General features: G+C 39.3%; 1 protein-coding gene across 4 annotated transcripts; it reads left to right on the top strand.

Annotated features, from left to right (window-relative positions):
* Positions 1-46,222: 46,222 nt before the first annotated feature.
* On the top strand, positions 46,223-137,252 carry atn1 (atrophin 1). Of its 4 annotated transcripts, XM_051931697.1 has the most exons (11): positions 46,225-46,575; positions 47,493-47,682; positions 54,720-54,895; positions 55,917-56,063; positions 56,674-56,790; positions 56,922-59,722; positions 101,764-101,983; positions 118,907-119,906; positions 125,858-126,001; positions 135,891-136,059; positions 136,215-137,252. In XM_051931697.1, exons 3-11 carry the CDS (start codon positions 54,869-54,871, stop codon positions 136,246-136,248), a joined length of 4,659 nt encoding a protein of 1,552 aa, XP_051787657.1. In that variant the 5' UTR covers positions 46,225-46,575; positions 47,493-47,682; positions 54,720-54,868; the 3' UTR covers positions 136,249-137,252. The 4 variants fall into 4 exon arrangements, with proteins under 4 accessions (XP_028665866.2, XP_051787657.1, XP_028665864.2 ...); XM_028810031.2 differs by lacking the exon at positions 47,493-47,682; XM_028810032.2 differs by lacking the exon at positions 47,493-47,682 and having other exon boundaries at positions 46,225-46,579.
* Positions 137,253-144,179: the final 6,927 nt, after the last annotated feature.

Genomic DNA, 144,179 nt, shown 5'->3' with positions numbered 1-144,179 from the left:
GTCCGGTCTGCCTGACTTAAATATGGATAGTCCATCCCAGCCCGTTTTAATTAATTATCCCAAGCGCGCATTCGGAAAGACACTCAGATGTTTAAGTGCAAGCTGGTATCAGTCTCGACCATGGCTTGAATATTCTGTTGTCCGTGATGGCAGCTTTTGCTTTGCCTGCCACAAATTTAGTGTTTCCAATTCGGACCGCGAGGACATATTCACCAAACACGGCTACACTAATTGGAAAAAAGCTCTAGAAAAAGACGGTAGCGGCTTCCACAAACACGCGTCTAGTATCCCGCACTTCAGAGCCATGTCTGCATCACAGCACTCATCATTGGTGTGTCTTCAGCTGAATGCGAAAGCTCTTTCTCTACTTTGAACCGCATTCTCATTCCACTTTGCCAAACAATGCTGCATTCAAGGAAGAGAAATTTAGTCATTCTGGTACATGAGAAAAACATCACAGAAAATCTAGACATGAATGAATTTATTTCAGAATTTGCCAAGGGTAACCGCAGACTGGTCCTGTAGATAATATCCAGGTTAAACACTGGAAAGTGATGTCCTATAGCCTCCCATGACTAGCCTACAATAAGCCACGTTTCTGTTCTTGCTCTCATATGTTGTATTCATTTGACTTTATTGATATTTACCTTTTAGATGTAGTTCTATATTTGTTCACAAAAAATAATAATACAAGTTCTATTGCCTCTGTTAATTTTATTGAATAATAGGTTATGATATATGCCACAATTTTTGCTTTTATATGTTATATAAAACTATGTTGTTATTATTATTTGACCCCCCTACAAAAATGGGGATGGATGGATGGATATTTCTTGCCCCCCCCAGACAAGCCAAATGCCCACCCACACATGATGTTCTGGTCACACCTCTGGCTTGTATTTTCACTTTGATTTTTTAGGTTTTGCTTGCGGTGTGGTACATTTCTTGATTTTCAAGTCTTTTTTGATTTTGACTATGTCTTTTCACTTGGTTCTTTTCAAATAGCTTTGCTAATCTTCTTGCAAAACACATAGCACCCTTCACAATGAAAATAGTCCAATTCGTTACATAAGGCAGCTAGTTTTAAATATTAATTATTCAGAAATTACAAACAATAAGCAGCATAAATTGTAATTTAAGTTCAGAGAGTCCAGCAAATGCAGTTCACATCACAATGTTTACATTGACTTATGGATTGACTTGCAGTCAATAAACAAGTTACAAAATGTCATAACACATGACATAACATTTAGGTGTGTTTGAGGATGGAGTATTTTAAATTTGTAATTTATTTACTTCATCAAAGAGAGAGACATCACAGTTTTTGTTTAATAAATATTTTTATAACAATGAGTTATATCCAAAATTAGTAGTGATTACATAGAATGTAATTATATGTATTTGCAGTGTACATAGAACACTATAATATATAGTTAAAAACTGAGCCCTAAAAGGCTTGCTGTTGGTGAAACAGATGAAACAGATTACAGCTAAAATAATATTAAAAAAAATTACATTATCATATGTACTCTTGTAATTGCTGGTTGTGGAGGCTGTATGGATAACAGTTTAAACTTTTAAAAGATACCATTTTTGAAAGAAGCACCCAATGTAGAGTTAAAATCCATGTAGAACTCCATATATAGGTAGTCAAGCCTATCAGCTATTAAAAAACTATTTCCCTGTAAAAGTCGCGAAACACAGACAGAACGTCTGACCTCATTAAGTCTGAAAGAGGTGACTTTTTAAAAGTATCACTTGATACCTATAAGTAAATGATTTCCTCTAAAGCTGTGTTAGGATATCTACTTTTATTTGTTGCTACAGGTGGACAAACAAAACGTATCAAATGTACTGGACAATTCCTTACTTAAATTCCCAGCTCAAAGCAAATTCCATATATAACTTAAGGAATGTAACATTTTATAATAAAACTAAAAAGTAAGCTAAAGTTGTAATGTCACAATGTCTTTTCAAAACATAATTAAAGGTCACAGGAAGTATTTTTTTAGATCATTGGTTCTTCGGTTTAACATAACATTAATATTGCCTAATAATTGTTGAATAAATTATGCAGCTGCACAACTTAAGTGTCAGATTCCACCACTGTGCTGTGGTGCTCTTCTGAATGTTACTGAAAAGTCCATCCATCCATCCATTTTCCAACCCGCTGAATCTGAATACAGGGTCACGGGGGTCTGCTGGAGCCAATCCCAGTCAACACAGGGCACAAGGCAGGAACCAATCCTGGGCAGGGCGCCAACCCACCGCAGGACACACACACACACACCAAGCACAATTTAGAATCTCCAATCCACCTAACCTGCATGTCTTTGGACTGTGGGAGGAAACCGGAGTACTCGGAGGAAACCCATGCAGGGAGGACCCGGGAAGCAAACCTGGGTCTCCTTACTGCGAGGCAGCAGCGCTACCCACTGCGCCACCGTGCCGCCCGTAACTGAAAAGTCAAGGACTGAAAAACATGTATGAATTCAGACAGCTGAATAGCGAAGTGGGGAGTGTAATGATACAGCCAGATCTTTTCCCTGACTTAGAAATGTTGTCTTTTAACATGTCTGTTAATTTTGAACTATTACTTTTATGTTTTTATAGTAATTTTTTGAATATTGTTTTATTTAAGTATTGTTTCATTATTATGCATGGTATATTGTGCCTCAAAGCTATACTTATTGTGTTTTGTGGGTGAACAAATTTATTGTACTGTAATGTTAGTCAATCCTCTGTAGCTCAGCTGCAGCTAGTTCAAAATTCAGTGGTCAGGTTACTGAAAGGCATTGAAAGAGAGAACACATCACTCCTGTCTTGGCCTCTTTTTGTTGGCTGCCTGTTGAGTATAGGATTGTGTTTAAGGTGCTTTTGTTTGTGTTTAAAGCCCTAACTAACCTCGATCTTCCCTGTATCTCAGATCATCTTTTTAAGTGTTCCACCTGCAGGGTTCTCAGATCCTCTTCCCAATCTCTTTTGCAGGTGCCATGCTCTTGCCACATTCAGAGTCACAATCAATCACTTTCAGTGGCTGTGCCAAAACTTTGGCATGCACTATCTCTAGATGTTAGAACGGATTCCAATTGTCTGACATTTAAGTCCCAATCTCTTACTCTGGCTTTTGACAATATAGTATAATGCATTTGTCTGCTATGCCTATTTTAGGAATGAGAATATCTTTTGCTTTAGTTTGGGAGGATTAGTCTAATATTTATATGCTGTGATGATTTTTTTTATATTGGTTTATTGCTTATATTAATTTTTGAATCATGTTTTTACATTATACAGAACTTGGGTAAGCCGTTGATTGCTTTAAATCTAGTTTAAAAATTGATTTGAAATTTAGAATTTGGAGTTTGGACGTTCAGGAAGCAGGGGTCACCATAACTTCAATGATGAGGAACCATCCTTAGCCCTTATATTCAGGCTAAAGAGATTTGGTCTCTTGTAGTGTCATTGTAGGAGTATTGTAGATTGCAAGTTCTTTGTGAGTATTATTCTCATTGTCAGGTTTTGGGGTTATTTTTGTGATTATTGAGTACTGTTATTGTAAGAGCCATTTCATAGTTACATAAGATTCATAAATGTTTTACTAAATGACAATGCATAATCTATGGGAGGTTCCTATAACCCCCATAAATTGAGTAGAATTGGTATATTCTAGCTATTTCTATCTGCTCTGACTAAACATTATTCTCAGTTAGTGACCAGCCTTGCCATGTGTAAGGTGTAGATGGCACATGGTTTTAAACCATGCCTCTCGTGCTTATGGACCTACGGGCCTTATGAGTGTGTGAAGTAATTCTTAAGAAAACGCACTTATTTAAGTGCAAAGCCGTATGCTTAAGGCATGCAGAAGAAGAAATTAAGAAATTTTAAGTACAGAAATAACTAAAGTTTCTCAAGAAAAGCTAAGTTTAGAAAAGATACATTTTTTCATATTTTTTACCTTTTATTCTACGTGTGTAACTACTTTTTTCTGTATTCTTGTGTGGATTATTTGCTTTTAGCTTTCACTAAATATTTTTAAAACATACTTTTGGACTAAGGGATTTCTTTCAGCACGCGTTTTACCCGTGCTTGAACTCACCTTATACTTTGGTGGCTACAGGTATAATTGGACATTTTATTATATTTTGTATGCATTCCCCATGGACTTAAAATGATCTTAATGTCATTTGTGGGTTTTTGATACCCTTGAATCGATTTTTTTAAAGTTGAATTTTATTTCATGTCTTTTCCAACATTTTTTTGGCTGAGGCCACTGCCATCTGGGGGGATTTACAGTACCCATTTCCATGATGATGTATCCAACATTGCACTGGGACTGTGTGGTGGTGATATCATTGGCACAGCTGCACAAAGGTCACCTAAGAAGTCCTAATGTATATGAGACTGAACCCTTACTTAGTATTCTTACTTTTTTTCATTACTGGTTCTAGAAATACACTCTGCTCCTTTACTTTAATTTTTGATTTGTGATTTAGTTTTGACATCTCTCTTTTGTCTTTTAGTTTTGACCTTTACTTGCTTTTGACTTCTTTAATTCCCACTCAACTGTTTTTTCTGGTTTGTCTGAATTATTAGTTGACTGCATTATTAGTCAGAAAAAATCTTGGGTCAATATTAGTAACCTCAAGAAAGAACATGTTTTTTCGGAGATAAAATTGGCAGGAGAAAAGGTGTCTGAAACTGCCTCAGACCTTTGCGAGAATATATTCAAGGTAGCTTCTCTAATATAGGAAGTTAATATGCTTAAAAGAAAAACGGTAATGCAGATGGAAACTAAATGAATTACTGATAATAAATGCAGTAATTTTAGAAAAGAGCCAAACTCACTTGCCAGTTTGGGTGAAAAGACTCATCTTTAATGTTAGTATTGGGAAAGTGAGTTTAGACAATCAAGTTTATTGTTAAAACGTATTCATGGTGGCAATTGTTCCTAATAATGGTCATGTATCAGCACCTATTGATTATGGAACTGTGGAGAATTTTATTAGTGCCATTCTATCAAAAGAGATGGGGATACACCCTATAGCCTTAATAGTGAAGCTGCAAGTCATTTAGGTGGATGGGAAGGCTGTTGTAAGTGGGACTTTAGATTACATATCCCCACCTCTACATTTAAAAGGTGGGTTACTACATAAAGAAATGTATTCTTTTCTCATGATACATTTATCAATTTCACAGCTAATTTTGGATCTCCTCTGTTTGTCCAAGGATAATCCCGTGATTGATTTGTAAAATAAAGAAAAAGAATTAGAGCATGAAATGAAAGGTGAAGATGTCTTGACATTTACTTACAAACTTTGAGTACTGAGAAAAGCGCTATATAAATGTAATGAATTATTATTATTATTATTAATGTGAGCAAAACCACTTATCATTTGGGGTTTCATCATGGAGCTCAATTAATTTATATGCTTAGGAAACTCACAAAAAAACAGCAAAAATAAAGATAAAGATCCTCATCATCTTTGTATAACAGAACTTAACCTGGTTCTGAGGTACATGATTTGTCAAAAGCCACTGCCGGTTCAATAGTGAATGCTTGTTCACTGGGTTTGGCTTTCTTATATACTTCGACAGAAGGTTTGGGGCCTCTAGAGGAGCGCTGAAAGTGCAAGTGTCCTCTTGGGAAACGTCCTCTTCTCTGTGGGTTATAGGGGAGAAGTGGTTAGCCTTCTTAGCATTACACTTTCCCAAAGACATGATGCCAACCTGCTTTGAGCCTTGAAAACATTCCTGTAGGTCTTGTACATGAAACAATGCCCCTCTTAGCTCATTCTAGAATGGACGAATGAATTTAACCAAGATTTCATTGATATGGGAAAGGACATCAGCATTCACGTGCGGAGAGCACTTCCAGTGACCTACTTTTAATTTTAATGGCTTGAAATCAAGGAAAGAAACACGTAACTCTGGGGTTGGATTCTTTGTGTGTGGCCATCCACTTCAGGGGGTCGTGGTCGGTGATGAGTGTGAACTCTTTTCATATGAGGTAGTACCCAAGTTGGAAGACTACCTCTAACTCCACAGATGTATCACTTCTCTTCTGGTCTAGCAGTTACCGAATAAGGTAGAGTATCAACCATCTGACTTAACACTGCCTCCAGACTGGAGTTGGATATGTTGGTATGGAGAGTGAAAGGCAAAGGAAGTTAGAGGAGACAAGAACTGGTGCTGACATTAGAGCCTCCCTTAGGTCATTAAATACAGCCTCTGTAGTTTGGACCTATACCACAGTGTTTGGAGCTTTTGCTTAAAATTTGTTAAACACAACCCTTTTGCAGAACACTAGCATGAATCGTCTATAGTACCTGGCTGATCCCAGAAAAACCTTCTGATTTGTGGCCGGGGCCAGTCACAAATGGCTTCAACTTTGGACCACTAGGGCATGACTGTACCTTGTCATACCACGTAGCCTATATATTTGACTTTGGAGAAGCCAAAAATAAAATTTTTTCAGGTTTATACAATAGCCACCTGCATGGATGGTCTGAGGCACCACCGGGATGTGGTGTACGTGGTCCAACCAAGTGCAGGTATAGATGACTATGTCATCCAGATAAGCAGAACTAAATATGTTATAGGGCCTTAGTAGTCTTAGTAGTCTGTCCACCATACGCTGGAAGGATACAGGTCTGTCAGTTTCAACTAGGGTGCTGAAGGGAACTTCTTCTTAGCCAGGTCAGTTTAGGGGTATTTGCCAGTAATCTTTAGTCATGTGCAGTGATATATTGAGCATTAACAAAGCACTTGAGGTGGTCTTCCACTTGAGGTATAGGGTATGCGTCAAATTTAGACACTTGATTTAGCTGCATAAAGTCATTGCAGAATCTCCAGCTCCCGTTTGGTTTTGGGTACTTAAATGGATCAGGAGTTGTGACTTTCCTCAATAATTCACAGGTTGAACATTCATTTTATTAACAGCTCGACCTCAGGCATTTTTGCATCCAGGAGGGGATAAGGGTGCTCCCTTACTATAACACCAGGCTCAGTAATTATATCATGTTTGATCAGTGATGTTAGTCTGGACTTGGTATTTGCTGTAGGGTGTATTGTTAAGATTGCCTGTTCCAGTTCTTTGTGTTAGTGCTAGTATAAATTATGCCCAAAATTCAGCAACTTGGATGGGCCATAGAGTGATTCAATGGTGCTTCGGTTGACCTCTGGCTCTAGATGCTCTAGGTGCGTATACAAGAACAGTGTGATTTTATTAAACCTTTCATGTAACTGGTGTGTGTCTTTTGCTCTCCTAAGGAGCTTCTTTTGTTATAAAGTGTTTGGAAAATGAATCATTTTATTCTCTAAAGAGTCTTTGTTTGCTTCTTGTCATAAAAGGTTGATGGACTCTTCCACTTGTGGGGCTTTTTGCAATAGATCTTGGAATTTTGTGCTTAGGAACTCCCAAGTTCATGATTCAAAGCATCTCGCTCACCAGATGGGTAATTTGGAAGCCAGATTTAGATGAATCTCTGTCCCCCACACAGCTGTTGCAACATAGCAAGGAAGCACCTTTGAGTGGTTTGATCCTGCCCACTACCTGGCTCTCACAGAGTTTCAACTCCAAGTGAAGTGTTTCCCCCGCTTTTAAATTGCGATCAGTTCTGACGAATAAGTACTGCATATTGGGGCCAGTGGAAGACAATCACATGCATTGACTGCACATACCCATGAAACTGAAGCAGACACAATGTGGTGGGGTACCAAAGCCTTTCTCCATGAATGCAGGCAAGGCTGGTCTTTTTATTATCATATTGTGAGCTGCAATGCAAATGTTGACCTTTACTGTGAATTTGGCGGAAGAAGATAGAGGAATAAGCACAGTGTTCGCACAGTACCTTTTCCTGAGACCTCATCCACACTCCATATGTTGATCAGTTTAGGAGCAGTTGGATACAATGTGTCCCAACTCCTCAAATCTGTAACATTAAAGGGGAGGGGATAAGTGTTCTTTCCTTCTATGCCTTCTTCATCACAGTGGGAAGCTTTGGATTTTTGAGGTGTGCTGAGGCTGATTTTTATTTTTTATCTGACTTTTCAGAATGAATCATTGTACAATGTCATTTTGTTACTTCAATGATGGTCTCCATGACAGACCAGGAGTGACCATAGACTTGAAATTCTCTGGTAGGACATGGCAAGTCATATGAGACCATTTCAACTATTCATTCCCTCATATTCTTCACTTGGTTCAGCAGCATGCCAGCTTCTTCAGATATCAAATGCCTTGGTTAGTGTTGGTCTGTCCATGTCATATTTTCAGTTTTAACATTTTTAGGTGTGAAAATTGAATGTTAGGCCATGCATGGTCAGAATTTCACATTGACTACCTCATAATCAATAGCAGCTCACTGATCCAAATCATAGTGGAAGAAAGGGCGCTAGGATATGGGCCTATTTAGCCCAGGGTCATTGATGTTGTGCCTCTGCGCTTTTGAAGATGAGTAGGCAGGCCTCTACATTATCCTGAGTAGGTTGCGGCATCAGTACCTGGGATTGTCCATGAGCTTTGTCAGACCAGAGCATCCTCTTCTCTGTGGGTAAAACAACATAAATGGTTGTTTCAGTGAGAACTGGTTACTTTCCCTGTGTTCCCTTTTCCCAAAGGGATAATGCTTGTCTGTGGTATTTTAAAATTGGTGAAACAACCAAATGCCTATCAAGCCCTCTGGGCTTTGCTTCTTTTGTTATTTCAGTTTTCCTACTAATAAAAGAGAGCATTTTTGAATAAGACGATGAGCCATCTGAGGCTGAGTGTATTATTCCTCTGGAAAAGTTTTTAGTTTTAACACCTCACAGTTAAGAAACTTTAATTCAAGAAGCCCAATATACAAATCCTGTCACAGTCACTTTAACTACTAAGTCCACCAAGGGTGCTGCAGCTCTCCAAACTCCCAACACACAAGGCTTGGACATAATTTCATTACAAACACAAGACTTTATTTGGTGTGAAGCTCTTACACCACATCAATAAACCCAGCTCTGCCACTAACAGCACTCAGCAATACTTGTTTCATTGTCTGTCTTTCTTCTTCTCACCCACTCCAGTCACAAGCTTTGTCCACCTTCTCCCAACTCTGGCTCCCTGGCTGAAGAGAGCCCAAAAAGTAGGGCTCACAGAACCCCTCAGCATCCACAAGAGACACCCACAGAACCCAACAGGGTTGACCCAAAGTGCTACAGTTCCCTGCAGTGGTGCTGTTACTCAGGGGGCAGCCACCCTGTGTATTGGGGAAGACATTGCCCTGAATGAGTAGTCTTCCCCTGGCCAAAGATTATAATGTCCTCCTGGCAAGGTAAAGATCCATGTTTGGCTCATCTACATGGGCCATCCGTCACACTACATAACAAGTACTAGACTGGGCTCATGGGTCAAACATGTTTCGCCATCGAAGGGAGTCTTAGACATTATTGAATACAATACAATTCTGCAGAGTATATCGCTGCATGTGAAGTCTGCTTTAGAGTGAAATCCTCTCTTGGTCTACCTATAGGATTGTTACAAGCCTGTTTCTTGTCCTTCACATCCATGGGAGACTCTCTTCATGGACTTTTTCATCGATCTTCCTCCTTCTATGGGTTACATCACAATTCTTGCAGTAGCTGATTAGTTTTTAAATATGCACATTTCATTCCACAAAAAGAATTTCTTTCAGCTAAAGAGTTAGCATACATTGCCATAACTAATACTAGGGGGCTCTGCCCCCTGCTTTCTTTGCTCGCCAACCCCCGTGTTTGATTAATCGGATAAGCAATTTTAAAAGCTTTTTTTTTCTTTGGAATTGTTTCAATTTCATTATTTGTACTTTTACTTTAAAGCTTCAGTAAAAAGAATATTTGGGATTACTTTTTTTTCAAGATCGCATTGAATTTTGATTCCGTTTTTGGAGATACATTGTGACAATGCAACGTATAACTGCCCGTGAGTGAATATCTTTCTTTTTCTCTAATAAATAATCCAACTTTTTCTAATGTTTGTCCCTGTGATTTGTTAATTACCATAGCAAAAGCTATTCTCACAGGAAACTGTAAACATTTTAATACGAATGACATATCAAGATCTCCTTTGGTGTCTAATGTTATTCGCGGAATATATACTATATTACCTTTCTTGTCGCCTGTTAAAATTTGCATCACTTCTCCGTGATCATAAATATACACCTGACCAAATTATGTTTTCTTCCAAATTAAACTTGTCATTGCTTTAACTGTTGCGGGACCACAGATTCTCATAGTGTATGGTCCATTATTATGTAAATCTACGTTTTGAGCTTTTAATGATGCGAAGGCAAAAAGATTATTGTAGACTCCTGTATTTTGTCTGTAGTGTCTGTGGATACTTTTCCCTGATGGCAACATGAATTAGATGATCTACAAGTCTCTGACTTAAACTTCAAAGCCTTACGGTATTTCCATACTTCTGACATATCACCTACAGTATGTCCATATATTCGATCTCTATTTGCCTTTCTGTTATTTCACCGAGTACTAATTTCTCTTTTTTAGTGCTAATGTGATCTTTACCTTTTTTTGATACTTTCAAATTTTTCTGCTTTTATATTCTGTAACTTGCTCTGCATGTATATCGCACCTATGTTTTTTTGTGTCTTTTGAATTCCACTGTTTTCATTATCTCTAACCTGCTCTGCATGTGTTTCGCCCCCTCGTTTTTTAACCTCTTCATGACATTTTACTTTGTTTTCTGCTCTTTGTCTTTTATTTCTGACTTCTCTTTGTCCTGCTATTTTTTCAATTACACCTGGTCCATTATGATTATTTTCCCTTTGTGGCAGGTGGCCGGGTGTGGTCATCAGCCGCCTGCCTATTTAAGGGGCTGCCTCCCTTCAATCAAGGCTGGAGTCGGGTGAGGAGGTGGACGAGGTTGGAGAGGAGGAGGAGGAGGAGGAGGAGGCGGCGGTGAGGAGAGGCCTGGAGTGTGTGAGAAAAGAGAGAGAGAGAGAGAGAGAGAGAGACGGCTGTGGAAGAAGCTGGGACTGAGAGAGACGGCTGTTGGTGAAGCCGGGACTTTGGGAGACTGTTTGGGTTTGGTGGTGGTGCACTTAGGAACTGTATATAATAATAGTGTAAATAAACGTGTGGTGATGGCTTTAAATGTGTCTGCCTGTCTGTGTCCGGGCCGCACTATTTCACAGTGGCGTAGTCAGCAGGATGCTCCACCTGGGTCAAGGTGGGGACCTGTATTGTTAAAAATGTCTGTGAATGGCCCGGCACAACAGGGGAGCTCACCCATGTGCTGCAGGGGTGGCGTGCACCCAACCCCGCAGGTACAGACTGTGTCGCGGACCATTAGTGGTCCGCCGTTGGACTATGTGTTGCAGGGGCGGCTCAACGACGCGGTGGCAGCAAGAGGAGCTGCTGAGAAGGAAGTGCTGCAGCTACGACAGCCGCAGCAGCCGCGGAGCTGCCCGGAGTCTCGTCCCCGTGTGAGGAAGGAGGACGAGATGGCCGCCGACCGGAAGTCCCTCCTCGCGACAGGCACGGGGTTGGATAGCATGTCCTGTTTGCCCGCCAGCGATTGGATGGAAGTGGGACCAGGGAATGTTCATCCCGTGCCAGCCAGAAACCCGAATGGGCCGGAGGAGAGGGCCCATAGAAAGCAGTCGGCGAGTGGTGCTGCCTGTGAGGTAAGCACACCGTCAACTGACTTTCTCTCCCTGGCAGAGATTCTGCAGCAGTTGCAGAGATGCCTTCTGCTTGTCGGATTTCCGCCACCTGAGCGATGTGCCCTCTGGGCGAAAACGCAGGGATCAGAGGGGACGGCCGCCGCGCCAGAACAAGCGCTGCTGGCGAGAGAGGACAGGCGTGGCGCTGGAACTTCTGACCGGAGGAGCACAGCGGGGACATTGAGTAGGACCGCCCCTGTAAAGCTGCGGACGCTGGTGGGGCAGGGTCTGTCCTTTTCCTATAGGCAGATCCGAACCGTCGCGGCATCCCAAAGTAAGAGGAGGAGTCGGAGGAAGAAAGCTGAGGACGTGTTGCTGGGTGCACACATCCTATGAAGGGCTGCCCTCTGCCGAGGCAGAAGGAAAACCCGCAGGCTGGGAGGCGAAATGTGAGTGTGCTCCAGTTGGCGGTCCCGTGGCGGGGACCACGGAAATCTTGGATAGGGAGGCCGAGAAAGAGAATTGGGGTGCCGGACGGAGCGGAGAGCGTTGGCCCAAGCACGGAGGAAGCGCGCCGAGGCACTGCATCAGGGCAACGTCTCCGCCCCTTGTTTTTCTTTTTATTCTGTAGGTCCGGGCCCTAGGCTGGGATGTATCGATCTGCCACCGAGGAAAATCTGTCCTTGCAGGACGGGCCGCTGGCCCCATGGGGTCTCAGCGTGCAGGGGAGTATTGTGGCAGGTGGCCGGGTGTGGTCATCAGCCGCCTGCCTATTTTAAGGGGCCGCCTCCCTCCAATCAAGGCTGGAGTTGGGTGAGGAGGTGGACGAGGTCGGAGAGGAGGCGGCGAGGAGAGGCCTGGAGTGTGTGAGAAAATAGAGAGAGAGAGACGGCTGTGGAAGAAGCCGGGACTGAGAGAGACGGCTGTTGGTGACGCCGGGACTTTGGGAGACTGTGGGTGTTTGGTGGCGGTGCACTTAGGAACTGTATATAATAATAGTGTAAATAAACGTGTGGTGATGGCTTTATATGTGTCTGCCTGTCTGTGTCCGGGCCGCACTATTTCACACCTTTTTCGAGTAATAATTTCCTTTTGTTTGTGATAATGCGATCTTTACTCTCTTTTTTTGATACTGTAGTGACCTCCGCATCTGGCTCGAAAAGAGAAGAAGTAAAAAAAAAAACAGACAGACATAGTAAAGTCTCACAAACGTTTTACTTGAACAATCAAGAAAAAGACTGCCGACTTCGTAACCCCAAACACAACCTTCTAGCACCCTCTCCAACCCCTCCTCTTGTCCCAGGTTCTCCCCCCTTACCGCATCAATCAATACCCCGCTGTCAGTCTTCCATGCTGTACTCCGCCCTCCCTCAATTGGACCTAACAGTCACTCAAAAAAAAAAGGCTTCAACCTGGAAGGGACGATACAATACTTTTGAATTTTACTGCTTTCATATTCTTTACCTTTCTCTGCATGTGTATCGTGCCATCGTTTTTTTGAACCTTTCAAATTCCACTGCTTTCATAGTCTCTTATCTGCATTTTTTTCTCTCCAACGCTTTTGGGTCTCTTTTCTCCGCGCTGCTCTTTCTTATTTGCTTAGTCGTTGACGTTTCATCTAGAACTTATTGTCCTTATACGCTTTATATGAGTTAAGAGCAGTGCCGGATTAACCAATAGGCACATGTAGCATATGCTACGGGCTCCGCAATTTCGGGGGTCCCCAAATGGTGGACCCAATGTTTAATGAAAAAGTGTAGCATTGAAAAACTGGTCTTTAAAAATATTATCTTTACGTTTTTAAACTGTAAATTTCTTACACAACAAAACTTTAGGGGCCCAACACATAAAATTCACATAAATATTATAAGATTCTTATTATAATCGAGAGTAAAATAATTATTTAGTCTGGTTTGAACTGTTCAGAATCTAAACTTCAGATGAAGCAGACCAAAAGGGCCCCCAAATTTGAAATGTGCTATGGGCCCCCAAAGCTCTTAATCCGGCCCTGGTTAAGAGCACAGAATCTGTGTCTTCTACATGCCTTTACATGACTGAGTGTTTTGCTGCCCATGGTCTTATTTGATATTGGTTGTAAGTAGGGCGTGTTTTGCAAGAATCTCATGCTCCACGTCCCTGCAAGAAGTCCTGGGACAATCTCTTGGCACCAAGTCTCATGTTTACGGTCCCCGCAAGACGCTTTCTGGCCAATCTCGTTCGTCTCGCGGGTCTTTTAAGTGTCTTCCACAGAAGATCACATCTCGTCTCCCTGGTTTTCCTTTCCAAGATTTTTTTTTATAATACAGAGATAACATGTTTACATGGTTTTCTCAGCTCTAATTTCTGATCATGGTCTTCAGTTTATAGGTTCAGTACTTAGGTTTTTGTAAGGTCTTTTGTTAAATTATGGGGTATGCATTGGGATGAAGTTCTGTATTTTAGGCTTTATTGCTGGTTTTGTTCATTTTGAATATTTATATCTCTCTGTCTTTAGGTTATGTATGTTAGTTTAATATGTGATGCTATAATTGTGTACTTTCCCTTTAAATGTAACGATGTTCTGTGTACTTTGTGGATGGAACCACAAGAGGTGGTATCACCCTGACGTCACCACACCTGTCCCTCTGAAGCTGAGAAGGCCTAGGATTTGGGAATTTGTTCATTTGTTTCTGTGGAGTATAAGTGAGTACTGTGTTTTCTATGTCGGATTTTCTGCCGTCATTGTATTTTGCTACTGTTTAAAGGATTCTGATTTTTGGTTTATGTATTAGGACTGACGTTTGTTTTGGGATAGCCTTTGTGCCCCTGTTTTATCTTTTTGAACTTTTCTTGGTATTTTTCTATTTTATGCAAATAAATCTTTAATTTATAAGAAATCTTTGTTTGCTCTCTTAATACAAGCAGAGGGTTTACAGTTATCCTCCCTACTGTTCTGATTTCACTTTATTTTAGGACTCACTTTAAAATTCACTCAACCTTTCATACTGTATATCCAGAGTAAAATCTGTGGGTTACAACTCTTAATATTTTAGCAAAGCTCCGCACCCCCAACTTGTGGAGGGCTTTAAGGAGTCTGAGATTTAATTCATTTTAAACTCTGCATTGTGGTAGAGGTGCTGAATACCCTGTCCACTGGAAAGAGAGTGGACCAGAATATTACCCTTGGTATACTTTTTGTGGTATTCATGAAGTTAAGTTACTGTCTAGATTTAAAAAAACAATTCTCTGACAAATCTGATGGGGTCATATATTATAACTGACAATTTTATGAAATTTTTAATGAGTTCCCAGTGGACTTAAAGAATTATCGTGGTGTCATTTCTGTGGCTTTAACGCCCACAGAATCAGTTCCTGTCATTAGTTTTGTGTCAGGAGCCTCAGTTTAAAAGTTGAATTTTATTTCATCTCTTTTCTATCATTCATCTATAAAGATTCTTTGTTTGCCTTTGTCTTCACAAGGCAGAGGTTTATGGTCATTCTCTAACTTAAATGGCATTGTTGCTAATTTGGGACATTTAAGGATTTTCTTTGTAGTTTTAAAGCTCTGCTACATTTTGGGCATGTGCAGGGATAAAAGTTTGCTTCTTGGTTGCCTGGGGTGATGCCCATTTTTGGGAGGTCTGGTGAGGTTCTGGTCTAGCATTTTTTGTATATTATGTGGCCTGCATCCTCTTTCTCAATCTTGTGTGCCACTATCCACAACAAGGATTTCCCATCAGTAAATAAAATTCTGTCCTGTACAGGGACACTCACAGATTTAGTTGACTGGAAATGCATGGAAGTGTTGTGGGTTTTTTGAAACAAACAATTCACAGATTGGTGTGAAATAGGCAGGCACTTGCTTAATACAAAAGGACATAAGTGAGGGTTGAAACCAGGAAGTTAAACGATCATGTGTCTAAACTTAAAATTTTAACAAAAGAGAATGTCTCAAAAATTTGCCAAATAAGTCAGATAATTGGGGAATCTTTTAACTAAGCAGAATGTAAAAGGTCTTTTGAAAGGACCACAACTTGAACGTTGTTTGACCTGTAACACCGGTTTACATATTGTTGCACTAATGATGTCATGTGATGTGACTGCAGCATCTAGGCAATGGGATACAAAATGGTGGTGCCAATAACTAAAACAAAATGGTATTGTGGTATACATCATGAAAAAAAAATCTAAGTTTAGAAAATTTCAAAGCCAGGGGAAAGAAATCACAATCTCCCAGAAAAATGTATTAATTTCATAATTAAATATAACAAATAAGCATCATAACACAGATAAGTAATGTCAAACAGCATTTATATCTACCATGTATATAATTATGCGATATAAACAAGTCTATATTGTTAATGTTTGTCTAATCATTTACAGTATAGCATAATCATGATTTTTATTCATTTATTTTCAGATCTCCCCATTTAAATCCTGACTAAATAGTAGTCTTTTGACTTTTACATAAAAAAAAATCTTACCATCAATACTCCAAACTCTTCTTTCACATGTTAAATTTCACTCTAACAGGAAAACTTCCATGTTAAATATTGCCTGGCTGTTGAGTTACGGTGATCAAGAGCACTTCTTAGTTAACTATTTAATTGGTTTCTGCTTTGTCCCGTATATGCACAGTCTAGATGGGTACAGCCTCCTGATGAAACAGCTGTAAAAAAACTGATACTATAGTTTTCACTGCAGTTTCAGGATTGCATTTGTAGCTTTGATTTGATTGCTCCTTCTTACATGGGCATTTTTCTTTAAAGACTTTAATTTTTCTGGAAATTATTATAGCTGACTGACCAGGCATTCTGAAGAAATTGGGGTTTGGTTTTAATGTTAGATTGTACCTTTTCATATGCTCTGTGATGAGCGTTTTTTGTTTTTTTGGGTTATTCTCAGATTGACTGACTTCAAGTTGAAATGTTTTTCTGTCATGGAATATTTTCACTGTCCACTGGAATAGTGACTTGCTTGTAGACTTTTAGCAAATCAATATATGCATTATCATTGAAACCACAGACCTGCATATCTAATTAAATGGTACTCTTAGTATTCTTGAGTCAGTATCACAATTACTCATAGTTTTGAGGAATACTTGGGTTCTTCTACCATGACAGTTTAACTGTCTCTGAAGATTTTCAGTACAGATTGTTACTGTACTGCCAAGGTCTATAAAGGCGTTTATAGCTTCTGTTATTTAATATTAGGCTGTCATGCCAGAAAGAATGAAAGGACAGCAAGATAAATGTGAGGTACAGTAAAAAGGCAAGTTTACAGGGAGATAGTATAGTCATGGGGGACTTTAATTATCCAAATATTAACTGGGATAACCTTGCAGATGGAGGAGCACAAGAGCAGGAGTTTTTAGAAGTAATCAGTGACTGTTTTTTAACACAGCATGTTAAAGCACCAACAAGGGGTGAAGACTGTCTGGATGTAGTATTTTGTAATAATCAGGATAGAATTGAGGGTGCAGAGGTGATTGAACCACTAGGGTCAAGTGACCATAATGTAATACAATTCTCAGTATTTTGTAAGAGTACAGATGCAAAGACTAAAATTGTTAAGTTTAACTTTGGTAGAGCTAATTTTGAGCAGATGCGACAATGTCTGAGTAGGATACACTGGAATAAGCTTTTAAGTGTGGAGACGGTTGAGGAGCAGTGGAACAGGTTTAAAAATGTTTTACATGTAATGCATGACAGATACATACCTAAATTTGGAATTAATAGCAAACTAGAAAAAACTCAATTAATAAAGACTTAAAAAAGAAGTTGCAAAGGAAAAAACTGCTTTATAAGGCATATAAGACCAATGACTGCAAAGTGAATCGTAGAGCGTATGAGAACATGAGGGCAACCATTAAGAAGGATATCAGTGAGGCTAAAAGACAGTTGGAGAGGAATATAGCAGATAAGGCGAAAGATGACCCTAAGAGATTCTTTCAGTATTTTAGTAGTAAAAGAACAGTCAAGGAGGAGGTTAAGTGCATCAGAAATAGTAAAGGGGAATTAAAAGATACAGACAGTGAAATAGTGGATGCCCTAAACTTACATTTTTCTGAGGTGTTTACAAGTGAGCAAGTGGATAACCTCCCAGAGGTAACAGGAACTACTAAGGAGGTACTGAGGGATTTGGAAATTGTAGAGAGAGAAGTGCTGCTCAGATTAAATAAACTGAAATCAAACAAATCACCAGGACCACATAATACTTGTCCTCAAGTTCTTAAGAAGGCTAGCGAGTACATAATTAAACCCTTGACACATATTTTTAGGAAGTCACTACGCACTGGAGAGATTCTGAAGGACTGGAAAATGGCAAATATCATCCCATTATATAAAAAGTATGACAGGGCAGATCCAAGCAACTATAAGCCAGTAAGCTTAACATGCATCACAGGAAAATTAATGGAAGGAATTATTATGGATAAGATTGAGGAACACCTGGCAAGGACAGGAGTTACTCTGAACAGGCAGCATGGGTTCAGAAGTGGGAGGTCGTGTTTTACTAACATGCTGGAATTCTATGAGGAGGCAACAAAAGGATACGATCAAAGTGGAGCATATGATATTATTTATCTAGAGATAGATAGATAGATAGATAGATAGATAGATAGATAGATAGATAGATAGATAGATAGATAGATAGATAGATAGATAGATAGATAGATAGATAGATAGATAGATAGATAGATAGATAGATACTTTATTAATCCCAATGGGAAATTCACATTCTTCAGCAGCAGAATACTGATACAATAAATAATATTAAATTAAAGAATGATAATAATGCAGGTGAAAAACAGACAATAACTATGTATAATGTTAAATGTTAACGTTTACCCCCCCGGGTGGAATTAAAGAGTCGCATATTTTGGGGGAGGAACGATCTCCTCAATCTGTCAGTGGAGCAGGACAGTGACAGCAGTCTGTCGCTGAAGCTGCTCTTCTGTCTGGAGATGATACTATTAAGTGAATGCAGTGGATTCTCCATAATTGATAGGAGCCTGCTGAGCGCCCTTCGCTCTGCCACAGATGTTAAACTGTCTAGCTCCATGCCAACAATAGAGCTTGCCTTCCTCACCAGTTTGTCCAGGCGTGAGGCGTCTTTCTTCTTAATGCTGCCTCCCCAGCACACCACTGCGTAGAAGAGGGCGCTCGCCACAACTGTCTGATAGAACATCTGCAGCATCTTATTGCAGATGTTGAAGGACGCCAGCCTTCTAAGGTAGTATAACCGGCTCTGTCCTTTCTTGCACAGCGCATCAGTATTGGCAGTCCAGTCTAATTTATCATCCAGCTGCACTCCCAGATATTTATAGGTCTGCACCATCTGCACACAGTCACCTTTGATGATCACTGGGTCAATGAGGGGTCTGGGCCTCCTAAAATCCACCACCAGCTCCTTGGTTTTGCTGGTGTTCAGGTGTAGGTGGTTTGAGTCGCACCATTTAACAAAGTCATTGATTAGGTCCCTATACTCCTCCTCCAGCCCATTCCTGATGCAGCCCACGATAGCAGTGTCATCAGCGAAGGTGGTGAAGCAGCAGCCTCTCCATGATCTTCATCACATGTGATGTCAGAGCAACAGGCCGAAAGTCATTCAGCTCACTAGGACGTGATACCTTTGGTACTGGGGTGATACAAGATGTTTTCCAAAGCCTCGGGACTCTCCCCTGTTCCAGGCTCAGGTTGAAGATGCGCTGTAGAGGACCCCCTAGCTCCGATGCACAGACCTTCAGCAGTCATGGCGATACTCCACCTGGACCCGCTGCTTTGCTGGCACGAAGTCTCCTCAGCTCTCTGCTCACTTGCGCTGTTGTAATTATGGGTGGGGATGTCTTTCCTATGCTGGTATCAGCAGAAGGATGTGTGGAGGGTGCAATACTCCAAGGTGAGAGTGAGAGTGGGTTAGGGTGATCAAACCTGTTAAAGAAGTTGTTCATTTGGTTTGCTCTCTTCACGTCTCTCTCGATGGTGGTACCCCACTTCGAGCTGCAGCCAGTGATGATCTTCATCCCATCCCACACTTCTTTCATGCTGTTATTCTGCAACTTCTGCTCCAGCTTTCTCCTGTACTGCTCCTTCGCTGCCCTGAGCTGGACTCGGAGTTCCTTCTGCACGCGCTTGAGCTCATGCTGATCACCGTCTTTAAAAGCCCTTTTCTTCTGGTTCAAAAGGCCCTTGATGTCACTTGTAATCCATGGCTTGTTGTTAGCATAGCAGCGTTCTGTTCTTACTGGAACTACAATGTCCATACAGAAGTTGATGTAGTCAGTAGTGCAGTCAACAACTTCCTCAATGTTCTCACTATGAGATTCCTGCAGGATATCCCAGTCTGTAGTTCCAAAACATTCTCTCAGAGTATTCTCAGCCTCCGGGGTCCACTTCCTGAATGATCGTGTGGTTACAGGTAGGACTCTCACTTTTGGTTTATAGTGAGGCTGAAGCAGAACCAGGTTATGATCTGCTTTCCCAAGCGCAGGCAGCAGGGTGGCGCTGTATGCGTCTTTAACGTTTGCATACAGTAAATCAATAGTCTTATTTCCCCGGGTGTTACAGTCCACATACTGGGAGAATGCAGGTAATGTTTTGTCCAGCGTTACATGGTTAAAGTCTCCAGCGATTAGCACAAGCGCCTCAGGGCGCTGCGTTTGTAACTTAGCAACAGCAGAATGGATGATGTCACTCGCTGACTCCACGTCCGCCCGAGGAGGGATGTACACGATGACAACAATGACATGTCCAAACTCTCTGGGAAAGTAGTAGGGACGTAAACTTACGGCCAACAGTTCAATATCCCTGTAGCAAGTGGAGATTTTGACGTTAACATGTCCAGAGTTACACCACCGTGTATTAATATAGAGAGTGAGTCCTCCTCCTTTGTGCTTCCCACAGGTACTTGCATCTCTGTCCGCTCTAACTGTGCTAAACCCGGGTAGCACCACGTTGGCATCTGGGATGGTGTTATTTAGCCAGGTTTCGCAAAAACACAACAAACTGCATTCTCTGTAGGTCCTGACATTTTTCACCATCGCAGCCAGTTCGTCGATCTTATTTGAGATTGAGTTCACATTCCCCAGAATCATAGAAGGCACCGAAGGCTTGAAACGCCACTTTCTCGCAAGCCGCTTCATTTTTAGCTTAGTGCCGGCTCTGCTGCCACGATACCGCCTTCTTACCTCGTCGGGTAAATATGGAACCACACCGGCACTGGCATTTGTTCTCAGCGCTCGAAGTTGAGTACTTGAATAGGTGAGTCTCGGCGTGTAAAAATCCATGCCCACGTTGTAAAAGTAAGTGTGTCCAGGGAACGAATCCACATAAAATAAAGTAATAGGAGTGATCAATAAATAAAAATAGAAAAATAAAAGTAGAAAAGTACACATACATATACAGTCATACATGGAGCTGCTGAAAAGGCTGCCACTCATGGCGGCGCCAGATGTTAACTAGATGTTATCTAGACTTTCAGAAAGCATTTGATAAGGTGCCACATAAGAGGTTGTGCATCAAATTAAAAGAAGTGGGAGTTCAGCATGATGTTTTTAGATGGGTGCAGAATTGGCTCAGACACAGGAAGCAGAGGGTGATGGTGTGAGGAACCTCATCAGAACTGGCCGATGATAAGAGTGGTGTTCCACAGGGGTCAGTGCTAGGGCTGCTGCTGTTGTTAATATATATAAATGATTTAGATAGGAATATAAGTAACAAGCTGGTTAGGTTTGCAGATGATACCAAGATAGGTGGATTAGCAGATAATTTGGAATCCGTTATATCATTACAGAAGGACTTGGATAGCATAGATGCTTGGGCAGATTTGTGGCAGATGAAATTTAATGTCAGTAAATGTTAAAGTATTACACATAGGAAGTAAAAATGTTAGGTTTGAATACACAATGGGCGGTCAGAAAATCGAGAGTACACCTTATGAGAAGGATTTAGGAGTCATAGTGGACTCTAAGCTATCGACTTCCCGACAGTGTTCAGAAGCCATTAAGAAGGCTAACAGAATGTTAGGATATATAGCACGATGTGTGGAATACAAGTCCAAGGAGTTTATGCTCAACCTTTATAATGCACTGGTGAGGCCTTATCTTGAGTACTGTATGCAGTTTTGGTCTCCAAGCTACAAAAAGGACATAGCAGCACTAGAAAATGTCCAGAGAAGAACGACTAGACTGATTCCAGGGCTACAGGGGTTGAATTATGAGGAAAGATTAAAAGAGCTGAGACTATACAGTTTAAGCAAATGAAGATTAAGAGGTGACATGATTGAAGTGTTTAAAATTACGAAGGGAATTAGTACAGTGGATCAAGACTGTTATTTTAAAATGAGCTCATCAAGAACACGGGGATACAGGTGGAAACTTGTTAAGGGTAAATTTCACACAAACATTAGGAAGTTTTTCTTTACACAAAGAACGATGGACACTTGGAATAAGCTACCAAATAGTGTGGTAGACAGTAAGATGTTGGGGACTTTCAAAACTCAATTTGATGTATTTTTGGAAGAAATAAGTGGATAGGACTGGCGAGCTTTGTTGAATGGCCTGTTCTCATCTAGAGTGTTATAATGTTCTAATGTTCTAAATACCGAAGCTGAAGTGAGAAAACTGGGAGAGGGACATTAGTGAAAAAACTGAAAAATGAAGCAAAAAAATCACAAATGGGTGAGAATAATCTTTGCTTAATCAAACAAGAATTGCAAATTAACTTGGAATTTCTTTGATGAACATGCAAAATCAGATGAGGAAGTGACCCCATAGTGTGGCCTTTATACCCTGTAATCCCTAAAATCACTTGATTCATGACCTCTGACTTTACTGTTAGTAACTGCATAGTAACCATCAAAATAGGCATTTTGCAAGGAAAACAAAATATACTGCTCCCATTTTATTTATCTAAACTTAGGTCATCAGCATCAGTCTGATTTCATAATCCATAATAAACTCCCTCAGATTCACTATACTGCTTAAGAAATTTGCCATAGGTGATTTTGTGATTATTAACCCAAATTACCGAAACAAATATTATTAACCCCCAAGTTTTATGTAGAAAAAGAACCTAAAAATTTTGAAAAATATCAATCCTTTACCAGGTATTGGTCCTTGTCATGAATTGGAGTCAGAACTGTAGTGAAGAGGGTGTAAGGACATCAAATTAGAGGTAGAGCAGGTCAGAATCTCTACTGGTCTGTCCAAACAAACCTGACATCTATCCAGTCAGCTCTCCCAATACTGCCAGGAGCTGCATCCTACCACAGACCTAGAAATAAGGAAACTGGCCTTAAAGTTCACAATGCCTCTAACACTTCTAAATTATCCTTGATGGGAAAGGAAATCATAAAAAAAACCTTTGGTTGGTCAGAAAAGAACAAAAAAACCCTTATAAATCTAAAATATTTATTCAGAAAGAAAAAATGTAACAAAAGTTTTCAAAGTAAAATAAGGAGGCAAAAGGATGTGTCTTAAAGACAACCAACAGCAAATAAGTCTCAATAAACAAATCCAAAGAAGAATCCATGAAATAATCAAGAAAAAAACAAGAAATCCAACAAGAAAACAATATTAGAACTCTTTCACAACTTCAATGCGCCATGCTTGAGGTCTCCTTCTGATTTGACCTCTATAGCCTGAGGGAGGGCTCAGGAGTGGTGATGTCAGGATGGCTCCACCTCTTGGTGCTCTACCTTTAAAGAACAAGGAACATAACTACATTTAAAGTGACAGTACATTATTATAAACATAATATAAAGTACATAGTATAAAATACATAACAACTAAGTAAACAAAAACAACAAAATAGATAAACTCATGTAATACTATAACAGTCCTATTTTAGACCTAGAGGGATTACTACTGATCCAGAATGAGGTAATGCAAGACCTTAAGCGGAATAAGAGTAATCCTATTGTTGAACTGTGAGTTCTGCAAACATCTAGAGGGCAGTACATCTTAGCCAGAGTGGGGTACTGAAAAAAAGCCAGTCTAACTTTCACCAATTTCATAAGCCGATCTAAGCAAGGATAATTCTCAAGACCGCCAGCACCACCTAACAAGGCTGAAAGATTTAAGCAGAGGAGAGAGTCTCTTACATTTTATTCTTTAAGGTGTGCTGGATTCTCTCTCTCTCTCTTTCTCTGTCTTTTTACTCACTCACAAATACACATGCACACACAGGTTTCTCAGGACTGCTCTACCCCTTATGATAGCATCTTTTTCTGAAGTTCACTTGGTCCCACTAGAATTTTCATGCTAAAGACACTACTGTTTAAAGGTTTACAAGGTGATTATTGTCATAGGTAGAGAGTACAGTGAAATTTTTACTTGAATGTGCTAATCAACATGCAACACGTCACCCTGATTAGTCGGTATACTGTGGGTTTATTGGTTTATACGATATAACTATCTTGCTTTGAAACATCTCTCTTCCTTAATTGTAAAGTCTCGGAATACACACTCTAAAACAGAATTCATGGAACCTTTTGCCAAACACTTAAATAAATAGATGGTTGCAAAGTAAACATTCAAACTTTGAGTCCTCGACTCTCTATGGTCATAAAAGGTCCCTGGGTAACTTTCGAAAAATGTGAGGCCTAAATTGCCCATTATGGCTTACCATTCTGACCTCATAATCATCCTCTGTCCCTTATTTGCTATTTCTGTTACCCCTTCACCATCTAATAGCTAATGTGTGGTAAGCTTTCTGACACAAGAATGACTGCCATCATGTCATGCAGGTGGTTGAAGTGGTTCCCCACTGTGTATGTAAAGAACTTTAAGTAGGTTAGCAAAGTGCTACATATTTGTAATTCATTGATAAATCTTATTCTTTTCATTTTTTTTTTAATTTTTGGACTAGCTCTGTTGTTCTGTGATATTTTTAGTTTTTTACTTTTACTTTGTAAAATCTATTTTTATTTAGTTTATTTTTTTGTCTCTTTTTATGACATCATTGTACCACTTGATGAAAATTTAAATACCATTTATTTAACTTTTTTGTGTGAATTATGAATATAATTATAAAATACTAAGGGGCTCCACCCCCTGCTCGCTTCGCTCGCCCTGGGTTTGGTTTACCAGATATAAAATTTAAACAGATTGTTATTTTCATGGGAATTGTTACATATGCATTATTTTCACTTTTACTTTAAAACTTTGGTAAAAACAATATTTAGAATTAACTTTTCTTCAAGATCGTATTGAATTTTGATTCCGTGTTTGGACTTACATCGTGACAATGCAATGTATAACTGCCTGTGAGTGAATATCGTTTCTTTCTCTCTAATAAATAAAATGACTTTCTTGAATGTTTGCCCATGTTTTTTCTTCTTCGCTTTTTCCTTGACGTGTCATCTAGAACATATAAAATTATTGTCCTGATAAAATTTATAAGTGCAAAAGCATTCACACGATTGAGGCGAGATGACCGTGGTCTTGTTTGAAAATAGTTGTAAGTAGGACATGACTTGAAAGAATCTCATGTTAAAAGTCTGTCTCATGGGACTTCCTACTGCATCAATGTTTTTGGAATCTTTTAATACTCGCTAGCAACACAAATTAGTTGATCTACTTAAAGATTAAATCCAAACAATATATTCAATCTCTTTTCGTTGTTCCATTATTTCATCGAGTAATAATTTCCATTTGTTTGTGCTAATATGATCTTTCATATCCTTTTTTTGAGACTTTGGAATTTTCGTACTTCCATTATCTCTGACCTGCTGGGTATATGCACCACGGCAACATTTTTGAATTCTTTATGGCGTTCTACTTTATCATCTACTCTTTGTCCTTTATTTCCGTCCCTGGGTGTGGTTAAATCTCTTTTTCGCGGGACGTATAATGCTGCTCGCATTGTGGGGGGGGGGGGGGGGGGGGGGGGGGCTGAACGCATGCTAAGGAGATGCGGTCGGATCAGCTGCTGGCGAGATACGTGTTCTGCTTGTCGTGCAGTGCATCAATCATTTAAAATGCCTGTACAGCACCTGTCCTTTTGTCTCACGTTATAGTGTCTCTCGCGAGACGTCAAAGTGTCTTCTGAGAAGATCACGTCTCGTCCCCCTTGTCTCCCTTCCAAGAATTTTTTATAATAGAGAGAAAGAGAAAATTCTGTTTGTGAAAATTGGTTTGCCCAATAGAAAATGTTCATCCAAATTATTGACTTCCACTTGCCTTGCAGTTGCAATTTCTCTTTTGCAATACATCCTTTTTGTTATAATTCAACATGTGCATAAGATTATTGACAGTGCATTCTGTAATTAGGCATTCCATGCTGAGATTTTCTTTCAATGCCATAAGGTAATTCTAAAATATTAAACTTTCATTTTCTTATTGGCACAATCTGCTATATTTATCACTAAAAAAGTAATAATTATTTTATTATGTCTTTAATTTACCCATTTTATGAGGTGAAGAAGGGGTAGAGAGAAATCATGTTGTCCTTGAAATCAGAATAAAACAGAAAATCTTTTAAATACCATATAATATTCTTACCTGTAAGAAGTTGCAAAGGTCAATATATTGTTTACAGTGAGGCTATAGACTTACATTTGAAGAATTCCCACCCACCAAGAGATCTTTGGGCATTTGGCGCCTACCTTAGAAACAACACTGTATTGATGTCAGCTGACTTCCTACAGCTGAATATGAACAAAAATGAATTGTTTCTTCTGAACTCTTCACCCCATCTGAAAAAGTTTTTCTTCTTGTCACTCAATCTTGATTTCTGCAAAGCTTGTGGCATGGTTAACAGCATTATGAATTATGAGAATTTTATAATCACTTAGAAAAAGGTAGAAATATTCTGCAATGTCTTCACCTTCACAATTTCATTATTGCAGTGCACTTGTCAATGGTCTTCCTATTCAGCACATCAACAGATTACTATCAGTTCAATATATTACCACCAGATTAGTTATATAACACCATGCGTAATTAACCTGTCATCCTTCAAATACACAATTGTACCGTGTTTAAAATTCTTTTGCTGACTTGCAAAACTATTAGTTCCAACAGCTTGAAATAAGATAAGCATGTCATTATTACTAACCTTTTAGCAACCTGCAGGCACCTCTGACACCAGCTTTCTCAATGTTTCAAATATTTCTTATGAAACCCATGGTGAATGCTTGTTTAGTTTTATAAGTTCATCTCCCTAGCGCTGTCCTTCTTTAGGATCTAGTGAAGATGAGGTCATAACTGAATTGAAAAGAGTGAAGAATATGATCACATATATGGGTATTTACATTTCTAAAACTGGTGGAACACACCAGCAAGAAGTTCTTTAAATGGTGACCTGATGCCAAAAATTGATGGTTGTGTATAATCTCATCGGCACTATATTAACTCATTTATTTCTGTGCTACTCAAAATTGAACGATCAAGCTGTAGCTTATAAGCTTATAAGCTTATAAGTAGGGCGGAGTGGTGGCTCTGAGGCTAGGGAGCTGCACTGGCAATCGGAAGGTTGCCGGTTCGAATCCCGTAAATGCCAATATGGACTCTGCTCTGTTGGGCCCTTAAGCAAGGCCCTTAACCTGCAATTGCTAAGCGCTTTGAGTAGTGAGAAAAGCGCTATATAAATGCAAAAAATTATTATTATTATTAAGAATGCTGAGCTTGAAAGACAAATACTGCATTGGCTCCCATAAACAATTTAGTATTGATTTTAACATTATTTTACTGTTTTAAATTTTCTCAGTGGTTTGCCATATACAGTGGATTTAAAAGTATTCCTGCAGTGGGCTGGCACCCTGCCCGGGGTTTGATTCCTGCCTTGCGCCCTGTGTTGGCTGGGATTGGCTCCAGCAGACCCCCGTGACCCTGTAGTTAGGATATAGCGGGTTGGATGATGGATGGATGGATGGATTATAAGTATTCTGATCCCTTCAGTTTCTGCACATTTTATTGTGTTGTGAATTTAGTTTTAAATGGATAATATTTCTGTCATTTTTACTCATCAATCTACACTCAATATCCCATAGCGACAAAATGAAAACAAGGTTTACAAATGTATTAAAAATTAAAAACTGAAATCCCTTTCATGTATTTATTAGGATCCTATGTTGTGCAACTCCTAATTGTGGTCAGGTGTATCCTGTTCACTTTAATTATCCTTGAGATGCGTCTAGAACTTGACTGGAGTCCACCTGTGGCAAACTGATTTGATTGGACACAGTTTAGACACTTAAACTACACACCTGTGTATAGACGATCCCACAATTCACACTGCATGTCAAAACAAAAACCATGCCATGAGGTACAAGGAACTCTGTCTCGACCTCCCCATTACAACTGTGGTGAGGCATAGACCAGGCCAAGGGCCTAAATGCATATCTAAAACCTTGAGTTTACCAAGAAACACAGTGGCCTCAATAATTGTGAAATGGATGAAGTCCGGAACCACCTGGACTCTTCCTAGAGTTGAATAACCTTTGGGAAGCACCAAATGGTAACAATAACAGAGATTCAGAAGTCCTCTGTTGAGATAGGAGAACATGTTAGAATGATGAAGGATGAAGTATCTCAGCAGCACTTCGTCCATCAGGCTTTTTATGGCTAGAAGGAAGCATCTCTTGAGTTAAAGACATGAGACTTTAAAGGACTCTGAGAGAATAATGAAAAAAACTTTCCTCTCTGATAAAGTAATAAATATATAATTTGTACAGAATGCCAAACACTACATTACCCTCCATAATGTTTGAGAAAAAGACACATTATTCCTTCATTTACCCATCTTCTCCACAGTTTAAAATTACTAATCAAACAATTCGGATATGATTAAAGTGCACATTGCAGACTTTATTTAAGGGTATTTGCATACATTTTGGTTACAGCATGTAGAAGTTACAACAATTTCTATACATGGTCCCCCCATTTCAGGGCACCATAATGTTATGGACAATTGGTGTCACAGGTGTTTGTGATTACTCAGGTGTGTTTCATTGCTTCATTAATGTAGGCATAAGATACCTTGGCTTGCTTCTATCCTTTGGACTCTTTAGTTGCCATTGTTCACCATGAGGGCGAGAGATGTGCCAATGCAGTTAAAGAAGCCATTAATGTGGCTGACAAAGGAAAATAAAACCATTGAAATATCATTAAGAAGAAAGAATGCACCAGTAAGTTCAGTAATCGCAAAGGGACTGGTAGGCCAAGGAAGATGTCCACTGCTGTTGACAGAAGAATCTTCACTATGGTAAAGAAAAAGCCCCAAACGCTTGTCTGACAGATCAGAAATAGTCTTCAGGAGGCAGACGCGTATGTGTCAGAGACTAGAAATGACAGTCATTGCATTCAAGGGATATGCAGCAAAGTATGAAATATGAGTGCTTTAATATACCTACCCCTACTATGTCCCAAACATTATGGTGCCCTGAAATGGGGAAACCATGTAGAAAAAATGTTGTCATTTCTACATGGTGTCACCAAAATGTATGCAAATACCTTTAAATTAAAGTCAGCAATGTACACTTTAATCACATCTGAATTGTTTGATTTGTACTTTCAAATTGTGGAGCAACATAATAAATCAAGGAAAATGTATCTTTGTTCCAAACATTATGGAGAGCACTGTACATCTGTCAAAGATCAGGCACTACTCAGCACCTGTGTAATACTATCATTATGGTAGAGCATGGTGGTGGCAGCATCATGCTATGCGGTTGTATCTTAATGGCAGGGAAAAAAAAGATTGTTCAGAATTAAGGGAATGATGAATGCAGCCAAATACAGAGAGGTCCATGAAGAAAATCTGCTCCCAAATGCACATGGCCTCAGGCTGGGGCAACAGTTCACCTTTCAGCATGTCAATAACCCAAAGCATACAAGCAAGACCTCTTACCTCATACAAGTTAATACAAGCAATTAAACTCCATAGAACATCCGTGTAGAGAACTGAAGATGGTAGTTTACATACACGTACCATCCTATGTAGCAGTGCTTGAGAAAATCTGCCAGAAGATTGGAACAAACTGCCCATTTCCAGATGTGCAAAGCTTATCCAAGAAGACCTGAAGCTGTAACTGCTGCCAAAGAGGCTTCTACAAAGTATTGAACTAAGGGCTTGAATATGTACATAATTGAAAGATTCTGTGTTTGAATTTGAAATAAATTTGCAAAGCTTCCTAATAACATGTTTTCTCTTTGTCATTATGGATTATTGAGTGAAGATTAATGGGCGAAAATGGCAAATTTGTCCTTTAAATGTAAATCTACAACACAATAAAATGTGCAGACAATGAAGGGGTCTGACTTCTTTCTGATTCTACCATATATGTGGTTATCTATATTCCAAATTGTTCTCTCAAATAATGCTGCTTTGGATGCCGGGCTCAATAACAGAAAACAATTAATGAAGCAGCCTTTTACTTTTTATACTAGAATGAATTATTTCTTGTCACTGGACAAACAACTTTAGTGGCCACTATGAATACATTACATGTATTAACCATGTTCCAAAGAACTGCATTAAAATTGCAATGTTGGCTTCCATTATAAGTAATATTAATAACGTATTCTTAATTTAATTAAAGAGAAATGGAGGAAATGTTGCATGCAAGAGTAATGCCAGCCAATCATAGGTAACTACAAAGACCAAGTAGCTTTTGAACAGGTATGAATTGTGTTGGTAACAGAATAAAAAAATCTACAATAAGTAAGCAGTAAGAAAAGTAAGAAAGACTTGTCAGTAAAAATCATTATCAGAAATATAGCAATATTGCAATATACCAGTTTCAGAACAGTAAATATATTATATTATTATCCATCCATCCATTATCCAACCGGCTATATCCTAACTACAGGTTCATGGGGATCTTCTGGAGCCAATCCCAGCCAACACAGGGCGCAAGGCAGGAAAAAAACCCGGGCAGTGCGCCAGCCCACTGCAGGGTGCACACACACACACACACACACACACCAAGCACACACTAGGGACAATTTAGAATCACCAATGCACCTAACCTGCATGTCTTTGGACCGTGGGAGGAAACCAGAGTACCCAGAGGAAACCCACGCAGACACTGGGAGAACATGCAAACTCCACGCAGGGAAGACCATATTATTATTATTATTATTATTATTATTATTATTATTATAAATGATGAATGCTTTATGAAACATTTATTTCAAAATAGCACAAATTATATTGTTCCATTTTAAAGAAATTAAAGGATAAGTTTGGTATTCTTCATGTCAAAGTTATTTCTTCACAAACATGGTTTTTATGCATTTACCAAACAAAATTGTGTTCAAAAGTTAAGTACTTTCTATAAATTGTCCACACTGGTGCTTTACAATGAATGTATGGGGCATGAGTGAAAGCTTAAAAACTTACCAAATATGTTAAGTTTTAAGCCAAGACAGTTGCTATGTATTGATCCTTGCATTCTGTGTTTCTGACGCATGTTTGTGACAACAAAAGGAATCTGGAAATACTCATTGTTTCACATATTCCTAATACTATTTTTCTCGTGGTGAGAATACATTTTCTATTCACTTGTATGAGTTTGTTTTCACATACATACAGAAGTAAATCAAAACAAAACCAAGCACGAGTGTTGAAAAATGAGCTATCACACAAGGGTGGTCTTCTTTAAAAATGGCTCAATCTCAAAATATTGGTGTTTTTTGTTCAAAAATGACTATTTTACAATGTGCATGTAATTGCAAGACTTGGGTCAATACTCAGATATGTCTTGGCTTGAATAAAGGGAGTTGTTTTGTAAGTTTTTAAACTTTTCTTCCATGCCCCATATGTTACAATATAAAGCACCAATGTGGGTAAGATTTTTTTTTTTAATTTATAGAAAGCACTTAACTTTAGTTTTGTGCGGCAAATTCATACATACCATATTTGTGAAGAAATAACTTTGGCTTGAAAAATAATGTATCCTTTAATTTCATATGCATTTGCAGGTACAAAGCCATATAAGTGAAGTTTCATTGGGCATTAATAAAATTAATAATGTCATCATCTTCTATAATACCTAGCACCTTTGTGTGATGTTGGTCACACATTTGTTCCCAACAGTTGTGCACAGGCCAGGAAAGCTGCTGTGATCAAACCCAGTTGTGTTACACAGGCAGATGTGCAGTTAAAAGTTCCTCTAGTGTTGCTATATAGTTCTTATGTTATCATTCTCATTTTCACCAAAAGATTGCTAAACCTCTTCAAGATCAGTCATACTGCAAAGTAAACAAAAAAAAAAAGAAAAAAATTCTCAAATATCACTAAGATATAACATTCCATTGTGCCCTTTTTCTAACAACCAAGGAGTTGCCACATTTAAAACACATGCCAATTTCAAGTCAAAGAATGACACTCAAGTGAAACATATTACAGTCTACACAGTCACTAGCTACTACAGAGAAAAGGGATGTGCTTTAAAAATCCATCCATCCATCCATTTTCCAACCCGCTGAATCCGAACACAGGGTCACGGGGGTCTGCTGGAGCCAATCCCAGCCAACACAGGGCACAAGGCAGGAACCAATCCTGGGCAGGGTGCCAACCCACCGCAGGACACACACACAAACACACCCACACACCAAGCACACACTAGGGCCAATTTAGAATCTCCAATCCACCTAACCTGCATGTCTTTGGACTGTGGGAGGAAACCGGAGCGCCCGGAGGAAACCCACGCAGACACGGGGAGAACATGCAAACTCCACGCAGGGAGGACCCGGGAATCGAACCCAGGTCCCCAGGTGTCCCAACTGCGAGGCAGCAGCGCTACCCACTGCGCCACCGTGCCGCCTGCTTTAAAAATATATTTCCAAATTAAAGTTTTTATAGGGCGGCACGGTGGCGCAGTGGGTAACGCTGCTGCCTCGCAGTTGGGAGACCTGGGGACCCGGGTTCGCTTCCCGGGTCCTCCCTGCGTGGAGTTTGCATGTTCTCCCCGTGTCTGTGTGGGTTTCCTCCGGGCGCTCCGGTTTCCTCCCACAGTCCAAAGACATGCAGCTTAGGTGGATTGGTGATTCTAAATTGGCCCTAGTGTGTGCTTGGTGTGTGGGTGTGTTTGTGTGTGTCCTGCGGTGGGTTGGCACCCTGCCCGGGATTGGTTCCTGCCTTGTGCCCTGTGTTGACTGGGATTGGCTCCAGCAGACCCCCGTGACCCTGTGTTTGGATTCAGCGGCTTGGAAAATGGATGGATGGATGGAAGTTTTTATAATATTTACTTCTTTCAAGTGTTGATTTAGGAGCAGAAACTCAGGTCACAAACTATATATCTATATCTATATCTTTATCCAGTGTATCTAAAGCGATATATTTATCTGAACCAAATTTTTTTTCCTGATTGGCCCCTCATAATATACAGTATATAAGACAAGACAATGAAGCACACAAACAAGAAAGGAGTACTGTATGGTTTATTCATTTTTTTCATGTTTGTATTTTTCATTTATTTTTATTTTTTTCAATACAACAGTTATTTCATTTTTAACTTGCACTGTGTTATGTTTGCAATATGTACCTTTTATGACAGAAAAGTTCTTGTTTGCCGTAAAGTGTTTGGGGTTAGAGGGTGAGTATTGGCGGGATTAGTTGTTCGGAAATAAATGCCTTTCTGAGACAAACTGCACCTGTATGCTCTCGTATCATATGCAACATTTTGGCGACAAGGATGGCTGAGTTTTCACTTCCAGCACCTTCTCCCTTTCTTGCCGTGCCTGGAGTGCCTCCAGTGCCTTGGACCCGCTGGCTGAAGTCTTTTGAAACTTACCTCCTGGCTCTTGATTTGGAAAATGTAAGTGATGCGCGCAAGAGAGCTTTGCTCCTACAATGTTTGGAAACAGAGGGACAGCGCATGTTTAACGCTTTGGGGAACACAGCCACATGCTCCCCTGCTGTGACTCTCCTGGAGACGCACTTCTCCTGCTCGCAAAGTGTTATCCTCCGCCGAATCCTATTTTGTAAACAGCAACAGCAGGCAGGCGAATCGGTTCACCAATACATGGCCATCTTAAGGGGTTTAGCCAGTTTATGCAAGTTCGGAGACATGCAAGATGAATTTATTATGGATCAACTGGCTGAGCGCACATCTTTTTTTTCTTCTTTCGGCTGCTCCTGTTAGGGTTGCCACAGCGGATCATCTTCTTCCATATCGTCCTGTCTTCTGCATCTTCCTCTGTTACACCCACCAACTGCATGTCCTCTCTCATCACATCCATAAAACTTCTCTTAGGCCTCCTGTTTTCCTCTTCCCTGGCAGCTCTATCGTTAACATCCTTTTCCCAGTATACCCAGCATCTCTCCTCTGCACATGTCCAAACCAACGCAATCTCACCTCTCTGACTTTGTCTCCCAACCATCCAACCTAAGCCGACCCTCTAATGTGCTCATTTCTAATCCTGTCCATCCTCGTCACACCCAATACAAATCTTAACATCTTTAACTCTGCCACCTCCAGCTACAGTATGTCTCCTGCATTCTGGTCAGAGCCACCGTCTCCATCCCATATAACATAGCTGTTCTCACTGCTGCCCTGTAGACCTGTCGTTTCACTCTTGCTGATACCCTTCTGTCACAAATCACTCCTGACACTCTTCTCCAGCAATTCCACCCTGCCTGCACTCTCTTTTTCACCTCTCTTCCACATTACCTGTTAATCTGAATTGTTGATCCCAAGTATTTAAACTTATCCACCTTCACCAACTCTACTCCGTACATCCTCATCATTCCTCTGACGTCCCTCTCATCCACACATGTATTCTGTCTTGTTCTTACTGACCTTCATTCCTCTCCTCTCTAGAGCAAACCTCCAACTCTCCAGGGTCTCCTCGACCTGCTTCCTAGTATCGCTACAGATCACAATGTCATCAGCAAACATTATACTCCAAGGGGACTCTGTCTAATCTTGTCTGTCAACCTGTCTATTACCATTGCAAATAACAAAGGGCTCAACTGGCTGAGCACACTAACAATCCAAAAGTCAGTGAAAAGTTCTTTCTAGAATCATATTATTTAACCCTATTATGGGCAATCCACATTGCATTTCAGATCACATCTTCTTCAGCAGTAACAGGAGACTAACCTCAAGTGCTGCAGTGCATAGACGACTCGGACAACTGCAACGAGAAGCCCAGCATGCAGCTAATGCGACAGCTTCCTCCAAGACCCCAACGTTTTTGCGGAAAGTGTGGCTCTAAATCACACTCTACGAGAGCGCAGAGCTGCCCTGCCAGGGGTCAGATATGCTAACGCTGCCATAAAGCCAATCACTTCGTGAAAGTTTGCCATTCTGCTCCGGCTTCCTGAAAGTCTGTGACAATTCACAATGTGACATCTAGGCATACATCTTTTAAAACTTGCACGGTAGAACTAGACAACGTATGTCTTCTGCTTTTGCTAGATACTGGCAACAGTGTCTTGTTAAATCTAAAGACTAAGAATCAGTTTTTCCCAAATCTCCAGCTAGCTGCTCCAGTCACCACTCTCTGTGACTATGCTAGCTCTAAGATTGACATTGTGGGTTCAGTTGAGCTGTCAATACGCTATGGTTTCCTCCTCAATTCACATTCCATGTCTCCCACCATGGTGCTTAGGCCTGGATCTCTTTAACAGCCTAGGTTTTACCCTTGTTGACACTAGTGGATCTGTAGTTCTTAATGTCTGCTCTCCTTGGCAACAGAAGTGGCCTTCACTTTTTGACGGAGTTGGCTGTCTCTCTGCCTTTCATCACCAGCCTTTGCTAGATCCCACTGTGCCTCCTGTCATCCAGCCACCACTCCACATCCCACTGGCTTTCCGTGATGCAGTATCTGCTGAGATGCAATGCCTCCTAGAGGCTGGAATTATAGAACCGATTAATGCTGCCCCATGGTTTCCAATTTAGTTGTTGCAAAAAAAAAAAGTCAGGGGAACTATGAATTTGTGTTGATCTAAGGGCAGTAACCAAGGCAGTCATTCCTGACAAATACGCTCTGCCAACATCAGAGGAGCTAACTACACAATTTTATGGATCTCGTTTCTTTACAAACTGAGATCTACGTCAGTCATATCTGCATGTGCCACTCCACCCCAGCAGTCGAGACATGACTGCATTTGTCACTCACATTGGGTTTTCCGATATACTAGAATGCCATTTGGACTCCAGGAGTTGTCATTTACCTTGATGATATAGTTGTGCATGGTCCCATAACCTCTACCCATAATGAGTGTCTGAAAAGAGTGTATTCAGCACTGCGCAGGCATAATCTCACTCTTAATGGTGATAAATGTGTGGTTTCTGCACCTTTAATTGAGTTTGTGGGTTTCTGACTGTCTGCAGATTGTTTAACCCCACTCCAGTCTAACACGGAGGCAAGTCAGAGAATTCCAGAGTCCACATCAGTAGCACAGGTTGCTTCATTTTTGGGTATGACTGCATACTATCTACGTTTCCTGCCGCAATATTCTTCCACTACTGCACCCTTACGTCAGCTTTTGAAAAAAGATGCTTCCTGGGCATGGACTCCAGCATGCACAGAGGCGTTTCAGTTACTGAAGGCTCAGTTTATTTCACCGCCTGTGCTGGCACACTTTGACCTCAATAGTCCCACCTTAATCACTTGTGATGCATCAGGAGTTGCTCTTGGGGCTGCACTGTCCCAGATTCAGGATGGGACCGAGAAACCTGCGACATTTGCTTCTAGAGCTCTTAGCCCAGGTGAACACTCAGTTAGTGAGCGAGATGCACTGCCATGTATCTGGGCTTGTGAATGGTGGCGCATGTATCTGTATGGCCGTGCATTTACACTCCGAACTGACCACCATAGCTCTCACTGCACTGCTTGCTATATCCGGTTCTGGCCACAGGCTACTAAAAGTGCACCACTGGTCTGAGCGTCTCTAACAATACAATTTTAAACTCCTGTATACTCCTGGGCACCACAATGTGGTGGCTGATCTACTGTCTCGGTTTACAGCTCCTCCAGCCATAACTCTCTGCCCTGATTCTGCTGAGTCTGAACTTGTTCAGCTTCTTCACACACCTCTAGAGGCAACGGTGTCACTCCAGAAGCTGCAGCAGGCCTCAGAGCAAGACCCTGTGCTCACTCAGCTTTGTACTTTTATCAGGCAGGGGTGGCCCACTCAAGCACCAGCTGAAGTGACACCATTCCATCGTGTCAAGGATGAACTTACTTGCTGGAATGAAAGCTGTGCTGCTCGTGGTCTCTGCACTGTAGTTCCAAGGTCTGCCCAAGCATGTGTCCTGGCTATGGCACATGAGGACTATTTGGGTATTGTCCGTGTTAAGCAACGATGTCGCCACCTTGTGTGGTGGCCAGGGGTTGATGCTGATATTGTAGCTCTGGTCAAGGAATGCCCTGTTTGCCTTATTAGCGGTAAAATAGGTCCCCCACCCACACTCCCATTGAAGCCAGTTTAGTGGCTTGTTAAGCCTTGGGAACACATACAGCTAGACATCTGCGGCAAGTTATATGGTGTTTCCACATCATCAGCATTTTCTTAATGTGGCATATAACCTGCATTCTAAGTGGCCAGAAGTAGCCTCAGTTGAATCAGTTACAACCAGAGCTGTGACTGAATTTTGAAGTCCACTTTTGCCAGTGGCTGTTTCAACAGATAATGGTGCACAATTTACTTTCAGTGAATTTACAAACTTTTTGATGAACAAAGGAATTCAACACCATCGCACAGCATTCTACCACCTTCAGGCAAATGGGGGGATATAGCATCTAAATAAAACTTTAAAAAATGGCATTAGAGCATTTTAGAGCAATTTTGGTAGATGGATACACATTTCTTTCTGCACTTCTCCAGACACTTCTTCACTACAGAGTTACACAGCACTCAACTACAGGCAGTTCACCTGCAGCTCTTATGATTGGTCGTGAACTTCAGCTTCCACAGGATCGTCTGCCAGCTTTGTCCACTGCAATGCATGCACACAACAGTGTGTCCAAAGGCCAGAATAAAATGAAGCAACACTTTGATAGGTCACACCGGGTCAAAATGCCAGACATAAATATATCAGATTGGGTCAGGGTCTGGAGGCCACATTGAGAACATAAGTTGAAATCTTTTTGGTCTTCTCCTTTAAAAGTGATAAGCCAGTTAGGACCTGCCACATTTTGTCTGGCTGATGGTTCCCGATAGCATACAAGTCACCTCTGCAAGGTACCTGCACCACCAGTGCCGAGCCGTGACTCTTCAGCTTTTACAGCAGAGTGGCTCGATTCAGCTGCAGGATCATGGGGCTCTATGCAGACTGAGGACCCTGAGGTGTTGCCCTAACTTCCAATTGAAACCATCTCCAGACCTGAATGTGTCAGAACTTGGCCAGCCTGATTCAAAGATTTTCTTACTGATTTTCACGGTTAAGCAGACTTTAGAATGACATTTGGGTTTTGGAAGAAGCACACATAAGAAAAAAAAAAGACTGTTTTGTACAATTTCAATTACTTCTGAAAGTTCAACCCTTATGTTATGTTTATCTGGGAGTCACTGTATTTGGTGGGGGAGGGGGGGGAATGTTATGTTTGCAATATGTACATTTTACCACAGTGTGTTCTTGTTTGCCTTAAAGTGTTTGGGGTTAGAGGGTGAGTTTTGGCGGGATTAGTTGTTCAGAAATAAACACCTTTCTGAGACAAACTGCACCTGTACGCTCTTGCATTGTATGCAACACACTGTCTCTACAGGTCCATGTTCAGCTTGCTCTATATAAGCCATAACAGGTTTTAAAATACATTATAACTTTTACAGGAACTGAAATAAGTAATTATTTTAAAAATATTTGAATTATCAAGAGCTCCTTATCTTTAACTTTTCTTTTTTTTGCATTTTATTGTAAAGACATGGAACCACATGTTTCATTGTTATTTATCCATCCATCCATTATCCAACCCGCTATATCCTAACTACAGGGTCTTTATATAGTCCCAGCCAACACAGGGTGCAAGGCAGGAAACAAACCCCGGGCAAGGCGCCAGCCCACCGCAAAGCGCGCGCACACACACACACCCACACACCAAGCACACACTAGGGACAATTTAGAATCGCCAATGCACCTAACCTGCATATCTTTGGACTGTGGGAGGAAACCGGAGTACCTGGAGGAAACCCACGCAGACACGGGGAGAACATGCAAACTCCACACAGGGAGGACCCGGGAAGCGAACCCGGGTCTCCTAACTGCGAGGCAGCAGCGCTACCCACGGCGCCACCATGCTGCCTATTGTTATTTATTATAATTTTATTAAAGCTATTTCACTGTAGGGCGGCACGGTGGCGCCGTGGGTAGCGCTGCTGCCTCGCAGTTGGGAGACCTGGGGACCTGGGATTGCTTCCCCGGTCCTCCCTGCGTGGAGTTTGCATGTTCTCCCCGTGTCTGCGTGGGTTTCTTCCGGGCGCTCCGGTTTCCTCCCACAGTCCAAAGACATGCAGATTAGGTGGATTGGCGATTCTACATTGGCCCTAGTGTGTGGGTGTGTTTGTGTATGTCCTGCGGTGGGTTGGCACCCTGCCCAGGATTGTTTCCTGCCTTGTGCCCTGTGTTGGCTGGGATTGGCTCCAGCAGACCCCCGTGACCCTGTGTTTGGATTCAGCGGGTTGAAAAATGGATGGATGTTTCACTGGTAAGGTAGCTTAATTAAAGTTACACTAATTAAGAAGTTCAATAAAATGTATCAAAAGTTAAATAATATAATTTAGTTTTTTGTACCCCCGTGACCCTGTAGTTAGGATATAGCGGGTTGGATAATGGATGGATGGATAGATAGTTTTTTGAACCTTTGTTTTTTATATTAAGGATGGCACATTCTTTTCATGCTGTTTTAGAGGAGGGCTTAGCCTGCTCTCCTGTTTTTAACCATAGCATGTTGAAATGTCAAGCACTCATTTTTCACATTATAAGTGTGATCATTGCAAGTGCAATCTCAGTTTTAAAGTTTGTCCATATTCAGCAGTCCTAATAAATAATTTTGAGAAACTTCTGAAGATGTGTTTTTTGTTGATATCATTCTTTATTAGGCTTGATTATTTTAATTAATTTATTTAGTTTTATATTTGAAAGTAACTGCCATAACCTATGGTTAGAAAAAGGTCATCTTCTTTCTTGCATATCATAAACAACAGCTAAAACACCTTTGCCTCAACACTAGGGGATCTAGGGGAGAAACTAGCCAAGACGGGTGAACCTAGAAAATTCCCATTAAACCGGTGGGAATATTTTTTTTGGAAACCACTTTTGATTGCATTTGGCATAGACTGTATAAAAGGAGAAAAATCGTCATTGCCAGGACCCATTCATGAAATGCTAACTTACTTTTCTACTGTTTTATAATTTTTCTTTTGTTTTCTTTTTATGTTTTATAGATGGGAAAAGAAAAATAACATTTAAAACTGGTTAAAATCAACTGGTGAATCTTTTCATTAAAATAAATTGTTTTGTATTCTCTAAAGTATATTTCTTTTTTTCTTTTTGGCTGACACTTTCCATTTCTCTTTACAACAACAACAACATTTATTTATATAGCACATTTTCATACAAAAAGTAGCTATACTTTTAAATGAAAATATCTAAATTGGAATTGCACTATGTACCAGTGGATACTTGTGCATAAATACCTAAAATACTGACTTTTTACACCAGTAATTATCTGTCCTCCTCTTAATACGGTTCCAGTTCTTAGGGGTAGATCCTATCTGTCAGCATCTGGTGTGTGATAGGAACTGACTCTGAAAACAAACATCTAATTTAATTTGCAGTACTGTCCCTATGCCTTGTAGTATATAAAATTAATTTGTAGCTACTATCAACACACTGCTTTTCACCTTGTGCTGCTTGGATAGGCTCTGGACCCCCATGACCGCAAATTGGATCGAGCAGTTTTGAGGATATGTTGTGTTATATTAGGAAAAAACATTGAGAAAAAAGCAAAGGGTACCAATACCCATTTCATCTAGAAGGGAAACTACTACAGCACACCTAAGTCAGTCAAGACCCAAGAATATATAGTTCTGGTTCTACTGACCCTCCCAAGCTGCTGGAGGGAAATATAGAAGTACTAATATTACTAGTAGCAATATTATCATATGTACAGAGTACAGTGAAATTCTTACTTGCATATCTGACCAACACCCAGCACCCTGCCAGTTTCTGGTTCCATGATAAACAAGAATGTATAAAAAGAAATAATAATTTAATAGAAACACAAATAACACACACAAGGCTGCTGGGAAGGACAGCCACCCTGGCTCTCCCCAGTTCATCCCTAAGGTGTAGGCAATATAAGTGAGTACCTAGTGCTGCTAGGGGATGCTCACCTCAGATAACACCAGGACTTTAATTGGTGACAGGGTAACCTGGAAGTATTTACTACAGGCTACCCTGTAGAAATCCAGGGCTCTGGTTTAAATTCCCTTTCTGGCCAGGATAATGTTGAGCTCAGATTTGGGAGGTAATGAAGCCTCAACTGGAAGGAAGGAAGGAAGGAAGAAATGTACAAATGAATAAATGAAGGAAGGAAGTAGGGAAGGATGAAATGAATGAATGAGGGAAGAAATGAAGGAAGGAACATAGGAAATCCAGCATAACATAAGGACTATTGTATAATTTGGAAAGTAAGCAAGAGATTTGCTTCTCACAATGGGTAAATGACCAGCAAAGCCAAGGGATAGTTAAGGACAGCCCTAGGTGGGCCGCAAAGCCTAGGCTTCTCTTGTTTTGTATTTTTTGTGTGTTGCACCATTTATTCTGATGTGATTACTCCTTCTTGTTTATAAGATAAACTCTTTTCTTCTCTGGTACTTTTAATTACCATTTGTCTTACATTGAGTTTGGGGTTGGCCTACAAGTGACCAATAGTCAACGGTATATAATACGTACCAAAGAAAACAAATAAGAACCATAGGATACAAGTAACCTGTGAGCTATAGAATGTGCTGCGGTAGTAAATATGTAAAGAAGCTCATTGTGCTGGGGCCTATAAAATTAAATATATGACTACATTTGAGATGGGAGTTTAAACACCGGGGCCACATTGATAAAGCCTGTGTATGCAGAAAAAGAGGCTTGAAATGTGTGTACTGTACATAATTTCCCACACAAATGTTGGGATTTATAAAAGACAACATTTGGGCGAATCTGGGAAATGATGACACCTTAGATCAAGTATGAGAACGCAGCCAAACCAGCTAAATGACGACTCACGCATAAGAATACGCATCACCAAACTGTTATTATCATGTTTGTTGACAAACAAATTACACCTCAAAAGTGATGAATATCATATACATGTTGTGATTTAGTTACCTTTTAAGAAGGCCAATGCTATGCATTTGCACTGAAGATTTTTTTTTTTGGTTTTCCGTCAGTTTTTGGGTACTAATTGTCACTACTCAGGGAACTGGCCAACAATTGTGGAATATCTCAAGCCAAGCTTCACTCTGTCATGTCCACTGTGCTTTTATGTATGGTGCAGATGCACATACATACAATATAACAGGTTTTTACAAACATAAAAAGTCAATTTGCAGCAGTGTCCAGTTTTCCTAAAGTAATCGGAGCACTTTACTGTATATTTTAGATAAATGTAAATAAGCACATTCAATGCCTTAGATAGTAAAAAAATAAGCCTAATCAAGTCCATAGACCAAGGGTGTCCAATTCCAATCCTAGAGGGCCGCAGTGGCTGTAGGTTTTCATTCTTTTCCTAATCAGTGACCAGTATTCACTGCTAAGTAACTTCAATCTTTTCCCTTCATTTTCATAGCCCTGTTAGTAAGGATTAAGTCCTCTGAATTGATTATTTTCTTCATTAAATGGCAGCCAAACAGAAATTTGATGTGAAGTGAGACAACAGATGATCAGTTAATTTACGACTTCAAACTCCAACCAATTTCAATCCAACCCATTTCATAATTAGAAGCAGACTCATGTTGTTAATTAAACCCATTATTTAATTCCATCACTTTTTGCTGTCAAATCAGACGTTGCCAAAACTGTTGATTTTCTGTTTTTTCTAAGAACATCTTCAGAATATTTTATTGACCTCAGCATATCATCTTTACTAAGACCTTCACCTTTGTTTATTTTCAGATACTGTGTGATGGGTACAGGTTAGTTGGTCATGAAGCGACTCATTTTGCATCTTATTACTGTTTCCTTACTAAGTAAGGAAAAAGAAACAATTAAGGGGACTGAGTCAAGTTAATTCAAACTAAGGCAAAAGAAGTTAATTAGCAGCAAAAACTGGCCACTAATTAAGAAAATGGTTAAAATGAAAACTGGAGTTAGACACCCCTGCCATTGAACTTTTTGTAGAAAGTAAAAAAAATTAACTGATTTTGAAATTATCATACACTTACAGTCATATGAAAAAGTTTGGGAACCCCTCTCAGCCGCATAATAATTTACTTTACTTTCAACAAAAAATATAACAGTGGTATGTCTTTCATTTCCTAGGAACATCTGAGTACTGAGGTGTTTTCCGAACAAAGATTTTTAGTGAAGAAGTATTTAGTTGTATGAAATTAAATCAAATGTGAAAAACTGGCTGTGCAAAAATTTGGGTATCCAAACTCAATACTGATTACTTGCAACACCAAATTGGTTGGATTAGCTCGTTAAGCCTTAAACTTCATAGACAGGTGTGTCCAATCATGAGAAAAGGTATTTAAGATGGTCAATTGCAAGTTGTGCTTCCCTTTGATTCTCCTCTGAAGAGTGACAGCATGGGATCCTCAAAGCAACGCTCAAAAGATCTGAAAACAAAGATTGTTCAGTATCATGGTTTAGGGGAAGGCTATAAAAAGTTATCCATCCATCCAGGAAATGGAAGGCCACAGGCACAGTTGCTGTTAAACCCAGGTCTGGCAGGCCAAGAAAAATACAGGAGCGGCATAAGCGCAGGATTGTAAGAATGGTTACAGACAACCCATAGATCACCTCCAAAGACCTGCAAGAACATCTTGCTGCAGATGGTGTATCTGTATATTGTTCTACAATTCAGCGCAATTTGCACAAGAACATCTGTATGGCAGGGTGATGAGAAAAAAGCCCTCTCTGCACACACACCACAAACAGTGTCGCTTTTTGTATGCAAATGCTCATTTTGACAAGCCATATTCATTTTGGAACAAAGTGCTTTGGACTGATGAGACAAATATTGAGTTATTTGGTCATAACAAAAAGCGCTTTGCATAGCGGAAGAAGAACACCGCATTCCAAGAAAAACACCTGCTACCTACTGTCAAATTTGGTGGAGGTTCCATCATGCTGTGGGGCTGTGTGGCTAGTTCAGGGACTGGGGCCCTAGTTAAAGTCAATGGTCGGATGAATCAAACCCAATATCAACAAATTCTTCAGGATAATGTTCAAGCATCAGTCACAAAGTTGAAGTTACACAGGGGTTGGATATTCCAACAAGACAATGACCCAAAACACAGTTCGAAATCTATAAAGGCATTTATGCTGAGGGAGAAGTACAATGTTCTGGAATGGTCGTCACAGCACAGACTTGAACATCATCGAAAATCTATGGGATGATTTGAAGCAGGCTGTCCATGCTCGGCAGCCATCAAATTTAACTGAACTGGAGAGATTTTGTATGGAAGAATGGTCAAAAATACCTCCACCCAGAATCCAGACACTCATCAAAGGCTATAGGAGGCGTCTAGAGGCTGTTATATTTGCAAAAGGAGGCCCAACTAAGTATTGATGTAATATCTGTTGGGGTGCCCAAATGTATGTCTAATCTTGTTATGATGCATATTGCATATTTTCTGTTAATCCAATAAACTTAATGTCACTGATGAAATACTACTGTTTCCATAAGGCATATCATATATTAAAAGGGAGTTGCTACTTTGAAAGCTCAGCCAATGATAAACAAAAATCCAAAGAATTAAGAGGGGTTCCCAAACTTTTTCATATGACTGTAACTACTAAAGTAGTATTTAGCACTGTACATCCAAAATAAATAGGTTTTCTGAGTAGATCCAACAAAGAAGCCATAATTGGAAAGGGCTCCTTGACATACAGTATGATAGACACTGTAGAATTATATTTTGGTGAACCTATAAAAAAACTAAGCCAAAATGCATTCAGAACTTTTGAAATACACCAGCTAAATAGAGGGATGGGGCTGATTCATCTTCTTGTCCCACTGACCCCCCTTTGTGTTTAGCTCCTTTTAGAAGGTCTATTTTGGCTGTTCTTTATGGATCTACACTCTGTTCTCTACTTAGCAACATAGATGTCTGAATTTTGCTGCATGAGCTCTATTTGTTTTGTTAACAATATATAAATTTTTCTGCTATGCTTGACTTCTGTTTGTAAACAATAGTTATTGATTTAATAAATTATAATTGAATCAATCATTGTATATCCAGGTTGAATATGTATTTTAAGTTATACAATAATATTTATATTGTATAATATTGTTAACATCCACCCATTGTTAACAAGTTTACTTAGGCTAATTCAAGGATGCCTGGAAGTCAAAGTCTTTCCAGGCAGCATTCTGTGCAAGACAGATGTCTATCCTTAGATAGGAGGTCACTCTCTCTCAGGGCACATTCACAGACACACACACACACCAACAATCATTCATACCTTACCTATTAAGAGATGACAATTGACCTAACATGCATGTCTTTGGGATGTGAGAGGACAAGTGGAGTTACCCACAGGAAAGGCCACAAAGGCAAAGAGAGAATGTGCAAATGCCATATACGCTGTAAATAGAATATGGAAAGATACAATCTACAAACCTTTGTGATTTTGTATTTGATAGTTCTGTTCTGCTTCTCTTCCATACTCTGGTTTCACTATACTCATTGTACTCAAGTAATACTGTAGCTATGGATTATGAAAGCCAACAGAAACAGCAGAAGCATACACCTCACTTTGTTTCATTGCGTTTTTGATAATTACACTCATGACCAGATTTCTGTTTCCAACAATCTGGTTGCATCCAGTTCGGCTTTTAATTTACCAAACCTTCGTATTGCTTAATAATTACAACAGTAAATTGTTCTGCCTCACTTAATTCTGTCAGGGGGACATAACAGAACGTTAGGATAATTGTGGTTTTACACTAACTGCATATTCCTTTCATCTTGTTTAAACCGTTTACACATGAAGGCTTTATTTTAGTAAATACACAAACATCTTACAAGCGAACGGGTTGACAAAATGTTTAAGCCGCTATTTTAATATATTCAACAATTGCCCATCGAACTTTTTGTCGAGCATCTCAAAAGTTGTTTTACTGTAGTCCTTTTCACGAAGCATGACCACAGCCTTAGCAGTCTTCGAATGGTTGGATACGTGTAGTTTACACGCTTAAAATAATGAATAGTTGATAAGCGATTTTAAAATGGTGAGCCTGGAAATCAGAGAGAGAGAAAAGGAGACTCAGTCGAACAGCACTGCATCCCCAGCTCCCCTCCCTCCGTCTTCGGATCTCTTGGTCTGCTGAACGCTTTCTCCCCCCCTTTTCTCTCTTTCTTTCTCTCTCTCTCTGCCTCTCCTTCCCTTCCCTTCTCTCTCTCTCTCCCTTCCAGTCCCTCCTCTAGGCCTCTCGCGCGTTCCCAATGGGGGGTCCATGCAAATCGTACGTGAGTGAGTGAGAGAGAGAGAGAGACACACACAGAGAGAGAGACAGAGAGGGAGTGAGAGTACGAGTGAGAGAGAGAGAGAGAGAGAAAGAGAGAGAGAGGAGGCTGACAAATGGACTCTTTGCAAACACAACACTGCCTAAGAAAATGACCAAGACTATATGAAACGAAGTGGCTGAAGCACGTTTAACCGATGCGCGTGCCCATACGAGCACCAGCGGCAAAGGGCACGCAGATCCAGCGGCGCTTCCAAGCATTTGTGGTACAATTATTGTTATAATGCTTGTTGAAATGCAGATTCGCGCAGGGATCGAAAAAGAGAAAGCGAGAATGTGGGGCGAGGAAGCCGCGCCGTAGTAATAGTAGCACTGGTAGGTAAGAAAAATATGCCGCTTTTGGGGAGGCATTCCTTCATTTTGTGCGCCGCCTGTCTGTCTGTCTGTCTCTCCCTCCGTCCGTGCGAGTACGTGTCTGTGTCTCTGGCTTTCATACCACCTTTAATACCACTGTCGCAAAGCCCCCGGTCTCCGAGTTAATGGTGGCACGTTTAAAGCGTGTGAAAAGCCTAATTTGATTTTTTGTTCTTCATATTCACCAGTGTGACGCGGGCTCCTCGCGGTATAGTTGGAAGCAGAACGCTAGCGTATGTTAAGGTCGGTGTATTCTTATTACATTTTTAATGCTAGCATTCCTTTTATATTGCAATTTTCATATTTGTCGGTGACGAAGTGATTAATGGGGTGAAATATGTATTTACTCCTAAACCATTTTGAGATATCTGTGTAACACACTGAAACACCATATGCAGCTTAGCCGGAATGAAAAGATTATGGTGCAGACTTGAGTACTGTAAGTGCAAACAGTGAATAAGCAATTATCGTCACGCCAAAATAAGCTTCCCAATGTTTTTCCGCGATGGATATAATTTTTTTAATCTGGAGCCTAGAATAAAATTTTGAAATTACAAACCATCTGATTACAGTTGATGCAAATAATTGTTGACATGTGATGAAACCATCCAGTAAGCAATATTCTTGTACAATAGTTTTGATATTTCAGTTCACAACTATGATCCATTGTGTTGCTTGTTTTTGACGGTTAATCAGGCAGGGTTTAAAAGGTGTTTTTTTAACCACTGCCTCATTTTTGAGGTCAGTCTTCGTTTGCTTTATTCACATCCTTCATAAAATAAGTGACCTATTGGCCTACTAAAGAAAGGGTCAGAGGGTAAAAAATAGCTCAGTCACATTCCTTTAATGGACTCAATAAAAATCATTGTCATTTTCAGGATGTGTCCCACCAGCAAAGCAACTTTCTGTCTAAACGCAAGTGTGGGTGCAAGAGGGGGTGGAATGTGTGCAGCAGACAGAGGTCAACGACCAAATGCGTTCCACATGAAATTAATGAAGAAGTGTGCGACGTTGGTATGGAAATGACACGTGTGGAATTTAATCTCTCATAGCTTGTTATACTTTAAGGTTTGTCCTCCTCATCAGAACATTTGTGTTTTCAACTGTCTAAATGATCCAGTATTCTGTTAGCATATAGAATCTAGACTATATTGTTTCAGTAACTTAGAACCTTTGTTCTCGCATACTTTATTCTGTTTGGCACAAGTGCATCTTTTTGCCTTAATCCTCTATTTAAACTATTGCTTAAAAATTAACAATATTTTATATATTACTGTTAAACATAGCTTTTATGATGCAATAGGTTTTTTAACCCTTTCTAGCATTACAATTTCCACTTGTGGCTAAATCTTTTTTGCTTAGGACAACTAGATAATCTTTTTATTTTTCCTCTGTTGATTCTCTGTGTCACCATGCAGAAGTCTTTTTCTGAGCTGATACAGAGGTTCATAAACCTCTGAAACTCAGGTAACCATTCATATGCCATCTTAAGCATTCAATCACTCTTTTTTAGTATACCATTTATATTTCAGGTGTAGTGAAGTATTGCATGTTCATGTTGCATTTTTTTGAATTGGTAAGCATTAATTAAAAATGGAATGGGATGTGTCATACCTAGGTTGATGGCTGTGGTATTGTGCAGTATATATTCTGTGAAGTTGGTACCTGTCCTCTGTGTTGAATCTTCTTCTTGAAGCCTGTGATAAAATGATTGTGCCGCCTTTCATGCAGCCACTCCCTAGGCACAAGATACCATGTTGCAAACAATATGCAAAACCTATAATGTTAAGTGTTTTTGTAATGTATGTTAAGAACAAATTATGACCACTTTTTCAGTTCTTAAAGTCAGTTGCAAAATTTGTGCAATAAATTTTGTTGGCACTTTTTCATTGTTCACTTTGATTGTTTAGGTTGTCATTGTCTTTGATACTTTAATATTTAGTACACTTATATATACCTTTGTCATGAAAAAAATAACATTTTATTACATGGAAGATTTTTCTTTGGATTTCTCAAAGCTGAGTAAAAGTCAGTTTTTTCTTCTCAATAGTAAATAACCAGTTTTCTTCCCAACATCCCCAAAGATGTATGGTGGATGTACACTCACCCAGTGTGTAACTGGGCACTGCACTGAAGTGGCTTCCTGCCTTGTTCGCAAAGCTGCTGGGATAGATCACCCTTCTCCACCCATCAGCTATGCATTTTTCCCCCGCTAAGTGAAGCCATTTGTTGCACTTGAGGTATGCAGCAGCTTTGCATGTATTGCCATCCGTATGTGTTTTTAACTATTTCATTAGACCAGGTGCTTAAAAGATGTGATATCTGACCATATTATGTTTTTTTTTGCATTGCATGGCTGGCTTATTGATGTAAGCTGTGGTATCTGGTCATATTGCGTTTATTTTTTTTACTTTGCAAGGCTAGTCTATTGATGTTGAAACTTTCAGAACCGAGTACGGCAGCAGGTTATGGTAAGCCATTTTATTAGGTACAAATATGTGAAGTGTCCACCTAGTTACTCCTTCGTTCTCCTGAATACTGACAAGCCAGGTTTAATCAGGTCCAATCATTGCTGGTTCTAGGCTACAAAAGAGCTGAGGTGTTTAGGGCTAAAGGCCATCCATATTTATTTGTTGAACTGTACACATTCGAGGCAAGACTATCTGGAGCCAGCTGATGGGTGAACTGGAGTACTGATGAAATGTGTCTTAGCAATTTTGACACTGGATACCAATTCTTTACCCAACCATATCTGCAGTAGAGCAACAGAATAGTTGGGTTTAGTATATATTACAGTGTCCCTTTTGATGTAGCCTGAGTAGAATTCAGATTGCTGTTTTTGGCAGAATGTTGATTTTTACATTTAGCTTATTAACTTGTTTTAATTTAACATACAATGCAAATATAATGAAAAAGGAATAATGCTTCAGGTGAACTATTACCTTTTTGTTCAACTTACAAGTACAGTGGTATTGATAATATTTTGCATCACTCATAAATGCCAAAATAACCTTCACCAGTTAAACTCATTGAAGTGTGTGATGCTTTCGAGTTTCTCTGTTGCAATATGCCTCATGTGAGTTCTGAGCAAGAGCATTGTGCCTTAATATGTGTTTTATTGGTTTGCACCCTCCCACGCCTTAACCTATTGTCTATGGGGGGAGAGTGAAAGCTTTAGATTCATCAAAAATTTCGATCTCTGGTTTTTGACGGATCTTGACGTTTTAGGGTTCCCTGGTATTGAAAACATCGATACTGATGGTGTTTGTGTGTCTGTCTGTGTTTGTGTCTATGTGTCATAGTTTCTTGAGGATGGTCTTGGGCTAAAACGGCTGGACAGAAAAATACCAAACACAAAACATAAGCTATTATGAGATGATGATACTGATTAGTGTTTGTGCCAAAGAGAAAAGAGGCAGTCTAGAGGAACCCTCAAATACTGTAATTCTGCAATTAATTATGAATTCTTCTTGTTAAGTGGTATCGTAATGACCTATTTTATGATCAGAAAGATCAGCATCAGAGCGGTAAATAATTACCGAAATGTTATAAAATAGTTCGGGTAACTACTGACGCTCATGTCCAAATTTTTGTTCTTTCTCCATGGACTTGTAGGTTGTTTAGAAGATCAGTATAATTTGTGTGAAATCTTGTCTTGGTGTCATAATACAAATTCCATGGTGTGATAAAGTTATACAAGTGACATATATTTGACAAATAGAGATCTGAATTGTTAGTTTGCAATCTATTAATGATGACTCAAGAAGGTCAAGGTTCAGAGTACATCAACAGTAGACTTGGAGCTGTAGGGCTTTGCAGTTTCAGAATTTCTAAATATTTCTTTCAAACTTCTGATTATTTGAAATTACTGATTGTGAGTGTCTGTGTTTGGTGCTTTTGGGTATAGTGCCAGTTTGCATGAAAATGTTTGCACCAGACATGTTCAACTTATATGCATGTATTAAAAAATAATACAACTGAAACTGAGGTGGTCAAACTATTTTGTGTGTGTTATTTCTTGTATCTGGCAGTGTTATATTATTATTGGTCCTCTAGTTTTAACTATGTTGCACTTTTGTCAATAGTATTATTTATTGTAATGTATCCTATTCTCTTTTAAGAAATATTTTGTGTTGTTACCAGTGTTAAGTATAACTCTACCTACAGAATGTATTACTCTTAGGCAAGTTTGAGGTGTTACATTCTTCTTCAGTACAGGTTTAAATTGGTATGGGGTGCCTTTATATAAGAGGAAAACCTAGGCAAAAATTTTGGTAGATTACTGCAAACAATTGGATGCTGCTGTAAAATTATGGTAGACTGTGTTTTGACCCTAGTATTTAAGATGAAGGATTGTTTCTGAGCTGGGTGCCTCCATTGTAACTTTTGTGCTGTGCTCCTCTGCAAGCAGTCTGGTTTCCTCCTACATTCAAATAAATGCTGTCATGTCATTTGCTTATTCTAAATTTTACCAGGGTGACTGTGTTTAAGACTGTGTTTGTGACTTGAACAAACTGACTTGCATCCATTTCCAATTCCGTCCATTCATGCATCCATTCATCCACTGATTTCCTGAGCTTTAGTCTGTTTTCTGTGGTGAAAGGTACTGGAAGCTACCGTAACAGTATTGGGTTCATTGCAGAAACCAGCTATAGACAAGGGTCACAAGGGTCCAAACTATTTAAGGGCACTATCAGTTTATACACCTTGATTCTCCGGGGTAATTTAATTATAATAATAGGATTAACATCTCTTTTAGCAAGTACTGGTGCACCCCAAGTTAAGGCCTGCTCTCTTCCTTGTATTTATAATTCTTAGAAAGTGTTAGTTTGATCTCTTTGTTCATGACCCCATGTATCACAAATTGGTCCCAGTTAAGGCTACATGTTGTGATCTTACAGACCAACTGAATAAAGACCTCTCTAGGACAAGTGAACGGACTTTGGGTTTGTATGTGCTGTTCAGTACAGTAGAAACAAAGGTGTTTTATATATATATATATATATATACAGTGCATCCGGAAAGTATTCACAGCGCATCACTTTTTCTACATTTTGTTATGTTTCAGCCTTATTCCAAAATGGATTAAATTAATTTTTTTCCTCAGAATTCTACACACAACACCCCATAATGACAACATGAAAAAAGTTTACTTGAGGTTTTTGAAAATTTATTAAAAATAAAAAAATTAAGAAAGCACATGTACATAAGTATTCACAGCCTTTGCCGTGAAGCTCGAAATTGATCTCAGGAGCATCCTGTTTCCCCTGATCATCCTTGACATGTTTCTGCAGCTTAATTGGAGTCCACCTGTGGTAAATTCAGTTGACTGGACATGATTTGGAAAGGCACACACCTGTCTATATAAGGTCCCACAGTTGACAGTTCATGTCAGAGCACAAACCAAGCAGGAATTGTCTGTAGACCTCCGAGACAGGATTGTCTCGAGGCACATATCTGGGGAAGGTTACAGAAAAATTTCTGCTGCTTTGAAGGTCCCAATGAGCACAGTGGCCTCCATCATCCGTAAGTGGAAGAATTTCGAAACCACCAGGACTCTTCCTAGAGCTGGCTGGCCATCTAAACTGAGCGATCGGGGGAGAAGGTCCTTAGTCAGGGAGGTGACCAAGAACCCAATGGTCACTCTGTCAGAGCTCCAGAGGTCCTCTGTGGAGAGAGGAGAACCTTCCAGAAGGACAACCATCTCTGCAGCAATCCACCAATCAGGCCTGTATGGTAGAGTGGCCAGACGGAAGCCACTCCTTAGTAAAAGGCACATGGCAGCCTGCCTGGAGTTTGCCAGAAGGCACCTGAAGGACTCTCAGACCATGAGAAAGAAAATTCTCTGGTCTGATGAGACAAAGATGGAACTCTTTGGTGTGAATGCCAGGCGTCACGTTTGGAGGAAACCTGGCACCATCCCTCCAGTGGAGCATGGTGATGGCAGCATCATGCTGTGGGGATGTTTTTCAGTGGCAGGAACTGGGAGACTAGTCAGGATAAAGGGAAAGATGACTGCAGCAATGTACAGAGACATCCTGGATGAAAACCTGCTCCAGAGCGCTCTTGACCTCAGACTGGGGCGACGGTTCATCTTTCAGCAGGACAACGACCCTAAGCACACAGCCAAGATATCAAAGGAGTGGCTTCAGGACAACTCTGTGAATGTCCTTGAGTGACCCAGCCAGAGCTCAGACTTGAATCCAATTGAATATCTCTGGAGAGATCTTAAAATGGCTGTGCACCGACGCTTCCCATCCAACCTGATGGAGCTTGAGAGGTGCTACAAAGAGGAATGTGCGAAACTGGCCAAGGATAGGTGTGCCAAGCTTGTGGCATCATATTCAACAAGACTTGAGGCTGTAATTGCTGCCAAAGGTGCAGCCTCAAAGTATTGAGCAAAGGCTGTGAATACTTATGTACATGTGATTTCTCAGTTTTTTTATTTTTAATAAATTTGCAAAATCCTCAAGTAAACTTTTTTCACGTTGTCATTATGGGGTGTTGTGTGTAGAATTCTGAGGAAAAAAATGAATTTAATCCATTTTGGAATAAGGCTGTAACATAACAAAAGATGGAAAAAGTGATGCGCTGTGAATGCTTTCTGGATGCACTGTATATATATATATATATATATATATATATATATATAGAATATCTATATATCTATATATATATATATATATATATATATATGTGTCTTATTGTTATATGTAGCTTGGAAAGATCACATCAGATCCAGCACTATTAGAGCAGAGTAACACCTAAACTTCCATCTATGAGCGACCCAAGTGTTACCTCATTTTACCCTATGTGTAGCAAACAAAAACTTTGTTTAGGTAACCTTGGAGTGTTGCTGTCCAATATGGACATGGATATGAACATGAATAAGATGATTCTAATGTTACTAGGAAGCCCACTGACGATCTGTTGTCAGCCTGTTCTTAAAAAAATGTCATATTTTAAAGGCAGACCTAGTTCTGGAGCTTCATCATAATCACTGAGTGACTAGAAACTATGCAAATGCCCTACTCTTCTCTCTTACCATATCATGATCACTCCCTAGTCATTGTGCTGACAGTTGAGTAATTTGCCAAACTTGTGAGGACACTACCCAGTCCAGGCATTGTTCAGTTATTTAAAACTGTAGTGAACCATCTGAATCTCTAATGGATGTCATAGCTACTGTGTCATTTTGCCTTTCTGAAGTTCTTTCTTTGTTACGAAAAAAAAAAGCCTTGCCTTTTAACCAATAATGACCTACTCTGGAATGTGAAAGTAAACCCCAAATGGAGAAGTGGAAAAAATAACCTCATATGAACAGTGATTCGTTTCAGGATTTCAATATTTCCTTGGAGCTGTATGACAGCAATGTTAAATAGTGTGCCATCTTGCTATTCTGAATGAGCAGAATGGAAAAATTGGAAGTATGCTTCCAATTTTACCCAACCTGCTAATATGAATGTTTAGTTATGCCTACTGTAGAACAGTAATGGCAAGATTTGAGGCATGAAGAATTTTTAGACTTAAAAAACTGAAAATGGGTGTGACGTACAGCAGACTTCAAAATATCATGTAGATTGACCATGATATAATCAGATGTTTATTATAACAGCAAAGTAGGTCCTTTTGTTGGTAGTCGTTGTTTTTTTGCTATATGAAATGTTATACAAGGTACACAATTATGACAGTTATGATGTGGAATAGGTGAATGTGGGGATTATAATGACATGGAAAGCAACTTAAATTTAATGTTTATATTGTTGCATTTTAGTATATTTATTTTCTGAAAGCTAATTTTATGTCCATAGTGAATGTTTAAACTGGTGTTTTATTTGCACTCAAATAATGTCACCTTTATTTCCTTTTAAAGTCATAAATGTATCTTCACAATTTAAAACCCTTCAATAGATCCGTACATTGTCAATAAATAATTTAGTTATTATGTATGCAAAATTATGACCCAGTTGTTGAATTCTATGTTTCTCTCACTCCATAGCTAGTATTTTTTTGTACAGTGCCTTCTTCCTGAATCTGATTATCTTAACTGAGAAACAGATAATACACTTAATCCATGCCTTTTTTTCTTGATTTTTTTCCCCCAGATTGTAAAAATTAAGCAGTTCCCCTACATTTTGTCATTTAGAGAACAAGAGCCCAGTGTAGCGTTTGAAAGTCTTTAATCTTCAAGACTGGAGGCAAAAGAAGAACACCTCCTAAATTTGGAGAAAATGGGCCACACATTTTGCGGATCATGAAAACGCGGAACAATAAAGGATCGGTGAGTTACAGTTTTTTTCAAAATATTATTTGTGTATATTGTGTATAATATGGTTAAGGTGGCACAGTAGTTCCACATGTTCTGTTTCTGCAGTTGAGATGTCAGAGCCCTTGTATGAATTCTTTATTGAAAAATGATATTTTCACAGTTTTTGTTTGTCTTTAGTCTCTTTTCACCATCCAAAAATCATGCTGTCAGGGTGCTTGTATGTTTGTGCCTGCCTTGTGGTGCACCATATTTTGTGAGGCTTGTGCTCCCTTTTGATACTTTCTGTGGTAAAACTATTATGGAAGACGTTGACTGATGGAAGAACACTTTCTGAAGTTTTGTGCAGTTCTCAATTACCCAGTTATAATACATTTTTTAAGTTTCTAATACAGTTTTTACCAATTATTAATTACAATTAATAATTCTTTATTACTCAGTAAAAGTTAAAAATAGATATATTGGTTTTCCTGTGCTTTGCCCAGTAAAAGAAGCTCGTAAGAGGAAGATGACTTGTCTCTAAATGAGAAGTTGCTGAATTGATTAGAGGAACAATAAAAAAAAACTTCTTTGATGACATTAAAAAAAACTGTGAAATTATGTTTTTATTGTGCTGCAATAAATATGTTTTATAGCATTAATTATATTTTTTGGTATCGCATTTTTTCTAATATCTTCAAAAGCCCCTTTACTTTTGCATTTATTTTTATAGTACTCCTTAAAGAATGCGTAAGATTTGTATTTCTCTTATCTTGCCTCAGAATTTTAGTTTGTGACTAAGGTTAAAAGCTTAACCACCCCTCATGGTTTGACAGTTGCGTTATTTTACATAGTGCATTTACCATTTTGGGATGAATAAAGTACTATCTACCTGTCTGTCTGAGAGCAAGAATATGTGCAATGGCTGCATACCATGTTTGCTGCAATACAATCTTAAGATACGTAATGCTTGCCTAATAACTCAGGTGACAATAAAAAATAAGACTTGAAGGTGCAACTATTTGGTTTTAAGCTTATAACTTTATTTCTTTAATAGATGTCAGTGCGCAGCAGTCGAAAGAAGGAAGTCTCCTCTTTATCAGAAGAATTGAAAGGCACGCGAAATCATACTTCATCCGCAGGGGGCAGTACTGGCAGTGGAAACAGAAATGTAGGCTGTGAAACTAAACATGAAGTTATCACGGTGTGTTTAAGCCATTTATTTTTTTCACAGCTTTGGTTATATATAATAAAGCATGCATTTGTCTATTATTTTATGTTATGTATGCAGATGGCACTGTTTAAAGCCTTTTATTTCATAATAAATTTACTTGCCTACCCTGACCGGCGCGTGAATTGTATCAAGAGATTTCATAGTATTTTTGTGCTTTTGGACCACATCTACAAAAGAACAGTTCCTTCATCCAAAAGTTAATATGTTCATGATGTCAGTTCGATATGTCACTTTTTTCACTCAAGTTTCTGCTACTATTTTATATACTTGTGTCAGTTCCTTTGGTTATATTTTTGCTCTTTTTTTGTACCTCATTCTTGATACAAAGAACTGTTCAATTACCTTAGTACATAATATATGTTGTGAAGACATAATTAGTGCACATAGTTTATTTTTGAATGATTAAACAAAAATCAGTGTTACTCTACTCTATATTGACTGGCATACGGTATAGGTTACTTATAAATGTGACTGGCACATGCACTTAAAACTCTTAGTTTGTAATAGTCCTGATTGCAAAGGCTCTTTTGTTTAGTGAGGCAATAAAGCTAATCTCATTGTGCAAAATATTCTATTTCAGAAGGAGACAAGTGAAGGGGTGGGGAGGGACCGTGCCAGTGGACGTTCACGAGCACGAGACTCCTCAGAAAGTGATGGAGATGGTGCAGGGAGACATGCTAAAAAGCAGAGGCTGCAGGTGAGTTTAAATCAACAATTTCTAGAAATAAAAGAGTTTTGAAAATTTATTTGGCTGAAATTTTAAAAGAAGAGGAAAAATATCTTAGAGACACTCATGATACTCTGCTCTCTTTCTTTTGCCTTAAATAGGACAGCACTTCCACTCCTGCTGCATCAAGCTCCGTCCCAACATTGGAAGTGAGTCTAGTCAAAGAAAATGCTAGCCGAAGTCATGCAAGAAGGGGTAACATCTTGAATCAGAGGAGGATAGGAGATGACAGTGATAATGAAGACAACCAGTCAAATGCAAGCGTCAGCAGTGTGGAAAGTAGTAGAAGCAGTAGCAGTGGCCGTGATATTGATCAGGACAATCTCAGTTCTTCTCCCAGTCTTTCAGCCTCCCCCATGGGTAGCCTTGATTCTGATTCTGATTCAAACTCTATTGCTGCTGAGAAAACAGTTTGCTCTACAAGCAAGACTGAGGCTGCAGACACAAGCAGAAGCTACTTGCTTCCATCCACAACCCTAGCTACCACCATGAGTATGCCCCAGCCATGTCTATCTACTCAGCTGACAAAAAGCCAGCCATCTTCTGCCAAAAATGATACTCATAACTTTTCATCTTCTACAGTGTTTCTTCAGTCTGCCTCAATGGCATCACAAACTAATTTACCCCCACCACCAGCACTTAAACCTCTTTCTGTTGGCTCTACTCAGGCTGTTCACCAGCCAGGTTTGGAAAAAACGGACAAATCAAGTCCACCAAATGTTCCAATTAGTAGAGCTGATCCACAACAGCAACAGTGTGCTGTTGCTGCTCCTCCTCCACCTCCTTCTCATCCACCACCACCACCACCACCATCACAACCACCTCATGGAACAAATTCATCTGTTATGGTAACCCATGGTAAATATTCCTTGCCTAATCCTGGTGTTTGGGGAGCATCTCCAAATCTGAGTTTACCAAGCTCAGGAGCTACCCAGCAGTCTTGGGGATCACAGCCAATTTCCACAACTTCCAGTTCCAGCTACACCAGATATGGACAGCACCTTCAGTATCAGAAGCAAGGAGCACACACAACATATGGTCAACAACATTCCCATCATCTTCCACTTGGTAGTCCCCAGCAGAACCGTGACTATTCTCAGTCTCACGTGGGACAAGGTACAGCCAGAGATTTTTTGAATATAAACTCTCAGAATCGAGATTCTTATAATTCTGGTGTACCATTTCAGAGTTTTCCATCATCTGGACAAAATAATCCACCATCGACTCATGGTAGCAGAGAGTTTACAAACTCCTCTTCTCAGAGCAGGGAGTTTACGTTGGGAACTGCCCAGATCCCGAACAGGACATGTTCAGAAACAAAAATTGGGCAGTCTCAGGACAGAGATTTCTCCAATATTCAGCCAAAACAGCCACGAGACTATCCCTCTACAAATAGCCAGGTACAAAATTATACAAGTTTACCTTCTCAAGGTAGAGAATTTTCAAACTCTACTCCTCAGTTGCAATCCAGGGATATTTCTAACCCTAATTTGCAAGCTCAGCAGTCAAGAGAAGCAAGTAATAGCAATCAACAATCCAGGGACTATGTTGGTCTTTCTCAAGCAAGTAGAGACTTTGTGAATTCAGCACCCCAGAATAGAGAATATTCAAACTCTAAATGTCCGCCACATCCTCGGGAGTTCACAAGCCTTAATGTTTCAAGTCAGTCATCCAGAGAATTCAACAATTCCAATCCACAGCCTCAGAGCAGAGACTTCTCTAATTTGGGCTTTCACCAACCGGCAGCTAATGACTATACTACCCTAAATCCACCAGGAAGAGAGTTTCAGAATTCCAGTACTCAAATCCAAAACAGGGATTTATATAATACCAGTACACCAGTTAGGGATTATTCCAGTTCTAACTCTCAAACACATCCTTCAGCCTCCCAGGGATCTCAGACTAGCCAAAGCCCTTTATCTAGCAATTTTTCAAGCTCTCTGTCAGGCTCATCCATATCTCCTTCTATCCACCCTAATTCCTCTGCTTCTCTTACTCCCATTGGTCAGTACCGTCCAAGTTCTGCCCAAAACCCAAGTTCCCAGCAAATACCTTCTAGTCAAGGAGCTACAGATAGAGAGCTATATGGAGGGGGAAATTACCAGGGATTGAGCCAAATACAAACGTCTCCCCCACCCAGTTCTTGTACATCACTTATCAATAATCAAAATCCCAATACTTCTATCTCATCTACTCCCCAGACACCTTACCCCTACCATTACCAATCAAATTCCACTTCTCCTATTTCTGCAGCATCTACTTCACACAACCCCTTACCTGCTCCCACTGGCTGTCCACCATCTGCTACCAACATTTCTAATAATTCTCCTAATGCAACCAGTAACAACAGCACCTCACAAACCACTATTACTCCCACTCCAGTATCAGCACTAGGTTTTAGATCACCTTCATTCACAGCTAACACAACACCCACTGTTTTGCATTCACCGTCCCTAAACAATTCTTCTTATTCTGCCAGCATGAATAGCAGTTCTGTGTGCAGCAGTATTAGCAACACTACTTGTCCTGCTTCTTCCTCAACTCAAATTCCTTCTGTTTTAAACACTAGTCTAAATTCATCTCCCAGCAATATTTCTGGCAAGCCACCACCTTCTTTGAGCAGTACTACTAATTCTGTCTTGAACACTGTCCACCGGCCATCAAGCCCTGCTTCCCCAGGCACAAGTCCCGCTCAGTCCTATAAAACATCTAGCCCAATCCATCCACCTGTTTCTGGACCTACACCTCAGTCAGCGGATTCATCTTCAATCCTTCAGGCTCCAACACTTATCAAGGAAGAGCCAAATGAAGAAGAAGTAGAAAGTCCACCGCCTATTCCAAGAAGTCCATCTCCAGATCCTAAGGTGGTAGATATTCCAGTTCATGCCAGTCAGTCAGCAAGGTGCGTAATTTTATTATAGAATTATTTGTGAAGTTTGTCAAACTGTTTGTGAAAATTCTCTGACTGAAAATCAAGGGATTCAACTAGCACTTTGGAAATATTTCATTTTCTTGTTATTTTTTCATTCCACAAAGCATGTTTGTGCTTTAATAAAAAGTGTTTTACAGTTATAAGTAAAATTAATATTTTTTCTAGGTTAATTTGTTTGTCCATGCAGAAATTAAGTGCTGTTGTTTCAAGTATCAAGAAAACCCTAGAAGTAAATGCTGTTTGGTACACAATTTTAAAAAAAGTGTGCATGTGAAAACGTGTAAGAATTTTTTAGCTTAGTTATTTTTTTCTCAAAGCTAGTTTAATATAAGTCAGAGCTAAAGGATAAGTTTGGTATTTTTTGTTATAGTTGAAACTGTTTCTTCACAATCATGGTGTATATTAGTTCGCCACATGTTATATAGTAAAGCATATTTCATAAATTTTAAAAAATAAGTAGCTCTCCCTTGGATTTTGTAATGGAACCTATGGATACCAGTGCCCCAGTATAAAGAAATGCCTTAAAATATACCAAGTACATTCATTTTACAAGACAAAAATGTTATTAAGTATTAATCTGCATCTTGGGATTAAACACATATTGTAAAACAGCATAGCCGTGTTGTTTTAAGAAGGTAAAAAGTACAACCCATTGTTTAGAGATTCAGCAATTTCAAAAACAGACTGGCTGTGGACTTCATGTTGCCAACTACCTCGCTCATCTTTTACTGAAGCAAATTTTCAGCCCCTAGAGTGTGGTTTCACCTTATCACCAAGAGGGTTACTTGCATTATTGAATGTTGATGCCCAGATGTGAATTGTTGTCTATTTTATGTATACAGCTAAATAATAATAACTGAAAAGTGCACATTTACAATTGCTTATATTCTTTCTATATACAGAAGCTTATTTCTTTCGCAAAGAAATTGCCTGCTGCTGCTGAATTAATACAGCACACATGTGCCACATTGAGGAAATGCATGCACATACCATAAAATCGAATGACAAGAACTAAACAAACATTATATGCATCAATTCATTCATCTTCCTAACTCGCTTATCTAGGGGCAGGGTAGTGGGATGTCAGGAGCCTAGACCAACAAGCAGTGAACACAGGACAGGAACAATACCTGAACAGGGCACCAGTTCATTGCAGAGCGAAAACATTAATACACAAACAGGGTAAGACCAGTTTAACAACGCCAGTTCACCTAAGTTTAACCATAATGAAGCTTAGTAAGTTTAGTACAGATAGGCATAGGCAGGATGGTAATACAGATAGACAAAGAGTTTTTTGCAGACCTGTAATTCCTGCCTAACAGCGCTTGGGCCTGCATGAGTTTTATGTGTTCTCCCTGTGTATTTAGGCATTGATTAGTATGAGTGAGTATCAGTGAGTTTAGTTTAGTTTCCTCAGTTTTTTATTATCAATTCCTCAGCAAGAACAACTCATTATGCATTCAAAAAGTCATTAATTGGTTTGTGGTGCTTCAGTCTGCTGTATTGCACACGCTGCCCTTTTCATGTTCTAAACAGTTTTTCATTGTACATTTCATCGCACAACACACCACAGAAACTGTTATGTGCAAGTGGCTTGGCTCTTTTAATAATCTAAGGCTTTTATTAAACACTGCATATAGTGCAGTGCAATAAATTGAGTTCAGATTTATTGTTATTTGTACCAAGTACAATTAAACTCTTATGTGTTCTTTTTACTGTGCTGCTACTTGGCGTGAATCTCACTCTGCAGGCTATGTAAAATAATAACACAGAATGTAATGAGCGAAAAGTTGGCAATTGCTTATGAAAAAATAATCATACAATTTCATTTAACATCTGTGTGTTATTACATGCCACGGCAGAAGATAACCTCTGAAGAAACAGAATTGCAGAAGCAAAAGAAGAATTTAACTTTTTAACTGGGACTTGTTGGGTTGTCATAACTCTACACACGATTGTGGCTGTGAGCAGACAAGTTGAACAGGAAATGTATTCATACCTCAAGAAAAATAGTTGCAAGAATCTGTGATAAAATAATTATTTATATTATTCACAAAGATGCCTCATAGATGCGGAAGGCATGTTTTGTTAAAACATTTGAAGCTTCAATCTTTACGTATTTGGCACAATTGAATACTTTTTTTTTTATCTATGGACCCTTGTACTCTTCATCCTCATTGTCAGCTACAAGAACAGACAAGGTATTTTTAAAATGTATAAAAATCGCTTCACTTTAGAACAGAATTTTGTATGGCAAATTAATCAATAACTTTTGACATGAAAAAAAACAAAATTATTCTTTAATGAATACTTATTAATTGTTATATCTGTTTTTGTTATGTGGAAATTGTTCTTACCAAACTTGGTACCTTTATATCTTCACTTCAGCAGGTTTATACTAATTACCTTTGCTTCTAATTGAAGAGCTCAGTTCCAAAATCAGCTAAGTACAAAAGATATATTTTGGAGATAAATAGGAAAATCTGGGTCCGTAAGCAGATTTTGAAACTAAATCCCTAAAACTATAGCACTACACTGTTGCAATTAGCAGGTTTTGAAGCTCAAACATATTTCCGGCGCATGACCAACTGCATGAAAAGTCACAATCACGTGTTCACTAAATTTTACCAAAAGGTGTAATTAGCAGATTTTGGAACTCACATCTTCAATTTTGTAATTTAGTGTTTTTATCTGTGTAGTTTTATGCACTTCCACAAGAACTAAAAGAAATTGCACATTGTTAATGCGACCTAAAGCTTCTTTGTTTTCAAAGTGCTGTTTGCCAACAATTTGACTGACACTTGGGGGAAAAACAAATGTGGAACACCTTTCACATTCTACCACTGATTTTCTTAGTCCATTGTATAAATTTATAAGCTATCATCTACTTCAGTTGTGACCAAACTTCAAAATGCATTATTTGATTAAACAAAAGTCATAAACCACCAAATTTGATGACATGCCTATCTATTGGGTATCCCACTTAAACCTAAGAAATTTACATATGCAATTAATTTTACAAATAATTATTCTAATGGTATTTTCTTTTGATTTGCCATTTTGTTATGTACAATCTTTCTTTCCATATAGTAGTTCAAGCCTTCTGCAATAAAATAAAGGAATCCTTAAGTAAATATTAAAAGAGGACACACAGAGAAATGGAGTTTAAGTTTGCAAGATGACTTTGAAATCTGAGCTGTTGTATTATATGTTTGTATCTGTGCCACAAATGTTTGTAGGTATTTTACGTGGCAGTTCATATTTTATATTTCTCAAATTGCATTGGTTCTAAACAGTGCACAGTATTAATCGGGAATAGTATTTGTAGTGGTCCAGAAAAAGACCTGTAATTTCATTGCTCTGTATCTAACCTCTAGTGTTCAGCATTCTAAATGAATAGCGCGAGTGCTATCATTAAGCCAAGGTGAGTTTCTTATGCTGTAATCACTAATGTGTCGAGAGGAACTACTGAACCTAAGACTTCTTTAAAATGTATTATAATAAAATGCCATGTAATCTATATGGTTCTCTAGAATTAAGTTTGAGTTTCCTAAAATATCCTTACGTTGTGATATAGTGATTCTTTGTTAATGTTGCACTATTATCGCTTTAATCAGTGATTTGTTTTTGGTAAGGATAGGGACAAATCATAGAATAAGTTATTTTAGAGAAAATTTCATTTTGTGTATTGAAAATTACTGTTTGGTTATCAACACCATAAGTAACCACATGGATCTAAGGCACGATGGCAAAAAGTGACACAGCTTTGGTGTCTGTTACTGCATCTGTGAGAAGTTTGAAATTAGCTTTTGATATTACATGATCATATTTTATAGCTCATTCAGTTTGTTGAATTAATTAAAAAATGATCAATATGGCCCAGGACATTAGTAAGTTAATATTGTAGTTGTACAGAATTCTTTTTAATAGGGATTCTTTGGTCAGGTTATTTCATATTACTTGATCTGCCAATTGTGATACTGATTTCAGTTTTTTTTATCCCTTTTTCCACTAAGCTCCTGCTTAACCAGACGCATAGAAGCCTTATGTGCTATATTAAAGTGTATTTTTTTTAATTAAACTATAGACCGCAGGTGTTAACTGTTGTTAAAATGAAATTCTGCAGGCTTATTGTTCAGTGACCATAGAAATACAAAAATAAGTAACCTTCCCTTAAAATACATACTTTAACTAATAAAATATGTTTAAAAATAAGTATTCATAATACTTACGGCATAAAAGAAAATAAAATGCATCTTATAATTTTAAGGCTGTTATATTTTTTCTGTAATGTACTTATCTGAAGCAAGGTTTAATTATAAAAGTAGTTTTCACCATTTCTCTAACACAGCAAAAAATTATATATACAGTATTTCTCACACAATTAATTGATATTGACAATTAAACATTGCTTAAATGTAAATATACATGCACTTACAGGTTTTAATCCTATTATATCAATAGTTGCACTTAATATATACAATTACTATATTTATACAGTTGTGTTTCTTCAGTGTATCAGCTAGACATTCGTAATTCTTGAGGTGTAATTATAAATATGGACTACCATTTTCATTATGCTGTAGTTGTTTCTTACCAAAACCTATGCTGTATGACTCACAGAAACAAATAATAAACACAGTAGAAATCTTTTAAAAAGCCACAAATGAATCAAATGTTCATAAGTTGTTCATCAAGAAGACTGAAGACTAACATGCATAATAGAATAAGTAAAAGAATCATTTTTCTATTAAGCTAACCAGCTTATTGTTTACTAAGCAGCTATTCATCTTTATTGTTTCTTTTCTCCAATTAAAAATGTAAGCTGCTGCACTTAAAACAAGCTTGCTGTCCAAACTCAAACAATGTCTGTTTTAATTTAAAGGACAAAATAAAAAATTTATTAAAGTAGCTGTTTGACTAATTGCACAGGACGACTCCTCCAATTCAATATCTCAGTTAATTGCTTCGCTTTCTTTAATAAAGTCTAATATTCCAGTTGCCTCTTGTAAAACAAGCCCTGACTTGTTGCTCTTTGTTTACGCTGCAGACAGCTCTTTGTAGTAAAAAAACAAGATGCGCTCTGGTTCAACTGCCGTAATACTGTGTACAACACTAGAATCCCAGAAGCCTACGAAAAAAGTCGTAATGCCGTCCCATTTTATTTATGGTGCCAAGCAGAGTTGTGTTCCTGTGCTGCAGTCTCTAAATCAGCGAAAGCAACATGAAGAATTTGTCTGTTACAATTCTGCCTTTATCCAGAAATGGCTCCATAAGCTTTATAATCACAGTATCGGAAAGTCTTTCTCCCGTGAGACGACTGGGATTTTTTCCTAAATAAGGAGTGATATTGCACATGTACTTTGTCTCCAGATCTGCCGCAATCCAAAACTTTGCGCCAAATTTGTCAGGCTTGGTTGTGATGTATTGCAAGAAAGGACAATGGAACTTGGTTGGAAAGAGTTGCTCATCAACAGTAATATGCTGCCCTGGGTTATAACTCAAAACACAGTTCTCATCAAAATGTTGCCAAATGGCCGAGATCTCAAAAAATCTGTCGTTTTTTACACGTTCTGCATGGGTGTCTTTGTTGTGAAAGCACAAATGCTGCATAATAGTCTGATAGTGGTCACGGGGCATTGTATCTGTGATTGCCGGTACAATAAATTGTTCTGAGCAGGCATCAACCACATCACCAACTGTAGTTATTGCTGCTCTTGTGAAAAGAATGGAGATAAACTCCATCAACTCGGAGAGGGAGAGGCAAGTTTGTTGTACAATGTGAACATCACTGACGGAATAAAACTAAATTAAAAAAAAACACTAACTTTTAGAAGTTGCCAAAATTTACACCGGGTGTTACAAGCTTCAATCAAATGTATGTTTTTATTATAAACTGCTCAAAGAAATTAAAGGAACAATGGGTCCAAGGATTTCTTCCCGATACCTAATGGCAGTCAATCTTGCCGTTGTCTAGCCTATAGAGGTCTGTGCATCCGTCAATGGATATGCCTCTCCATGCTGAACGATGTTACAGGCAGCGTAACATTCTCCACAGCTTCTCCAGACCCTTTCACGTCTGTCACATGTGCTCAGGGTGAACTTGCTCTCATCTATGAAAAGCACAGGGTGCCAGTGGTGGAACTGCCAATTCTTGTATTCTATGGCAAATGCTCCACAGTGCAAAGCAGTAAGCACAGGGCCTAGAGGACGTCGGGCCCTCAGGCCACCCTCATGAAGTCTGTTTCTGATTGTTTGGTCAGAGACATTCATACCAGTGGCCTGCTGAAAGTCATTTTGTATGGCTTTGGCAGTGCTCATCCTGTTCCTCGTTTCCCAAAGAGTGGATACCAGTCCTGCTGATGGGTTAAGGACTTTCTATGGCCCTGTCCAGCTCTCCTAGAGTAACTGCCTGTCTCCTGGAATCTCCTCCATGCCCTTGAGACTGTGCTGGGAAACACAGCAAACCTTCTGGCAATGGCACGTATTGATGTGCCATCCTGGAGAAGTTGGACTACCTGTTCAACCTCTGTAGGGTCCAGGTATCACCTCATGCTACCAGTAGTGACACTGACTGTAGCCAAATGCAAAACTAGTGAAAAAACAGTCAGAAAAGATGAGGAGGGAAAAATGTCAGTGGCCACCACCTGTTAAACTATTCCCTCATTGTTGCCCCTCTAGTGCACCTGTTGTTTATTTTCATTAACACCAAAGCAGCTGAAACTGATTAACAACCTCCTCTGCAACTTAACTGACCAGATCAATATCCCAGAAGTTTCATTGACTTGATGCTATACTCTGATTAAAAAGTGTTCCTTTAATTTTTTTGAGCAGTATATTATAGTAATACTAGCAAAATACCCGCGCTTCGCAGCGGAGAAGTAGTGTGTTAAAGAGGTTATGAAAAAAAAAGGAAACATTTTAAAAATAACGTAACATGATTGTCAATGTAATTGTGTTGTCATTGTTATAAGTGTTGCTGTCTTTTATATATATATATAGCAAAATACCCGTGCTTTGCAGCGGAGAAGTAGTGTGTTAAAGAGGTTATGTAACCATATATATACATAAACATATATACATATATATACATATCTACATATACACATATCTACATATACATATATATACATATACACATCCACATATACATATATATACATTATATATATATATATATATATATATATATATATATATATATATATATATATATATATATATATATACATATACATATATATATATATATATATATATATATATATATATATATATATATATATATATATATACATACACATATACAAATGTACATATCTACACATATATATATATATATATATATATATATATAGATATAGAAATAAATATAGACATACATATATACATACATACATTCACACACATATATATAGAGCAAAATACCCGTGCTTTGCAGCGGCGAAGTACTGCTTTAAAATTTTATATAATAAACTGAGGGAAATTATACCAATAATTATTTGTTAAGGATCTCTTTGTATACCATGTTGTCAGTTCGCCCCTCCGGTTGTAATATGACCAAGTTGTGCGCTGAGCTTACTCTTGAGCATGCAACGTATACTTGGCCATGTGAAAAGCAAATCAAGAACAGCAAGACCGCGCCAGCTGCGGAGCTCAGCTCGAGCGAAATGAAGTGAATGAAATGAGGTGAATGGGAGGGGAGATGATCACGTGACTCCAACACCCGCCTTAACTCTCCATCCCTCCACAAACACACAAACACAGTCTCTCGGATCCCAACTCTCCTTTATATAAAGAGATAAATAGCAAAATACCCGCGCTTCGCAGCGGAGAAGTAGTGTGTTAAAGAGGATATGAAAAAGAAAAGGAAACATTTTAAAAATAACGTAACATGATTGTCAATGTAATTGTGTTGTCATTGTTATGAGTGTTGCTGTCTTTTATATATATAATATGCACACACACACACATAAACATATATATACATATCTACATATACACATATCTACATATACATACGTATATACACATCCACATAAACATATATATACATATACAAATTTACATATCTACATATATATATATATATATAGACATAGATATATACATGCATACATTCACATATATATACTGTATATATACATATCTACTTATTGGCTCCTGTATTTAGGATATAGCAGGTTGGATAATGGATGGATGGACATTTGTATGCATAGCCCTATTTGCCCGTTTTCGTTTTTTTTCTTTCTTCAGTAATATTTCAGCAAACCCGGAGCTTGTCAGTTCAAATCGTGTTACTGACACCACTGTGTGCCCCTGAGGAAGTCACTTCACCTTCCTGTGCTGCAAAAAACAAAAGTAATGTAACAAATTGTACCTCAGATGTTGTAAGTTGCTGGAATAAAGGCATAAGTCAAATAGATAAATATGTATTATACACATAGGAACTATTCATTTATTTTCAGTTAAGTCATCTGCAGCAAACTTTTATAAATGAGGGTTTCTCCTTTTTAGATAGTGCAAACTGTTTCTTCTTCATTGACGTTTTCTCTTGGAGAGCTTTTTTCATTTCATTGAAAAAGAAAGCAGCAGCTGCCAAAATATGTAGCTTTCTTATTAATTTTTCAACATTGTGTAAAATAAATGTATAAAGTAACATAAAAGGTTTAAATACTGGTTATTCTTTTACACTAAAATATTACTACAGAGATACAAAAAAAGTAAAATGGATATGTTCTTTTTCTTTAAGGAGATTAAATATTACTGAAGAAAGAAAAAAAAAAATTAAACAGCCAAATGGGGCTATGCATATGAACTTAAAAGGTTTAAATAAAACAGAAATATATATTTTATTTTTACTTGGTTAACTTGTGGAGGGTGTATCCTGTAGCAAAGCCCTAACTTTTTTCGTGAAAGCCCGTTTCAGTCAATAAGTCTTATGTGTGTGTTTATGTATGTGTGTATATATATGTAGATATGTGTATATGTAGATATGTATATATATGTATATGTATATAAATGTTTATGTGTGTGTGTATATTATATATATAATATATATATATATATATATATATATATAAAAGACAGCAACACTTATAACAATGACAACACAATTACATTGACAATCATGTTACGTTATTTTTAAAATGTTTCCTTTTTTTTCATAACCTCTTTAACACACTACTTCTCTGCTGCGAAGCGCGGGTATTTTGTTAGTATATATATATATATATATATATATATACATACATATACAGTTCACACATAAATGCAGTTTCAATAACATAGAAATCAATATAAACATTAACATCATTATCATATGAGAATATGAAGTAATATATAAGAAGCACATTTCATATAAATATAAATTATTAAACAGTAAAATCTTCTTCTGTAATTTGCTACCGTGGCAATTTGTGTGTCTGTCCAGGATTTTAAATCACCTGTAGCTCGCAAACCGTTTCACCTATTGACTTGAAATCTGGTACACATATAGTACGTCACGTCTACTATCCGCTTTATGGGTGATGATTGTATTACTCTTTTAATCTTTATTTTATTTTATTGTAGAATCAACTCCTATCTGCGCACACCAGGGCGGCCGTGGGCGGATGCGTATGGTGTATTCACTCCATGTTATCGTGCATTGCGCCGTCACTGGTATTTTGATAAAAGAATTTGAACAACATATAAGAAGCGTATAAATTATTAAACAGTAAAACATTAACATTTAAGAAGTAAAGTTAGATTAAGTACTACTGCAGTGCCTTCGGGTATACCTCATTTTTTGTTTGCCCATTACATGCTTAAATGTATACATTTTTTGGTGTACCTACCCGAGAACACGCGACATATAACCGAGCGTGGGAGAAGCATGGATTTTAAACACGCGTTGAGTTCATCTGCTGGTCTCCCTCGTGGAATAACTGGTAATGTTTGACTAAAATCTACAGCGAGTAAAACGACATTACTTCCTATTTTTTTTTTTACGATCTCTGAGATGTTGCTTTTTTCGGTTCAAGGCTTAATAAGCTCTTTTATGTTGTATGGTGTACTTATCCCAAACCATCATCTTTGAATGTTGCAAGACTTTCGCCTTGTATGTAGATCGGGGTAATTACATTCATTGCATTCCTAGTCTGAATCACAATCTGATTGTATGGGTGGTTACCTGGCACTGTAGGGTTGCCACCCGTCCTTTAAAATACGGAATCGTGCCGCATTTGAGAATGAAATTGCGCGTCCCGTTTTGAATCAATACTGGACGGGATTTGTCCCGTATTTTTTTTATCATTTTTTTTAAAGCAGCGTCTCATGCAAATCATCCCACACGCATTTTATGAAGATGCCTCCTTTCCTACTTTTGATTGGGTAATACTTGATGTCATCGTTAGTTTGATTGGTCTTTTTAACTGTCCAGTGAGGAGGGCGTGTCTTTTAAGTAGAGTCTGCAAAGTGTTGGCACTGAGATGTGGCGTCAGCGCCAGAGTTGAAGCCCCTAACGTTGCGGTCAGCAAGTCGGCTAACATCCGCCATGTGCCGTCTTTCAGTTGCGAGAAGCAGATAATAGAATGGTTGAAACTGTTGCCCCTAACGTTGCGCCATGGCGTGTGGTTCGTTTATACCTCGTGTCTTCTCATTAAACTTTTATCTCGCGAATATGTTATTGCAATCCTCAGCGGGAGCGTTTCTATAAACTTAATTCAAACTTACGTTTTACACCGTGCTTTGTTTCCCTTATGAACATGCTTGTATGCTTCACTCGCTCCCTTCTCAATTGTTTACTTAATTTTTTGCTCTTCGCTGTTTGCGGCTCTTCCGTCATTTCCCCCTAGTTCGTTCTTTTATCTCGCGAATATGTTATTGCAATCCTTAACGGGAGCGTTTCATGAAACTGATTGAAAATAGTTTTGCATTTACCTTTTTAGTAAAAGGCGAACTTTTAAGCCTGAGAAATCACCCCGTAAATGCACACGTTTAATTGCACATGTGTTAATATGTTTGGTTACACAGTATTAAAAGACAGTGATCAACATCAGTTACCTTTGTTCCTGCGTTTGATAAAAGGCGAGCTTTTAAGCCTGAGAAATCACCCCGTAAATGCACACGTTTAATTGCACATGTGTTAATATGTATGCTTACACAGTATTAAAAGACAGTCAAAAATTAACGCCATTTACCTTCTTTCCCGCGTTTGACTCGTGCTGTAAATCTCTTCCTTGTTTTTAGTTCACGTGATTACGTAGGAGGCGTGATGACGCGATACGTGACTCCGCCTCCTCCATTACAGTGTATGGACAAAAAATATGTTCCAGTTATGACCATTACGCGTAGAATTTCGAAATGAAACCTGCCTAACGTTTGTAAGTAAGCTGTAAGGAATGAGCCTGCCAAATTTCAGCCTTCCACCTACACGGGAAGTTCGAGAATTAGTGATGAGTGAGTCAGTCAGTCAGTCAGTCAGTCAGTCAATCAGTCAGTCAGTCAGTCAGTCAGTCAGTGAGTCAGTGAGGGCTTTGCCTTTTATTAATATGTATAGATTAATAGCAGTTCTTGATTACAAGGCAGCAGTTCTTACCTTTGCACCAGCCAAGCAGATATGTCAGCTTTCTGTTGATATTTGGGCTTGGGTTTTTACTAATTGACGGTGACATGTAAATTGAATGATTTCCTTTTCTTTGGTTATATACTTGAATAAATGCATACTTGTTTTGTTACATCTTTTTTGAAAGTGTCTGATATTTGGACCAAAGTCTTCACACATAATACACTTCACGTCAGCATTACTATAACATGGAAACATTTTCTGTTTTAGTTATGTGTTCAGCATTTCTTGGCTCGCATTTCCTGTCATCCAACAATTACCCAGATCATTGTAGATACAGAACACACATGAAATGCATGTATTCCAAATAACGATATATTATTTATCCTATACAACTCAAGGCACCTCACACCCAGATAAACAGACTTGACCTGGGAGAACTTCATCTGCGTCAGTGGGGGATTGGATAGCAGGCTACTTGCTGCCTGTGCTGATTGACACATTTGCAAAACAAAGACACTGATGAAGAGGTGCAAAGGGATTTAAAGTGGTCCGGTATTACAATTTTTTTCATATGCTTCAGGGTTTCTAGTGTTAAAGTAGCACTACAACTAAATGACCATAAAGCTTAAAAAACACTGGCTGAAAAGCATCCCTGCTTTTTGATATCTAAGTTGAACATTTCAGTGAATGTAAAATCATCTTCATTTTTTGGAAGCAATATGCAGTTCATCACATAAAATTTTTCCAAGACTACTTCCTGACCAGTATTTCTTAATTTAAAGCCATTTGGTTCATCCTAAAATAAAGAGAATTGGCAGCGTACTCTGTATAATGTCTCTATCCAAACAACTAAATTTATAAGTGAGCACTTTAGCAAAAGTAAAAATTGACTGGTTTTATATTTTGTGTTGCAATGGGAGTCAGATTACTTGATTTTAATTCTGTGTCTAATTATTTAATCTCTAGGCTTCCTTTCAAGTAACTTTGATTTGTTGCCCAAATTAGTTTAGAATATACTCCAGTATTAGGACTTAGAGTAGCAATACTGAAAATACCACATTTGATTTATAATGGCCTTCAATTTAAAATCACAAGACTGCTGCCTGGATCATTCAGCCTAGCCAATACTACTGTATTAAGTATAAAAGTAACTAAAGATGAAAAGGCCGTTGACAAGACCTTGCCAATTAAGAACACTCCTTGACAAAAATTTGAAAAAAAAATGTAAAAAGTTTCATAGTCTCTAAGTGCTGCCTGCCTAATTTAATACTTGAACATACCATCTGTAATGGTCATAATTTTGAATGTCAAAAGAGAATGTGTCATGCAGAAAAGATAAGCAAGATGATATAGTGGCAGTAATAACCAAAAAACAAATAAAAGATATATTAATATGTGCCAGTATTGGCACAATGCAAGTGCAACCAGCAGCATAAAAAGAGCCTACCATTGCATAAGATTTGTGTATTTAATATGAGAGATTCTAATTATATAGGAATGTTGCAAAGTCAAGGGCAAAAGCTAAATTATATAACAAACATTTTTTGAATAACTATGTGTGTTTCCATCATGTTAAGAGACTTATTAATTTATGAATTTAGACCTAATATTTAATGAAACGGTGACAAAACATTACAGTATTTACAGTAACCACTGCAAATTCACAAATATAAAAATTTGCAGATAGTACTTTGGTTCTCCTAACATATAGACAAGCATAATTTATGATTAGGTAAATGCACCTGTTTTAAGCAAGTCAAGTTTAAACAATGTTTTGATTTATTATACTGGAAAAAGCATTCATATTTTTTAATATTGTAACGGCACTGACAAGCTGCATCAGCCCTGGGTGAGTCACCATTATAAGAGCTGGTACTCCATCACCAGCATCATGTTTGCCTTTAAAAAAAGTCATTCCTACATGGCTCTTTTAAGGATAGTAATCCACCTAAAAGAGCCTTTTATAGAACAAGAGAATCCATTCTGACACTCTGCGCTAGCACTACATTGGTGTCAGGAGCAGGACGAAAACAAGACTTAACGTTAGACTTACCAAAGCACTGAGTGCCACAAAGGTCTATAATGGACTTACTTGGCTGTTCACAGGGGTTGCTGGGGAGTGTTGAGGCTAAAATCCAGGATCTTTAGTTCTGTTTGAAGCATTAGAAGGGGGTGGGGGATTGAGGCTGTTTGCAGGGGCATTATGGGGTGAAGGGCGAGTCTCAAAGCTGAGATCCAGACCGTGAACAGCATATGCAGCATTGATTCATTGAAGGAAAAGAGCCAAGAGACCAGTACATGTGCAGCTCCTGACAAAGATGTTTGCCTGCTCACTTACAATTGACAGATTGCTGGACAGACGTGCAGTGTTTAGCACTTGTTCTGCACCTCCTCATAGGTTTTTTTTTTTAAATTGCCAAAAATAACTTTTACTTATCAAACATGTAATTTGTAATTACACCAATAAATAATAACACTAATATTTATATATCATGATTTTATTTTGCAGTTTTGTATATATATATTTGTGGCTTATCTGTCGTTATTTCTGTGCTCTTTCAGCAAGCTCTAAAAATATTCCATTTAATTGTACATGGCTAACTCAGGAATAACTTAAACTGGGAATGTCAAGTTTGTGAAGAGGCTACTGTATAAGGTGCATGTATTGTTATTTAAATATTTATGTTAATTTGGAAACCCAATCATACAGTGCACACAAAAATGCAATCTAACAAGTTATTTATTAGCACTATTAATGTGTACCACCTAAAATGTTCCATAACTATCAATTTTGCCAGTTATTTTTTAAGTACAATCACTTATATAATTTATATAATGTAACATTTTTATCAAAGATCAGTTTTGCTTTTGAAGTTAAGTTGTGAATTTTGTGTTTTCAGTTTAATTTGTCTTTTGGCAAGGTGGAAGGCTAATACATTTTGTTGAAAAATATTATAAATAATATCATTACAGGGACAACTTGAAAACTTTTGACGTTCATTCTAATTACCTGCTTTTCTACAGAGAAACAAAGTAGAAAGTTATGACTTAACAGACATTTCAGTCTTTGTTCCATCTTTCTGCATCTCCCTGCCTCTTTCTCTGTCTCACAGTTGTAGTTGCTGCCTTAACAGGTTAGGTATGTCTGTATCTACTGGTTTTTTCATTGTAACGACAATGAAATTATTCCGCAACAGAGATGATGAGTGAAGTTACTGAGTATATAATTTCACAAAGTGTAATTCATAAATTAGGGAACTGGCTTTGTATATTTATAATTCTGATTTGTGACCAGCTTTATTTTGTCGCAGAATATTCAGTGGTTAGTCATTGATTATTTCTTAAATTTATGTAATTAGCCTGAATTAGCCTTTTTATCTTGTGAGGGAGTTCTCTGCTATTTTTCTGGTTGGTGTATTCCTCTGCAGGCCAACCTGAACAATGCGATGAATAATCTGTACGTTATTACAGTTTTTACACCCTGAGGGATTACCTATTTCTGCTGGGGACTTCAAATAACACAAATTTAAGGAATTGTAAAGCTACTCTAAATATCAGCGGCATTTCCTCTGCCCCACAAGGGGTGCTAATATTCTGGACCACTATTACATTCCAATAAAAGACACTTCCTGCACCCAGCCTCAGATGGTCTGAACACCTGTTTGTAATCCTGCTGCTAGTTTATAAGCAGAGAGTAAAAAATGAGGAGCAGGCAAGAAAATGGTACAATTGAACAAAAGAAACACATGATAACGTACAGGACTGCTTTGATTGTGTAAACAGAGACATGTTTAGAGACTCCTTATCATATCTGAATGAGTATGCAGACATTGTTAAAATGATTCATCAAAATTTGTGGATGACCATGTGCATATGAAAACAATCTGCATATTTCTTAATTAGAAACTGGCCATCATTACTGACATCAGGAATTTACTGAAGGCATGCAGTAATACATTTTGAAGCAGTGAAATGGAAACATGCAAGAAATGCAGATACAAATTTGTTAAAGCAATAAAACTGGCTAAATATCAGTATGGGGGTACACTAGAGATGGACTTTATAGGCTAGAACAGTTCATGTGACAGGAATTAACACTAGAATTACCAGAGCCTACGAAAAAACTCGTAGATCCGTCCCACCTTAAATTGCTTCACACTTCTCCATCAGCGTCTTTTGTCCTGTAAATGTGTTGATAAGCAGCAAGCAGCCTACTATCACATCTCCCACCACCTTGTGAAAAACAACTTCTTTAAAAGTCTTCCTTAAGATATGTACAGATATAAATAAGGATGAATCATATGGTGCTGCATGCAACTGAATGTTGGGCTGCTTGTTTTCGCAGTCAAACTAGGCACAGAAAGCATTAAGTTAGTCTAAAAGGGGAAACAAAGTTGATACTGGATTAGGTTTTGTTTTGTAGTCTGTAAGCATTCTTAACACTAGAATTACCAGAGCCTACGAAAAAACTCATAGATCCGTCCCACCTTAAATCATTTCACACTTCTCCATCAGCGTCTTTTGTCCTGTAAATGTGTTGATAAGCAGCAAGCAGCCTACTATCACATCCCCCACCCGCCGCACAGTTTTCTCAGCTCAAATCTGTTTACCTGCGTGTCAGTTGCTTGGATAGTTGTATAGAGTGAGAAGTCGAGCAAAATGACACCTTTTATAAATGCTATACAGTGATCCCTCGCTATATTGCGCTTCGCCTTTCGCGGCTTCACTCTATCGCGGATTTTATATGTAAGCATATTTAAATATATATCGCGGATTTTTTGCTGGTTCGCGGATTTCTGAGGACAATGGGTCTTTTAATTTCTGGTAAATGCTTCCTCAGTTGGTTTGCCCAGTTGATTTCATACAAGGGACGCTATTGGCAGATGGCTGAGAAGCTACCCAACTTACTTTTCTCTCTCTCTCTCTTGCGCTGACTTTCTCTGATCCTGACGTAGGGGGTGTGAGCAGGGGGGCTGTTCGCACACCTAGACGATACGGACGCTCGTCTAAAAATGCTGAAAGATTATCTTCACGTTGCTACCTTCTGTGCAGCTGCTTCGTGAAGCGACATGCTGCACGGTGCTTCGCATAGTTAAAAGCTCGAAGGGCACGTATTGATTTTTGACTGTTTGTTTTTCTCTGTCTCTCTCTCTCTCTCTCTCTCTCTCCCTGCTCCTGACGGAGGGGGTGTGAGCTGCCGCCTTCAACAGCTTTGTACCGGCGGTGCTTCGTAGACTTAAAAGCCAAACAGCCCTATTGATTTGTTTGCTTTCCTCTCTCTTTCTGATAGTCTGTGCTCCTGACGCGCACTTCTTTGAAGAGGAAGATATGTTTGCATTCTTTTAATTGTGAGACAGAACTGTCATCTCTGTCTTGTCATGGAGCACAGTTTAAACTTTTGAAAAAGAGACAAATGTTTGTTTGCAGTGTTTGAATAACGTTCCTGTCTCTCTACAACCTCCTGTGTTTCTGCGCAAATCTGTGACCCAAGCATAACAATATAAAAATAACCATATAAACATATGGTTTGTACTTCGCGGATTTTCTTATTTCGCGGGTGGCTCTGGAACGCAACCCCCGCGATGGAGGAGGGATTACTGTATCGCTATTTGGAACACATACATTTCATGTGTGTTCTGTGTCTACAACGATCTATGTAAACACATTGTTAAAACAGAAACGTTTTTCATGTTTTAGTAATAATTGACAAAATGTAGACATGAAGTTTATAATGTGTGAAGCCTGAAGTCAAATATCAAAGAAGCACTTTCACAAAAGGTACAAATATAACAGACTGAAATCAAATGTATGTTTTTATTCTAAAATAGTAAGAATACGAGCAGCTCACTTCTCAAAACAGACTCGTCTGGGATTGAACCCGTAAAGTTTTGATTACCAGTCAACAGCTGATACTGTTGCGCCACGGAAGCAGTCGCAGTAAATGTGTGTCACCCTAAACGCGGTTTCTTTTTCTGCAGTTATATTTTTGAATAAAAGTGCACTTGTTCTGTAATATTTGTACCTTTTGTGAAAGTGTTTCTTTGATATTTGGACTTCAGGCTTCACACATTATAAACTTCATGTCTACATTTTGTTAATTATTACTAAAACATGGAAAACATTTCTGTTTTAACAAAGTGTTTACATAGATCATTGTAGACACAGAACACACATGAAATGCATGTGTTCCAAATAACTATATAGTATTTATAAAAGGTGTCATTTTGCTTGACTTCTCACTCTATACAACTCCAAGCAACTGACATGCAGGTAAACAGATTTGAGCTGAGAAAACTGTGCGGCGGGTGGGGGATGTGATAGTAGGCTGCTTATCAACACATTTACAGGACAAAAGACGCTGATGGAGAAGTGTGAAACGATTTAAGGTGGGACAGATCTACGAGTTTTTGTGTAGGCTCTGGTAATTCTAGTGTTAAGAATGCTTACAGACTACAAAACAAAACCTAATCCAGTATCAACTTTGTTTCCACTTTTAGACTAACTTAATGCTTTCTTTGCCTAGTTTGACTGTGAAAACAAGCTGCCCAACATTCAGTTGCATGCAGCACCATATGATTCATCCTTACTTATTTCTGTACATATCTTAAGGAAGACTTTTAAAGAAGTTGTTTTTCACAAGGTATGTGGTCTGGAAATAATGTCAGGGTATGTTTTAAAAACCTGTAGCAGTAATTTAGCTGACGTCTTCTGTGCCAGCTTTAATATTTCACTGACAGAATATTTTGTCTCGCCTCTTTCAAAAGGACATCAATTATCCCTGTGCCTAAGAAAACAGAAGTGGACTGTCTAAGTTAATACAGATTGGTGACACTCACTTCAGTTGTGATAAAGTGCTTTGAGAAACTGCTGGGACAGATTTAACAGAATATTCCAGATAGTCAAGATCATATCCAGTTTGCATATTGTCACATTCAACCCACAGGGAATTTTCCTTGTACTTTGTACCATCTTGGCACAACTGAATAATAAAAATTATATTTGTTTATAAATTAACACTGTAGTACCATCAACGTTGACCACCAAACTTCTCAGTTTAGGACATGCCGCCACACTCTGTAACTGGATTTTGGACTTCAGCATGTGTGGATTGACAGCATCACATCCTTGGTTCGAACACTCCACAAGGTAATCCTTAATTGTGTCACGGATCAAGAGTCTATTAGCCAGTGAAATCACTGTGAACAAGCTATCTGTTGTTACGGTTCTGCCTTTATCCAGAAACGGCTTCATAAGCTTTGCCCTGAGTTGTAACTCAAAACACAGTTCTCAACAAATTGTTGCCAGATGTCTGAGATTGCAGCAATCTGTTTTTTTTCACACGTTCTGCACGGGTGTCTTTGTTGTCGAAGCGTAAATGCCGCATGGTAATATTATAGCGGTCACAGGACATTGAATCTTTGATTGCCGGTACAACAAATAGTTCTGAGCAGGCGTCAAGCACAGCACCAACTGTGGTCATTGCTGCTCTTGTGAAAAGAATGGTGAAAAATGCCATCAACTCAGAGAGGGAGAGGCAAGTTTGGTGTACCATGTGAACCAGAATAAAACTGAATAATAAAAAAACAAGAGCTAACTTTTACAAGTAGCCAAAATTTACACCGGGTGTTACAGACTCAAACCAAATGAATACCATCCATCCATCCATCCTCTTCCGTTTATCCGAGGTCGGGTTGCGGGGGCAGCAGCTTGAGCAGAGATGCCCAGACTTCCCTCTCCCCGGCCACTTCTTCTAGCTCTTCCGGGAGAATCCCAAGGCATTCCCAGGCCAGCCGGGAGACATAGTCGCTCCAGCGTGTCCTGGGTCTTCCCCGGGGCCTCCTCTCGGTTGGACATGCCCGGAACACCTCACCAGGGAGGCGTCCAGGAGGCATCCTGATCAAATGCCCGAGCCACCTCATCTGACTCCTCTCGATGCGGAGGAGCAGCGGCTCTACTCACCCTCCCGGATGACTGAGCTTCTCACCCTATCTTTAAGAGAGAGCCCAGACACCCTGCGGAGGAAACTCATTTCAGCCGCTTTTATTCGCGAGCTCGTTCTTTCGGTCACTACCCATAGCTCATGACCATAGGTGAGGGTAGGAACATAGATCGACTGGTAAATTGAGAGCTTTGCCTTACAGCTCAGCTCCTTTTTCACCACGACAGACCGATGCAGAGCCCGCATCACTGCAGATGCCGCACCGATCCGCCTGCCGATCTCACGTTCCATTCTTCCCTCACTCGTGAACAAGACCCGGAGATGCTTGAACTCCTCCACTTGAGGCAGGATCTCGCTCCCAACCCTGAAAGGGCATTCCACCCTTTTCCGGCTGAGGACCATGGTCTCGGATTTGGAGGTGCTGATTCCCATCCCAGCCGCTTCACACTCAGCTGTGAACCGATCCAGAGAGAGCTGAAGATCACGACCTGATGAAGCAAACAGGTCAACATCATCTGCAAAAAGCAGTGACCCAATCCTGAGTCCACCAAACCGGACCCCCTCAACACCCTGGCTGCGCCTAGAAATTCTGTCCATAAAAGTTATGAACAGAATCAGTGACAAAGGGCAACCCTGGCGGAGTCCAACTCTCACTGGAAATGGGTTCGACTTACTGCCGGCAATGCGGACCAAGCTCTGCCACCAGTTGTACAGGGACCGAACAGCCCTTATCAAGGGATCCGGTACCCCATACTCCCGGAGCACCCCCCACAGGATTCCCCGAGGGACATGGTCGAATGCCTTTTCCAAGTCCACAAAACACATGTGGACTGGTTGGGCGAACTCCCATGCACCCTCCAGGACTCTGCTAAGGGTGTAGAGCTGGTGCACTGTTCCGCAACCAGGAAGAAAACCACACTGTTCCTCCTGAATCCAAGGTTCAACTATCCGACGGACCCTCCTGTCCAGAACCCCAAATAGACTTTTCCACGGAGGCTGAGGAGTGTGATCCCTCTGTACTTGGAACACACCCTCCAGTCCCCTTTCTTAAAGAGGGGGACCACCACCCCGGTCTGCCAATCTAGAGGCACTGTCCCTGATGTCCATGCGATGTTGCAGAGACGTGTCAACCAAGACAGCCCTACAACATCCAGAGCCTTGAGGAACTCCGGGCGTATCTCATCCAGCCCCGGGGCCCTGCCACCAAGGAGTTTTTTGACCATCTCAGTGACCTCAGTCCCAGAGATGGGGGAGCCCACCTCCGAGTCCCCAGGCTCTGCTTCCTCACTGGAAGGCATGTTAGTAGGATTGAGGAGGTCTTCGAAGTACTCCCCCCACCGACCCACAACGTCCCGAGTCGAGGTCAGCAGTGCACCATCCCCACCATATACAGTGTTGACACTGCACTGCTTCCCCCTCCTGAGACGCCGGACGGTGAACCAGAATCTCCTCGAAGCTGTCCGAAAGTCGTTCTCCATGGCCTCCCCAAACTCCTCCCACGCCCGAGTTTTTGCCTCAGCAACCACCAAAGCCGCATTCCGCTTGGCCTGCTGGTACCTTTCAGCTGCCTCCAGAGTCCCACAGGACAAAAGGGTCCTGTAGGAATCCTTCTTCAGCTTGACGGCATTCCTCACCGCCGGTGTCCACCAACGGGTTCGGGGATTGCCGCCACAACAGGCACCGACCACCTTACGGCCACAGCTCCGGTCAGCCGCCTCAACAATAGAGGCACGGAACATGGCCCATTCGGACTCAATGTCCCCCACCTCCCTCGGGATGTGGTCTACTTCTGACAGGGGTCTCTGCCAGATGTTCCCAGCAGACCCTCACAACACGTTTGGGCCTACCAGGCCTGACCGGCATCCTCCCCCACCATCGAAGCCAACTCACCACCAGGTGGTGATCAGTTGACAGCTCCGCCCCTCTCTTCACCTGAGTGTCCAAGACATGTGGCAGCAGGTCCGACGACACGACCACAAAGTTGATCATCGAACTGAGGCCTAGGGTGTCCTGGTGCCAAGTGCACATATGAACAACCCTATGCTTGAACATGGTGTTTGTTATGGACAATCCGTGATGAGCACAGAAATCCAATAACAAAACACCACTCGGGTTCAGATCGGGGGGCCATTCCTCCCAATCACGCCCTTCCAGGTCTCACTGTCATTGCCCACGTGAGCATTGAAGTCTCCCAGCAGAATGAGGGAATCCCCAGAAGGTATGCCCTCTAGCACCCCCACTAGGGACTCCAAAAAGGGTGGCTACTCTGAACTGCTGTTCGGTGCATACGCACAAACAACAATTAGGACCCGTCCCCCCACCCGAAGGCAGAGGGAGGCTATCCACTCGCCCACTGGGATAAACCCCAATGTACAGGCTCCAAGTTGGGGGGCAATAAGTATGCCCACACCCGCTCGGCGCCTCTCACCGGGGGCAACTCCAGAGTGGTAGAGAGTCCAGCCCCTGTCAAGGAGATTGGTTCCAGAGTCCAAGCTGTGCGTCGAGGTGAGCCCAACTATATCTAGCCAGAACCTCTCGACCTCGCGCACTAGCTCAGGCTCCTTCCCCTTCAGAGAGGTGACATTCCACGTCCCAAGAGCCAGCTTCTGTAGCCGAGGATCAGACCGCCAAGGTCCCCGCCTTCGGCCACTACACAACTCACACTGCACCCTACCTCCTTGGCCCCTCCCATAGGTGGTGAGCCCATGGGAAGGGGGACCCACGTTGCCTCTTCGGGCTAAGCCCGGCCACCAGGCGCTCACCATTGAGCCCCACCTCCAGGCCTGGCTCCAGAGGGGGGCCCCGGTGACCCGCGTCCGGGCGAGGGAAAACGCCGTCCAAATTTTTTATTCATCGTAGAAGGTCTTTTGAAATAATGAAATCAATTGAATACTTTAATTATATTATAGTAATAATAATAGCAGCTCACTACTCAAAATGTGGAGCAACCAACCTCAAACCAGGGACCTTTGGGTTACAAGGCAGCTGTTCTTACCTCTGCACCATTCAAGAAGACATAGCAGCTCCCTGTCAATTGACATTTGAGGTTAAGATTTTAACTCATTGATAACAATATGAAAATCAAATGATATTTTTTTCTTTGGTTAATTTTTGAATTAAAGCGCACATGTTTATTTGATATTTGGACTAAAGTCTTTACACATTATACACTTCACATCATTATTAGTATAACATGGAAAACGTTTCTGTTTTAGCTATGTGTTCAGCAGTTCCTGTCATCCTACACTTACATTGATTGTTGTAGACATAGAACACACATGTATGTATTCCAAATAACGATATATTATTTACCCTGTACAACTCCAGGCACCTCACTCTCAGATAAAGAGACCTGAGCTTTGAGAATTTTGTGTTGGTGGGGGGCATGGGATAGCAGGCTGCTTGTGTTGATTGACACATTTGCAAAAAAAAAGACGCTGATGGAGAGCTGTGAAAGAGTTTAAGGTGGCCCAGGATTACGAGTTTTTTCATAGGCTTCAGGAATTCTAGTGTTAAGTTCTGAGCCTGAACACGAAGAGGTTATTATATGGTATTGATTTTCCAACAACCATTATTTACTAAAATATGCAAATTATAAGTTTCAAGGATTTTTTCTGTATAGTGTATATACTGTAGGCATTGTATGCATTGGTAACACTGCTGCCTTGCTGTAAGGAGATCATGGGTTTGCGTCCTGAGTCATCCCTGCATAGAAGCGCTTTGAGTAGTGAGAAAAGCGCTCTGTAAAGAATGATCATTTTATATATGCACATAGTGGTTCTTGTTTTCAGACTTAGTCAATATGGTTGGTTTATTATCTAACTAGCAAAATACCTGTGCTTCGCAGCGGAGAAGTAGTGTCTTAAAGAGGTTATGTAAACATATATATACATATATACATATATATGCATATACATACACACACACATATACATATATACATATACACATACATACATACACATACATATATATACACACATACATACACACATATATATATACATATACATATTTACATATCTACATATATATACACATATATATATATACATATCAACATATATATATACATATCTACATATATATATATGAAATAGTTTACTGTCAAATAAATGCAAAGAGTACACGACATGTGTTTCGCCCTCATTCTGGGCTCATCAGGTGTACACACTCCACTGCACTCCCTCTCGGGAATCGAACCTCGGACGTCAGCGTCAGAGGCGATGCCCCTAATGTTGCGCCACGGCGTGTGGTTCGTTTATTTGACAGCATGTAGATCGGGGTAATTACATTCACGGCATTCGTAGTCTGTGTCACAATCTGATTTTATGGGTGGTTACCTACCAGGTAACGCTTGTGGTTGGCCAGCCGTCTGCTAACATCCGCCACGGTGCCCTCAGTTTGTGAGGAGCAGATCATAGAATGTTTGAAATAGTTTACTGTCAAATAAATGCAAAGAGTACACGACACGTGTTATATATATATATATATATATATAGACATACATATATACATACATTCATATTTATATATATATATATATATATATATATATATATATATATATATATCTAGAAAAGAAAACCTTTTTAAATTGAGGGAAAATATACCAATAACAATTTGTTAAGGATCTGTTTTTTTGTGAAGCTGCCTTTACACAGCCTTTCCGCTGTTTTATAAACGAACGCCATATAAGGCCATCCTTTCTCCTTGCTTAGCGGTTCTGTATTGTTTTATTGTTCGTTTATTCCGATTGTTGTAGTTATTGTGTAGCTATTTGAGACTCACTTTTCTGTTCAGGTACCCATTTCCTTTATGTAGTCCGCGGATTCTCCGCTATTTTTTGTTCGTTTATTACGATTATAGTTATTTATTGATTCCCTTCTTTAGCTGACTGCCTGCTCATATAAGGCGCATAAACGAACGCCATATAAGATCATCCTTTTTCCTTACTTTGCCAAGGAAGCAGCCTTTTTATTTAATCCACGGGTTCTCCGCTGTTTTATTGTTCGTTTATTACGATTGTTATAGTTCTCTTTGTATACCACGTTGTTAGTTCAGCACTCCGGTTGTAATATGACCAAGCCGTGCAAGCTTACTGTTGAGAATGCAACATATAGTTGTACAGGAGAAAAGCAATCTTGCCTCAAATTAATGGCAACCTTTTGTAGGTCTATGAACTTAATTTAAACTTTAGGTTTACACGGTGCTTTGTTTCCGAAGTACCTGCACTCATGAATATGTCTGTATGTGTCAGTCGCTTCATATTCTTTTCCTACATTATCAATTGTGTAATGTGTTTTTTGAACAGGTTTGATTCATCGAAGTGATCACTCGTGCTGCGTTCAGTCAGTTCACGTGAGTCGCTCTCTTGTGTGATGTTGCAATGTCCACGGCTTTATTTAATGTTAGCTAAGACCCGGCACTTAAAAGTTTCTCGCTACAGCAATTTTAACTCCGTTACAAAGTGATCCAAAATCTCGTTTATACCTCGTGTCTTCTCATTAAACTTGTATGTCGCGAATATGGTATTGCAAACGGCAGCGGGAGCGTTTCTATAAACTTAATTTAAACTTACGGTTTACACCATGCTTTGTTTCCACAGTAGCTGCACTTATGAATATGCTTGTATGCGTCACTCGCTCGCTTCTTATTGTTTCGCTGCCTTCTCAATTGTGTAATGAATGTTTTCTTCAGCACTCTTTGGGGCTCTTGTCCACAGCTTTATTTAATGTTAGCTAAGACCCAGCACTTAAAAGTTTCTCGCTACAGCAATTTTAACTCCCTTACAAAGTGATCCAAAGTCTCGTTTATACCTCGTGTCTTCTCATTAAAGTTGTATGTCGCGAATGTGGTATTGCAAACGGCAGCGGGAGCGTTTCTATAAACTTAATTTAAACTTACAGTTTACACCGTGCTTTGTTTCTGCAGTAGCTGCACTTATGAATATGCTTGTATGCGTCACTCTCTCGCTTCTTTTTGTTTCGCTGCCTTCTCAATTGTGTAATGAATGTTTTTTTCAGCGCTCTTTGGGGCCGGTCACAGTCAGTTCACGTGATTACGTGGGAGGCGTGATGACGTGATACTCAACTCCGCCTCCCACGGCCATCGAACTGCAGTCTATTACAGTATATGGACAAAAAAGAGGTTCCAGTTATGACCGTTACTCGTAGAATTTCGAAATGAAACCTGCCTAACTTTTGTAAGTAAGCTGTAAGGAATGAGCCTGCCAAATTTCAGCCTTCCACCTACGCGGGAAGTTGGACAATTAGTGATGAGTGAGTCAGTCAGTCAGTCAGTGAGTGAGTTAGTGAGTGAGTGAGTCAGTGAGGGCTTTGCCTTTTATTAGTATAGATTTGTAATGTTAGAGAACAATAAGACTTTAGAGTTTAATTCTTACATAACTTGTATCAGGACTAGTCACAGTCATAGCAGGATGTCTTTTGAAGATGCCCCAAGATTTGTCCGACCCTGAATAAATCATAAAGGAGAATTGAAGAATGATAGTGCATAAAATGGCACACTATAAGAATTAGTTATGGGTCATCTAAATCCATTCTTCATGAGCAATTAAAAATGACCATTGTCTGTGTGCATTGAGCACCCAGAATGTTGTCTCCTGAAATGAAGCATTAATACATTAATTCTAATAATTTAATTAATACATGGAAATTTAAGGAGCAACTTCTGGCTGCAAATGAAACTTGCAGCTTCTGGCTGTAAATTAAACTTGGATACATCACCGTGACCCAGAGCCTAAACAGCACACTTAATAATGGAACAATAGTGATTTTACAATACTCAAGTAATTAAAAGAGCAAGCCAATGCTCACAAAATAATGATACCTTCTATATATATTTTGCACTGCATATTTAAATAGGGCGGCATGGTGGCGCAGTGGGTAGCGCTGCTGCCTCGCAGTTGGGACACCTGGGGACCTGGGTTCACTTCCCGGGTCCTCCCTGCGTGGAGTTTGCATGTTCTCCCCGTGTCTGCGTGGGTTTCCTCCGGGCGCTCCGGTTTCCTCCCACAGTCCAAAGACATGCAGGTTAGGTGGATTGGCGATTCTAAATTGGCCCTAGTATGTGCTTGGTGTGTGGGTGTGTTTGTGTGTGTCCTGCGGTGGGTTGGCACCCTGCCCAGGATTGGTTCCTGCCTTGTGCCCTGTGTTGGCTGGGATTGGCTCCAGCAGACCCCCGTGACCCTGTGTTCGGATTCAGCGGGTTGGAAAATGGATGGATGGATGGATATTTAAATAGTGTGCTGAAAGTAGCTACTCCATGGTGACTGAGAATGCTGATATCAGGTAAAATCCTCTAAACCATTAGATGGCAGAATTCAGAATACAGTTCCTGCTTCTATGGAGGTCAAGCAGGGTTAATGCCTTTAGCAGTATTTGACCATTGTAAACAAGGGCTCATCTGCTAAAAAAACCTCCTGACTCTGGAAGTCATTCCAAGGGTTTCTCCAGGCTACTCCCTGCAGGTAATCCCTAGGATCTAGGAGTTGGGAGGTGAGCTGAGGCAAAGGCTTGAGTGGCTGGAACATAGTATGACCAGAGATGAGTAAGAGCAGAGTTTTAGTGGGACAGTGTTTCATTCTTGAGGCACTGAGGAATTTGGACAATGAACAAGCAACTCCACCAAAAAGTGACATTAGTAAGGCAGATAGCATTTCTTTTGTTTTGTATTAAAATATACTAGCCAACCCGCGGCGTAGCATACGCCGCATAATTGTGTATTGATGGGTGAACACTTCCTGAACGACACAGTTGTCCAAATGGGGTGCGTTTGTGGATACCACTGTGAGTGAATGAAAAGATGGACCTCTGGAGAGAGCAACATACAATTGTCTGTGACTGAAAGCGGGATCGTCTGTGACGATGGAAGCCACGCTGGTGAAAGTTACTTCATCGGTAGGGATAAGTTTCAGCACTTGTTCATTAAGGTGTAGCGAGTCTTCGTTGGTGACATTTAATATAGCTTGCGTACTGAGTTGTTCCGGAGTCACAGTTGAGAAACACTCTTTTAATGTCTTTTAAGCACAGGGGAAAAAATGAACACGTGAAACATCCGTAATGTAATAAGCCACCAAGAAAAGTAACATTGCAATAATGCACGCTACGACCCGATCGCTGTAAACAGAAGTGAAAACAAAATCGAGCCCAGTGCATTCTTTAACTGCCTTGTAGCGCAGTGGTAGTGTTGCTGCTTTGCAGTAAGGAGACTGTGGAAGATTTTGGGTTCGCTTCCCAGTTCCTCCCTGTGTGGATAGCACTTTGAATACTGAAAACACCGGTATATCAATGTAATGAAGTATTATTATTCTTATGTGTCCAGCGCTCTCTCTCTCGCACGCGCGCCTTTATGTGTGTGTGTGTGTCGCTCGCTTGCTGCACGTGTTCCTGCAGGCATACCAGTAAGTGAATGAAAAGATGGAACTCTGGAGAGAGCAACATACAACTGTCCGTGACTGAAAACTGGTTTTGGCAGATACATGCATATCTTTTTGAAAGTTTGGCCCTGTGCCTTATTAATTGTCATTGCAAGGGCAAATCTAACAGGAAAGTGTCTTTGTGTAAAAGTAAAAGGCAAATTATCTGCGACAAACAAACTGTTTCACACGCTGCATAGCGCCGCATAATCACGCCGCTTTTTTAATGTTTTCTAAGCAGAGGGAAAAAAATGAACACTTGCAAAATCTGTAACGCTGCTTTCAGTAAGTACAATGCACACGCGTTTAATTTGTCGGCCACTTTTTGCCAGCCGTCTTTTCTGGTTTGTGCTGCTTTTGCAGTGTTACCGCTTGTGCATATTAAAACTTGAAATCCTTCGAGTAACTAATTAACTAACTAACACCCACCCACCCACACACACACACACACACAGCTTGTGTGAAATAAATGCGCCCGTTCTTTCATCATTTTGTTGCAGCCTATCAAAGACTTGCTGATCATGTTTTCTAGGCTCAATATAGATTGGCTTTTCACTCAGCGCGGGGGTGCGCATTCATTTCGGATTATAATATCCAGCTAGACAAATCTGCTACATGGCTGCGTTTGAAAAACCGACTTATCCCGGATGAGTTTCACCGGCATTAATGATTAGGAATCCAGTTGGAACAAAACCCTGCAGCCACAGGGGTTCACCAGGACCGAGTTTGGGAAACACTGCTGAACACAGACGAAACCGACTCAGGTGAGGAGTTGGGGCGGGCAAAGTAGTTGCAGCTATTGATTATTTAGTGTTGTTTGCCTGGGTGTCTGATCTGCTCAACGGGATCAGAAATAAAAGGAAAACAATGTGAAGGCAATGTCACAGGTGTTCCTGTGGTATAGCGGGTCTACAGCTCCCCTTCAAAAGGCCATTTTTAATCCGGCGACTGACAGTAGTGGAGTCAGGCACAGAGAAAGTCAGATGCTGAGAGAGCGTCTCGACTGTTGCAGGGCCTGCATCGGTGAAGCAGGTGAGACGCTAATGAAAAAGAGGCACAGGGCTTATTGGTTTTTAAAGACTGCTTCCTTCATTGTGTTTTAACCTCAGTTTTAAAGGATTGTTTTAAGGATCCCATGGTATACCCCTCGCAAACTATTTTACACGCCTCTATGAACCGTCAATGTGGCTCAGGGGTGCATGTGGACTCTAGCACAGACGAACATAAATGACGCCATTTTTTCTGAGTCGTTGCGTCCGAGTTGGTGGGCGTGGCTCTGCGAGTTGTCGTCGTATCCAATGGTTTTAGAGTTGGTGGGCGTGGCTCCATCCTGCGTGCTTCCATGGGTGTCTTGCTTGCGCTGGTGGCGGCTTAGTGAATTATATATATAGATATATGTTTGATAAAGTTTTCAGTGTTCAGTGCTTCTTTGTTTTAAGTATGGATTACACACAAGTATTCAAGTCAAGCAGGAACCATTCTGGAAAATCATCATCAAAAGCCCATTGACATGGGTTGGACAGATGTTACAAAGAAACCCAAAGGAACCCATTTGAAAATACACGCTACATGAACAGTCAGAGAGGAACAAAGTGCCATTAACTATATTATTAACTATATTGGCTGCACATAACGAACACCGTCAGCACAGCACAAAAACAACAACTGTTCCCAAATGAAATTGAAAAAAGCAAACAGGACTGGGAGAAGTGGTGGAAACTTAACTGTTCTCGAGCACACAAAATCTGCCATTTAACGGACAGCCAATTTAGTGTCTGACTCATGATATGATTATGGCACACAATTGAAAACATTTAACAGAATAAGCAATGGTAGGCCTAAGCATCTTATTTTTCCTGTCATTAGTTTTATGGCCAGATAATCTCCATTAAAAGTCCATACATACTTTTGTAAATCCATTTTGTTTTTGAAAGGAGTGGGTACAAGTGGGAGGAATTTTACTTTCTCAGAAACATGGTGTTTATACTTGTTAGTATAATTTTGATGTAGTGGCTTTATTCTTAGAGGGATGAATTTCAGTTCCCATAAAATTAGAGACTCCTGTGTTGTTTCTGTGTGCTAAATAAAACAAGTTATGAAATAATATTGCATTGATATTTTGCTTGTAGCCATGCAGTTAATGTCTTTAAAGACACTTGCTTCCAGCTTGACATCAAACAGGGATGAAGGAGAGCATCTGATTCTTGCTCATTTGCCATGTTAACTGTCTGGTCACCAGCATGACCTCAAAACCACCAAACTGTTCCCCTCAGAAAGGGTGGATGTGATGCTCAAACCTTCCCCCACAATTCTGTATTTTATTATGAAGAACTCTTGTTTGAATTGTTAATGCTGCCGATTAACAAATACATTATTGGAAACTAGTGTTGGATTTGTTGTTAATGCTTACATTAAACTTTTTTTCCTTTTTACGAAAATGTCTGATTTTATATTTCTTTTCACACAAGATTGAAAAACAGTTAGATCAGCAGTTAAGAATGATAGAGTATTTTTACATATACTAAATAGAGCAGTAGATCCAGATGTTAAATGGTAGTTGGTTTATAGATATTCTCAGGCACAGGATGTAGGTCAGTTTTTTAGCAAAATGACCTTTGCTCTTTGAAAGAGAATACTTTTACGTGATTTTTTTGATGTACTAATTAAGAAGTAAAGTCAGTCAGTCATCGTCCAACCCGCTATATCCTAACACAGGGTCACGGGGTTCTGCTGGAGCCAATCCCAGCCAGCACAGGGCACAAGGCAGGAACAAATCCCTGGGAAGGGCGCCATCCCACCGCAGAAGTAAAGTGGATGGCTTTAATCAGTTTATCAATTATTGTGACTGATATTTAGTTTTAAATTAAGAGATGTGGTTAAATGAAAATTGGGGATAATCACTCATTAAATGAACCCTATAGATACATTTCTCAGTGTCATCATAATAGTATCACTTTTTCCATTAATTTGTGATTTCTTACCTGGAAATGTTTGTGTTTAAAATGGCCACCAGATGGCATCTGCAACACATACCAATTGTCCTACTGTTGTGATATCACTGTGCTTTTCTCTGTTTGTTGATTACATAGAAAGTGTTGAATGCATTAATATATCTCTCTTTTATAAGGTCAAATATATGTGAGATGTTAGTTCCTTGATTTCTTTATGCAGGAAAGAAATTTACTTTATAAAATCATAAAAAAGATGCCACCACACCACAGACAAGCATGCTATCTTTTATGACTGTATACACCTTTACAGTGAAACAGTTTTGATTATATGTAAAATAACTAATTGTAGTTTATTTATTTTTCAAGAGTTTTTTCAGAGGTTCATTAGTGCTCTGACCACCCACTGCCAACCACAGGAATAAAGTCCTAATCGGCCATGTTCACTCACTTCTATTAAATTTTAGTCCTGCACTATAAAAAGTCAGGTCCTGCAGCATTTTTGCAAGTCTGCAAACCTCTAATTTACAGTATGTTCATTTTCACATTAATTAATAGAGCTTTTCTGAAAGTTCTGTTGAAATTAAGAATTAAATCATAATCAGTTACTTTTCTGTTCATTGTTTTCAAGTATGTAGTGTCATACTGTATAAAGCGCATTTTAATTTTTCCCATGTATATATATTTTTTGTTCAGTTTTGAATTTCTCATAATATGTCTTAAAATTATGTAAATTTTAGTTTTTTTGGATTTATATATCACTATTGATTGACCTGCTATGAATATTTTTATTAATTTATTGACTTGACAACATAATATTAACCTATGAGGAAACTTGAGGAATTTTAAGGAACTGATGTTTTAGCATAGAAAGAGAGAGAGACAGAGGTTTGGAGCATGCACTGATACAGCGTGTTGCCACACCCACCACATGATAAACCACCTCACAATCCCAAATTAAGATACTAGCACAGCTGTGCAACAGGTGACTTTTAGCATACTTACAGCGTAGATTTAAAATGTAAAGTAATAACAAATATACAATATTTGGAAAACAACAGAATTTAATTTGGTGTCATTGTTAAAGCCATTTTGATCTTTCTTATTATCATTACTATTAAGACCCAGTACAGTATTTAATGTATACTACATGCACAAGGAGAATCCAACAAAAAACAGCAAAAATAATGTTAGTGTTCTTGTCCTTTTCACATTAAAATGAAGCTGAATACAAGAAAAACACAAATATAAAAATAAAAGGTGTTTACTGTGTGTATTCAGGTTTTCAGTTAAATGCTTTTAAATGTTTGGTAAACATCTCCAATGTTATACATGTTCAAAATTATGGTTAGTAATAAAAAAGCCAAATAGCCTGTTTAGAATGAACATGAGTGAGTTTAGCCAATTGTGTTCTGTGATGGATCAATGCCCTGTCCAGGGCAGGCACCCTCCTTTATGCCCAGTGCAACTGGAATTGGCATTGTTCCCTTGTGACTGTGAACTGGAGAAGCAGAATAGAAATTACACCTGAGAGTAAATGTTTTTTTCATAAAGATCTAACTGAATCAAATGTTAAGATGATATGTTATGCTATGCTACCAGACTAACAAGGTATTCTACTTAACATACATTTTGTGGTCATGAACAATAGGCTATATACACATGGTAGTGCTGATATACTTCCAGTGAAATCTCAGCCAGCTCATTAATTTATGTTATAAATGCTGCAGTTGTGATTTGTGTTTAGTGGCAAGAATGTCAGGGAAAATGAAGTTTAAGTTTCAGCATACAGATAGCTCTACAGCTGAACATTGTTGTGTACCTTTATCTCACGCTTCCAGTAAGTACAACAAGGTACTTAGTTTTCATACATTTCCCTCCAATAAGGAAACCCGATCTGAATGGGTCATTGCTATCCAGAGAGAGAGAGAGAGAGAGCATTACGGTTAGTTCCCATACCTGAGTTTGTAGCCGGCATTTTAAAAAGTGGATTTTCATGAGCAAGGGTCTGAGACAGGGCAATGACTGTTGAAGAAGGGAGCGGTTCCTGCGTTGTTTGAGTGGAACAATTTCCCTGTTTCAATTTCAGGACCAGGGGTTTGGGAGAGGAGAAAGCGACTGACAGATGAGGAGGATGATAAAATACTCGAGAACCTCAAGTACACTTCAACTCTGGATCCAGCAGTTGTCGACCCAGTGATTGACGAAAACATGTCTCTCAGAGAGTAGATCCTCCAGCAGAGGAAATAAATTTAGACCCTTACAGTGAAGCAGCGGTTTGGCATTAACTGTTTTGCTGGCTCAGACAGAGAAATTTACTTTTACAAGGTTAGATGTCCAGCAGACTCATGTTATTATGTATTGTACCATCAGCACCGAACCCACAATAGATGGATTCTGTTCTTCTTACATGGCTCTTTGAGTTAGCTTGCTGTCCTTTAAAGGATTGCTTGCCTTTTGCCGCACTAGTTGGAAAAAGCATGTGTGACTGCGCAGAGTTGCTGTTTTTATAAGTGCTCCTGCTATTTATGATGTAATGCTAACTCATTCTTTTGGTAAATCATTCCTGGCTGTTATAACTTGTCCAGTGCCGTTGCAGTATTAAGCTTATATACATGCATGTTCACCTGTCCTTGAATAAAGTTTAATGACTAATTATTGAAATTCTGTTTTTTAAAGAACCCTAATGTAATCACATATTTGTCCCATGTAAGTTCATAGTAGATACAACTTTTTAATACGTCTGGATCTTACCTTTGTAAGTGTGGATGTAGCTTGAAACCTAGAGTTTGAAGCCCTTCTCTATTTTAGCTTCTGACGTTTGGCACAATAATAATAACAATTCTTTAGATTTATATAGCACAACATATTTCACAAATGGATTTCATGCTTAGTAACAATTCCATTATTAATAGTGTGTAAATAGTGGTAATGAACTCTTCAGTTCTACCCATTGTCTTCTGTTTCTTTCTGTTTCCTGTGTCCTAGACATATGTAAAAGTGTAAATTCAGTTATGGGGCCAGTGGCATTGTTTGCTTTTAAAGAACTTTATTTGAAAAGAACAGTTTCTTCATGTGCTTTTCAGATCTTTATTTTTCTTTAAACACAGTAGAACAGAAGATAGTACTGTCAGTGTAATATAGCTGTTTCACTTGCCATGTCTGCATGTTTCCTTAGAATTGTTTAACTTCTTTTCAGATGTATTTAGTAGCAATTTCTCATTTATGTCTCTGTTGATCTGGTGTTCTAATGACGAATGGTTAGTGAAGTAAATGATTGTTTAAACTGTTATTGGTTTCTTTTCTTTCTTTTTTTCTATTTTGTTAAATGGACTGTAATGTTTCTGCTATTTTATAAGAGGGGGGTACTGGTAAATTTGTTTTAATAAAAAACAATATATTTGCTGCCTTTTTTATGTTAAGCAAATTCTTCCAATATCTTCATGGATTTTCCTCCCATATCCCAAAAATATACAGACTAAGTTGACTGGAAATTCTGTTGAATGTGGCTAAGAGCATGTGTGTTACCTGTGATGAACTGGCAAGCTTGCTTCCTGCTTTGAGTCAGTATGCTTGGGATGAGCTTGAGTAGACTCTTTATCAATCCATTCATTCATTTAATGAATGAAGCAGCTTTAAGAAGAGAATGTAAGGAATGCAGAGTCCACTCAATTAATCAAGTCAAATAATTTGTTTTCACTTGTTTTCAGTAAATTAAAACATTTTTGACAATAAATCGACTTGTTTTTTATATCTTGTTGAAGAGGTAATGCCTATACTTTTTGTTAAGACAAAAAACTGTAACCACTTGTTTGGAGCAGTTTTGTTAAATTAGAATACAAATGTGGACTCTCTAGTGTACTTAAGCAACAATAGTATGATTAATAAAGTACAATATTGGAAATGCTTTTTGATTATTATTTTTTAATTATGGTGAATTTAGTCAGTCAGTCATTTTCCAACCCGCTATATCCCAACACAGGGTCACTGGGGTCTGCTGGATCCAATCCCAGTCAACACAGGGTGCAAGGTAGGAACAAATCCCGGGCAGGGCGCCAGCCCACTGCAGGACACACACACCCACACACCGAGCACACACTAGGGACAATTTAGGATCGCCAGTGCACCTAACCTGCATGTCTTTGGACTGTAGGAGGAAATCGGAGCACCCAGAGGAAACCCACACAGACATGGAGAGAACATGCAAACTCCAAGCAGGGAGTTCTCAGGTCTACTTGCTGCGAGGCAGCAGCGCTACCTGCACCACCGTGCTGCCCGTTATGATGGATTTAATTTTATTTTTTTCAAGTCTGATATTTATTTTAAATAATTGAGCATAGTAGTGCAGTGGTTCACAAGTTGAGTCCTGGAGCTCCCTGTTAGAAGTGTTGTTATAGCAGTTAGTTTCCCATCAGTGAGCAATTTTCCCCTAAATTGATCTCTTTCTTTCTTTCTTTCTTTCTTTCTTTCTTTCTTTCTTTCTTTCTTTCTTTCTTTCTTTCTTTCTTTCTTTCTTTCTTTCTTTCTTTCTTTCTTTCTTTCTTTCTTTAGAAAAGCACAGTAGTATGAGAACTGTAAGAAATTCAGAATTATTTCTATTTTTGCAATTGCTTTAAATGTGTTACACTCTTTTCTGATTTTCCTAGTAATTCACCTTTTACTGTGGAATCTGGTCCCTTCATTATATCCTAATAATGACTTTGAGGTGACACTGAATGCCTAAAGGCTACAGGAAGTGAAATAATGGTTTAAATAAACAGAAGTCCTGGAAAAGAGGAATGTAAATGATGATGATAATGAAATAATTTAAGTCCAAGATAAAAACCACTAAATTTCACCTTATAACTTATATGGTTGGGATTAAAACATGCAACCATGAACCATCTGAAGTTAGGAACCACCACATAAATGAATGATGAATAAATCTGGCGGCGCCACGCAGGCTGCGGCTGCACGGGCTCATGATAAAAACACATTCTTTATAGTGATTTAATGTCACTCAACATGGAAATTCAGACATATACTCGTCTAAACCTTCTGTCATTGGGTACGGAACAGGATAAAGGACTAGTAAATCCAAATACCATGGTTCTACTGAAAGAATTTGGACTGCTGCGGACGAGCGGTGAGGCCAGTCTAGCACCCATATTATCTACCTGTGCTATCCGCGCCTCGAGAACAAGACGGCGGCGGTGTATGCGTAAACAAAAGCGAGGTGTCCGCGGTGGGCTCAGCGTTAAAGCTAAAGCTAATCCATGCAGAACGCCACTACCATCGATCTTGGTGGCAAATATCCGCTCACTGGAGAATAAATTGGACTACATTCGGTTGGATTTAACATCGAAGCGGGAGATTAAGGATTGCTGTGCTTTTGTCTTTACGGAGTCCTGGCTCACCGACTCCACAACCAACACTGCTATTAGCCTGGAGGGGCTAACGATTCATCGGGCAGACAGGAGCAGCAGTCTCAGCGGCAAAACACGGGGCGGAGGTATCATCATCTACATAAACAACAGATGGTGTGTTGACTCAAAAATAATCCACACATGTTGCTCTCCGGACACTGAGTTTTTGGTAGTTAAATGCCGGCCTTTTTATTTGCCACGGGAATTTTCCATTGTACTTATAGTAGCTGTTTATATTCCCCCTGACGCTGACACCAAGGCAGCCATTGACACACTCTGCCACTGTATCAACGATTTGCAAACCACACATCCAGAGGGAGTAGTCATCGTTGCTGGGGATTTTAACCAGGCAAACATGAAGAGAGGTTTACCCCATTTTTACCAACATGTGGATTTTGCAACTCGAGGAACCAATATATTGGATCATGTCTACACCAACATTAAAGGAGCATTCAAAGCATCCCCACGTCCCCATCTTGGCTCATCAGACCACATCTCTATTATGCTAATCCCAGCATATAGACCTGTGCTCATCAGATCAAAACCATCACTCAAACAGGTGAGAGTTTGGCCAGAAGAAGCCATGAATGCACTACAGGATTGTTTTGAGTGCACTGACTGGTCTGTGTTCAGTGAGGCAGCTACCACAGATCAAAGGATAGACATAAATGAATATGCAGAGGCTGTGTTTGGCTACATAAACAAGTGCATGGAGGATGTCTGCGTCACCAAAAACATCATTGTCAGGGCAAATGATAAACCGTGGGTGACTGCTGAGGTGCGAGTTTTGCTGAAAGAGAGAAACTGTGCTTTTAAATCTGGAGATATAGCTGCCCTTAGAACAGCAAGAGCCAACCTAAATAAAGCTATTAGAAGAGCTAAAAGGGCTCATGGAAAGAAAATAGAGAGTCATTTTCAAGATCACAGGAACAGCAGAAGATTGTGGCAGGGGATTAAATCTGTGACAGATTACAAAACAGTTTCTTACCCCTGTGATGATAGCTTCAACTTCCTGAATGACCTAAATAAGTACTTTGGACGGTTTGAAGCATTGAATGATACATCACCAGTGAAGGCCACCCCTCATCCTGATGAGAAGGCACTGTGTCTGGAACCGGATGATGTTCTACGGACTTTGAGGAGAATTAATCCAAGGAAAGCTGCGGGACCAGACCAGATACCAGGTTGTGTACTCAAAGGATGTGCGGAGCAGCTGACACATGTCCTTACGGATATATTTAACATCTCTCTGTGTCAAGCTGTTGTGCCATCTTGCTTTAAAACCTCAGAAATCATCCCAGTTCCGAAAAAACCCATAGTCACAACCATGAATGACTATCGCCCTGTAGCCTTAACATCAATAGTGATGAAATGTTTCGAGAGGCTGATCAAGGACCACATTACTTCTGTCCTACCCTCCTCTTTTGACCCACTCCAATTCGCCTACCGCTCCAACCGTGCCACAGAGGATGCCATATCTATTGCACTCCATTTTTCATTGGAACATCTGGAGAATAGAGACGCTATGGTCCGCATGTTGTTTGTTGATTTTAGTTCGGCTTTTAATACCATCATCCCTCAGAATTTGATCAGCAAACTGGGCCCATTGGGACTGGGCATACCTCTGCAAAACTGGATATTGGACTTTCTAATGGATAGGCCACAGTACGTACGGGTAGGAAAGAATAAATCAGATACCATCTCCTTGAGCACAGGTTCTCCACAGGGGTGTGTTCTAAGTCCCCTCCTCTTCACGCTCATGACCCACGATTGTTGTGCCAAGTTCAGCACAAACCAAATTATTAAGTATGCGGACGACACAACAGTGGTGGGTCTCATTCGAGGTGACGGGGAAGGGGATTACAGAGAGGAGGTGAAGTCATTTGTGGAATGGTGTGATAAAAACAATCTGATACTGAATGTCGAAAAAACAAAAGAACTGGTGATCGACTTCAGGAAGAAACAGCTGATACACATCCCGGTCTACATTAAGAACACTGCTGTGGAAATTGTGCAGTCTACTAAGTTCCTGGGAGTTAATGTGACGAACAACCTCACCTGGTCCCTGCACACCTCCTCCGTCATCAAGAAAGCTCACCAGCGCTTGATCTTTCTGCGGAGGCTAAAGAGGGCCCATCTCAGTAAGTCAGTCCTCACCACTTTTTACAGAGGGACCATAGAGAGCGTGCTAACCAGCAGCAGCTCTCTGTGGCAGGAGAGCTGCAGCGCTTCGGACTGGAAAGCACTGAGGAAAGTGGTGAGGGCTGCGGAGAGGATCATTGGAGCCCCGTTGCCTAATGTACAAGATTTGGCAAAACAACGCTGTCTGGCCAGAGCTGTGCGGATTTCTAGAGACCCTACTTATCCTGCCTCTGAACTCTTTTCCCTCATGCCCTCAAGCAGAAGGTACCGCAGCCTGAAATGTAGAACTACCAGGTTTAAAAACAGTTTTTTTCCTACTGCCGTTCGTCTTTTAAATGAAGCATTTTAGTATTTTATTGTAGGCTGATTTTAACTATGTGTTTTTATTAATGTCTTGTGCATCGTATTTTCGTTCTGCAGCACATCTTGGATGTTCTGCTAAATGACAAATAAAATTGAATTGAATTGAATTGAATTGATAAATGCATTGTTCTTAACAGTATATGAGATGTATTTTTTAGAGCAAAACTAGGTTATTATATAGTTTGTACAAGTTAAATATATTATTGTGATTACTTAATTAATTACATTTATATAGTGCTTTTCTAGCTACTCAAATTGCTTTACATAGACAATGAGGAGCCATGTCAGTCATCAACAGTGTGCCAAATTCCCGTGGATAATGCAATGGCAGGTATTCTTACACCAGTATGCTAATCACACTTTGACTGTTAGGTGGTAAAGGAGTGAGAGAGATAGTTAGTCATTATGGGAGAGGGTATGAGTACAGGACCAGAGTGGATGAGGCTGTGATGGGTAATTTAGCCAAGACATTGGAGAACACCCTACACATTTCGAAAGGTCCTTTTATGACCATAGAGTCAGGATCTCGATTTTATATTTCATCTGAGGGATGGCACCATTTTTCAGCACCTTGATCCCGTTATTGCACCAGGACATTGGGATCCACATACAGGCCAGAAGGTAAGCACTCCCTGATGGCTTCACCAACACATCTGTCTTTGTTTATACAGAAAGCCTCACAAGCCAAAATAATGGAGGTGTTGCGTCTTACAACTTATAAGTTGTAACTTTGGAAATCATCAGGTATAAAAAATGTTACAGATTGCCATTTTGAATTTATGTAAAGTTTAATTTTCATAAAATGAATTTCACTATTGTGCATTCATTAGTAATGCATACCTTTTATACAATAACTGAAGGTGTGAATTGAATAAAAAATGACATTTAGTAGCATCCCATCTTTAAACCTCTATTTTATATTTATCCATTGCCAAATTTAAGATCTTCTGGCAAAAATAATGATACTTTGTTTGACATAACAGCAATAATTTTTTTTTAATAACAACACTGATTTCCATCCTTAAAGGTCAAATCAACTCTTCTGAAAAATATTGAAAAGGATCTATGACTAACATGTCTTAGCTCTTATTTATAGTTTTACAAATAATGGCATTCCTATTCCTCTTCCAATTTCTTCTAGAACTTAGAGTTACACTGAGTGTACACTGCAGTGCTGCTATAGTATAATCTGAGGATGACTGAGCATATTCATCCTTCAGCGTTTTTGCAGGTAAAATTGCTAAGTTACCAACAAATGATGCATATACAGTAATCCCTCCTCCATCGCGGGGGTTGCGTTCCAGAGCCACCCGCGAAATAAGAAAATCCGCGAAGTAGAAACCATATGTTTATATGGTTATTTTTATATTGTCATGCTTGGGTCACAGATTTGCGCAGAAACACAGGAGGTTGTAGAGAGACAGGAACGTTATTCAAACACTGCAAACAAACATTTGTCTCTTTTTCAAAAGTTTAAACTGTGCTCCATGACAAGACAAAGATGACAGTTCTGTCTCACAATTAAAAGAATGCAAACATATCTTCCTCTTCAAAGGAAACAGAGAGGAAAGCAAAAGCTGTTTGGCTTTTAAGTCTGCGAAGCACCGCCGGTACAAAGCTGTTGAAGGCGGCAGCTCACACCCCCTCCGTCAGGAGCAGGGGGAGAGAGAGAGAAACAAAGTCAAAAATCAATACGTGCCCTTTGAGCTTTTAAGTATACAGAAGGTTACAACGTGAAAATAATCTTTCAGCATTTTTAGACGAGCGTCCGTATCGTCTAGGTGTGCGAACAGCCCCCCTGCTCACACCCCCTATGTCAGGATCAGAGAAAGCGCAAGAGAGAGAAAGAGAAAAGTAAGCTGGGTAGCTTCTCAGCCATCTGCCAATAGCGTCCCTTGTATGAAATCAACTGGGCAAACCAACTGAGGAAGCATGTACCAGAAATTAAAAGACCCATTGTCCTCAGAAATCCGCGAACTAGCAAAAAATCTGCGATATATATTTAAATATGCTTACATATAAAATCCGCGATAGAGTGAAGCCGCGAAAGGCGAAGCGCGATACAGTGAGGGATCACTGTATACAAGAAAATTAAGTATATAGTATTCCATTTGCTAGCAGTGGATTGATATATATATAAAGCACAAGGTGCTGACAACATGCTGAAAGAGTGTACTTCACTGGCCCTAAAACACCTTGTAAAAAGAGAGATAGAGACAAAAAAGGGGGAAAAAAACACAATTTGGAAAGGTGAAAACACAAACCTGTACTGGAAATGGATTCTGACACTACAGTCATGGATCAATAGTTCATAAACATCACTCTGTTTAATGAAGGGTGGATCAAAAATGTAAAAATATATTTCAATCATTAAAAAAATTTACTAACCCAATAATGTTTTCAAAGAAAACCTAGGTCTGAACTGTCCAAGTGACATTTGCAGGTAAGACATGCCCTGAACTCAGTAATCTGCTTATTTTCTATTAATGAAACCAGTAAAAAGAATTGGCCTCAAGTTTTATACAGTAGTTATTAACAGTGTATATATCATGCTTTATTATATATATAAATATTATATATATATATACATATTGATTGTACTAAATGATACACTAGAGATAATGTAGCAAATGAAAGTTTTAAACTTAGTAAATGCATGGTTTTCTCTACAAAGCTACAGTATCTTGCTAACAATTCATGCCAAAAAAAACCTTTAAGCATGATGTCAAAAAGCTTATCATTTCCACTCTGCAAAAATAAAAAAGAATTAATCAAATGAATTTTTTGGCATATAGGATTTGGAAAAAAAGTAGTTTTTCTTGTTTGATTAAAAGTCCTTTTAACATCATCTCCATGTTTGTGGATTTTTTAATATTTTTTCTCGTGCATTCGTTTTGCTCACACATCCCAAAATTTAGGGGAAAAACTACTGGCGAATGTCTTGTTAAGACTGAATTTATCAAGTATGGTAACTACAGTAATTTTTTTTTAAATGTATATTGTAAAATTTAAAAAAAATGTGTGTCAAAAACTTTCATTGCACTAGCTATGGCTGTTCTGAATTTCGCCTCCATTTCCTATTATTCAATGAAGCACTGTTGTGATAGACTTTTGTATTTCAACTAATCCTGTATTGGAGCAAGCAGGTTTTGAAAGTTAATGAAACATGCTTCCTTAAGAATATCAACGCTCTGAACCAATTTTATATATGTCAATCTTTACCCAGATTTCACAAGGCCCTTGATCGTGGCTACAACTCCTGCTCACGTTGTGATCTCTACTTTGTGCCTCTTGATGGTTCTAAGCTGTGGAAAAAGCGTAGCGAATTAGCTGAAAAGGCAAGACGAGAAACAGAGCAGAGAGCACGTGATGAGAGGGAGAGAGAACGTGAGAGAGAGCGGGAAAGGGAGAGAGAGCGTGAGAGAGAAGCTGACAGAGTGATGCAGGTAAGTGAATGACAGAAAATAATATTGACATACATTTACTATGTGTATTTATATGAGTAATTATGTTAGGAGAGTGAGTGAAGTGTTCCCTCAAGTAGCCACTGAACTACACTCTATTCTTTCAGAATTTACCTTATACTAGGCACTGCCATGGGTCGGGCATAAAACCTAGACTATAGTGGACACAGGTTCAACAGTGTACATTTACGTACTGGACAAAAACAAGAAGGGGCTATCAGTGTTAGGGGCATTAAATATATTTTAGAATAACACATACCTGACAGCCTTCTCCTGTGCAAAAGGGAAAAAATTTGAAAGAGATAAGTACAACAGTATGGATTTACATACTAGATGAACACCAAACATGCATTTAGTGTATGTATTAGAATAAGATAACTATACAAATTTTGTGGATAACTGACTTAAATTATCTTCATTGAATGGAGACTGAACATAAAATATTTTAAAGTTAATGCTTTTACCTTTGAGGTGTTCCAAAGTGTGATATTATCAGTTTAGACTCCTTGCAACTATCGTAAATGTGGATATTGAACTGTGAGTAAAAGAAGTCTGATGTGATCCCAGCTACTTTAATCTGTTAGAGCACAGGGGTCTCATAATTGCCTGTGGGGCAAGTGTGTATGTATTCAATTGTTTAAGTTAGTATTTTAATGTTTTTTCATACTAAAGTTACTTGTTTCTACAATAAATAGTAAGTCTGATACCTACTTCTGTTGTTTAAAAGTTTTAACTGTGAATGTCCTAGTTATGTTCACAGAAGGCTTTTTACACAAAGTATAAAAATATTAATTATAATAAAAGATGGGTGATCCTGCCTCCCAGCAAACTCTTAATTGACTTACAATTAATGTAACATTGTCTTTGTCTAGGCAATAAGCAGAATCAGTTGAAAAGGCAAATAAAAGTCTAAAGTGCATAATGCACTAGTGAGACAGAATCTTAAGTACTGTGTGCAGTTGTGGTCAGTAGGCTACAACTGCCTTTAAATTGCCAAATTATATATCATTCTTGTTGTGCCTGTCATCTTAATTCATATAATTTTATTGTGTGTGACAAAACTCTGTTTTCTCCAGCAATGTCACAATTCAGGGATTCCATTTAATCAAAAAAAATGCAAGAAACAAACAACAAATGTGATCTGATGTCTTTTGTTGCTTTAACCTGCAGCAAGTTTAAGCAAATGGTTATTTAATTTCAAAAACTCTTTCTTTTTTATTTTTGAAATTCCCTTTGTGAGCAGTAAACTTAGCATTCAAATATACTCTTATTTCATATTTATTTTTGATGTTTCCTGACACTGACTATATGTTATCTTCCTATTTAACTTTAAAGGTTTATTTTTTTCAGAGAATTCTTTGCTTATTTTTTTAAATACTTTTGAAGTTACTACTTGAACGGTGTTAATAACAGAAATAATGGAAACAGAGATTAAAGTTTTTCCAAGTGAATAGTGAATTTCTGCATATTATGTAAATTAATACAGTACATATATTATAGCAATATCTCACATCATTCACTTAATATTATAGCAGTATCTCACATCATTCACTTAATAAGCAACAGGCAAAACCTGAGGAGCTCCCTGGGGCCTAAACTGGAAGGATGTAATTTAACAACATATATATCAATAAACATGTTTTGGCAATTGAGAGTGCTTAATGATACACTTATTATATCCAGCTATGAAACAATATCTGAAGTTACACACACTCAGTCCATATACACATGAGGAAAACACGCAGACTCCATACAACCACTTACCAGGTTAGCAAATAAACCTGAGCTCATGGCATAATAATATATGTATAATATATATATTATACAATATATATATTGTGAAGCCAACCCAGAGACAGACAGGCAGGAGATAGATTTTGCCACCGTACACCAATTTATTTACAGTTCTTGTGCACATACACTAGCACCAAGACACAGTATGACACACCACAATAGTCCCTTCAATTAATTATATTTGGTCTCTGCCTATGAATCAGTGTTGGTAAAACCTGTACTGATATTATGGTGCTGAAACTCTTCAAAGCAAAGAGGGTTTGAAATTTTATTGTATAAATGACGTACCCTTGACTGATGTGCACAATGATGTTAACAAACTGAGCTTTAACAATGTATGGACTCAACAGTTCCAAGAGCTGCAAAATGCTAAACTTTGCCCACATTTTTCTTCCCTGGAACTAGCAATAAGTCTAATGTTTTTTTGTATTTACCCTTGTCTTCACAGTTTACTCAAAATGGCTGCTGCACAGCCAATTCACACCTATTTGAGCATCAATTTTCCTATCAAAGTGTCTTGCAGGTTGTTGTTCATTCTTACTTTTGAAATGCCCCGTCTGCCAGTTTTCAAAAAAGCAGGGATTTGGCTTTCTAACACATATAGACTTGCCTTCATAAAGGCTCAGTCGTACTACTTTTTTTTACTAGGAATTTCATTCGCTGACTTCATTTACATAATCTTAGTAAGTTGGATCCTATATGGAGGACCACCGTGGCTTAAGTTGCAGCAAATGTTTGACAGTGCAATTTATTTGTTGATAAATATATGCTTGCTGTCAACTCAGTAGCATGTTCTCTTAGTAAAGTGACAGGGAGCTGTTTCTCCTCTGTTCTCAGAAGAGCCCTGACACGCTTCTCTGGAGCAGTTCAATCACTTTTTATACAAATAAAAGGCTTTCCCAAGCTGTCTTGCTGGCAATGAATATATTTGGGCATGGGGCATTTCTTTGTGTGCATCAAAGAAAACTTTTTATGTTAGGTATTCATACAAAGCAGAGATGATTTACTCTTACACAAGTAATGAATGAAACATCTTTCATTTTAATTAATTTATTTATAGTCACACTCTGTACACCCTGTAAGGCTGTTCTCCTGGCATTGGTGGCAATCTTTGCTTCCATCGGGAAATTGGGCGTCATCCCAGCTGACTAGAAAATGGGACTTATTATCTCTATCTGGAAAGGGAGGGGTGATAGCCTATAGGAGGATAACACTGCTCTTGGTGCCGGGTAAACTTCTGACTAGGTCATCCTCAATAGGATCCGTGATCACTTGCTGACCTGAAAGCAACTGGAGAAGTCTGATTTTTTCGCCTTACAAGTCTACCATCGACTGCATCCTCGCACTGAGGGTTCTCATCGAATATTAGCAGTTTCTTTGCAGCCTTTGTCGATTTTTACAAGGCCATTCAGTTCAGTTGATCAAGCTGCTCACTAGGACATCTGAGTCTTTGCAGGATCCCCCTGGATTGCTGGATATCGTGGCTGGCCAGTACACTGGTACTGTAAGTTCTATGCAGAATGGAAGCAGAACATCTGTGTTTTTCCCAGTGGATTCTGGGGTTCGTTGTGTGTGTGTTCTTGCTCCTAATCTGTTCAATGCGTGGATGGACTGGGTGTTGGGCAGGGTTGTGAGGTTTGGCAGTTGTGTGGCATCAGTTGGTGAAGAAAGATTCACTGATCTTGATTTTGTCAACAAAGCTGTGATCTTTATGGAGTCAATGGAGGCTCTGATCGGGGCTCTTGAGAGACTGAGCAAGGAGTCTGAGAATCTGGGCATGCAAGTGTCCTGGATAAAAACTAGGATCCAGTTTTATAATGACCTCTTCAGCACAGCTATCAGCAGTGTGTCTGTTTGTGAAGAGAGTGTTGTCCTTGTCGAGAGGTTTACTTACCTCGGCACTGACATTCTTGTCTCTTGTGACTCTTCCTATGAAGTCAGCAGATTGATTGGAAGAGCATGGGGGGTGGGTTCATGAGATCAATGGAAAGGGGTGTGTGTCACTCCCTGTGTCTATGCAAAAGGTCCAAGAATTTAGAGTCCTGGTGCTTCCTGTTTTGCTATATGGTTGTCAGACATGGAAGCTATCCAGTGACCTGAGGAGAAGACTGGACTCCTTCGGCACTATGTTTCTTCGGAGAATCTTTGGGTACCGCTGGTTTGACTTTGTGTCAAAGGAGCAGTTGCTCATGGGGTCCTGGAGGAGGGACATTTTCCTCATTGAGAGGGAGTGTTATCTACGGCACTGTGGCCATGTGGTGCGATTCCCCAGGGGTGATCCGACTAACAGGATCCTCATTGTTGAAGACCTGAGCACCCGGACCAGACCAAGAGAACACCCACGTAACACCCAGCTCCGGCAGATAGATGGCCATTTGTGGAGGTAGGGACTGAACCACGTGTCTGCCTGGGGGGTTGCCAACCAGGATCTCAAGCTTCACCCTGTGGTGGGTGCGGCAATGCGCTATATCAGTGCATGCTCCCCAACCTGACCTGACCTAACCAGTATATATTACATGTTCCTTACTACTGACTCTGTATAAGCTGTAAGAAAAGCTGTCAAACCAGTTATGCAAACTGCAAAAGCTGAACAAGAGTCTATTGACGGGCATTTAGTGAATCAAGTCATTTGTCTCAGCTCATGTGCAATTGCCAAATGTTTGTTCCCAAGCAGTTTTTTATCTACGATAAGTACTATTTTTAAATTTCAATAAAATTTTCAAGTACCATGACCTGTGATTAGTGTCTTTATGATGTTATGCAGTCTACTGTCTTACATTATTCTCCTACATGCTCATTAAGAGGTTAGAGTCAGTCACATGAGAAACTCGGAAGATATGTAATTATTAATGTTACATTGTCCCATTAGGGCCAGAGGACCATCTTTTTCCATCTCTTCCTGGCCTCTGCCTCTTGCTGTGTTATACCCATCACCTGTATGTCCTCTCTCACCACATCCATAAACCTTCTATTAGACCTTCTTCTTTTCCTCTTGCCTGGCAGCTCTATTCTAAGCATCCTTTTCCCAATATACCCAGCATCTCTTCTCTGCACATGTCCAAACCAACGCAATCTTGCCTCTCTTGCTTTGTCTCTAAATTGTCCAACTTGAGCTGACCCTCTAATGTACTCATTTCTAATCCTATCCATCCTCGTCGCACCCAATGCAAATCTTAACATCTTTAATTCTGCCACCTCCAGCTCTGTCTCCTGTTTTTTGGTCAGTGCCACCATCTCCAACTCATAGAACATAGCTGGTCTCACTACCATCCTGTAGACCTTCCCTTTCCCATACCTGTCTGTCACAAATTACTCCCGACACTCTTCTGAACCCATTCCACCCTGCTTGCACTCTTTTTCACCGCTCTTCCACAATCCTCATTACTCTGTGCTGTTGATCCCAAGTATTTAAACTCATCCACTTTTGCCAGCTCTACTCCCTGCATCCTCACCATTCCATTGACCTCCCTCTCATTTACACACATGTATTCTGTCTTATTCCTACTGATCTTCATTCCTCTCCTCTCTAGAGCATATCTCCACCTCTCCAGGGTCTACTCAGCCTGCTCCCTACTCTTGCGACAGATCACAATGTCATCAGCAAACATCATAGTCCACGGGGACTCCTGTCTAATCTTGTCTCTTAACCTCTCCATCACCATTGCAAACAAGAAGGGGCTCAGAGCCGATCCCTGATGTAATTCCACCTCCACATTGAATGCATCTGTCACTCCTACCAGAGATCTCACCACTGTCACACTTCCTTCATACATATCCTGTACATCTCTTACATACTTCTCTACTACTCCTGACTTCCTCATACAGTATCACAACTCCTCTCCAGGCACCCTGTCATATGCTTTCTCCAGGTCCATAAAGATGCAATGCAACTCCTTCTGGCCTTCTCTATACTTCTCCATCAAACACCCTTGGAGCAGACATCACATCCTTTCTTAACCTAGCTTCCACTTCTTTTTCCCATAACTTCATGCTGTGACTCATCAATGTTGTCCCCCTTATTCTTAAAACTCTGTACCAGTACACTTCTTTTCCACTCCTCAGGCATTCTCTCACTTTCCAAGATTGCATTAAACAGTCTGGTTAGAAACTCCGCTGCCATCTCTCCTAAACACCTCCATTCTTCCATGGGTATGTCATCTGGACCAACTGTCTTTCCATTTTTCATCCTCTTCATAGCTGTCCTTACTTCCTCCTTGCTAATCCATTTCACTTACTGATTCACTATCGCCACATCATCTAACCTTCTGTCTCTCTCATTCTCTTCATTTATCAGCCTCTCAAAGTACTCTTTCCATCTGCTCAACACACTCTCCTTGCTTGTGAGTACATTTCCATCTTTATCCTTTATCACCCAAACCTGCTGCACATCTTTCCCAGCTTGGTCCCTCTGTCTAGCCAATTGGTACAGGTGCTTTTCTCCCCCTTTAGTGTTCAGCCTCCCATACAAGTCATCATATGCCTTTTCTTTAGCCTTTACCACCCCTCTCTTCACCTTATGCCTTATCCCCTTGTATTCTTGTCTACTTTCTGCATCTCTCTGACTATCCCACTTCTTCGCCAACCTCTTCCTCTGTATACTCTCCTGTACGTCCCCATTTCACCAGCAGGTTTCCATTTCCTCCTTCCTCTGTCCAGATGTCACACCAAGAACCCTTCTTACTGTCACCCTTACTACTTCTGCTGAAGTTGCCCAACTATCTGGTAACTCTTCACTGCCACCCAGTGCCTGTCTTACCTCCTCCCTGAACTCAACCTTGCAGTCTTCTTTTTCAACTTCCACCGTTTGATCCTTGGCTTTGCCCTCACTCTCCTACTCTTGTTGATCTCCAACGTCATTCTATAGACCAATATAATTGCTGAAAACAAAACTGGCAACGCATTTTAAAGCTACAAAAAGTAAAAATAAGTACATAATAAGCCTATAGAAAACACAAAATAACAATGTTCATTTAATAAACAAATTATATGCAGTTAAATATATTTTAATTTAATGCATTTCTTGGGAAATAAGTGTGCACTGATTCATTTATTTATTCATTAATCCCTAAAAATCCTCTGGTAGGGCCACCCAAGGCAATCTGGTCCTAGGTGAGGGATGAGACAAAGAGCGGTTCAACAAAATCTCCTATGAAGAACAGAAAATTTGGACGGGGTTTTCCCTCACTCGGATGCGGGTCACCGGGGCCCCCCTGTGGAGGTGGGGCTCGATGGCGATTGCCTGGTGGCCGGGCCTGCACCCATGGGGCTCGGCCGGGCACAACCCAAAGAGGCAACGTGGGTCCCCCTTCCCATGGGCTCACCACCTATGGGAGGGGCCAAGGAGGTCGGGTGCAGTGTGAGTTGGGTGGTGGCCGAAGGCGGGGACCTTGGCGGTCCGATCCTCGGCTACAGAAGCTGGCTCTTGGGACGTAGAATGTCACCTCTCTGAAGGGGAAGGAGCCTGAGCTAGTGTGCGAGGTCGAGAGGTTCCAGCTAGATATAGTTGGTCTCACCTCGAAGCACAGCTTGGACTCTGGAACCAATCTCCTTAAGAGAGGCTGAACTCTCTACCACTCTGGAGTTGCCCCCGGTGACAGGCGCAGAGCGGGTGTGGGCATACTTATTGTATGCCGAACAGCAGTTTGGAGTACCCACCCTTTTTGGAGTCCCTGGAGGAGGAGCTAGAGGGCATACCTTCTGGGGACTCCCTCGTACAGCTGGGAGACTTCATTACTCATGTGGGCAATAACAGTGAGACCTGGAAGTTGGCGAGTTGGCTTCGACGATGGGGGAGGATGCCGTCCTGAGGGAGGTGGGGGACATTGAGTCCGAATGGGCCATGTTCCGTGCCACTATTGTTGAGGCGGCTGACCATAGCTTTGGCCGTAAGGTGGTCGGTGCCTGTCGTGGTAGTTTGGTAGTTGACTAATTGTTCAATTTACTTTTCGATTAGTCACAATTATTTCATGCCTGACTCTTTTGTTCCCTTCGACCTGTGGTTGCACATCCTGTTCTGGGCTCCAGTGCATGTCTTACTTCATCTGCTCACGTCTGTCAGCCTGTGAATGTCACCCTGATGTCTCTGCATTAACACGATTAAAATTAATAATAATCAAATTAAAATAACCAGTGAAACATATGAATTTGAAAATAATCAGATGGTTTTATATTAGTGTGACCATCACAATAAAAAAGAAATACATTAAACAATACAAACTAAAGTGCACATAGTGTTTAAACAAAAAAAGTGCATTTAACTTAACCAAAAAATACATCGTTAAAACTGAAACGTTTTTCTTATTTTAGTAATAAATAACAAAATGTAGACATAAACTATATAATGTGTAAAGCCTGAAGTGCAAAGATCAAATAAACACTTTCACAAAAGGTTCAAGGATGATACAATAGCTTCCGTGGTGCAGTGATAGGAATTGCTGACTTATAATCAAGAGTCCCCCAGTTCGATCCTGACTGCCTCGTGTATTTACCATTTTGAGTAGTGAGTTGCTCTTATTGTTAATATTATACAATAAACACATACATTTGATTTGCGTCTGTAACAGCCACTGTATTAAATGTATAGTACTTGTAAAAGTTACCGTTTTGTTTTTCACTTTTATTCTGTCAGTCACGATCACGATACATACTACCTCCCCCCCAGAGATCTGACGCTGTTACTTTTTATCTGCAACTGGGAATAACTGTAGATGTGAGTGGTGTTTTAAGACAATCGAACTGGAAATTCTCTGATCTGGATGGATAAAAGCTGACACACAAATGCTGGCAAATCTGCCTTACTTGTATCTCATTGTCACTTGATTTTTTTTTTATTCACTTTTATTAAGTGTTCCTGCTTACGCTGAATTAGTATGCGCCTTAAGGCCGTGATGTCAAAGCCGCACTTAAAAAAAAAAACAGACATACAGTAGGTGTATATGATATTTGGAATTATTCATTTTATGACCTTATAGATAGATAGATAGATAGATAGATAGATAGATAGATAGATAGATAGATAGATAGATAGATAGATAGATACTTTATTAATCCCATAGTACATTTTAGAAAACATTGTGGCACGGATGCAACATTATTCATGTTCATTTGCGTACCTTCTTGCGGTTGTAGTCAATGACCGTGTTTTTTTTTTCCCCCCATCTTGCCCAGTCTACACAGGACTCCAGGACATGCAGAGGAAAGAATGTTCCTCTGCAAGGTGTGCAGTGAACACTCTTCTTTTCTCAGTGGACCGCGAACATGCCTTTCACAGTACATGTGCTTTGATCACCGCCAGGTCAACTTGTTATTGCACAAGCAACCGGCCACCTGCGTGCTCCTGCTAGCACTGAATAAGCTCACGCCTTCTGGTGTCAGCGCGCAGCACCGGAGGGAAAAAAAAGAAAGAGTCAAATATATGTGACATTTTGAAGAAATCATTGTATGACCTGAATAGTACCAATCAGAAAACATCATCGCACTAATGCAATATTATTTGAAAATGAACAAATTTGTTACTTGTAAAAGTTAGCTTTTTTTGCTTTTATTTTCTCAGTCTCAATCACGCTCTCCCTCCCCTCCTGATCTGTCCCTAACTAACTAACTAACTAACAGAGCCAGCATAAATTCTCAAGAGACGGTGGCATCACATCTCCAGGATGCTTTCGTTTCAGATGCTCATGCATCGTGATGGTGCTGCCGTGAAAAGAAAGCTCTGCTTTATATAATCTGCATTCAACTTTTTTTTTCTTTTTCGGTGAAGTGCTCCCTCACTTTAGAAAGTTTCTGTCTCAATTTTTTTCCATCTCCTTCTCCCTCCTCTATCCGACTCGCCATTGCAACCACAATTATTTTCCTTTACATTCTTCTTCTCCTCAGACATTCTTCTTCATTGGTAGGACCATAAACATATAAAGATAGACGCCGCATTCACTGTGTTGCCCAGTCAACACGATACATCAGCGCGTCCGCCCTATTGCGAGTGGCAAAAGTGCCATTTAAACTAATACAGTTAGACGTGGAAACCGGGTTTTCTGATGAAAAAACAATAACGTTTAAAACAGTATTGTTTGCAATGCAATTATTTATATCCATTTATACACTAATAATGGCAATTATTAAATAATAATGATAATTATTATTATTATTAAATAATTCCTCCCATATAAGTGACATTTCTCGGACTGCCTTCTTCCATCTCCAAAACATTTCTTGACCTCCTGTTCTTACGCAACACAGTACTGAAGTATTGGTTAATGCCCTAGTCATCTCACATATCTATCTATCTATTACTGTAAGGCTATTCAATGTGGCATCCCACAAAAAACTTATCCATCGCTTACAACTTCTTCAAGACTTTATCAAGAGTCTGCTGCCAGGATAATAACCTGTTCTAAATCCACTGAACATATTACACCTATTCTCTCTCAACTTCACTGGCTCCCTGTTAACTACAGAATACAGTACAAAATACTGCTCTTAACATCTAAAGCTCTCCATAACCTCACTGATCTCCTACAGACTTATACTCCTCTCGCTCACTCAAGTCCTCATCTGCAGCTCTACTTTCTGTACCACACATCAAACTCTGTTCTATGGGAGCTTGAGCGTCTCTCATAGTGCTCCTCAACTCTGGAATTCTCTTCCCTCTCATATATACGTCAGCTCGATTCAATAACACATTTTAAAACTGCCCTCAAAACTTATCTTTTCAAACTGGCATACCAGTTGTGAATTTTGCACTGTTACTGCCAGTTATCTTTGTTTGTTTGCTAATTATTGCTTTTTGATTTATCATTCTCTTGTTTTAATTTTACTAACTCTTTTAGGGCAGATGTCGACTTTTGTCGACAGGAGGGGTTGAAGGCTAATGTCGACAAAAGTCGACATCCAGGGATAGGGGGCGACAATCAGCTGTTAATGGCGACAAATCTCACTGTCACGTCACAGGCATTCCCTCTGTGCTTGGAGGAATGCTAGACTCGTTGACTCGGCAACTAAACCTTGCGTGTGCGTGCGTTGCGAAATGTAAACAATGTCAAGATGGCACCGACATGTGAAAAGGCAGCGAAGCGAGTGCAGAAAAGAAAACACTCGGCAGATGATGTTTTGCGCATTATCGCGGAGTCGGACTCTTGATTTTTCAGAATCGGATTTTATTGGCAGTGATCAGGAGATCGAGCAAGAGAGTAAGAAGCAGGCATCAGCTGATCAGACACCAGCCGATGCCGCGCCAGCTGATCTGCTGCCAGTTGAGTGCCTTCGCGCAGCCGATGCATTTACGGCAAGGTTCGCATGGGATAAATACACAGACATTGATCCGTTGAGAGCCGATCTGGCTACCGGAGTTTACAGGACGGCATGGCTTGCTTTTGGACACGACAGATCACCAGCTGCTGTACTTCAGGCTGCTCTCTCCTGATGCTGCTTTTCAGCTACTGTCAGACGAGACAAACAGGTAGGCAGAGATTTTTTTTGAATCGCGGGCTGCGTTTGCATCGCATTCTCGTTTTTCAAAGTGGAAACCCACAACAAAAGACGAGATGAAGCGCGATGTGGCATTACAAATAGAGATGGGACAGAACTGGTGATATAACTTCAGGGAGCATTGGTCCAAACGTGTTTTGTCCCCTGGTGGCTTAGGTACATGCTGCTGCAAAGTTTTATTCACTTCTGTAATAAACAGAAGCAAATCCCATGGGGTGAGCCAGGCTATAATGCCATACATAAAGTTCATAAAGTTTCAGAAGATGAAAAGAGGTGACAATACGGTTTTCATGCAGGCAGAAAACTTGGTGGCAGTGGCATGGCACGATGGCAAATGGGTGACTTGTCTCTCTACAGTACACACTAACAATATATGTAAGAAAGTGCAGCAACAGACAATTGAAAAATAGGCATCAAAGCAACACATATTGTAAGGAGTGCAATGTGGCAATGACTGAAATTGGCTGCTTTGAGCGAGATCAGACTTTGCTGTGTAAAATGTATGTGATATGTATGTGAAATCATAGAGTATGCAGGCTCATACAACATGCAAGACAGTAACATTTGTCAAAAGTAAATATTTTTTTTTGATTTGATATGTTAAACAATTGCTTTGTCTTCTTTTTTAAAAAATGTTAGTTTTTGGAAAAATATTCAGCCCTGGTAGAAAAGAAACAAAAAAAAAATTAGCCCTAAAAGAGCTGATGTTGTTTAATTTTATTGTAAGGTGACCTTGAGTGCTAAGATTATAAAACGGTATTTTCTAATGCCCAAATATAACCAAAACAATTGTTACTTCACTGCACAGCAGTACCACTCGCAATATGGCGGTGACGTTGACGTACGATGCTGCTGGTCATGCGCCGTCTATTAATTCTATGTCTATGGGTGGGACTGTATGCAGTCTTGACAAACAATAACAAACGATACTGCCCTCAGGCGTTCATGTAGTGCATTGCAGTAACAAAAACCAATGTGGTTCTTTGTGACTGGAGCCTCTATTGAAGGTTCTATTTATGATGCGTCGACATCGTCGATTATGTAAACTAATCATTGCAGTCCTACTAATAGGTTCCGGCAGGCCAAGCGGAATTCGGGTTCGGTGGTTGCTGAGGCAAAAACTCGGGCATGGGAGGAGTTTGGGGAGGCCATGGAGAACGACTTTCGGACAGCTTCGAGGAGATTGTGGTCCACCATCCGGCATCTCAGGAGGGGGAAACAGTGCAGTGTCAACACTGTATATGGTGGGGATGGTGCGCTGCTGACCTCGACTCGGGACGTTGTGGGTCGATGGGGGGAGTACTTCGAAGACCTCCTCAATCCCACTAACATGCCTTCCAATGAGGAAGCAGAGCCTGGGGACTTGGAGGTGGGCTCCTCCATCTCTGGGACTGAGGTTACCGAGGTGGTCAAAAAACTCCTTGGTGGCAGGGCCTCGGGGGTGGATGAGATACGCCCGGAGTTCCTCAAGGTTCTGGGTGTTGTAGGACTGTTTTGGTTGATACGCCTCTGCAACATTGCATGGACATTGGGGACAGTGCCTCTGGATTGGCAGACTGGGGTGGTGGTCCCCGTCTTTAAGAAAGGGGACCGGAGGGTGTGTTCCAACTACAGAGTGATCACACTCTTCAGCCTCCCTGGAACAGTCTATTCGGGGGTCTTGGAGAGGGGGGTACGTCAGATAGTCGAACCTCAGATTCAGCAAGAACAGTGTGGTTTTCGTCCTGGTCGCGGAACAGTGGACCAGCTCTACACCCTTAGCAGGGTCCTGGAGGGTGCATGGGTGTTTGCCCAACCAGTCTACATGTTTTTTTCGGACTTAGAAAAGGCGTTCGACCATGTCCCTCGGGGAATCCTGTGGGGGGTGCTCCTGGAGTATGTGGTACCAGACCCCCTGATAAGGGCTGTTCGGTCCTTGTACAACCGGTGTCAGAGCTTGGTCTGCATTTCCAGCAGTAAGTCGAACCCGTTTCCAGTGAGAGTTGGACTCCGCCAAGGCTGCCCTTTGTCACCGATTCTGTTCATAACTTTTATGGACAGAATTTCTAGGCGCAGCCAGGGCGTTGAGGGGGTCCGGTTTGGTGGACTCAGGATTGGGTCACTGCTTTTTGCAGATGATGTTGTCCTGTTTGCTTCATCAGGTCATGATCTTCAGCTCTCTCTGGATCGGTTCGCAGCTGAGTGTGAAGTGGCTGGGATGGGAATCAGCACCTCCAAATCCGAGACCATGGTCCTCATCTGGAAAAGGGTGGAGTGCCCTCTTAGGGTTGGGGGCGAGATCCTGCCCCAAGTGGAGGAGTTCAAGTATCTCGGGGTCTTGTTCACGAGTGAGGGAAGAATGGAGCATGAGATTGACAGGCGGATTGGTGCGGCGTCCGCAGTGATGCGGGCTCTGCATCAGTCTGTCGTGGTGAAAAAGGAGCTGAGCCATAAGGAAAAGCTCTCAATTTACCAGTCAATCTATGTTCCTACCCTCACCTATGGTCATGAGCTATGGGTAGTGACCGAAAGAACGAGATCGCGAATACAACCGGCTGAAATGAGTTTCCTCCTCAGGGTGTCTGGGCTTTCCCTTAAAGATAGGGTGAGAAGCGCAGTCATCCGGGAGGAGCTCAGAGTAGAGCCGCTGCTCTTCCGCATCGAGAGGAGTCAGATGAGGTGGCTCGGGCATCTGATCAGGATGCCTCCTGGACGCCTCCCTGGTGAGGTGTTCCAGGCACGTCTAACCTGGAGGAGGCCACGGGGAAGACCCAGGACACGCTGGAGGGACTATGTTTCCTGGCTGGCCTGGGAACGCCTCTGGATTCCCCCGGAAGAGCTACAAGAAGTGACCGGGGAGAGGGAAGTCTGGACATCTCTGCTCAAGCTGCTGCCCCTGCGACCCGATCTCGGATGGATGGATGGATGGATGGATGGATTAATCCCTAAAAATGTTCTTGCATCATATGATCATCAGCTGTAGGCAACTAACATAACATCTTTGTTGTCAATTAAGTTTATTCTTTATATTTAACATTTAAATGCTTGTACTCACACAATCTTCAGAGCACTTCAAGGAAGAGTGACAGACTTGAGACTTCTCTGTGCTTTGTGTTCATTAAAAAAACGCTGTCATCCTGTTTAAATGTTGATTTAAAACATATTCATGTGAAAACATTATATACTTTGTATTTTTCATTTCTTTCAGGTTTTTTCTAGAGAAACCAATTAAGGTACAATATTATTGGTAACTGACTTCTGACAACTTTGCTGACTTCATATCTATATCTTTATCAGTCTAAAAAATCCATATTGATTGAACTCTAATTTCCAGTCAATTGCTTTTTCTTCAGTCAATTCATGGTGGGAAGAGTGGTGGCTCTGAGGCTAGGGATCTGTGCCGGCAAACAGAAGGCTGCCTTTTCAGATCCAATAAATGCCTGAAGTGATTCCACTCCATTGGGCCTCTAAGGTTTGATGTTGACCTGCATCCGGCCCTGTAAGAAGCCCCTCCAACTTGCAAGGGAAAATTTGGGGATTGGCACTCCAGCCACTGTAAAAAACCTCACACTGTTCCATTCCTGCACTTTGAGTACTGAGAAAAGCGCTATATAAATGTAATGAATTATTATTATTATTATTCCATCCGAACTTGTGTGGTGCTAAGGTGTCACCCTTTGCACTGCTACACTAGGGTCTTAATTGGGATCCTGAGGTGGTTTGTCATGTGGTGGGTGCGGCAATGTGTTGTGTTAGTGCATGTTTCCAACCTCTCTGTCTTCAGGGACAGGGTTAACAAAGTAGTTCTTAAAGACTTCAATAAAGTTGAACCATCAGAATTCATTTGGTTAAATAGTAAATCATGTACTTGAAGACACCAGTGGAAAATAAACGGAACGGTGTTCATGATTGAAACTAGAAAGTTCTTTTTCACACATTTACATCATTTAGCAGACGCTCTTATCCAGAGCGACTTACAACAGTGCTTAGTAGTCTATGACTGTTCTTCAGTCTTTAAGGCTAGGATTAAATCTACTGTCATTAAACAAACACACACAGAAAGTACTTACAAGTAGCTGAAGCAGACACCTTGACAACTTTTCCCAAGAATCTAGGTGAAATATTGGGAAACCTTTACTATTAGTTAACCAAATGTGCTTGTTTTACTGAATGTTCTGTCTTCATTTCTCAAGCTTATGTTTTTTGTTGTTTACATTGGGCTTGGTTCCACATCAGTTATTGCTGCCTCTGAAAGGGTCTGGTCATATGAAAACCCTGATCTCAGTGGTGCAGAATGTAATCCAAATCTTGATCATTGTAATTTCAGAACATATATTGGCTAGTAAATGTGTTGCTTTACATCTGCTTTTTCGGTTTACGGGATACATTTTATTTTGATCTTGGAGGTACGTACCATAAAGGTTTTTTGTATGAGTTGACTTTTTTGAGTTGACTCTTTTTGTGGGTAAAGTGCTATTTTCAAAGTGTGAACCTAGAATTGAGCATGTAAGGTGTACCAGTATTAAGAGGTTGCTAACCACAAACTATTCAGTGTAGAAAAGATGGGGAAATACAAATTTTATAAAAGAAATATTTTTCAGTCAGAGCAAAGAAGGTTGTTTTTTTGCATTCTACACAAAGATCACAACACAGGCTCATACTTTGATGCAGTGTGAGAATGACCATTGTAAAAATATTACTGCATCAACAATAATACCCTTTCATGCCATGTTGATTTCAACCTCTGTGCTTGATTCTCATATTGGTATTTGTTGATTTAAGACAATGCAAAACCACATTCTGTATGTATTACAAAGGTATTGGTTCCATAGTAAGAGGGTGCAGGTGACTGACTGGCCTCCCTGCAGTCCTGACTTGTCCCTAATTAAGAGTGTGTGGCACATTTTTAAATACAAAATGTAACAAAAAACCATTCTAATTCACATCGGAAGACTTGTTTGCAAAGGGAATGATAAGAATCTACACCTGAAACATTCAATAAATTGTTATATTTAGTACCTAAACATTTATTAAAGTGTTGTGAAAAGGAAAGTCAGCTTTACAAAGTGGTAATTTTTTTTAATGCTAAAATTTTCTTTGAAACTTGTTGCAAGTATCATAATAAAAACGCTTTTGAAAAAACAATAAAATTCATTAGTCATACCAAATAATGGGCTTTTAGATTGCTTTCAGACCATAGATCATTAACTGTAATTTACTAATCACTGCTTTCTCTTTTTATTTGCATTTTCCTTACTGTTCCAGCTTTTATGAGTTGGGGTTATAAGTTGATAATATTATACGTTAAAAATTACCAGCAAATTAAAATAATAATTCGTATCTCCAATAAAACTAGGGATAGAAAATTAGCATGTACTAAAGCTGGAGTAAACGTCTATTTTTTAAGCTTTCTGGAATCAGAGTCAGGTGATTTTTCAACAAATTCACAATGCTGTAAGCAACAACGAGTGATTGTTAGCTTACTTTTCAGAATTTGGATTATGTATCTTCCTAAATGCTGGATTACTAGAGGATATTGAATACCTGTTTGTGTCTGAGATATTATATAGTAGATATTTTTGCTTCAGCAGATCCATCTTGGATCTTCATTTTTTATGTCTAAAGTTATTTTTATTTTCACCCCCACAGAAGGAGAATCGTCCATCTTCTAGACTATTGCCATTCTCTGGTTCCTTGCCTCAAGCCCTTCCCCCTGGACAGCAAGCTTCTGGCTTAAGTGCGACATCCCTGAATATGTTAGTTGAGCATCCTACCAACTCAAATTCAGCTATGATTGCTAATCCAGCCTCTTCACTAACACAGACTTTACTTTTGGGGCCTCCTCATCACCACCCCTCTATACATCGACCACCTCAGATTGAGCAAATTCTACCAACATCTCAAGGCTCTGTAGCCACAGTTCCACCATATCTTGGACCTGACACGCCAGCCCTGCGTACTCTGAGTGAATATGCCCGTCCTCATGTGATGTCACCTCACAATCGTACTCATCCATTCTTTGTTCCACAGTTCCCTAATACGAGTCTTGGGCCTCATCCAGATGCTACTGCAGCTGCTATTCTTGGCTTCATTTATGGAGGCTTAGAAGGTGGGCTACCTCCAGCTCACCCCTCTGCACGGGAGAGAATGAAACCTGGTTTTGAGTTCAAGACTGAAAATTTTGCTGCTGATCTTGCCCACTTGGGTCCTAATCCACATTCAGCACTCCTGTTGGCAAGCGACCCATTGTTTAACCCAAGGAATTTGGCACATCACCCCCATGCCCATCCTGCCTTTGTACACCCTTTTCCACATCCTCAGCTTCAAGCACAGATGCATGTGCATCCCAGCTCCAGCACTGCTGCTGCACTCCATCATGGAACTCCAGCCACTCCTCAGCCACCAGTAGGAGCACGGATTTCTGCAGATCCAGAGAGAATTCCTCCAGGTGCAGCACCAGGAAGTGGTTCAGGACCTGCTATTGGATCAGGGAGTGCACCTGGGAATCCCAGCACAGGAGCAGCTTCCAGCTCCACTGGGGAACCCCTGGGAAGACTGCAAATGGTGAATGTTACTCCCCATCATCACCAACACTCCCATATTCACTCACATCTGCATCTGCATCAGCAAGATACTGCTCTACATGCAGGTAGGCATTCTTTTTCATATTACATTGGGAGATTGCATCAAAAACATTGTATTATATTGTATACCTCAAAAAATGGTCATTTGCTAGACCCGTTAAGTTACTTTCTTTATTCAACAATATAAGGCTTTCATGATTAGCTAACTTAATATCTTTAGAAGCATATGTTCAATATTTTGTCTTATTAACCAGTACAAGATGAATTTGGTACCTATTTTTCTCTTGATTGCTTGGACAGTGTTTATCAAGAATGATGCTATATTGACTAAGTACCATTAGGTTGATTGTTGGTATGAGTATATTACCTTAACAATGAAGTTATCCAGAAAACAGACTGCTTATGCCTCATTAATTTATTTAGACCTTTTACACTAAACACTTTTTATGTTAGTTCATAAGCCATCCAAACCCATTACACTTCAGTATAGTTTTACTTCTCTTATCATATGGTGGTCATTATGACAAAAGGCAGAGCAGGACAGACCATGTTACCTATCCTCAGCACTTTTTTTTCATCAACTTCTTAGGAATTTCCAGATGCTCCCAGGAAAGCTAAGGTGTTCTATGCCTCCAGCATGTCATGAATTTGGCCCTTGGTCTTCTATCCGTGTGCCATGGATGTATACTTTATGATGTAGGCATCGAGGTATCATCCTAACTATATGCATAGTCTACCTCAAGTAGCTTATTGTCTGGGGAAGCGACTCCCAACCTCCCCCTTCAACCCTGCACAGGAACCTAATTTTTCCACTTGTACTTGATATCTTATTATTTCAGTCAATGCCTAGAGCTGGAAAACACAGGCAAGGACAGTAGACTGGCCAGTGTATTGAAAGCATTATGCAATGATTTAGCACCCATTTCACAACCACACACTGTTACAGTGTCTGCAGCACTGTTTTCACTGCACTGAGTCACAGTCAGAATCATAGTCACCTTTAGCTCCACCTTTATCAGCAAGACTATAAGGTAATTGGACTTCTCCATTTATGGTAATTGCTCAGTTTTTACCTGAAGAGAACAATCCAATCTTTTTCAGTAGAAGACCATGACCTCAAATTTGGAGGGGCTAATTCTAAATCCAACTGCATCACAAACAGCTTTGACCCATTCTAGTGTACAGTCTCATGAAGAGAAGAGGGTAACATCATCTGCAAATATCAAAGATGCAATTCTTAAACCTTAAAAATAATGTTAACTGCAAATATCAGAGATTACAACCCTTAGATAGATAGATAGATGGATGGATGGATGGATGGATGGATGGATGGATGGATGGATGGATGGATGGATGGATGGATGGATGGATGGATGGATAGATAGATAGATAGATAGATAGATAGATAGATAGATAGATAGATAGATAGATAGATAGATAGATAGATAGATAGATAGATAGATAGATAGATACTTTATTAATCCCAAGGGGAAATTCAATTAGGTTTCCAAACTAGATACTCTCTAAGCTATGACTGTGCCTTGAAAGTCTTTCCTTGAAAATCAATTATGAATGTAGTGAAAAGTCAAGCAAAATGACACCTTTTATTGGCTAACATAAAAGATTACAATATGCAAGCTTTTGAGGCAACTCAGGCCCCTTCTTCAGGCAAGTAGATTACATCTATTCTATTCTATTCTATTACATCTACATCATAAATTACATCTTGCCTGAAGAAGGGGCCTGAGTTGCCTCGAAAGCTTGCATATTGTAATCTTTTTGGTTAGCCAATAAAAGGTGTAATTTTGCTTGACTTTTCACTTGAAAATCAATAACAGGAGTGGAGACAAGATTCACTAATGGTAGAGCCAAATACCTGTGTTGAATAAGCTTAATTTACAGTAAGGCAGGCAAGCAACTCTTGCTACAAAAATATGGAAACTAAATGTTAAACAAAGTACTTGAAGCGCCTGCAACAGCATCCTATGGGGTACATGGTTGTAAATGTTTTCTAATTCTGCAAAGAACATGTAGACTGGATTGCAAAATTTACACAATCCCTTAAGTACCTGCACAAGGACAAAGGGTTGCCTGGCTATTTCATGTCCAGTACAGAATCTATATTACTTCTTTTAGATCTGATGTTCAGCTATCAGATACAGTCAATTTCAGAATCTTTGCATTTGCCCTCCCAGTGAGGCTGAGAAATATGATCTCTTGCTCAGTGGAACACGTCTTTTTGTTTCCCTTTTTCAACACTGGAGACCACCACTCTAGTCTTCAAGAAAACACATGTAAACCACAGCCCAAAACATTAAGCATTTCCAGTAAGATCTCATCCACCTGGCTTTGTCACTACAGAGCTTTGTAATAAGCACTGTGCATTCAGTCACAGAATTGGATGAACCCAATCCCATCCAATGATTCTTACACTGTACCCTTTGAGAAAGACATATTCACCTGATTTAGGAGTTTGTCAAAGTACTCCAAAGATATGTAACACGAAGTATGTGTTTTACCCAAGGTAAAATCAACCTTGTGGTGTTCTAATCACCAGGATCTTAATTTTTGGAAACCCATTAAATTTTCCCTGCTTTCCATTTCATTGATAATAGTAGCTGACCAGCCAAAAACAACAATTGGATGTTCAATGTATTGAACAGGTATGAGGTGCACACTGTGAAATCTCATAATTCCACATTACAATCTTGTATGGTTCAAGTGAAAAAAGTGCTTCCACCAACATAGGTAATATCCACTATTTCTATAAAGAAACAATTTTCCATTTTTTAAATTTGGCTTTTCTTTTGGGTCTCCAATATTTCAAATACACATTAGCAGCTATTCAAATGAGAGATTTTAATTGTGGAACAATTTATTGTCTAGTTTTAGTTGAGAGCTGTACTATGCAAAAAAGAAAGGAATCACCTAGTGGTATGTTTCAATGTGTATATGTATGTGCCATAAATTAGAGTTCTCAATTTGTTGAGACTAATTGAACTGAGGAAGTATCCTTATTACATGTAATTGAATGACACACTTTTATCTATGGAGAGGGTTATGAATTCAAATTTGACTTTAGTTGAATAAAAAAAGAAAATAATAAAGTGCAATCCCTAACTTTTTGCAAAAAGAGAAAATTTAAAAATTACCATATTGTGAGGTAGGTACTGAGATCACACTGAATCATGTTGTCTTTGTTCTTACCTTAATCTTTACAGAGGCATTGAAAACATTGTCAATAAAGCAGAATGTTTTTGATTAACTATCGGAGAGGATAGAATATTATATTTTGCTTACCTGGCTTTAGACCTGGCTGAAGTGAACAACAGTTTGAAGAATAAATGTCAGAGAAGCATGAGTAAGTGAGATACTTATAGAAAAGAAAAACATGGCCTTTACTACCTATGAAATCATTTCAAATGCTGAGATTCTTTAACACTAGAATTACCAAACGCTACGAAAAAACTTGTAAATCGTCCCATCTTAAATCCCTTCGCACCTCTCCATCAGCGTCTTTTTTCTTGTAAATGTGCCTATCGAGACGAGCAGCAATCAGCCTACTATCCCATCCCCCCACTGCTGCAGAACGGGCACAATGTTCTCCCAGCACATGCCTCGAATGTCTGCGAGTCAGGTACCTAGAGATGTATAGGGAAATAATAGATCGTTATTTGGAACACATTCATTTCATGTGTGTTCCGTTTCTACAATAATCTATGTAAACACATCGTTAAAACAGAAATGTTTTTCATATTTTAGTAATAAATGACAAAATGAAGACATAAACTGTTGTGAGACTTGCCCGGACACCACCAGTCGGAAACCACATCTTTATAAAAAGCACACTTTTATTATTCATAAATAAACACAGTTCCACACAGAACACAATGCACACAGCAATAATCACCACTATATCTCTCTGTCTCAGTCCTTGGCCGCCTTTCCTCTCCTCCAGGGAGCTTTGTCCTACTCCCACCCCCGACTCTGGCTCCCAGACTGTAGGAAGGCACCACCTTTTATCCCTGCCCGGATGTGCTCCTGGTGTCTGATGACGTCCATCTGGCAGCATTTCCTGGTGTGGCGTCCCTGGCAGGTTCCTCTGCCATCTTGCCAAGTGTGGTGGAAGTAACTATTTTCGAGTCCTACGAGGCTTGAGGCGCCCCCTGGCGGTGGCCACAGGTCCCAACAGGCCAGAAGCTTTTTGTTCTTCTGCCGTGGTCCTCTCCTGCTCCAGGGCGGTTGCCCCCTCGTGGCCCAGAACCTATTCCTGCCACCTTCCAGTCCTTTTAGGCATCCCGGCCAGGTAATGACCCAGGCAATCTGCCACACTGTATAATGTGTGAAGCCTGAAGTTCAAAGGTGAAATAAATACTTTCACAAAAGGTACAAAGATGATACAACAGCTTCTGTGGCACAGCGGTAAGAGCTTCTTTTTTTTTTTTTTTTCTGGTATTGCTGTTTTTAATAACTAGTTGTTCTAGAATGACGAATGCAAGCAGCATACTGTCCACAGTGGACCAATTATCTGTGGTAAGAACTTCTGACTTGTAATCAAGAGTCCCTCCGGTTCTATCTTGACTATCTCGTATATTTGCCATTTTGAGTAGTGAGCTGCTCTTATTGTTAACACTATACAATAAAATCATACATTTGATTTGCGACTGTAACAGTCGGTTTAAATTTGTAGTACTTGTAAAAGTTAGCGTTTTTTTTTCTTTCACTTTTATCCTCTCAGTCACAATCACGATACATACTACAACCACCCAGGGATCTGACGCTATTAGTTTTTATTTGGAACTGGGAATAACTGTAGATGTGAGTGGTGCTTTGAGAGAATGGAACTGGAAATTATCTGATCTTGATGGATAAAAGCTGACACACAAACGCTGGTGAATCTGCCTTCTTGGTATCTCATTGTCAGTTTTATTGAGTGTTCCTGCTCACGCTGAATTAGTATGCACCTTATGGTCCATGATGTTTAAAGCTGCACTTGCAAAAAACAGAGACAGATGATGACGAGGGTTCTACATCGGAGAAAGAATCCACGTCGCACTTTTGCCGTCACTGTATTTTGTATATAAAAGCCAGATCGAATGTTATTTACCTATTTACCCTGATTTAATTACTTACTTCCTACAGTGTAAAGTCACAAGTAGACTGCAGAGCTTCCTGTGTTTGATCGACACGGGCATGTTCAAAAAATACATTTGTAATTCCACGAAAAGTGCATGCTGACACTTCATTTCGCAAGCAATGGCACGAGAATGCAGTCAGACTTCTTTTTTGGGCACATACACTGTCCGTGAGTGCATGTGTTCCAAATAACGATATAGTATTTACTCTATACAACTGTAAGCAACTGACACACAGGTAAACAGACTTGAGCTGAAAAAACTTTGTGCGGTGGTGGGGGGATGTGATAGCAGGCTACTTGCTACTTATCGACACATTTACAAGACAAAAGACGCTGACGGAGAGGTAAGAAGGGATTTAAGGTGGGATAGATTTGCAAGTTTTTTCGTAGGCTTTGGTAATTCTAGAATTAAACCTTCATGTTTCACTCAAGATAAGGTGCAAAAAACAAATATTGTTAGCTTTTTGTATTTAGAATATTTGGCGAGATTTGGATCATTAGTTTAACCATGTGCATAACAAGCTTTGTATTACAATCATTTGACATCTACCCATTACTATCATTGTTAAGCTAAAGCAGTGAGTAGAGTGTAAAGAATATAGGTTTTTAGATGCGTCAGTTACATAAATAAAGTGACAATGTCTTTAAGAAAGTCATGTTGTTTGAAGGACAAAAATCATTATTATTAGATTGGTATCTGTTTTGTCTGGTATGGTGTTACGAAGGAATATACTGTACATCATCACAGAATTGTAGGTTTTCTGAATCTTAAGAAATAGCAAGTAGTATAAATGGAAGTGACATTAAATTCATGTGTATGCAGTACTTTGATTCTGAATTAAAAATCACTGCTGAGATTTTTAAATATATACTTTCCAGCCTCAGCAGGAGTTCATCCCCTGATAGACCCCATCACATCAGGTTCACATTTGGCTCGGCTGCCCTACCCAGCAGGAGGAATAGCAAACCCTTTGACTTCTCATCCTCTTCATGAGAGTGAGGTGCTGAGACACCAGTTGTTTGGTGAGTCTTTTAACTAGTTTTATTTTACCGTCTAAAATATTACCTTAGAGTACTAAAGGATGCTTTAAAGCCCTTCCGTGGTAAACTATGTGAAAATACATAGGCATTTAATAGTGCAAATTTCCCATAAGTAGGGGTGTGCAATATTGACAAAACAATCTCAATATTTTCTGGGATTTTGTCCATATCGATAAGTAGATGATATTTTGCATCCTTTAAAAATGTGTTTGTAAAAGTATTCACTTGTAAAAGTTGACTCACTCTTTTTAATAGAATATTAACTCTTGCTTACTAATGATATTATTGGAACCAAAATATTTAAAGAAATACACCACCCAAAATATATTTTATGAAATTCTACTTACCCCGTGTAGACTGATGTGGTGGCCAAGAAAAATTTTTATTCTCATGCTTTTTGTAGCAATTAAATATTGAATATTCAAACTCAATGTTGTTGATTAAGTGATCAGTGCTGAAGAGAGACAAAGAATGTGAAAAAGTCCATGGAAAAGAGGAAAAAAAATCTCACCTACCATATGTTGCATAACCCACCTGTCCGATATCCATTTGTATGGTCAAAATGGCTTCCTGAAAATGTCTGCATTGATTGTAAAACCAGAAGATGAAATTCCCACAATGCACTTACATGCAAATGAGGATAATCCACGTCTAGCAATTAAATCTAACAACGTAGATTACGAGGCTGGTGGTGTCTGTATCATGGCAAGTTTAAATGAATGACTAAATGAAGTTAACATTGCTGTGTAGTTGGAAATGCAAGCAAAAGTGTTTAACATATTGTATCCATAGACACAATGCTAATCTAGACTCTGTTTGCTATTATAACATTTAGTGATGCAATAGTCAAAGTGATAGAAAGATACTGTAGCAGTCAAAGTAGCTATCTCTTCTGTCTCAGTACTCATTAAAATGTACAAACCAATCATTAAGCTTCAGTTATCTTGTGCTCCTGAACTGATAACAGCAATTTCATCTTTTTATTACCTTTCATTGTCATTGCTCTCTCCCTGAACCCCAGCAGTTTAAATTGAAGGGGCTGGAGGAAGTGGGGGCAGGTGTTTAGGGAGAAGCCCCGTGGGTATAGTCTTTGCAGCACAGGATTTCACTGATATTCACTACAAAGTTTTTAGCAGGTTGTCCTTGTGCGTTTTTTCTCATTTGAGAATGGCGTCAGGTCTTGTCGAACTAGACTACATGACACAGTGAATGTAGATGATACATATTGCAAACCCTACCCATAAGTATAAATGTGTTAGTTTGACTAAAATATACACTAAATAAATAGTTGATTGGTAGCTTTTCCCTTCAGGCACATAAGTACCTTAAATATATGGGGACATGGATTATGCCACTAAGATTGTGACTTATTAAGATACACAATTTCTGCAGAGGGAGCCCTCTGTGAAAACACAAATTGTACAGGTGTTCAGTTAAACTGAGATCTGCAGACTTATGTAAACTTTATTTTCATATGTAAACTTCCATCTTCATATTTCTGGAACAAATCTTGAATTCTGGATCAAAGCTGACATTGTTTGTTAAATGGTGAAAGAAATTCATCTTGCCATAAACAGTGTTCACTTCTTGGCTATTATATTGTACATGAGTAATAATGGAGCTAGGTTATGTCTGTAAAGTCCTTCTGAACAATCGCACCATTAACCTGTAGTGTGGCACGGTGATGCAGTGGTAGTGCTGCTGCCTCGCAGTAAGGAGACCTGGGTTTGCTTCCTGGGTCCTCCCTGCCTGGAGTTTGCATATTCTCCCTGTGTCAGCGTGGTTTTCCTCCCACAGTACAAAGACATGCAGGTTAGGTACATTGGCGATCCTAAATTGTCCCTAGTGTGTGCTTGGTTTGTGGGTGTGTGTGTGTGTGTGTGTGTGTCCTGCGGTGGGTTGGCACCCTGCTTGGGATTGGTTCCTGCCTTGCGCCCTGTGTTGGCTGGGGTTGGCTCCAGCAGACCCCGGTGACCATGTGTTCGGATTCAGCGGGTTGGAAAATGGATGGATGGATGGATAACCTGTAGTGTTAATATTGAATTATTTAGTTTATGGGATTGCCATCAAAGTATAATTCTGCAAAAATGTGGACTGAAACATAAATTCAGGTTTGTCAAACTAGGATGGCTTTTTCTATTGCACAGCTGTCCCGTTTGGTTCTTTTTTCCTTGATTTAGCAATGCTTATATTTGACTTATTCTAGGAAGCACTAGGAACATAGTTACCTGCTGCACCACCACATGAAAAAGTCATATTTGTTCATTTGCTTATCAGCATAATTAGGTTATGTTATTACTTAATTGATTTTTCTCTGTTTCTCATTCCTGCTGACAATAGAGTGGTATCTAATAAATTATTAAAATGTAATATTAAGTGTATTGCAATAGATACTGTAGATGTGTGATTTAAAAAAATACTGTTTCAGCCTTATTCTTTGAATTGTAGCTTATGTTTGTTAATATTTTTAATTTTTCTTACGGATGAGAAAAGTCCATATAATTTTCCAAAACTGAATGGTAAAAAACTAAAGGTAGATGTCTTCTCCTTTTTCATAAGTTGTAACCTGTCCTGTGGCATGAGCTATGAAAAGCATAACAGAAACATTTTGCAAGTATAGCAATTGAATGATAATTTTAAATCTTGATGATTTAATGTTATCTTTGTTTGCTTTGCAATACACCTTGTTTTTTTATTTTAAGTGAAATACAATACAACAATGACTATTGAGTTGGACAGCCGACTTTAATTCACAACAGTGGAGGGAGGTAGCACGGGGTTGATGAAATGTTCCAGATCACAAGGATTTTTTAATTAATGAGGTATATAATGTCAGTATTTTTCTGTTGCACACAAAGACAGCAACTGTGAGAAAGCCTATGGTAAAAAAATGTTACTATTTATTTCTTGAATTGTTTACCAAACACAATTAGAAATATATACAAAACTTTCCATATAATTGTCATATTGTTGGATATACTGCAGAAAGATACATAACATGCATCACACTACAAGAACACTCAATGTCAGTGTGTGCAATGGTGTCAAGTAAATTATTTTGAGATTTTAAAAACAGTGCTAAATGATAGTGATGCATGGGATCTTGGTTAACTTTTACATTTTTCCACCAGAAACCAGCCTTATATGTGGCACTTTAGAAAACCTACATTCTTTCACACCATTTGACACAACCATTGCTCGTTAGAAAGTAGTAAATCTGCAGATAAAAAATGCCTGCTCCTTTAAAGCACACATTCATAGTTGAAATTATAAATAAAATGCTAAAAGACGTGTAAAATTGTCACGCTGATGTTGTGACCTAGAGTAAAACATATTGTCGCAACCTTCCATGTGAGTAGAGGAAAACAAATCTCAAAGTAAAGAAGAAAAAAAATAAATATGTCGTAAATATGTCAGAGATAAAAAAGTGTGTCTTGGAATTTTATAACACTATGGAAAAGAAATAAGCAGTACTGGCTATAGTGTTTCATTTGGTGGGTACCTTCTTTTTTTAAATTTATTTTTATATTTGACCTGTTAAGGGAGGCTTTGTAACCCCATCATGCTGCATTATTTTAACAAGATGAAGTAGGACTCTTATTATTATAGTTTTTCTCCATTGTTCAAAGGTATTTTAGAAACAGTAGTGTATGTTTTGAGAACAACTGACACAAATAACAAAATTGTGCTTCCATTTGCCAAACAGCAAATGCATGCTGAAAATTTAATTCACATAATTCTTCCTAAAGTAAACAAAATGACATAATGGTATATAAAAAAAATAATATTTCAACAACTGTTCACCACAGACAACAAAAATAAAAAACAACCATTTTTTCCAAAGCAGTACGTCAAATCAAACATCAGCACCAGCAATCATTTAATTGTGGTGCAAAAAACTAAAAAGTCAATCAGCAAAACATTAATGAAGAGTGATGTTAACTAGGCTTATCTGCCATTTGCATTAGGCCATAAATTTTCATGTACATTACACCTAATATCAGCCTTTGCCAGACAACTTGGATAAAAAAGCTTTGTGTGACAAATCCAAGGTTGGCATGCCTCTGCAGTGACGTCATCACAGACTGCATCAATGGCCTCAATGAGTGTGACCTGAACATGTGAATTATGGTTATAAACCTTCCAAAACCATGCTGAAAAAAAACTCCTCAATGGCATTGAGGAATGGGGAGTATGGTGGAAGATGTACTATTGATATCCTTGGATGGGTTTGGAACCACTTGTGAACTCCTGCTTGTGACGATGTGGGTTCTGCTCCATGCTCCTATCCAGCTTCTGGAAGCCCTCGAACCCAACACTGTCGGTAATGTCACTGATGAGCTAGGCAGTGAAGACATCAACCGTAAAGCAAGGGAATGGTGCAAAAAGTGCTAAGTGCTTTTATTAAAAAATCAACAAAATCAAAATGTTCAAATAAATAGTGCAGTGTTTCTCAAATAAGTCATTAAATAAATAATCCAATAAAACTGGTGAATCCGTGGAGGTTGAAAACACAATAGAAAAAAAAAATCCTTTAAAAACCGAGGTTAAAATAATTGCTGGAAGAAGTCTTTCATTAAAACTAAAGCCAGGTGCGTTCTTCTACTGGCGGCTCCCTTGCTTCTTCCATTCGGACCCCGCAACAGGGGAGTCGCCCTACCAGCAAATGCAGCTCCTTCTTTTCTGCTCCGGTAGCCCTCCGATCCCTGGCTACGTCGGGCTCCACCCAGACCGAGACTTGGGTCAACATGCCCAAAACCTCCACAACTCCCGCTACCTTCTGCGCCAAGTCACTCTAGCTCCTCTAAACTGCTCAGCTGGAGCGAACACTTCCAACACCCCCCTCTGAGAGTTGGCCAAACACTCCTCTGGGGCGCTCCTACCAGCTGCACTCCACTTTAACAGAGCCTGTTCTTGCTCGTGCTCTCACTCGCTCATTCACCAGTTTTCTCCTTCCTGCTTCCTTCTTCTTTAACCTCCCGTTCTCTTTTTCTTCTCTCCTTTTTTTCTTTTTCTCCCCTCCATCCACCTCGCGCTTCTATTAAATATTACGGGGACGTGGATCAGGTGTGACAATTAGCAGCTCCCTGCAACAATTACGGATGCGGACGACTCCTCACCTGTACACTCGAGCGAGGACCGCCCACATCACGAATCACCCGGGAACCACTCCGGCCACACTACCACGCCCCCTCTCTAAGCTTTGAGTGTGGCGACTATTTATTTAAAAAGTGGCCTTTTTGACTTGAGCTGTGGACCCACTATACCACACTGCTATGATGGAATCTCACATTGACCCATATGATGACAAAGTTTTCCACCTTCATTGCTTCCCCCTCCGTTAATCGCTCTGCATGCCCATGAAAGAACATCAGGAGATGAGCTGCATTATAGACTTCAACAATAGTATGACGATGTATGACATCATTTTGTCCTATTGCACACAGTGTGATGTGACCAATCAAATTTCAACCACCTCTCCTTTTTTGGGTCAGATTAAAGCCTGCTTCAACTACAAAAACACATTTCCATCTCCATAATTCTTTGGAAAAGAAAAAATTTATAGTACATACAGTTTAATACTTTTAAACAATGCCACGATGCGTACTGTACAATAAGCATGAATGCAATACAGTTTACTGAATAATACAGTGAATTGTGGAGTATATTCAGTAATGTATTACACTGACTAAATAAATACAGTAAATACACTGTATAACATGATTTCATGAAGTCCACGCATACCTGAACATACTGAGACCTCAGCTCTTTCACTGTGGCACTGTTCCATTCAAATGGTATCTTATAGACCTGCCTCACTCTTACCAAATTCCTTTTCAAAAGCTGGTCAATAGTAGCCAGACTTACAGTGCTGATATTTTGAAAGACATCCTTGTCTTGAATGATTTTCTCTTTAATGTCTTTTAGGCAAAGGACATTGTTATCCAGAACCATATTTACTATAGCAGTCTCCTGTTCAGCTGTAAATTTTGCCCATCTGCCACCAGCAGCATATGGTGTTCTCTCTACCCTGAGGTGTGCAAAAATCGTATTTTTCATGGTAGTCAAATGTTAATACAAATGGAATATACTGTATGCATATCATTTGAAGTATGTAATAGACTAAACTGTCAATGTCAGGACATGGTTAATTATTTTATCAATAATTGTTGCCCTTATTTTATTTTATATACAGTATATTTAGTTTGTCTGTAAAGACCCCATCCAGATCTTCCACTTTGCAACTGCACACCCTACTCTTTTCTTACTCCTTCTGCTTCTATTGTGTTTGATCAAAGTGACTTACCTTGCGTGTACTTTTGTGTGTGACTTCAAAATGAATTGTGAATCAATAGCTTTTGTGACTCTGCAGTCTCACAGAGAGTAAACAAGATTACACAGCTACAAAAGGTTTATCTAGATTGAGAAGATAATGAAAGGACTAAAAAAATAACTCTTAGGTGACATCTGTACTCTCTGCCGTCATTTGTGTAAAATATTTGGCAAATTGTGTTTTCCATTTGTTCTGTGAAAAGTGAAGTAAATGAGAAATCATGCAGGTTTCAGTGAATGTATTTAGAATTGTCATAAGTACATTAATGCATTTTCAATATTTGACATTTTATGACATTATATCTGAACAATGGAGAAAAACTGTAACTGAGTGTCACAAATGTTTTGGGGATATACAAAAGGATGTCACAAGCAATACCCACCCATAGCAAGTATCAGGGGCCACATTCTTGCAGCCAGCACTCAAGGCTTTCATCAATCACATCTGGTCATAACATCCATTTCTCATTCACCCTACACCTCCATGCTGAAAATGATTCTTATGTTTGGTTGAGCTGAATGTGGTGGCAGAAGCATCATGACCATCCTTGGGTAGATTTCAAGCCAATCTCTTAACATGATTGGATTGGTAAAATCAGCATTATCCCAGACTAGCACAACATTTCTCAGGTTTAGTCTGACCACCCTTCTCTCATTCTCAAGAATGATGTCATCGTATAACCCATACAAGAATAGCAAAAGTTATTGTTCACTTTTTTTCATTTGATTACATGTTATGCATGCCCTTAGCCTCTCCCACACTAACTACAGTGATCCCTCCTTGATCGCGGGGGTTGCGATCCAGATCCCCCCGCGGAAGGTGAAAATCCGCGAAGTAGAAACCATATGTTTATATGGTTATTTTTATATTGTCGTGCTTGGGTCACAGATTTGCACAGAAACACAGGAGGTTATAGAGAGACAGGAACTTTATTCAAACACTGCAAACAAACATTTGTTTCTTTTTGAAAAGTTTAAACTGTGCTCCATGACAAGACAGAGATGACAGTTCCGTCTCACAATTAAAAGAATGCAAACATATCTTCCTCTTCAAAGGACTGCGCGTCAGGAGCAGAGAATGTCAGAGAGAGAGAGAAAAGCAAACAATCAGAAATCAATAGGTGCTTTTTGAGCTTTTAAGTATGCGAAGCACCATGCGGGAAGCATGTCGCTTGACAAAGCAGCTGCAAGGAAGGGAGCAATGTGAAGGTAGTCTTTCAGCATTTTTTAGACGAGCGTCCGTATCCTCTTGGGGTGTGAACAGACCCCCTGCTCACACCCCCTCCGTCAGGAGCAGAGAATGTCAGAGCAAGAGAGAGAGAGAGAAAAGCAAACAATCAAAAATCAATAGGGCTGTTTGAGCTTTTAAGTATGTGAATCACCGTGCGGGAAGCATATCGCGCAACAAAGTAACCACAAGTAAGCCCAGCAAGGAAGGGAGCAATGTGAAGGTAGTCTTTTAGCGTTTTTTGAGGAGCGGCCATATCCTCTAGGGGTGCGAACAGCCCCCGTGCTCACAATATATTTGAGGAGTTTTATTTAATATGTAATACGTGCTCTGATTGGGTAGCTTCTCAGCCATCTGCTAATAGCGTCCCTTGTATGAAATCAGCTGGGCAAACCAACTGAGGAAGCATGTACCAGAAATTAAAAGACCCATTGTCCACTGAAACCCACGAACCAGCGAAAAATCCGCAATATATATTTAAATATGCTTACATATAAAATCCGCGATAGAGTGAAGCCACGAAAGTCGAAGCGTGATATAGCGAGGGATTACTGTATCACCACATAGCCAGAACATATACAGGCACAATATTACTGACCCCAGCAAGCAAAGTCTTTGTGAACAAAACACTTTTGCTAAATAACACAATTTTATTTTTTTTTTTAGTGGCGGGAATAAGCATTCATAATAATTCATATTATTTTTTTAAAGCAAAACAGGTATTTTTACTTCATTAAAATAAGTATTGCATTAAGTTACTTATTACTTTGAAAAGAAATCTCACTATGTAGCACATATTACTTTTAACGTGTTTCCCCAACACTTCTCACCAATTGTCCACAAGTTGACACACATATAATATGTATGACTCACATATAAGGTTACAACTACTTTAAAAAATTAGCAGGTTATATATAGAATATGAGAGGAAAATAGCACAGGCTGGATTAGAATGCTGATGTTGGGAGAGTAAAGTCACTCAACTTAGGGTACCGAGTCAGTTTGATCTATTCACAAAAGGTTGTTGGTAAGAACACACAGATGTTTCTAAGGGGCTTACTTATGAGGAGTCACATCTAGTTAAAAAACAATTGTTCAATCTGCAGTGTTTTTTATTAAAGTATTCATGCGGCATTCAGACATTAAAGTTAAAATGTGAACTCCATATGTCATCATCTTATACTGTATATTAAATTATAATGGAAAACCAGGAACATGTGTAGCTCAAACTAAAAAGATGTATGCCACACAATCCAAAAACAATTGTGAATTATAAAACTAAATACTAACATGGATTTAGGGTTAGTTGGTTGTTGAAGTATATGCTACACCAGTTAATACATATATTACTGTATTGCAGTGCACAATGTATACAGTTAACAACCAGTATGTAGCTTAGTGCAAATAGTTTAATATTCCTGGATTCTGAAAATTTTAGATATTATTCTCAGCTTTATATTAATGTGCTGCCTATTTTTTTTTATCCCATTCATTACAATGAAGAAATTGACAAAGAAAACTGCAGCACCCATATACAAAACAAAATAGTATTGTAGCACCATGAATTAAATAATCACTAAGATCAGGAACATTATACTACAAAGGTAACTGCTCAGAAATGTACCCAGCTTAAGGAAACCCAAATTCCCATGTATACTTGTACAAAACAACATCTCATAACAATATTCTTTTAAAATGTAGTTGTCAGGTGCTGATCAAAAGGATGAGTAACAAAATTTCTCTGAAGAGAAGGACATAATTGTGAAGAAAGATCTTCATTTTTTATTTAAGAAACTTGCTGTGAAGGATGAATATATGATTATTTATTGCATAATACACATGAATGACACATTCATTAAATTGTTGTAACCAAACCAACAGCAAGTAGATCATTTTAAGAATACATGTAACTGTACTAATAATAATAATTAATGAGGTAAACGTGGAGAAATTCAAAAGGATTAATGTTCAGGACACAGAAATTAGTGAATATCTAACATGCAGAGATAATCAAGCTATTTTCTTTGTGTTTCTCATGCCATCAAAACTCAAAGAAAACTTTTTTGCCAGGCTCACTTTAGAAAGCTATAGATTAAGATTAGTTCTACAGATACCAGTAACAGGTGGGTAAGTTGATTTTCCAGAAAGGTGAACTTATAGTATTTGATTTGCATGCATGTGTCTTAGGAAGAAAAAGTACTTGATTAATCCTCTCATTAAAGTTCTGCAACATAATAAAGGTAACTACAAGACATAGTGATCATCATTGTATTATTTTATGGTAAAAAGTGATTCTTTGTTTTTTTCTAGGTGCAACGTTTCGAGATCTTCCGCCACCTTCCCTGCCTCCCCAGATGTCTGCAGCTCATCAGTTACAGGCCATGCAGGCTCAGTCTGCTGAACTGCAAAGACTAGCACTTGAACAGCAGTGGCTCCACCACCACCACGCTCTTCCATCTGCACAGGAGGACTATTACAGGTGACTGCAGCATACATTTTATATATTCATATAAGTGAATTATCAAGTTTTCTATTAGGGATGTGTTGCAATAAATTAAAGATTATTATTTTTTATTAAAATATGTTCTCTTTACATAATATGTTCTCTTTACATGCTTCTGTTTTATTTTTCAGCCATTTAAAGAAAGAAAATGATAAAGCCCTATAAAATTGAAAAAAAAACCATCCAAAAAATAATGCAAACAAGGAACTTAAAAGTAGGAAGAACATGCCACACATTGAAGGGTGGAAGCAAACACAGCGTGTAAATGAAGCAGTGGGAAGGTATTCTGCCAGAGTGAGAAAACAGCTGTTTTGAGCTCTTTAAATTAACTTTATATAAAGCAGCTGGTTTAAAGGTCTAGCCTGCACTGTTAGGAAACAGTCTTTTTGTTTTATTTATGTATTGTATTTATTATTTTTATTTTTATTAAGCACTTAGTCGACTCTGAAGTACCCATCTCATGTGGAAATCTTGCATTGCTAAACCTGTGGACAGAAAGACGGGAATGATAAACACAACTACAAGTATACATTTCAAGTCCACCTGGCCGGGGCACAAATAACTGTAACAGCTATGCAGAAGTGTTTGTTGTTTAAAGTCAGGTGGATACAAGATAAGAGACATAAGGAGAACAACCAAGTACATGGTTTTGGGTATTTCTGAGTTAATCCTTTCACCTTGCAGTTATCCTTTAAAGAAAAATCCACCAAAAAAAAATCAGTGGGATGATTTTTTAAGTTACTGATCAGGTATTTAAATAACAGTAATTAAGGGATTTTTTCTTCACAGTTGGTAACACACTCAAGACACATATGGCTCTGTACAGTTCTGGTAAAACCAAATATAAACATTATTTTTACTTTGCATTTAGCTGTTTGATATAAAAGTGTCTTTGCATAAAATCTGTACTGCTTTTGGAAAAAAAAATTCTGGTATCTTGGTAATTCCAGATTTCATTTTTGCATTTTTATTGCTGTTAATTTATTTGGATTCTAGACAAAGAGAATATCTTATCTCGTCTTTGACTGGATTTTTCTTTTGTAGTAAAACATAAAATTAGGTGTAAATCGGTTTGTTTCAGTTATAAAGTGTTGTGTTAGCATAAAAATGTTTCGCTTTAATTATACCACACAAATAAATGCTGTTTTTATGGAATTTATAAAAATGGATGAACATGGTGGGGGTATGACTATATTCATCTTATTTTCCATAAAATGTAGAGACAATTTGAAGATGTAATTGGTTTTGTAAACACAGTTTGATGCATGTGAAAACAGATGGCCCAGGGTGAAGTCTCATGCTTGACTTTTCTGGATGTTTGGAAATGCTGGGGTTGTCAATAAACAATGCTGTCTAACGAGGAGATGAATGTGGAAAGCAGGGGATTTTAAAGTTATTTTCATATATCCATATGTTTTCCTAGAGACCTTTGGGGATTATTACTGTTTTCTTCAAACTGATTAAAATCTCTTATGTGAGCTCTGCTTTCATAACAACAGTGTACCATTTAGAATATGGTAGCCTGTTTGAAGAAACACAGGTGCCGAATTCGGAAAACATGATTATTAGAGTATAAGCAGGAGTTTGATAGTAAAGAACAAATTTTCAATAATTTTAAATGAACATAAAGGCATGTGTACTGTGTATTAAAATTTTTGGGCATTGTACTAACCACAGAGGTGTTAGATGCAAAAGTGTCAGCCAGTGCGTTAGGGGAAGACATAATCATAGTAGGTCTGAATTTAATTCCCTAGTGCAGTGTTTTTCAACCAGTGTGCCGCGGCACAGTAGTGCGCTATGTGAGCTACCCAGGTGTGCTGTGGAAATAATAGTGTAGCGCAATTAGGTCTGAATCTGGGAGGGACAAGCTCCACAGGTGGCTGAGACCTGTACAAGTTGGCATAAGAGCAGGTCCACAATCACTATTATACAGACACAGCACTTAGAGCAGTTTGGACATGTCTCCTGGCTGTTAAAATCCATCTGCCTGGGGGTATGACCGCCAGCAAGTCTCACAGGGCCAGAAGATAGTGGATATATTGCTTAAGTTGTCTCTGAAGCAGAGAGTTGGGCAAAGGAATGAATCAGCTGGGAAGATGCCACAAAAGTGCTCACTAAGTGCTGTGTTTGCGAATGCTAATCTTGCTTTTTTACAGACTTCCCCAGTATTCCCACCCCTTCAGACAATTGAGCACGTGTATGAGATATGAGCTTGTGGTTAGTAAAATAGTAGTGTGCCTTGGGATGTTTTTAGTTACAGAAAGTGTTCCACCATTGAAAAAAGGTTGGGAAACACTGCCCTAGTGGAAGAGTAAAAATCACTTTTGGTAACTGCAAATCTTGTACAAAAATATATACTGTATACTGTCAGAACATAAACTTAAAATATGATAAGTTAATCAAGGTTTCATGTTGAATACAGAGTGTTTGAATGTTTTAATCTTTGCCAAGAAGTTTTTATTAGACATGAGACAGAGTGTAATTGCATGACAGAGTGATTTGCAAGACTATAACTTGACAGATAAAGCTGTTCCCCACTTGAAATTTACGGAGGCACAAATATGTGAAGTCTTAACAGTTTCTTGTGGCAGTAAATTGACAACAGTCACACCTTTACTGATGGATCAGAAATGCTAAAGTAACATTTTTTTACTAGCCAAACTGCATTTGCACTTAAGTGAGTGGTTTTGATTTCATCAACTGAGAAAAGAGCTCCTTGCCCAAGTATTACCATTTCTACTCCAACAGCATTTTACACCCCTATTCTGGCATCAGAAAAGGAGTTTTTTTCACTTACAAGTGGTGAAAGCAACTGTGCTTGTCATGTCATTGTCCTCTTCCTACCTTTTCATGCTGAGGTTAAAACTTATTTAGAATTTCTTCTGCATATACTGTTCTGTCAAAATTTAATGAAGGTTGAAGTCCTCCGCTTCATGAAATAATAAACACAACTCTGCATTCTGTTCTTGATATTGCAATCACCCTTCAGCATTTATTTTGACTTTAACATTTTGTTTATAGAGCACCTTTCTTTCCCATGCTTTACAAGTTAATAGTACAACTGTGGGGGAAATTATTTCTCTAAACTATAACTTGTAAAGGTATACTTATGAAGGAAAATTATCTATCTATCTTTCTATGTGTGTGTATATATATATATATATATATATATATATATATATATATATATATATATATATATATATATATATATATATATATATAAGGCTTTACTTTTGAGCTGTGGTAAAAGAAATTTGCACAAAGAACTGTTGTTTGTCATGTAGAGAAATATCCATCTCTGACCCAGTATGTGCATATTTCATGTAATATTTCATAGGAAGTGGGAGGAACAATGCAATAATAATTTTGCTTTGCTGTATATTTTTAAGTATGTAAGTTATTTTCAAGATATTTTTGCAACACCCTGCCTTATGAATATTGAACTAAGAAGAGCCAGGAAGCAAAGTTATGCCAGTAAATTTAATTTTTCCGTATTTTTCTAGCTTAATCAGCTGTATTGTTTGAGGTTTTTTTTTCCACTATCTTTAATGTAGACTGTATTCTTGTTTAATCTAAATATTTGCTTAAATCATTTTAAATAAAAACACAAACTTAAAATGTGACATTCCGGCTCTGGGCCCCTGTAGTCCTGAGCAGAAGAAAAATGGTGCAGAAAATGGATGGATGGATATTTTGAGCTGCTTCATTTTGCGGCTGACAGTAATTATTACTGTTGCTTTCTGTAACATTTTATTCCTTTTTTGTAGGCATCAGTTATTAACTCTGTGCTGTGGGTATACTGTTGTGCATTTTACTTACTCTGGCCTGCCTTCAGTTTCAGTCCAAAAGTCATCCTTTAGAAATTCTAGATGTTTCAAACATGTAACAAACTCTAGGCATATTGGCTAGTTTGGAGATCAGTGACATGGACAGCCCCAGCAATACAGAGAAATGTATCATTCTGGTTTTTATTTATTTATTTTTGGTCAGAATTTAAAGGTTTAGAGCAGTTTTCCCTTGTATATACTTTAAAATGCTAACGCAACAACATGGCCTTTAATTTTCTATTTATTTTTTATCATTTTTTTTACATTATGATTTTGTAGCACAGGCACCTACATATAATCTCTTTATTAGTATTTAGAAAAGACAAACATATTTTTGTTTCCTTTTTCCTTTTTTTTTTTTTTTTTTTTTACAAAAACTTTTTTAAAATGTTAACTTAAAATCAAATTAATATTATTTTGATATCATTCAAAATGTAAATATTTTTAATGTGGTAATAGTTGTTTTGTCAATGAATATCTGTTGTATGTATGGAAAATGTGTATTTTTTTTAGTACATTTATTTAAAAATTGAGAGCAGAAAAAAAATCTGCCAATGGCTTTCTAAACTTTATCAGGCCTAAATATCCGTTTAAATGTTCAGTGGTCCTAGCCTTTCACTACTAGTTTTTACGCTTTGACTGGTTCTAGTGTGTAAACGCAGTAAACATGGTTGTTCTTGAATGCTTCCAAAATTTCATATCCAATACATTGTTCATATCCCCAACTGTACAATTAAAAAAAAATTAAAGCATAGTTTTTGACTACCGTATTACAATATTGCTTAAGATTGTTTGTAATTTTAATCACAGAACTACAGTGAAAGAAAGCCAAGTTCTTTTTACTGGTTTCTGCAGCTTCCTTTTAATAAACTGACTCTCTTTTCATTTGTCAAAACCTATATTTCTGTGATTTATAATTTTGCTACCTCAGAGAATTTTGAGGATGCATATTATTTTACCCTAATGTTAAAAAAATCACAAACAGAGAAACTTTTAAAATATATAAAAACTGTAAATAGTTTTTTTGTGGCATTACAATTACATTATATGCACAGTGCACGTAGCTAGATGCTGAACCTGGTGGGTACTGCTTTGTTTTGTAGTAAACTTTAATCCTCTTACATTTCTGAGTCTATGCATGGAGGTTTTCAGTTAATAATTGAAATTGTATTCTTATATATTTGATTATTTTTTACATTATCATTTTTCTTTGCTGTGTAAAATAAATTCCAAAATGCTGATGTTAGTAAATAAACTTTTTTTAGCATTTGATTTACTGCCTCTACACACTGTGGTATGTGACTGAAAAACAAACTTACAGTATTTGATAAAATATGACAGACCTTTGTATATTTAAAATGAACTAATCTGGAACTGGCAGAAAGAGAGAGACATGCAAACCATAAATAATGGACTATTGTGCACAAAATTATTTCAAAAAACACATTTTGTTTACTTAGGGTTTGACTAAAGTGACTCACTTACAGTCAACACATCTGTATTGTTTCTAGCTGATCTTATTTCTTTTTTACAAAATGGTTGTTTTCACTTGTCATTAAGCGGTACCACCACTAGCTAAATTGGGGCACTTAGCAGAGTCTTCTTGGGATCCCCCCACCCCTCCCTGAAATCACTACATTAGTTTCTCTTATTTGAACAATAAATATATAAATAAATAACAAAGAAACACATCACAAACTTAACTGTAACTTTTAAGATGAAATACAAATACCAAAACTTGAAAGTGGATGTTGAGGGGTTTCTTCAGTCATTTTGCTGCATATTACAACAACACACTTCTACATTTTCTGAAGGCAAAGTAATCTATTAGGTCATCGCACAACAACTTCTGTATAAGGTCTACGTTGATGCTGATGACAGCAGTGCTGCATATACATTCTTGTGCCATGGATGACCTCAAGTATGTCATGATGAGCTTACAGTGCATCCAGAAAGTATTCACAGCGCATCACTTTTTCCACATTTTGTTATGTTACAGCCTTATTCCAAAATGGATTAAATTCATTTTTTCCTCAGAATTCTACACACAACACCCCATAATGACAACGTGAAAAAAGTTTACTTGAGGTTTTTTCAAATTTGTTAAAGATAAAAAAACGGAGAAATCACATGTACATAAGTATTCACAGCCTTTGCTCAATACTTTGTTGATGCACCTTTGGCAGCAATTACGGCCTCAAGTCTTTTTGAATATGATGCCACAAGCTTGGCACACCTATCCTTGGCCAGTTTCGCCCATTCCTCTTTGCAGCACCTCTCAAGCTCCATCAGGTTGGATGGGAAGCGTCGGTGCACAGCCATTTTAAGATCTCTCCAGAGATGTTCAATCGGATTCAAGTCTGGGCTCTGGCTGGACCACTCAAGGACATTCACAGAGTTGTCCTGAAGCCACTCCTTTGATATCTTGGCTGTGTGCTTAGGGTCGTTGTCCTGCTGAAAGATGAACCGTTGCCCCAGTCTGAGGTCAAGAGCGCTCTGGAGCAGGTTTTCATCCAGGATGTCTCTGTACATTGCTGCAGTCATCTTTCCCTTTATCCTGAATAGTTTCCCAGTCCCTGCTGCTGAAAAACATCCCCAAAGCATGATGCTGCCACCACCATGCTTCACTGTAGGGATGGTGCCAGGTGTCCTCCAAACGTGATGCTTGGCATTCATACCAAAGAGTTCAATCTTTGTCTCATCAGACCAGAGAATTTTCTTTCTCATGGTCTGAGAGTCCTTCAGGTGCCTTTTGGCAAACTCCAGGCAGGCTGCCATGTGCCTTTTACTAAGGAGTGGCTTCTGTCTGGCCACTCTACCATACAGGCCTGACTGGTGGATTGCTGCAGAGATGGTTGTCCTTCTGGAAGGTTCTCCTCTCTCCACAGATGACCTCTGGAGCTCTGACAGAGTGACCATCGGGTTCTTGTTCACCTCCCTGACTAAGGCCCTTCTCCCCCAATCGCTCAGTTTAGATGGCCAGCCAGCTCTAGGAAGAGTCCTGGTGGTTTTGAACTTCTTCCACTTACGGATAATGGAGGCCACTGTGCTCATTAGGACCTTCAAAGCAGCAGAAATGTTTCTGTAACCTTCCCCAGATTTGTGCCTCGAGACAATCCTGTCTCGGAGGTCTACAGACAATTCCTTTGACATGCTTGGTTTGTGCTCTGACATGAACTGTCAACTGTGGGACCTTATATAGACAGGTGTGTGCCTTTCCAAATCATGTCCAATCAACTGAATTTACCACAGGTGGACTCCAATTAAGCTGCAGAAACATCTTAAGGATGATCAGGGGAAACAGGATGCATCTGAGCTCAGTTTTGAGCTTCATGGCAAAGGCTGTGAATACTTATGTACATGTGCTTTCTCAATTTTTTTATTTTTAATAAATTTGCAAAAATCTCAAACTTTTTTCACATTGTCATTATGGGGTGTTGTATGTAGAATTCTGAGGAAAAAATGAATTTAATCCATTTTGGAATAAGGCTGTAACATAATAAAATGTGGAAAAAGTGGTGCGCTGTGAATACTTTCCAGATGCACTGTATGTTTTGAAAAACAAGTAACGAATGGTTGTTGCAATCCTGAGGGCAATCTTCAGATTTGAACTTAAGTAGTATTTAATGACAATGATATACCAATTGATTTGTTTCCTTTATAGATGAAGGCCTAATTAGTAAAAATAATAATAATAATGGTCCTGGGTATCAATGTGCTGGGTCAGAATGAAGATTAATATTTAGATATTTAAAAAATGAACATGCAAATATTTTACCTACACTTACGAATTTATCTAAACTTCATTTTGTGCTTCCAATAATAGCAGAGAGCAATAAAGTATTTACTAAATCTACAATGTTAGATACCAATAAAATTAACCAACAGTTGAAGTTAATCTAAGTCTAGGTCCAGTCCCACCTTCTGGAAATGACCCTCTATCTGCTGCAGCCAGGTGACCCCTTGGCCTGGTCCAGTCACTCGGGTCCCCAACAATGAGGATCTTACGAGCTGGATCACCCTCGGGGAAATGTGCCACATGGCCGTAGTACCGTAACTGAGGCTCCCTCACAATGCAGGTAATGTGCCTCATTCGGGACTCCATGAGCAACCGCTCATTCGACACAAAGTCAAACCAATGGTACCCAAGGATTTTCCGGAGAAACACAGTACCAAAGGAGTCCAGTCTTCATCTCAGGTCACTGGATAGCATCCATGTCTCGCAACCATATAGTAAGACAGGAAGCACCAGGACTCTAAAGACTT

This window comes from Erpetoichthys calabaricus, chromosome 9, assembly GCF_900747795.2.
Source record: "Erpetoichthys calabaricus chromosome 9, fErpCal1.3, whole genome shotgun sequence".
Classification (NCBI taxonomy): domain Eukaryota; kingdom Metazoa; phylum Chordata; class Cladistia; order Polypteriformes; family Polypteridae; genus Erpetoichthys; species Erpetoichthys calabaricus.
Note: the sequence above shows the minus strand (reverse complement) of the source record. Positions and strands in the feature narration are given on the sequence as shown.

What these genes read in the sequence shown, in the direction of transcription:
- atn1 (XM_028810031.2), top strand. Translation starts at nt 54,869, where the DNA reads ATGAAAACGCGGAACAATAAAGGATCG. An exon ending in CGCGGAACAATAAAGGATCG is followed by an intron (nt 54,896 to 55,916) that starts GTGAGTTACAGT and finishes TTTCTTTAATAG; the next exon opens with ATGTCAGTGCGCAGCAGTCG. An exon ending in CTAAAAAGCAGAGGCTGCAG is followed by an intron (nt 56,791 to 56,921) that starts GTGAGTTTAAAT and finishes TGCCTTAAATAG; the next exon opens with GACAGCACTTCCACTCCTGC.